This window comes from Salmo salar, chromosome 23 (assembly GCF_965601325.2).
Source record: "Salmo salar chromosome 23, fSalSal1, whole genome shotgun sequence".
In the NCBI taxonomy this organism is placed as follows: domain Eukaryota; kingdom Metazoa; phylum Chordata; class Actinopteri; order Salmoniformes; family Salmonidae; genus Salmo; species Salmo salar.
Window position 1 is genome coordinate 46,554,960 of NC_138313.1, and position 144,179 is coordinate 46,699,138.

The window sequence follows — 144,179 nt, forward strand, 5'->3', positions numbered from 1 at the left end:
GGTAAGTCCATTTGGTTGGGCCAGATATAAGGGTTAGTCCATTTGGTTGGGCCAGATATAAGGGTTAGTCCATTTGGTTGGGCCAGATATAAGGGTTAGTCCATTTGGTTGGGCCAGATATAAGGGTTAGTCCAGTAGGTTGGGCCAGATATAAGGGTTAGTCCAGTAGGTTGGGCCAGATATAAGGGTTAGTCCGTTAGTTTGGGCCAGATATAAGGGTAAGTCCAGTAGGTTGGGCCAGATATTAGGGTTAGTCTAGTAGGTTGGGCCAGATATAAGGGTTAGTCCGTTAGTTTGGGCCAGATATAAGGGTTAGTCCATTTGGTTGGGCTAGATATAAGGGTTAGTCCATTTGGTTGGGCTAGATATAAGGGTTAGTCTAGAAGTTTGGGCCAGATATAAGGGTTAGTCCGTTAGTTTGGGCCAGATATAAGGGTTAGTCCAGTAGGTTGGGCCAGATATAAGGGTTAGTCCATTTGGTTGGGCTAGATATAAGGGTTAGTCCATTTGGTTGGGCTAGATATAAGGGTTAGTCTAGAAGTTTGGGCCAGATATAAGGGTTAGTCCGTTAGTTTGGGCCAGATATAAGGGTTAGTCCAGTAGGTTGGGCCAGATATAAGGGTTAGTCCATTTGGTTGGGCTAGATATAAGGGTTAGTCCATTTGGTTGGGCTAGATATAAGGGTTAGTCCAGTAGGTTGGGCTAGATATAAGGGTTAGTCCATTTGGTTGGGCCAGATATAAGGGTTAGTCCAGTAGGTTGGGCCAGATATAAGGGTTAGTCCGTTAGTTTGGGCCAGATATAAGGGTTAGTCCGTTAGTTTGGGCCAGATATAAGGGTTAGTCCAGTAGGTTGGGCCAGATATTAGGGTCTCAATGTCCTCTTCTCTCCTAGCGTTCTATAACCTACTAGACTAACCCTTATATCTAGCCCAACCTACTAGACTAACCCTTATAACTGGCCCAACCTACTGGACTAACCGTTATATCTGGCCCAACCTACTGGACTAACCCTTATATCTGGCCCAACCTACTGGACTAACCCTTATATCTGGCCCTACCTACTGGACTAACCCTTATATCTGGCCCTACCTACTGGACTAACCCTTATATCTGGCCCTACCTACTAGACTAAGCCTTATATCTAGCCCAACCTACTGGACTAACCCTTATATCTATAATATTCCATCCTCTCTGAGAACCAGCTAGTATGCAGACAAGGACAGGGCTGAGAACTCACAGGTAGTGTTTTAAAGCAACAGTCCTACTCAGTCGCAGTTCACACTGAATAAATTGAACTCAACCATTGAAAACAGATTTTGCCAACAGATTTTTCTTGTGGAGTTTTCATTCAATAGGGTTTTCAGTACATGTATCTAAAAGCCATCCGTTTAAAAAACGATAAACCTATAATTCAAAATTTTTCGACAGTCTATATATATCAAGAGAACGGGTTCAGAAAAAGGATCAATGAAAGAAAAACACGTTTATTGGTGGATTTACTCTGATCTTGTATATTATTTAGGGGTTAGGAAAGTATTTATGAATAATAAAAACAGGTTTGCAATGCCTTTACCCACAAAATATCTGATTCATCCTGAAAGTTGCCCTATTCAATTGTTAAATCCATGTTATATTGAAAGGTGAGGAAAGTGTGCGATAGGAGTTGAACAGTAGTCTATATAGTAGTCTATACATTAACCAGTGGCGTCCGGTGACGTTTAAGATGGAGTACTACTATTTTTTTAATGAGCGTGGCCTTATTTCTATTACAGCACGTTGGATGAGTGTCATTCATATTCCATTCACCCAGTTCAAAGTAACATCAATAGGTTTGGTCTACTACATGATACTCTAATGTTCCCTATACTCATCATGAGGTTGCTACAACCTAGACTACGAATGAAAGTTTACAACATAGGTGCACAGGCCGAGAGACATATTAGTAATCAAGGTGACAGACATTGACACATTCAACACCACCTTGCACACTCTCGCCTGCATCTAGCTGATCTAGGGTGTAATCATTAGTCCAACAGTTGCAAACGAGAGTTTCTATTGGACAAATTCAGGTATGTTTATCCCCGTTTCGTTCCATTTGCTTCCGTTTAAGAAATGTTTTTCAACAGAATCAGCGGAATGAATACACCCCTGATCACACGTAAACACAGTTCACTTTCATAGTGTACAGTCAGCAAGCAGTTTAGCAGTTACACCGACAGGCCCCTGTGGCAATAAATGAATAAAACCAAAAGCTTACCTTGACTTGGATGAGTTCCAGTGTTGGATAGCCAGCTAGGCAACATAGCATCCCTCTCTGTTTGAGCCAGGTGTTTGAGTAGGCTAAACTAGCTAGCTAGATTCGCTAACAAAAAAAATATTAAATGTAACTAGCTTTCACTCCCTCTTACTTCGCCATCATTTAAAAAAAAATGAATTTGTTCAAAACTGTTCAACTATTGTCTTTCTCTGTCTTTGAGTCAACTATCACTACATTTTTTGCACTGCAGTGCTAGCTAGCTGTAGCTTATGCTTTCAGGACTAGAATCGTTCTTTGATCCTTTGATTGGGTGGACAACATGTCAGTTCATCCTGCAAGAGCTCTGATAGGTTGAAGGACGTCCTCCGGAAGTTGTCATAATTACTGTCTAAGTCTATGGAAGAGGGTGAGAACCATGAGCCTCCTAGGTTTTGTATTGAAGTCAATGTCCCCAGAGGAGGACTGAAGCTAGCTGTCCTCCAGCTACACCATGGTGCTACCCTACAGAGTGCTGCTGAGGCCTTCATTGCAAAACAGTGTGTTTTAATCAATTATTTGGTGACGTGAATATATTTAGAATAGTTTTATCTAAAAAGGCTACTTCTTTTTTTGTTTCGCAAAAAAACAAACATCTGCAATTCACTGATGAGGATGGTCCTACTCTGAGGAGCCTCCACTGAAATCTACCCTAATAATCCTCACTAATCATAGCTACAGAAGCCTCTGGTTTGGGTCTCCACATTTCATATCTGCAAGTTATAATACCAGCATTTCATAAACTTCACTGTAGAAAAGGTGATATGTTGATATGCTTCAGTTTGCTGCCATGTGACTGGTTTGACATTTGTCTCCAGGGATCAGAAGGTAAAATAGATCTAAAACAATTGTCTTTTATATTTACAATCCACTTATCCAAACAGCTTATTCATTTACCTCTTATCAATAGCTCTTAACAATAGCTCTTATCCATAGCTCTTATTAATAGCTCTTATCCATCGGCCCCATAGTGCAGTTATTTAGGAAGCAAGTTGATTTGTAGATCAGTCAGTCTGTCAGAATTGATGCTCTCAAAACACGGCCACTTTCAGTCTTCTGCATGGAGCACAAATGCTGCTTCATCCTGTTTTGAAAGAGCAGAAGTTTTTCCTGAACACATGACCTGACCAGGAAAAAGCTAAGGCCTAGAGATTTTCATAATGCATTTAATGCATGTCCAATGTATTGTTTGTTCAATAAAACGTCCTGACCCTGGTTGACGTGAAACCTTAGAAGAACATCTATTTTCTATTCTCATACTCAATAACAAAACTCCTTCATTGACGTCAGCTTTATTAGTTACAAATGATGCAGATGTATTCGACCTGCAGTTAACAGTTAAAAAGCACATTGTAAAAATAGTTGTTGATTATTTTTTCATATTGTAAATGGAGATAAGAATGGTCTCATAGTCTAATGATGGACACAAAGAAGTTATTTGTCCACCATATAGAACATACAGCATTCAACATATAGCATTGAATAACTATCATATTAAATTCAACATATTGCATTGAATATATATAGAATTTAACATATAGCATTGAATAACTATCATATTAAATTCAACATATTGCATTGAATATATATTAAATTCAACATATAGCATTGAATACATATATTAAATTCAACATATAGCATTGAATACATACATTACATTCAACATATAGCATTGAATACATACGGTATTCAAGCGCATAAGGAAAAGGGGGTCCGTTATCATCATAGTCCACCATTAAGGTCATCCCTAAACAGGTTCCGTCTTTGTTGTCACTTGCACTGTAGTATAGTTCATCCAACTCCATGTGTGCGTAAGTAGGAAGTAGCCCAAGGAGCAATGTTTTCAGTTGTACAGACCAGTCTTTGACCACTGAAGTGTTCAGATACGTTTCCAGCCGCTTGGTAGAAGGAGAGCGAGAGACATTGTATCTGTTCCTTTTTTTAGATTGTCATGTCTGCAAAGTCTGGTCGTGTGAACCCTTTCTGTAAAACACAAACATGAGAGACATTTTGTCAGGGCATATATCAAAGTATGTATTAAACTGTTAGCTTTGTCCCAGATCTGTTAGTCCAGAATGACAATGACAACTGTGTATACCCCTTGAATTAATAAAAAATGTAATTTTTGTCAACTATGTAAAACATTAACTCTGACAGAGTGCTGAAAGATCTGATAGAATTTTTATGTTTTCATTTTCCATATTTGACAAATGTTTGTATTGAACTTTAATTTTTAGAGGCAAAAATTTGAGGTCTGTGTTGAGTATTTGTTGTTAACTCAATCACTGACTAACCGTCCTCAGAGGAAAACAAAGACCTAAAAACTCTCTTTTGGTATTTGTTTCATTAGTCCATTGTTGCAAAACACAGCAAAATGTATTATACAGTATGGGGACAATTTCTGTATTTTGAAAGTTACATATCTTGAAAACTTGATTGCTGACAAACAAAACATTTTGGAACTATGCCAACAAAGGACTAATGAAACAAATACCAAATTATAGTTTTTGGGTGGACTTTTCCTTTAAGATCGATTATTTTGTGAATAATCAGAAAAAATATTTTTTGTCACTGTTTTACAACATCAAACAATGGAAGTATATTCTGTGCTAGGCCTAAGGGATAATGTTTGCTTTATAAATGTTGTTTTATGTTCTAAATCTAGAAAAACATGTCAAAATGTTTTTAATAGTGCTATAAAACATTGTATTACATATTTGAATAATCTCATGTTAGAATAAAACAATCAAGGCCTTTAAACACTTGTTGGTGTCTGACAGTGTTGACATACACCACCGGTCAAACGTTTTAGAACACCTACTCATTCAAGGGTTTTTCTTTATTTTTACTATTTTCTGCATTGTAGAATAATAGTGAAGACATCAAAACAATGAAATAGCACATATGGAATCATGTAGTAACCAAAAAAGGGTTAAATAAATAAAAATATATTTTAGATTTCAGATTCTTCAAATTGCCACCCTTTGCCTTGATGACAGCTTTGCACACTCTTGGCATTCTCTCAACCAGCTTCATGAGGTATTCACCTGGAATGTATTTCAATTAACAGGTGTGCCTTGTTAAAAGTTAATTTGTGGAATTTCTTTCCTTCTTAATGCGTTTGAGCCAATCAGTTGTGTTGTGACAAGGTAGGGGTGATATACAGAAGATAGCCTACTTGGTAAAAGACCACGTCCATATTATGGCAAGAACAGCTCAAATAAAGAAAGAGAAATTACAGTCCATCATTACTTTAAGACATGAAGGTCAGTAAATAGGGAACATTTCAAGAACTTTGTGCAGTCGCAAAAACCATCAATTGCTATGATGAAACTGGCTCTCATGAGAACCGCCACTGGAAAGGAAGACCCAGAGTTACCTCTGCTGCAGAGGATAAGTTCATTGGAGTTACCAGCCTCAGAAATTGCAGCCCAAATAAATGCTTCACAGAGTTCAAGTAACAGACACATCTCAACATCAACTGTTCAGAGGAGACTGTGTGCTTCTATACCTGCATTGCTTGCTGTTTGGGGTTTTAGGCTGTGTTTCTGTACAGCACTTTGAGATATCAGCTGATGTAAGAAGGGCTATATAAATACATTTGATTTGATTTGTGTGAATCAGGCCTTCATAGTCTAATTGCTGCAAAGAAACCACTACTAAAGGACAACAATAAGAAGAAGAGACTTGCTTGGGCCAAGAAACACGAGCAATGGACATTAGACTGGTGGAAATCTGTCCTTTGGTCTGGAGTCCAAATTGGAGATTTTTGGTTCCAAACGCCGTGTCTTTGTGAGTCTCAGTGTGGGTGAATGGATGATCTCCGCATGTGTATTTCCCACCGTAAAGCATGGAGGAGGAAGTGTTATGGTGTGGGGATGCTTTGCTGATGACACTGTCAGTGATATATTGAGAATTCATGGCACACTCAACCAGCATAGCTACCACAGCATTCTGTAGTGATATCCCATCCCATCTGGTTTGTGCTTAGTGGGACTATCAATTGTTTTTCATTAGGACAATGACCCAACACACCTCCAGGCTGTGTAAGGGCTATTTTTACCAAGAATGAGAGTGAAGTGTTGCATCAGATGACCTGGCCTCCACAATCCCCCGACCTCAACCAAATTGAGATGGTTTCGGATGAGTTGGACCGCACAGTGAAGGAAAAGCAGCCAACAAGTGCTCAGCATATGTGGGAACTCCTTCAAGACTGTTGAAAAAGCATTCCAAGTGAAGCTGGTAGAGAGAATGTTGTCATCAAGGCAAAGGGTGGCTACTTCTGAAGAATCTCAAATATATTTAGATTTTTTTTTAACACTTTTTTGGTTACTACATGATTCCATATGTTTTGATGTCTTCACTATTATTCTACAATGTAGAAAATAGTTAAAAATGATTTTTTTTATTATTATTAAAACTTTTGACCAGTAGTGTAAATCCAGTTAGTTGCACTGAAGAAAAATACATATTTTGTACCTTTACATATTTTAGCAGACGCTGTCATCCAGTGCAGCTTACAAGAGCAATTAGGGTTAAGTGCCTTGCTCAAGGGCACATTGACAGATTTTTCACCTAGTCGCCTTGGGGATTCAAACCAGCAACCTTAAATTTACTGGCCCAACGCTTTTAACCACTGGCCTATCAAAAATAAATATTTCACATTTTGTTCATATAGTATTAAGACAAATAAATGTGGGAAAAACATCCTGATCTGGGACCAGGCTAACATCCTGATCTGGGACCAGGCTAACATCCTGATCTGGGACCAGGCTAACATCCTGATCTGGGAACAGGCTAATATACTAACATACTGATCTGGGACCAGGCTAATATCCTGATCTGGGACCAGGCTAATATCCTGATCTGGGACCAGGCTAACATACTGATCTGGGAACAGGTTAACATACTGATCTAGGACCAGGCTAACATCCTGATCTGAGACCAGGCTAACATCCTGATCTGGGACCAGGTTAACATACTGATCTGAGACCAGGTTAACATACTGATCTAGGACCAGGCTAACATCCTGCTCTGGGACCAGGCTAACATCCTGATCTGGGAACAGGCTAATATACTAACATACTGATCTGGGACCAGGCTAATATCCTGATCTGGGACCAGGCTAACATCCTGATCTGGGACCAGGCTAACATACTGATCTGGGAACAGGTTAACATACTGATCTGAGACCAGGTTAACATACTGATCTAGGACCAGGCTAACATCCTGCTCTGGGACCAGGCTAACATACTGTGTGTGTGAACATTGAACCTCAGAAAAGGAAAGTAACTGTGTCAAGCAAAAAATGCATTGCATATGACCTTTGAGCTTGACACACACAGCCTGTACAGTAACTCATGTTGCTGTCTAATGTCCAAAAGGTGTAACAACCTACAAGAGATGTTCTAACAGAACTCAGTCCCAAGGAATTTATTCCACGTGACAGTTGAACTTGTATTTGGACATGTGGAACATGTTTGGAATTGTTTCTTTTATGACAAACTGTTCAAATAGTTGTACTGAAAAAAACATTCCGTGGAGAAGAAGCATGCAGGTACTGTAGAGGGAGGTAGATATTTTGGGTGTGTTGGGACTTGTTCACCAGGAAATCACTTTAGATAGAGAGAGCTGCACCCTTTAGGTAGGGCTAACCACAATCTAAAACAGCAATCATTCCAGCAAGCCTCTCCCTAAGGTGTGTGTGTGTGTGTGTGTGTGTGTGTGTGTACCAAATCGGTAGTGCGTGGCGTTTACAGAAGCATATTTCGTGGGTTTGATTCCCGCTGGGGCCACCCATACATAAAATCTACGCATGTATGTCGCTTCGGATAAAAGAGTCTGCCCCTCAACAAGGCAGTTAACCCACTGTTCCTAGGCCGTCATTGAAAATAAGACTTTGTTCTTAACTGACTTGCCTAGTTAAATAAAGGTAAAATAAAAATAAAATACAAAAATAAAATGGCAGATATTTCTATATTACTGTGTGTGAGCATACAGATTACATTAAGTAGGAACAAAAACAACTAGGTTCAGTGTAATGTGTTGTTTTACAGGGTCAGTCATAGTAGTACAGCGCCCCTGGAGCAAATTAGGGTTAAGTGCCTTAAGTGCTCAAGGGCACAAGGACACATGTTCACCTGGTGGGGCTCAGGTATTCGTACCTCTCGGTGACTGTCCCAACACTCTAACCACTAGGTTACCTGCTGCCTAACTGTTTTGTTTGAAACCTCCCTATCCTCAAGGCTGGTTAACGGAATGCAAAACAACGTCACATGCACACACAAACATGTGCTCCTATGCACTCACACACACGCACACAGAGACAGACGCACACATGCACATTTGCGCACACACAGGAATGAGGGTTGGGTTCTACAGTCATCCATTCACTTTGAGGTGAACGATTAGGTGAGAGTTTCCCAGCTGTATATCTAAGCACTGATAATTTACTTTACAACGTGTGTGTGTGTGTGTGTACATGCATGCATGCACGTGAATGACAGATAAAAAGCTCTGATTCTCTACCAGACAAGGGGAGACAGCAGACAGCTACTGTAGTCGAAAGTAGAGCAACAGGAAAAGGAGATGAATTTTACAGGGAATCCCCTCCCTACTCATTATTAACCAATGTCCACAGGAATTTGGGTTCCTCATATTGTATTCACAGTTATTTTTATAAAGTCTATGATACACACCATCTAGACTTTGAGAGAGTAGTCTACGACCCTCCTCTCTACCATTCTCCAGTAGTCTACGACCCTCCTCTCTACCATTCTCCAGTAGTCTACGACCCTCCTCTCTACCATTCTCCAGTAGTCTACGACCCTCCTCTCTACCATTCTCCAGTAGTCTACGACCCTCCTCTCTACCATTCTCCAGTAGTCTACGACCCTCCTCTCTACCATTCTCCAGTAGTCTACGACCCTCCTCTCTACCATTCTCCAGTAGTCTACGACCCTCCTCTCTACCATTCTCCAGTAGTCTACGACCCTCCTCTCTACCATTCTCCAGTAGTCTACGACCCTCCTCTCTACCATTCTCCAGTAGTCTACGACCCTCCTCTCTACCATTCTCCAGTAGTCTACGACCCTCCTCTCTACCATTCTCCAGTAGTCTACGACCCTCCTCTCTACCATTCTCCAGTAGTCTACGACCCTCCTCTCTACCATTCTCCAGTAGTCTACGACCCTCCTCTCTACCATTCTCCAGTAGTCTACGATCCTCCTCACTACCATTCTCCAGTAGTCTACGATCCTCCTCACTACCATTCTCCAGTAGTCTACGATCCTCCTCACTACCATTCTCCAGTAGTCTACGATCCTCCTCTCTACCATTCTTTAGGGGTGTTTCTCACCTGTTTGTAGTCCTTGTGCAGCTTCTTGTATTGGAACATGTTGCAGAGGACTGTGGCTGCTGCTTTGGCTGCTTTCAGCTTCCCCGGGCTATAAGAGAGACAACATGAAGACCAGGTTATGAACTAGCAGGGCTATAAGAGAGACAACATGAAGACCAGGTTATGAACTAGCAGGGTTATAAGAGAGACAACATGAAGACCAGGTTATGAACTAGCAGGGTTATAAGAGAGACAACATGAAGACCAGGTTATGAACTAGCAGGGTTATAAGAGAGACAACATGAAGACCAGGTTATGAACTAGCAGGGTTATAAGAGAGACAACATGAAGACCAGGTTATGAACTAGCAGGGTTATAAGAGAGACAACATGAAGACCAGGTTATGAACTAGCAGGGTTATAAGAGAGACAACATGAAGACCAGGTTATGAACTAGCAGGGCTATAAGAGAGACAACATGAAGACCAGGTTATGAACTAGCAGGGTTATAAGAGAGACAACATGAAGACCAGGTTATGAACTAGCAGTTGGATTGAGATTCTCTGTAATTGCTGGAAAATGTGGGGTGGGTGCAACATAAGACAGAAAAAAATGACAAGGTGCCGTTGAGGAACTAGAGCAAGCACACTTATTGTTGTTTTGGAAAGCAAACCTGCATCCCCGCCATCACACAATTACTGTTGTTGTTCACGCAAACCAAACAACAACAAACGGTCCGTTATAAATCTCAATCTGGGTCAGGTGAGCATCATTTGAAAGGCTGTTCTATTGCTAAGGTAACTAGCTAAGTTCTACCTTCTAAAGTTCTACCTTCTATAAAATACAATCCTACAGTGTTAGGCTTAACAAGGCAATTCAGAGAAACACATCATCATTTTGGTGCACACAGAAAGGACAATACCTTGGGACAATATGATTCTCTCTGACATCTTTGTAAAAAAAAAAAAAGAGTTTGTCACATATAATTGACCTTTACATGGTTTTTCTTATGTCTGTGGAGTTAGATTTTTTTTTTTAAGTACATCTTAAGTGAAGAAAATAATTAAAAACTACAAAGATCTATCTGCATGAAACCATTTTGAACTTTGGCACTTCAAGGTTATATTTGCAATCCAATCACAAGCCTGAACAAATACAGACGGACCAATCAGAACACGTCTTTGCCATCTTCCTCAAAATATGGTCTAGGCTAGTCTAGCCAGCAGCAATGGCACACAAGCAAAAATAAATAAAAAACACCATCAGAAATCTTAAAGTAAATGATTGTCGTCACATCGTTGTTCAATGATGACAGTAATTAGTCTGATGATCATAATACAATTCTTAAAGTATTTGATGATGTGCTCTGACTCTTTCTTGGTAAAATACTGTTATTCTATCATGTATGTATTCAAATAGTTACAGTTTTCTTAAAAACTAAACATGTCTAATTCAGAAATGAACCCAGATCAACATTTCAGAGACATACCGTTCGAGCTGCGACTGCATCCTCCTTAAAAACCACACATTTACAAATGACTCAGGATTTCAATACTCTGCACTCTTTAGCTACCTTTAAGGTGAAGACTATAATGGGTTATAAAGAAGAATTCACTACAGAACAGTTGTGAGATCTGAGATGTGAAAACTTTGCTGCTCAATATCTCAGAACTGTCACAAGTATCTTCGTCTTCTGACGATAATGCGAAATCGTCATCAGAAAAGGTAGACCAATACGCAGCAGGTGTGCAGTTGTTCATTTTGAACATTTAATTAAATCAACACGAATACAAAAACAACAAACAAGAAAACGAACGATAAACTGACAGTCTGCAAAGCATAAAGCTCAACACAGAACAATCACCCACAAATCACACACACAAACACAACCTAATATATGGGACTCTCAATCAAAGGCAGATAGACAACACCTGCCTTCAACTGAGAGTCCCAACCCCAATTAACCAAACATAGAAACACACACACTAGACTAACCATAGAATACAAACACATAGACCATCAACCAAAAACCCGGAAATACTAAATCAAACACCCTTTACACAAACACACCACCCCGAACCACATAAAACAAATACCCTCTGCCACGTCCTGACCAAACTACAAAAACAATTAACCTTATACTGGCCAGGACGTGACAGTACCCCCCCCTTAAAGGTGCTACCCCAGAAGCACCTTAACAAAAAAGAACCCCAAGCAACACCCAAAAAAATTCCCCTTTTCTAAAGGGAGGGAAGGGAGGGTGGCTGCCGTCAACGACGGCACTGTGCGACACCCCCCCTCCCCAACCCACCTATTTCTGGAGGTGGCTCCGGCTCAGGCTGTTCCAGGCTGTCGGGACAGTCTGGCAACTCGGGGCAGTCTGGCAACTCGGGACAGTCTGGGCAGTCTGGCAACTCGGGACAGTCTGGGCAGTCTGGCAACTCGGGACAGTCTGGGCAGTCTGGCAACTCGGGACAGTCTGGGCAGTCTGGCCACTCGGGACAGTCTGGGCAGTCTGGGCAGTCTGGCCACTCGGGACAGTCTGGCCACTCGGGGCAGTTCAGCGCAGTCTGGCCACTCGGGGCAGTTCAGCGCAGTCTGGCCACTCGGGGCAGTTCAGCGCAGTCTGGCCACTCGGGGCAGTTCAGCGCAGTCTGGCCACTCGGGGCAGTTCAGCGCAGTCTGGCCACTCGGGGCAGTTCAGCGCAGTCTGGCCACTCGGGGCAGTTCAGCGCAGTCTGGCCACTCGGGGCAGTTCAGCGCAGTCTGGCCACTCGGGGCAGTTCAGCGCAGTCTGGCCACTCGGGGCAGTTCAGCGCAGTCTGGCCACTCCGGCAGTTCAGCGCAGTCTGGCCACTCCGGCAGTTCAGCGCAGTCTGGCCACTCCGGCAGTTCAGCGCAGTCTGGCCACTCCGGCAGTTCAGCGCAGTCTGGCCACTCTGGCGACTGTTGACTGGCGGGCCACTCTGGCGACTGTTGACTGGCGGGCAGCTCTGACGACTGTTGACTGGCGGGCAGCTCTGGTGACGACTGTTGACTGGCGGGCAGCTCTGGTGACGACTGTTGACTGGCGGGCAGCTCTGGTGACGACTGTTGACTGGCGGGCAGCTCTGGTGACGACTGTTGACTGGCGGGCAGCTCTGGTGACGACTGTTGACTGGCGGGCAGCTCTGGTGACGACTGTTGACTGGCGGGCAGCTCTGGTGACGACTGTTGACTGGCGGGCAGCTCTGGTGACGACTGTTGACTGGCGGGCAGCTCTGGTGACGACTGTTGACTGGCGGGGCTGGGTTGACGCACTTGTAGCCTGGTGCGTGGTGCTGGTACTGGGCTCACCAGATTATGTACACGCACCTCCAGGCTAGTGCGGGGAGCGGGAACAGGACGAGTCGGACTGGGTTGACGCACTTCCGGGTCCGCACGAGAGACAGGAGCTGGAAACCCAGGGCTATGGAGGCGCACAGTCAGTCTCGATCTTATCTCCTGCACAACCCGTCTTGGCTGGATGGAACTAGTAGCCCTGTACGAGCGGGGTGCTCGTACAGGGCGGACTGGGCTGTGCAGGGGCCTGATGGTAGCCGTGCGTAGAGCGGGAGTTGGGTAGCCTGGTCCTCGGAGGCGTACCGGCGACCAGATGCTCTGCGCAGGCATCCTCCTACCAGGCTGGATGCCCGCTCTAGCACGGCACCTGCGAGGGGCTGGAATAACGCGCACCGGACTGTGCGTGCGTATGGGTGAAATAGTGCGCTCCTCAGCGAAACATAGCGCTCTCCACCCCATACGCTCCTCCATATAACCACGGGTAGCTGGCTTCCGGCTCTTCTTACGCCTAGCCAAACTACCCGTGTGCCCCCCCAAAAAAAATTATTGGGGGTGCCTCTCGTGCTTCTCCCTCAGCGCGTACTTGGCCTCGTACCTCCGCCTCTCTGCCTTGGCTGCCTCAATTTCCCACTGCGGGCGGCGATAATCCTCAGCCTGGTGCCAAGGTCCGGCCCCGTCCAGAACTTCCTCCCAGGTCCACTTCTCCACTGCGAAATCGTCATCAGAAAAGGTAGACCAATACGCAGCAGGTGTGCATTTTGAACATTTAATTAAATCAACACGAATACAAAAACAACAAACAAGAGAACGAACGATAAACTGACAGTCTGCAAAGCATAAAGCTCAACACAGAACAATCACCCACAAATCACACACACAAACACACCCTAATATATGGGACTCTCAATCAAAGGCAGATAGACAACACCTGCCTTCAACTGAGAGTCCCAACCCCAATTAACCCAACATAGAAACACACACACCAGACTAACCATAGAATACAAACACATAGACCATCCACCAAAAACCCGGAAATACTAAATCAAACACCCTTTACACAAACACACCACCCCGAACCACATAAAACAAATACCCTCTGCCACGTCCTGACCAAACTACAAAAACAATTAACCTTATACTGGCCAGGACGTGACAAGAACTATGCTTTGCAGAGATAGAACCTTCGAGTCTCATGACTCCCTAGTCCCAAGGTCACGAGGAGTCATGAGTGCACTCAGGCGCGTGTTCCCGGCGGCAAATTGTCTTCACAATAGACAAACATAGGCTCATTCTGTTCAGAACAACCTAGGTTATGACCCCATGTGATCTTCTACATCAGACATGGTGATCATAAACGTTGGCACTGTACTGTATATGACATCAGTTTTCTGATTTGGAAATGTGAAGTGCATATTTGGGACTCAGGTGTTTGGCTTGCTTGTATGACATCAAAGCGGTATTTATTATTAATCGTCAACGTCTCATCTTTCAAAATACACAGAGTCGTCTTAATTTACAGCATTTCCCCTCAGTCAGACAACAACAAATGTGCAAAATCTACCCAATTAGCAGGAGGGATGGGGGACAACTTGTTGTTGCGAGGTGCTCAAGTTCAGAACGGCTGTCAGTCAAAACCCCATACAGCACCGTGAAGCACAGAGCCAGAGCTCTGATGTCAGGAATAGCATCAAATGAAATAAAATTGTATTTTGTCACATGCGCTGAATACAACAGGTGTAGACTTAACAGTGAAGTGCTTGCTTAGGAGCCCTTTCCAACGATGCATAGTAAAAACAATGATCATACAAATAATAGTGTGTGTGGATGTGTGTGTGTGAATGTGTGTGTGAATGTGTACAGTGCCTTCAGAAAGTATTCACACCTATGACATTTTACAAATGTTGTTATTGTTACAGCCTGAATTTAAAATGGATTAAATGAAGATTTAATACAATACCCCCAAAAGTGGAATTTTTAAAAATGATTTAAAAATGAAAAGCTGAAATGTCTTGAGTCAATAAGTATTCAACCCCATTGTTATGGCAAGCCTAAATAAGTTCAGGAGTAAACATTCGCTTAATAAGTCACATAATAAGTTGCATGGACTCACTCTGTGTGCAATAATAGTGTTTAACATGATTTTTGAATGACTACCTCATCTCTGTACCCCACACATACAATTATCTGTACGGTCCCTCAGTCGAGCAGTGAATTTCAAACACAGATTCAATCACACAGACCAGGGAGGTTTTTCAAAGCCTCGCAAAGAAGGGCACCAATTGGTAGATGGGTAAAAAAAGTGGAGTTGCTTACCAAGACGACATTGAACGTTCCTGAGTTTCCTAGTTACAGTTTTGGACTTAAAATCGGCTTGAAAATCTATGGCAAGACTTGAAAATGGCTGACTAGCAATGATCAACAACCAACTTGATGAATTAAAAAATAAATAAAGTGCAAATCTTGCACAATCCAGGTGTGCAAAGCTCTTAGAGACTTACCCTGAAAGACACACAGCTGTAATCGCTGTCAAAGGTGATTCTAACATGTATTGACTCAGGGGTGTGAATACTACTCATTATGGGGTATTGTGATGTCATTATGGGGTATTGTGATGTCATTATGGGGTATTGTGTTCAATACATTTTGAATTCAGGCTGTAACACAACAAAATGTGGAATAAGTCAAGGGGTATGAACACTTTCTGAAGGCAAGTATATATAATCTTGTGAGTGTGCATAGAGACAGTGCAGAAGTCTGGGTAACCATTAAGGAACTATTTAGCAGTCGTATGGCTATTTAGCAATCTTATGGCTTGGAGGTAGAAGCTGTCTCGGAGCCTGTTGGTCCGAGAGCCAATGCTCCGGTACCGTTTGCCGGAGGGTGGCTGGAATCTTTGGAAATTTCGTCGGGGCTTCCTCTGATACCACCTGATATAGAGGTCTTGGATGGCAGGGAGCTCGGTCCCAGGTCAAAGGGTGCTGTCCACACCACCCTTTGTAGTGCTTTGCGGTCGAGGGTGGTGCTTTTGCCACACCAAGTAGTGATGCAGCCAGCCAAGATGCTCTCAACGGTGCAGAGGTGGGACTGTGAGGGTATGTGTGGCATGTTACTGTACAGCCACTGCGTTCCAATTTAGGTGCTTATCAGTGCCAAAATCTGCCATTTTCTAACCCGTTTACAGGTACGAGTGTAATACACTCTCGTTTTAATATGGTGAAACTATTCCTTTAAAAAAAAATCATTCTAAAGAAAACTTGAGCATCTAATAGTTAAATCAGTGTAAAAGCAAATGCGCTGGCTCTACTCTTTTTAAAAAAACATTTTCTGGTGTTTTGTGGTGGAAAACTAAGCGGGTCGAGCGTAACACGTCAACCCCGTTACCCAACACATAGACAGGCTAGAAATGTTTTAGCGATGACAATTTTCTTTGTGAAGCTTGCATTCAATTGCTACTCCCTGTTGCACACAACAAGCTTCCATTGCCCCTATCACAATGGTATTTATGGCTGATTTAAGAAGAAATCTTCAACCCTGTTCTGGTCAACACACAATACAGCGGAGTCAATCACCACCTTCTGGAGACACCTGAAACCCCACCTCTTTAAGGAATACCTGGGATAGGATTAAGTAATCCTTCTAACCCCCCCCCAGAGCGTCTGCTAAATGACTTAAATGTAAATGTATGTCAACCCTGTTCTGGTCAACCCTTGTATGGTCAACCCTGTTAGGGTCAACCCTGTTACTGTCAACCCTGTTACTTTATTTGGCACTTAATAGGCACTTACTATAGTCTTTTTTTTTTAACCTCTTGAGATGGGGAAACATGTTTTTTATGTGCTCTTCATGACAGAATGTTAACATGAGGTGAAGTCAAACATTACACTTCTCAAAAAAAGGCACGGAATCAGTGGAACGACCCACCAGCAAGAAACACTGCTATCAATATTTATCCTTATCCCGTACCTGCTGTCGTTGGAGTTCTTGATGGCCACCAGTTTTTGCAGCCCGTCAAAGAAAGTGATGTCCCGGGCTGCAACGGCGCTGCAGGTCACCATGTTGTTCAACGCTCCACAGATGTTGACCACCACGTCGCTGGACGGCTCCTTCTGCTGACCGTCAACAGGGAGCTTGTCCACCAGGTTGTTCACTGTCTTGGTTGCTAGAGGGAGAAAAAAGGGTTGATCTAATTTAATTCATCCCACACGGCAGTCAAATCCACCCCTGAAATAGATGGACATGGCTCTGTTAGTCTTCTTGTGTTTGGTCCTTGCTCTAGCATGAAATCGATGGGTTATCCTCCGTTTGTTAATAACACAAATCTTCCATGCACATCTCACATTGACATCGTTGAATTGCTCGCCTTTCTCTAAAAGTTTATTGGAGGATGAGGTTCCGAGGCAATCAAGGATTTGATAAAAGGGTCATGGTTACTGACCCATGGCGTTCTTGTCCTTGGCATGGCGTGACAGGTTTCTGAGGAAACCTGTGAGGGATCGCAGCTCCAGGTCATTATTGGTCCTCAGTTTGTCCAACATCACAGGAAGCATCCTCTCTTGCTCGAGAGCCACACGACTCAGCACCCCCGCCCACTGAGGAGGAAAAGAGAGAAAGGTCATTCTGCATTAGTATTTCTCAAACCTTTTTGTGCAACTGATCATTAGGCTTATTTTCTTATGAGTCAATTACACCCTGTAGAAAGGCAAGGTACCCACAGGGGTTCTAGTACCCCCAGCTTGAGAGAAACTGTCGTCGTTCTATGAATGCTGAGTGAGCTATAGAGTTCACTGATGTGAGTGATGTGAGTCAGGTGTCCAAGTCCCTTAAAAAACCTGACCCTAGAGCACATATCAGTGGCCTAGTCACAGAGGCTTCATGGATAGTTTGAGGAGCCTGTTTATGATCCCCTAGTCTATCTGGCACCGCCAGGAGATGGGGGGTGAGGTGAGATGAATCCATAGTCTATCTGGCACCGCCAGGGGACGGGTGGTGAGGTGAGATGACCACATAGTCTATCTGGCACCGCCAGGGGATTGAGGTGAGATGACCACATAGTCTATCTGGCACCGCCAGGGGACGGGTGGTGAGGTGAGATGACCACATAGTCTATCTGGCACCGCCAGGGGATGGGTGGTGAGATGACTCCATAGTCTATCTTACACCGCCAGGGGATGGGTGGTGAGATGACTCCATAGTCTATCTGGCACTGCCAGGGGACGGGTGGTGAGGTGAGATGACTCCATAGTCTATCTGACACCGCCAGGGGACGGGTGGTGAGGTGAGATGACTCCATAGTCTATCTGACACCGCCAGGGGACGGGTGGTGAGGTGAGATGACCACATAGTCTATCTGGCACCGCCAGGGGACGGGTGGTGAGGTGAAATGACTCCATAGTCTATCTGGCACTGCCAGGGGATGGGTGGTGAGGTGAGATGACTCCATAGTCTATCTGACACCGCCAAGGGATGGGTGGTGAGGAGAAATGACTCCATAGTCTATCTGGCACCGCCAGGGGACGGGTGGTGAGGTGAGATGACTCCATAGTCTATCTGGCACCGCCAGGGGACGGGTGGTGAGGTGAGATGACCACATAGTCTATCTGGCACCGCCAGGGGATGAGTGGTGAGGTGAGATGACCACATAGTCTATCTGACACCGCAAGGGGACGGGTGGTGAGGTGAGATGACCACATAGTCTATCTGGCACCGCCAGGGAACGGGTGGTGAGGTGAAATGACCACATAGTCTATCTGGCACCGCCAGGGGATGGGTGGTGAGGTGAAATGACTCCATAGTCTATCTGGCACCGCCAGGGGACGGGTGGTGAGGTGAGATGACTCCATAGTCTATCTGGCACCGCCAGGGGATGGGTGGTGAGATGGCTCCATAGTCTATCTGACACCGCCAGGGGATGGGTGGTGAGATGACTCCATAGTCTATCTGGCACCACCAGGGGATGGGTGGTGAGGTGAGATGACTCCATAGTCTATCTGACACCGCCAGGGGATGGGTGGTGAGGTGAGATGACTCCATAGTCTATCTGACACCGCCAGGGGATGGGTGGTGAGGTGAGATGACCACATAGTCTATCTGGCACCGCCAGGAGACGGGTGGTGAGGTGAAATGACTCCATAGTCTATCTGGCACCGCCAGGGGATGGGTGGTGAGGTGAGATGACTCCATAGTCTATCTGACACCGCCAGGGGACGGGTGGTGAGGTGAGATGACCACATAGTCTATCTGACACCGCCAGGGGATGGGTGGTGAGGAGAAATGACTCCATAGTCTATCTGGCACCGCCAGGGGACGGGTGGTGAGGTGAGATGACTCCATAGTCTATCTGGCACCGCCAGGGGATGATGGGTCGTGAGGTGTGAGATGGTGACGAGAGAAGGACCATTGGCAGTGGGAATTATCAACTCACTCTCTTGTCTCCAGCTGTGATGTTCTGCAGCGCCCCGGCTGCAGCCTCGCGGGTGGTGAAGTTGAACTCACAGCCCTGCAGCACGCGGTTATACAACCCCACCACCTGGGGGTGCCACAGCCACTCCAGACCCTTGGGCACGCGGGCCACCTCGGTGAATGTAACCAGGTCCTGGTTCATCTTCTGTAAAAGGAGAAGGTCAGGGGTCAATGTGATACAGGAGTTCCATTTACATTTTAGTCATTTAGCAGACGCTCTTATCCAGAGCGACTTACAGTAGTGAATGCATACATTTCATAAAAAATGTTTTTTCCCGTACTGGTCACCGTGGGAATCGAACCCACAACACTGGCGTTGCAAACACCATGCTCTACCAACTGAGCTACACGGGACTACACACAGACAGGGTCATTCTGAAGACCATCAAGAATACGGTTCAACTGCTAAACTGACAGAAGAAGAAGAAGAAGAAGATTGACACTGTGATACATACATTTTTTACTTTCTTGCTCTGAGGTGTGAAGCAACCAATGGCTTCACTCCTGCTGGTGTCCTGGCCTCTGGTTGGTCCTTCCAGACGTAGCATGGCCGAGGGCGGCATCTCACTGTACAGCTGATAGGAGAGGTTCCTCATAACACACACTGCATTCTCCACTCCCTGGACACAAGCACACAAGTTGAGTATGTTTTAATATGTTTTAATATCAATATTTAATAGTCCAAAATGTGAGGCTTTCACATGAACAAATGTACCATAGAATGTTGAGTATTTATTTAATTCCCATGACGACACGTTCAACACTTGATCAAAGAAAAACACTGAAGGTACAGTTACGCATTGTGACAATTGTTCTGCAAATACCACACGGCTAAGTAACTTTCCTATCTGTACTCCAGTCCACTACCTGCAATCCAGTCCACTATCTGCAATCCAGTCCACTATCTGTACTCCAGTCCACTATCTGCAATCCAGTCCACTATCTGTACTCCAGTCCACTACCTGCAATCCAGTCCACTATCTGTACTCCAGTCCACTATCTGCAATCCAGTCCACTATCTGCAATCCAGTCCACTATCTGCAATCCAGTCCACTATCTGTACTCCAGTCCAGTATCTGCAGTCCAGTCCACTATCTGTACTCCAGTCCAGTATCTGTACTCCAGTCCACTACCTGCAATCCAGTCCACTATCTGCAATCCAGTCCACTATCTGCAATCCAGTCCACTATCTGTACTCCAGTCCAGTATCTGTACTCCAGTCCACTATCTGCAATCCAGTCCACTATCTGCAATCCAGTCCACTATCTGTACTCCAGTCCAGTATCTGCACTCCAGTCCACTATCTGCAGTCCAGTCCAGTATCTGCAGTCCAGTCCAGTATCTGCACTCCAGTCCACTATCTGTACTCCAGTCCACTATCTGTACTCCAGTCCACTATCTTCAATCCGTCCACTATCTGCAATCCAGTCCACTATCTGCAATCCAGTCCACTATCTGCAATCCAGTCCACTATCTGTACTCCAGTCCAGTATCTGCAGTCCAGTCCACTATCTGTACTCCAGTCCAGTATCTGTACTCCAGTCCACTACCTGCAATCCAGTCCACTATCTGCAATCCAGTCCACTATCTGCAATCCAGTCCACTATCTGTACTCCAGTCCAGTATCTGTACTCCAGTCCACTATCTGCAATCCAGTCCACTATCTGCAATCCAGTCCACTATCTGTACTCCAGTCCAGTATCTGCACTCCAGTCCACTATCTGCAGTCCAGTCCAGTATCTGCAGTCCAGTCCAGTATCTGCACTCCAGTCCACTATCTGTACTCCAGTCCACTATCTGTACTCCAGTCCACTATCTTCAATCCGTCCACTATCTGCAATCCGTCCACTATCTGCACTCCAGTCCACTATTTGCACTCCAGTCCACTATCTGCACTCCAGTCCACTATCTGTACTCCAGTCCACTATCTGTACTCCAGTCCACTATCTGTACTCCAGTCCACTATCTGTACTCCAGTCCACTATCTGCACTCCAGTCCACTATCTGCACTCCAGTCCACTATCTGCACTCCAGTCCACTATCTGTACTCCAGTCCACTACGCAGCTCATCTCACCTTTTCCTCCACCTTGCCGTCCTGTATCGAGGCCTGGATGTATCCTACCAGGGCATCCACCAGACCGTTGGTCTCCCGCATCTGCCGTCTGGTCTTCTCATTCACTGAGCTCAGGTTCCTGGGGACAGCAGGGTGAGAGGTTAGAGACGGGATAGGCAAACATAAATCAGAGTACAAAGAACTGACATTTATCAAAGAGCTGACGTGGGTCAAAGAGCTGATGTGGGTCAAAGAGCTGACGTGGGTCAAAGAGCTGACGTGGGTCAAAGAGCTGATGTGTCAATGAGCTGACGTGGGTCAAAGAGCTAGTGCATGTGACAACAGTGTCCTTAGACAGAGGAGGAGCTGGAAGGAGAAGAAGAAGGTTGTACTATACTATTCTATAGTGTACTGTACTATCCTATAGTGTAGTATATTGTACAATAGTGTACTATTTTGTACTATAGTGTACTATACTGTACTATACAATACTGTACTATATTGTACTATAGTGTACTGTACTATCCTATAGTGTACTATATTGTACTATAGTGTACTGTACTATCCTATAGTGTACTATTGTGTACTGTACTTTCCTATAGTGTACTATAGTGTACTGTACTATCCTATAGTGTACTATACTGTACTATACTATATTGTATTATAATGTACTGTACTATCCTATAGTGTACAATAGTGTACTGTGCTATCCTATAGTGTACTATATTGTACTATAATGTACTGTGCTATCCTATAGTGTACTATATTGTACTATAATATACTGTGCTATCCTATAGTGTACTATACCTGAGACATCCGGTGGTGTTGTAGAAGATGTCAACCTCAGAGGGGCTCTGCTGGATGACCTCAGAGTCTCCACTTCCTGAGAGCGGGATCAGGATCCTCTCTGTGAGCTCACCTAGCGTCTCCTTGGCTAGTTTCTCCTTCAGGTTGTCTTTGGATGACAGGTTCCACAGAATACCTGACAGAAAACCCAATGATCAAACCTTGAATTTTTTGCAATTCGTATCATTACCTCTACTATTATTCATTGTGCTCCTAAATTTCTTTCTGTTCTCCCCAAAAATTATACTTAAGAGCACATGTCAGCATAGAGCCCTACATTGTACAGAGTACTTTGTCTCTCAAGAAAGTTTTACTTACTATAACTGTGATATGTGGTTGTCTTACCTAGCTACCTTCAGATGAATGTAAGTCTCTCTGGATAAGAGTCTCTGCTAAAGGACTAACATGTAAAACGTCATACCTGTGATGTTCTTGCGTAGCTCGTCGTCATTCACCTTCAGAGCCTCTATGAGTTGTGGGATCCCTCCCCCCTCGATAAGGGCCACCTTGTTGTCCATGTTCTCGTAGATGAGGTTCCTCGTGGCGCCCGTGGCGTAGCGAGCCACCTCCTGGTTCTCACTGTTGAACAGCCTCACCAGCTCAGGAATGCCCTTACAGCGGTACACCTAGTGATTGGAGGGAAGAACAACTCTGTAAGGTTTAGACTCATTCTGAATCCAAAAGTGATCCCTAGCCTAGCCCCTATTCCCTAGGCAAACCTGTATATCTGAAATGAATAGACAGATATCAAAAGGCAAGGTGACGTAACTGCCATATTGCTTAAAGCTGTCCAATATTTTCAGATTTACAGGACCTAGAGCTTGATTTAGAATCTAGCATCTGTGCTTGGACTGCTGAGCAAACCCTGTTACCCGGCAACAAGACCACACACATAAATCTCTGTTCCTGCTCTTTCACAGAACCACAGATGAAAAAATATGTGTGGCACCGACAAGCACCTACAAGCTACCTGTCTGTGACAAAATACTTCACACCTGCTTGAAACAAAATGGTGTCCGTCACTTCAACAAGACAACATTCTTTTAGAATTACTTAGATCACATTCATGTCTGCTGAACTATGACATTAAATCAAAGTTGAGGCTTTTAATGTTAAGCACCTAGGCCAAGATTGACAGTTGGCACAACCGGAGCATGTCAGTGTGTTGATATACCTGGAGCACGTCAGTCAATGTGTTGATACACCTGGAGCACGTCAGTCAATGTGTTGATATACCTGGAGCACGTCAGCCAATGTGTTGATATACCTGGAGCACGTCAGCCAATGTGTTGATATACCTGGAGCACGTCAGCCAATGTGTTGATACACCTGGAGCACGTCAGTCAGTGTGTTGATATACCTGGAGCACGTCAGTCAATGTGTTGATATACCTGGAGCACGTCAGTCAATGTGTTGATATACCTGGAGCACGTCAGTCAATGTGTTGATACACCTGGAGCACGTCAGTCAATGTGTTGATATACCTGGAGCACGTCAGTCAGTGTGTTGATATACCTGGAGCACGTCAGTCAGTGTGTTGATATACCTGGAGCACGTCAGTCAGTGTGTTGATATACCTGGAGCACGTCAGTCAATGTGTTACACCTGGAGCACGTCAGCCAATGTGTTGATATACCTGGAGCACGTCAGCCAATGTGTTGATACACCTGGAGCACGTCAGTCAATGTGTTACACCTGGAGCACGTCAGCCAATGTGTTGATATACCTGGAGCACGTCAGCCAATGTGTTGATACACCTGGAGCACGTCAGTCAATGTGTTACCCCTGGAGCACGTCAGCCAATGTGTTGATACACCTGGAGCACGTCAGCCAATGTGTTGATATACCTGGAGCACGTCAGTCAATGTGTTGATATACCTGGAGCACGTCAGTCAATGTGTTGATATACCTGGAGCACGTCAGTCAATGTGTTGATATACCTGGAGCACGTCAGTCAATGTGTTGATATACCTGGAGCACGTCAGTCAGTGTGTTGATATACCTGGAGCACGTCAGTCAATGTGTTACACCTGGAGCACGTTAGTCAGTGTGTTGATACACCTGGAGCACGTCAGTCAATGTGTTGATATACCTGGAGCACGTCAGTCAATGTGTTGATACACCTGGAGCACGTCAGTCAATGTGTTACACCTGGAGCACGTCAGTCAATGTGTTGATATACCTGGAGCACGTCAGTCAATGTGTTGATACACCTGGAGCACGTCAGTCAATGTGATGATACACCTGGAGCACGTCAGTCAATGTGATGATATACCTGGAGCACGTCAGTCAATGTGATGATATACCTGGAGCACGTCAGTCAATGTGTTGATATACCTGGAGCACGTCAGTCAATGTGTTGATATACCTGGAGCACGTCAGTCAATGTGATGATATACCTGGAGCACGTCAGTCAATGTGTTGATACACCTGGAGCACGTCAGTCAATGTGATGATACGCAATAGTTCTTATGCAACTAGCAACTTCACTTCTATTGTTCCTTATATTATGTTAATGAACATACGCACACCGAATGGGATGCATATTTGACATTGAAAATATCATAAGGAAGTACCAGAGAAACAGAGATGTGACTGCAGAATGAAGAGGAACTCCCTTTAGTACCTCTTTCTTGGCCTCAGTGTCGTTGTAACACTCATGTTGGATAAAAGCTGCTCCCAGAACCTGCAACTCAGCATCCCCCTCTGCCAGGTACCTCACCGCCGTAGCCATGTCCATGTTATTGATCCTGTACAATCAGAAAGATCAACCAATCAACCAATCAAACGTACCTGTATCTGTAAAGCCCAGTTGACACAAAGTGCTTTACAGTAAGCCAGCCCCTGGACAGGTTAGAGAGACTTAGACAAATAATAGATTATGAATGATGGGGGATTTCTTGGTGATAACACACTATAGCAGCGGTGTCAAAGTCATTTTTCCCAGCAGGCTGCATTTGGTCTTCACTGAGGGCCGCATTCGGTTATGTTTCAGTTATTGACTGTTTCCTCGCAGTAAAAATTGCTTTTGGAATTTTCTATGCTTCCTGACTGTCTAGTTTTAGTTTCGATAACAGATAAAGCTAAGCCTAGTCCTGGAATGAAAAGCAAAAGCTAATCAATTGAGAATCACCATTGAAATAGCTTTTTAGTCTTGTCTCAGGGAAACTGTCCCTCTAGGTGTGTTGTGGTCAGTTCCATTTCAATTCCAGTCAATTCCAGAACTACACTGAAATTCCAATTCCAATTCATCTTCAATGCTTTTCAATGAGGAACATTTGGAATTAGAATTTGATTTACTTTTCTCAAATTAGCTGGAATTCAAATGGAGTTGACCCCAAACCCTGGTGCACGATTAGGCAAAATGAGATAATATACTGCCAGTCCAGCTGACCAGTCAGGCCAACATGACTCACAGGTTTCACTCCCATGGTATAACCCTGTGCCTGTGTGAATGGTAACTAAGCTAAAGGTAACACACTGTGGTTTTTCCATCTGCTGTGCTAACAGCTAGGTGCCGGCTGTTTGTGTGTGAAATGTGAAACCTGATGAAAGTCCTCTGGTGCCACACCCAAACCAGTCCTGCCACTACGGGGCCATGTAGCAGCCAGCTCAGAATATACAGCTCTTGGGAAAGAGACATTTGTAATCATCACAGAGACGCTGCTTTGAAAGTGCTCTATCACGAGCCAGAATAGCAAAACAGACAAAAACGTTGGTCACACACCCCTGCACCGCACAATGTAAACACACAATGGGTGCCAGACCTGCCCACGCACCTAGGACAACAGGTCCCTGTGCAATGGGAGACGCCACGGGTCCTCGACTAACCGAGGTTGTTTGGGACAACATGGAGCCACATGAATCTACAAGCCCTCCAGCCACACCCTCTCCAGCGTGGGATGAATCAGGTCCACAGGGGAAACGTGTAAAGGAGGGTCTGAGGTCACTGGTGCGTGAGAGCATCCATTCCCAACGGAGCAGTCAGGTCCCTTATCGAGAAAAACAGCCCACAATGAGCGTTTTCTCTCTCAAAGATCTATGACGGCCCTGTCATCACTGTCCCACTGTCAGTCCTCACCAGCACTGTCCCGCTGTCAGTCCTCACCAGCACTGTCACGCTGTCAGTCCTCACCACCACTGTCCCGCTGTCAGTCCTCACCACCAATGTCCCACTGTCAGTCCTCACCAGCACTGTCAGTCCTCACCACCACTGTCCCACTGTCAGTCCTCACCACCACTGCCAGTCCTCACCACCACTGTCAGTCCTCACCACCACTGTCAGTCCTCACCACCACTGTCCCACTGTCAGTCCTCACCACCACTGCCAGTCCTCACCACCACTGTCCCACTGCCAGTCCTCACCACCACTGTCTCACTGCCAGTCCTCACCACCACTGTCAGTCCTCACCACCACTGTCAGTCCTCACCACCACTGTCCCACTGTCAGTCCTCACCACCACTGTCCCGCTGCCAGTCCTCACCACCACTGTCAGTCCTCACCACCACTGTCCCACTGTCAGTCCTCACCAGCACTGTCAGTCCTCACCACCACTGTCCCACTGACAGAATTAATAACTGTTATAGTCTACCACCATCTGAATGGTTATGGGTCTGAATGGTTATGGGTCTGAATTAATAACTGCAATAGTCTACCACCATCTGAATGGTTATGGGTCTGAATTAATAACTGCTATAGTCTACCACCATCTGAATGGTTATGGGTCTGAATTAATAACTGCTATAGTCTACCACCATCTGAATGGTTATGGGTCTGAATTAATAACTGCTATAGTCTACCACCATCTGAATGGTTATGGGTCTGAATTAATAACTGTTATAGTCTACCACCATCTGAATGGTTATGGGTCTAAATTAATAACTGCTATAGTCTACCACCATCTGAATGGTTATGGGTCTGAATTAATAACTGTTATAGTCTACCACCATCTGAATGGTAATGGTCTGAATTAATAACTGTTATAGTCTACCACCATCTGAATGGTTATGGGTCTGAATTAATAACTGCTATAGTCTACCACCATTTGAATGGTTATGGGTCTGAATGGTTATGGGTCTGAATTAATAACTGTTATAGTCTACCACCATCTGAATGGTTATGGGTCTGAATTAATAACTGCTATAGTCTACCACCATCTGAATGGTTATGGGTCTGAATTAATAACTGCTATAGTCTACCACCATCTGAATGGTTATGGGTCTGAATTAATAACTGTTATAGTCTACCACCATCTGAATGGTTATGGGTCTGAATTAATAACTGCTATAGTCTACCACCATCTGAATGGTTTTGGGTCTGAATTAATAACTAATATAGTCTACCACCATCTGAATGGTTATGGGTCTGAATTAATAACTGCTATAGTCTACCACAATCTGAATGGTTATGGGTCTGAATTAATAACTGCTATAGTCTACCACCATCTGAATGGTTATGGGTCTGAATTAATAACTGCTATAGTCTACCACCATCTGAATGGTTATGGGTCTGAATTAATAACAGTTATAGTCTACCACCATCTGAATGGTTATGGGTCTGAATTAATAACTGCTATAGTCTACCACCATCTGAATGGTTATGGGTCTGAATTAATAACTGCTATAGCCTACCACCATCTGAATGGTTATGGGTCTGAATTAATAACTGCTATAGTCTACCACCATCTGAATGGTTATGGGTCTGAATTAATAACTGCTATAGTCTACCACCATCTGAATGGTTATGGGTCTGAATTAATAACTGCTATAGTCTACCACCATCTGAATGGTTATGGGTCTGAATTAATAACTGTTATAGTCTACCACCATCTGAATGGTTATGGGTCTGAATTAATAACTGCTATAGTCTACCACCATCTGAATGGTTATGGGTCTGAATTAATAACTGCTATAGTCTACCACCATCTGAATGGTTATGGGTCTGAATTAATAACTGCTATAGTCTACCACCATCTGAATGGTTATGGGTCTGAATTAATAACTGTTATAGTCTACCACCATCTGAATGGTTATGGGTCTGAATTAATAACTGCTATAGTCTACCACCATCTGAATGGTTATGGGTCTGAATTAATAACTGCTATAGTCTACCACCATCTGAATGGTTATGGGTCTGAATTAATAACTGTTATAGTCTACCACCATCTGAATGGTTATGGGTCTGAATGGTTATGGGTCTGAATTAATAACTGCTATAGTCTACCACCATCTGAATGGTTATGGGTCTGAATTAATAACTGCTATAGTCTACCACCATCTGAATGGTTATGGGTCTGAATTAATAACTGCTATTAGTCTACCACCATCTGAATGGTTATGGGTCTGAATTAATAACTGCTATAGTCTACCACCATCTGAATGGTTATGGGTCTGAATTAATAACTGCTATAGTCTACCACCATCTGAATGGTTATGGGTCTGAATTAATAACTGCTATAGTCTACCACCATCTGAATGGTTATGGGTCTGAATTAATAACTGTTATAGTCTACCAACATCTGAATGGTTATGGGTCTGAATTAATAACTGTTATAGTCTACCACCATCTGAATGGTTATGGGTCTGAATGGTTATGGGTCTGAATTAATAACTGCTATAGTCTACCACCATCTGAATGGTTATGGGTCTGAATTAATAACTGCTATAGTCTACCACCATCTGAATGGTTATGGGTCTGAATTAATAACTGCTATAGTCTACCACCATCTGAATGGTTATGGGTCTGAATTAATAACTGTTATAGTCTACCACCATCTGAATGGTTATGGGTCTGAATTAATAACTGCTATAGTCTACCACCATTTGAATGGTTATGGGTCTGAATGGTTATGGGTCTGAATTAATAACTGTTATAGTCTACCACCATCTGAATGGTTATGGGTCTGAATTAATAACTGCTATAGTCTACCACCATCTGAATGGTTATGGGTCTGAATTAATAACTGCTATAGTCTACCACCATCTGAATGGTTATGGGTCTGAATTAATAACTGTTATAGTCTACCACCATCTGAATGGTTATGGGTCTGAATGGTTATGGGTTTGAATTAATAACTGCTATAGTCTACCACCATCTGAATGGTTATGGGTCTGAATTAATAACTGCTATAGTCTACCACCATCTGAATGGTTATGGGTCTGAATTAATAACTGCTATAGTCTACCACCATCTGAATGGTTATGGGTCTGAATTAATAACTGCTATAGTCTACCACCATCTGAATGGTTATGGGTCTGAATTAATAACTGCTATAGTCTACCACCATCTGAATGGTTATGGGTCTGAATTAATAACTGCTATAGTCTACCACCATCTGAATGGTTATGGGTCTGAATTAATAACTGTTATAGTCTACCAACATCTGAATGGTTATGGGTCTGAATTAATAACTGTTATAGTCTACCACCATCTGAATGGTTATGGGTCTGAATGGTTATGGGTCTGAATTAATAACTGCTATAGTCTACCACCATCTGAATGGTTATGGGTCTGAATTAATAACTGCTATAGTCTACCACCATCTGAATGGTTATGGGTCTGAATTAATAACTGCTATAGTCTACCACCATCTGAATGGTTATGGGTCTGAATTAATAACTGTTATAGTCTACCACCATCTGAATGGTTATGGGTCTGAATTAATAACTGCTATAGTCTACCACCATTTGAATGGTTATGGGTCTGAATGGTTATGGGTCTGAATTAATAACTGTTATAGTCTACCACCATCTGAATGGTTATGGGTCTGAATTAATAACTGCTATAGTCTACCACCATCTGAATGGTTATGGGTCTGAATTAATAACTGCTATAGTCTACCACCATCTGAATGGTTATGGGTCTGAATTAATAACTGTTATAGTCTACCACCATCTGAATGGTTATGGGTCTGAATTAATAACTGCTATAGTCTACCACCATCTGAATGGTTATGGGTCTGAATGGTTATGGGTCTGAATTAATAACTGTTATAGTCTACCACCATCTGAATGGTTATGGGTCGGAATTAATAACTGCTATAGTCTACCACCATCTGAATGGTTATGGGTCTGAATTAATAACTGCTATAGTCTACCACCATCTGAATGGTTATGGGTCTGAATTAATAACTGTTATAGTCTACCACCATCTGAATGGTTATGAGTCTGAATTAATAACTGCTATAGTCTACCAGCATCTGAATGGTTTTGGGTCTGAATTAATAACTACTATAGTCTACCACCATCTGAATGGTTATGGGTCTGAATTAATAACTGCTATAGTCTACCACCATCTGAATGGTTATGGGTCTGAATTAATAACTGCTATAGTCTACCACCATCTGAATGGTTATGGGTCTGAATTAATAACAGTTATAGTCTACCACCATCTGAATGGTTATGGGTCTGAATTAATAACTGCTATAGTCTACCACCATCTGAATGGTTATGGGTCTGAATTAATAACTGCTATAGCCTACCACCATCTGAATGGTTATGGGTCTGAATTAATAACTGCTATAGTCTACCACCATCTGAATGGTTATGGGTCTGAATTAATAACTGCTATAGTCTACCACCATCTGAATGGTTATGGGTCTGAATTAATAACTGCTATAGTCTACCACCATCTGAATGGTTATGGGTCTGAATTAATAACTGTTATAGTCTACCACCATCTGAATGGTTATGGGTCTGAATTAATAACTGCTATAGTCTACCACCATCTGAATGGTTATGGGTCTGAATTAATAACTGCTATAGTCTACCACCATCTGAATGGTTATGGGTCTGAATTAATAACTGTTATAGTCTACCACCATCTGAATGGTTATGGGTCTGAATTAATAACTGCTATAGTCTACCACCATCTGAATGGTTATGGGTCTGAATGGTTATGGGTCTGAATTAATAACTGTTATAGTCTACCACCATCTGAATGGTTATGGGTCGGAATTAATAACTGCTATAGTCTACCACCATCTGAATGGTTATGGGTCTGAATTAATAACTGCTATAGTCTACCACCATCTGAATGGTTATGGGTCTGAATTAATAACTGTTATAGTCTACCACCATCTGAATGGTTATGGGTCTGAATTAATAACTGCTATAGTCTACCACCATCTGAATGGTTTTGGGTCTGAATTAATAACTACTATAGTCTACCACCATCTGAATGGTTATGGGTCTGAATTAATAACTGCTATAGTCTACCACAATCTGAATGGTTATGGGTCTGAATTAATAACTGCTATAGTCTACCACCATCTGAATGGTTATGGGTCTGAATTAATAACTGCTATAGTCTACCACCATCTGAATGGTTATGGGTCTGAATTAATAACAGTTATAGTCTACCACCATCTGAATGGTTATGGGTCTGAATTAATAACTGCTATAGTCTACCACCATCTGAATGGTTATGGGTCTGAATTAATAACTGCTATAGCCTACCACCATCTGAATGGTTATGGGTCTGAATTAATAACTGCTATAGTCTACCACCATCTGAATGGTTATGGGTCTGAATTAATAACTGCTATAGTCTACCACCATCTGAATGGTTATGGGTCTGAATTAATAACTGCTATAGTCTACCACCATCTGAATGGTTATGGGTCTGAATTAATAACTGTTATAGTCTACCACCATCTGAATGGTTATGGGTCTGAATTAATAACTGCTATAGTCTACCACCATCTGAATGGTTATGGGTCTGAATTAATAACTGCTATAGTCTACCACCATCTGAATGGTTATGGGTCTGAATTAATAACTGCTATAGTCTACCACCATCTGAATGGTTATGGGTCTGAATTAATAACTGTTATAGTCTACCACCATCTGAATGGTTATGGGTCTGAATTAATAACTGCTATAGTCTACCACCGTCTGAATGGTTATGGGTCTGAATTAATAACTGCTATAGTCTACCACCATCTGAATGGTTATGGGTCTGAATTAATAACTGCTATAGTCTACCACCATCTGAATGGTTATGGGTCTGAATTAATAACTGCTATAGTCTACCACCATCTGAATGGTTATGGGTCTGAATTAATAACTGTTATAGTCTACCACCGTCTGAATGGTTATGGGTCTGAATTAATAACTGTTATAGTCTACCACCATCTGAATGGTTATGGGTCTGAATGGTTATGGGTCTGAATTAATAACTGCTATAGTCTACCACCATCTGAATGGTTATGGGTCTGAATTAATAACTGCTATAGTCTACCACCATCTGAATGGTTATGGGTCTGAATTAATAACTGCTATAGTCTACCACCATCTGAATGGTTATGGGTCTGAATTAATAACTGTTATAGTCTACCACCATCTGAATGGTTATGGGTCTGAATTAATAACTGCTATAGTCTACCACCATCTGAATGGTTATGGGTCTGAATTAATAACTGCTATAGTCTACCACCATCTGAATGGTTATGGGTCTGAATTAATAACTGCTATAGTCTACCACCATCTGAATGGTTATGGGTCTGAATTAATAACTGCTATAGTCTACCACCATCTGAATGGTTATGGGTCTGAATTAATAACTGTTATAGTCTACCACCATCTGAATGGTTATGGGTCTGAATTAATAACTGCTATAGTCTACCACCATCTGAATGGTTATGGGTCTGAATTAATAACTGCTATAGTCTACCACCATCTGAATGGTTATGGGTCTGAATTAATAACTGCTATAGTCTACCACCATCTGAATGGTTATGGGTCTGAATTAATAACTGTTATAGTCTACCACCATCTGAATGGTTATGGGTCTGAATTAATAACTGCTATAGTCTACCACCATCTGAATGGTTATGGGTCTGAATTAATAACTGCTATAGTCTACCACCATCTGAATGGTTATGGGTCTGAATTAATAACTGTTATAGTCTACCACCATCTGAATGGTTATGGGTCTGAATTAATAACTGCTATAGTCTACCACCATCTGAATGGTTATGGGTCTGAATTAATAACTGTTATAGTCTACCACCATCTGAATGGTTATGGGTCTGAATTAATAACTGTTATAGTCTACCACCATCTGAATGGTTATGGGTCTGAATTAATAACAGTTATAGTCTACCACCATCTGAATGGTTATGGGTCTGAATTAATAACTGCTATAGTCTACCACCATCTGAATGGTTATGGGTCTGAATTAATAACTGCTATAGTCTACCACCATCTGAATGGTTATGGGTCTGAATTAATAACTGCTATAGTCTACCACCATCTGAATGGTTAAGGGTCTGAATTAATAACTGCTATAGTCTACCACCATCTGAATGGTTATGGGTCTGAATTAATAACTGTTATAGTCTACCACCATCTGAATGGTTATGGGTCTGAATTAATAACTGCTATAGTCTACCACCATCTGAATGGTTATGGGTCTGAATTAATAACTGCTATAGTCTACCACCATCTGAATGGTTATGGGTCTGAATTAATAACTGCTATAGTCTACCACCATCTGAATGGTTATGGGTCTGAATTAATAACTGTTATAGTCTACCACCATCTGAATGGTTATGGGTCTGAATTAATAACTGCTATAGTCTACCACCATCTGAATGGTTATGGGTCTGAATTAATAACTGCTATAGTCTACCACCATCTGAATGGTTATGGGTCTGAATTAATAACTGTTATAGTCTACCACCATCTGAATGGTTATGGGTCTGAATTAATAACTGCTATAGTCTACCACCATCTGAATGGTTATGGGTCTGAATTAATAACTGTTATAGTCTACCACCATCTGAATGGTTATGGGTCTGAATTAATAACTGTTATAGTTTACCACCATCTGAATGGTAATGGGTCTGAATTAATAACTGTTATAGTCTACCACCATCTGAATGGTTATGGGTCTGAATTAATAACTGTTATAGTCTACCACCATCTGAATGGTTATGCGTCTGAATTAATAACTGTTATAGTCTACCACCATCTGAATGGTTATGGGTCTGAATTAATAACTGTTATAGTCTACCACCATCTGAATGGTTATGGGTCTGAATTAATAACTGTTATAGTCTACCACCATCTGAATGGTTATGGGTCTGAATTAATAACTGTTATAGTCTACCACCATCTGAATGGTTATGGGTCTGAATTAATAACTGTTATAGTCTACCACCATCTGAATGGTTATGGGTCTGAATTAATAACTGCTATAGTCTACCACCATCTGAATGGTTATTGGTCTGAATTAATAACTGCTATAGTCTACCACCATCTGAATGGTTATGGGTCTGAATTAATAACTGCTATAGTCTACCACCATCTGATTGGTTATGGGTCTGAATTAATAACTGCTATAGTCTACCACCATCTGAATGGTTATGGGTCTGAATTAATAACTGCTATAGTCTACCACCATCTGAATGGTTATGGGTCTGAATTAATAACTGTTATAGTCTACCACCATCTGAATGGTTATGGGTCTGAATTAATAACTGCTATAGTCTACCACCATCTGAATGGTTATGGGTCTGAATTAATAACTGCTATAGTCTACCACCATCTGAATGGTTATGGGTCTGAATTAATAACTGCTATAGTCTACCACCATCTGAATGGTTATGGGTCTGAATTAATAACTGTTATAGTCTACCACCATCTGAATGGTTATGGGTCTGAATTAATAACTGTTATAGTCTACCACCATCTGAATGGTTATGGGTCTGAATTAATAACTGTTATAGTCTACCACCATCTGAATGGTTATGGGTCTGAATTAATAACTGTTATAGTCTACCACCATCTGAATGGTTATGGGTCTGAATGGTTATGGGTCTGAATTAATAACTGTTATAGTCTACCACCATCTGAATGGTTATGGGTCTGACCTGCTCTTTCTGACGGATGGAGCAGGTTCACTTTGTAGTTTTATATAGTCATTATAATAACATGTTCACCCTTGCTTCAAGACAAATACCAACCCAAATGTCACACATTTTAATTCACACATTCTAATGCACACATTCCAACGCACACATTTTAATGCACACATTCTAATGCACACATTCTAACGCACACATTCTAACGCACACATTCTAACGCACACATTCTAACGCACACATTCTAACGCACACATTCTAACGCACACATTCTAACGCACACATTCTAATGCACACATTCTAATGCACACATAAAACAAAATCTGCTTTCCCTGAGGCTTGTGTATTGTGATTGACCAGATTCTAAAAGGAACGTGGGGTAAGAACGTTCATACTATATTTCAACTTGTTCAGTAGTATTACACCCGGGATTGGAGAGGAAGTGTTAACCATACTGTATCATCTGAGACTTTAAACCTCGCTGACATTCCTAACCGCTACATTTAAGAAGTATCAGATATAACTGTGTATTAGTGGTGAGTTTAGCCCGTGTGGGTGAGATTGGGAGTTAACTTGAGAAACGAACGACTTTCTTATTCAGGCATAATCCCAAAATAACAATCCCGATCATGGTAGGTAGTGCTTACAAAACATGTGTTTAGAGGTTATGCGTTTCCATCCAGTGCTACACGCACCATGTCACAACAGATTGTCCTGTATGGCTCAGTTGGTAAGAACATGGCCCTATTCACGCAGGGGACAAACTCACTTCCCTGTAAATAGCTTTATTATATCCACACTTCCTACCCTGACTAGAGTATGGGAGTGCTGAGGTCGTATGTAGATGTTGTATGCACTCACTGCACTGCAAGTCTCTGTGTTTGCATGATAGTGTCTGCTAAGTGGCATATATTGGTACAGTATTATATTTAAGCAATAAGGCCCGAGGGGGTGTGGTATATTGGCTAATATACCACGGCTAAGAGCTGTTCTTAAGCATGACGCATCGCGGAGTGCCTGGATACAGCCCTTAGCCGTGGTATATTGGCCATAAACCACAAACCCCCGAGGTGCCTTATTTCTATTATAAACTGGTTACCAACGTAATTAGAGCAGTAAAAATGTATGTTTTGTCATACCCTTGGTATACGGTCTGATATATCACGGCTGTCAACCAATCAGCATTCAGGGCTCGAACCACCCAGTTTATCATGGCCATATACCACGAACCCCCGAGATGCCTTATTGCTATTATAAACTAGTTATCAACATAAATAGAACAGGAAACAAGTATTCTTGCCTCATACCTGTGGTATATTGTCTGATATACACATGGCTGAAATGCTGTTTCAGCCAATCAGCATCCAGGATCCAAACTACCTGGTTTATAATACTATTGTGTATCTAGTAGGGTTGAATATTTTCCCTGTATTTTACACATTTTCCAACCCAAGAATAAATCACTTTTCTCCCGGGTAACTCGGTATTTCCCGCCAAAACCAGAAGTGTCAATCCAAAGCATTATAAAGCATATATAATGGTAAAATTCAGGCCTAATGCTACCTGAGCCTGATTAGACATATATTAAATACATTTTATGAGCCCTAGATTAACAACATTTAATGAGCCCAAGACCAAAAAAAAAAGTCCAAATGATTGTGGCGTTATCCAATACATATATGATATAGACTACTGCACATTACACACGACAGAAACACATAAAAACCCATAGGTGTATCTAGCTATATGCTCTCTTGGGTAAATAAATGAATTAGCTCCAGTAGGCTAATCTCTTTTAGTGAAAATTGTATTACTGTACAGTATTGTATTATACTGTGTTATATGGACTGGAATATCTCACATCGTTCAAACCATGATAAAGCCGAAGAGAACATGTGATTCTGGTGCAACACATGCATGCGGCCTACAAAGTTACAAGTATAGGCTAGCAAATGTGATTTTAATTTGGAAATATAATAGGGCCTATTTGTATAATTAGTAGGCTGACGCATATACCGTATACCTTACATAATATTTCCCATAAAGTTATTAGCCTACCTCCTCTTTCTCTCTCCGTAGTTGCTTCTTTCCTTCCTCGCTTTCAACAGTTCCTCATCATCCTCATTCTAATGACATATTTGAATAATATACAACTAAAATTAATTGCAGAAGACTTTCACTTCTTTTCACGAAAATTGAAAGGTTAAGAGTCGGAATCAATAACTGCGATATTCTACCACCATCTGAATGGTTATGGGTCTGAATTAATAACTGCTATAGTCTACCACCATCTGAATGGTTATGGGTCTGAATTAATAACTACTATAGTCTACCACCATCTGAATGGTTATGGGTCTGAATTAATAACTGTTATAGTCTACCACCATCTGAATGGTTATGGGTCTGAATTAATAACTGTTATAGTCTACCACCATCTGAATGGTTATGGGTCTGAATTAATAACTGTTATAGTCTACCACCATCTGAATGGTTATGGGTCTGAATAAATAACTGCTGTAGTCTACCACCATCTGAATGGTTATGGGTCTGAATTAATAACTGCTATAGTCTACCACCATCTGAATGGTTATGGGTCTGAATTAATAACTGCTATAGTCTACCACCATCTGAATGGTTATGGGTCTGAATTAATAACTACTATAGTCTACCACCATCTGAATGGTTATGGGTCTGAATTAATAACTGCTATAGTCTACCACCATCTGAATGGTTATGGGTCTGAATTAATAACTGCTATAGTCTACCACCATCTGAATGGTTATGGGTCTGAATTAATAACTGTTATAGTCTAACACCATCTGAATGGTTATGGGTCTGAATTAATAACTGTTATAGTCTACCACCATCTGAATGGTTATCGGTCTGAATTAATAACTGCTATAGTCTACCACCATCTGAATGGTTATGGGTCTGAATTAATAACTGCTATAGTCTACCACCATCTGAATGGTTATGGGTCTGAATTAATAACTGTTATAGTCTACCACCATCTGAATGGTTATGGGTCTGAATTAATAACTGCTATAGTCTACCACCATCTGAATGGTTATGGGTCTGAATCAATAACTGTTATAGTCTACCACCATCTGAATGGTTATGGGTCTGAATGGTTATGGGTCTGAATTAATAACTGTTATAGTCTACCACCATCTGAATGGTTATGGGTCTGAATTAATAACTGTTATAGTCTACCACCATCTGAATGGTTATTTGTCTGAATTAATAACTGCTGTAGTCTACCACCATCTGAATGGTTATGGGTCTGAATTAATAACTGTTATAGTCTACCACCATCTGAATGGTTATGGGTCTGAATGGTTATGGGTCTGAATTAATAACTGCTATAGTCTACCACCATCTGAATGGTTATGGGTCTGAATAAATAACTGTTATAGTCTACCACCATCTGAATGGTTATGGGTCTGAATTAATAACTGCTGTAGTCTACCACCATCTGAATGGTTATGGGTCTGAATTAATAACTGTTATAGTCTACCACCATCTGAATGGTTATGGGTCTGAATTAATAACTGCTATAGTCTACCACCATCTGAATGGTTATGGGTCTGAATTAATAACTGCTATAGTCTACCACCATCTGAATGGTTATGGGTCTGAATTAATAACTGCTATAGTCTACCACCATCTGAATGGTTATGGGTCTGAATTAATAACTGCTGTAGTCTACCACCATCTGAATGGTTATGGGTCTGAATTAATAACTGTTATAGTCTACCACCATCTGAATGGTTATGGGTCTGAATTAATAACTGCTATAGTCTACCACCATCTGAATGGTTATGGGTCTGAATTAATAACAGTTATAGTCTACCACCATCTGAATGGTTATGGGTCTGAATTAATAACAGTTATAGTCTACCACCATCTGAATGGTTATGGGTCTGAATAAATAACTGCTATAGTCTACCACCATCTGAATGGTTATGGGTCTGAATTAATAACTGCTATAGTCTACCACCATCTGAATGGTTATGGGTCTGAATGGTTATGGGTCTGAATTAATAACTGTTATAGTCTACCACCATCTGAATGGTTATGGGTCTGAATTAATAACTGTTATAGTCTAACACCATCTGAATGGTTATGGGTCTGAATTAATAACTGTTATAGTCTACCACCATCTGAATGGTTATGGGTCTGAATTAATAACTGCTATAGTCTACCACCATCTGAATGGTTATGGGTCTGAATTAATAACTGCTATAGTCTACCACCATCTGAATGGTTATGGGTCTGAATTAATAACTGCTATAGTCTACCACCATCTGAATGGTTATTGGTCTGAATGGTTATGGGTCTGAATTAATAACTGTTATAGTCTACTACCATCTGAATGGTTATTGGTCTGAATGGTTATGGGTCTGAATTAATAACTGTTATAGTCTACCACCATCTGAATGGTTATGGGTCTGAATTAATAACTGCTATAGTCTACCACTATCTGAATGGTTATGGGTCTGAATGGTTATGGGTCTGAATTAATAACTGCTATAGTCTACCACCATCTGAATGGTTATGGGTCTGAATTAATAACTGTTATAGTCTACCACCATCTGAATGGTTATGGGTCTGAATTAATAACTGCTATAGTCTACCACCATCTGAATGGTTATGGGTCTGAATTAATAACTGCTATAGTCTACCACCATCTGAATGGTTATGGGTCTGAATTAATAACAGTTATAGTCTACCACCATCTGAATGGTTATGGGTCTGAATTAATAACTGCTATAATCTACCACCATCTGAATGGTTATGGGTCTGAATTAATAACTGCTATAGCCTACCACCATCTGAATGGTTATGGGTCTGAATTAATAACTGCTATAGTCTACCACCATCTGAATGGTTATGGGTCTGAATTAATAACTGCTATAGTCTACCACCATCTGAATGGTTATGGGTCTGAATTAATAACTGTTATAGTCTACCACCATCTGAATGGTTATGGGTCTGAATGGTTATGGGTCTGAATTAATAACTGTTATAGTCTACCACCATCTGAATGGTTATGGGTCTGAATTAATAACAGTTATAGTCTACCACCATCTGAATGGTTATGGGTCTGAATTAATAACTGCTATAGTCTACCACCATCACGCATTCGCTCTTCTTTCTAAGTCCTATTGGCTGCGGTATTTGAACATTCAGCAAACAAGAGTGTGTCCCCCTCTTCAAATAGTCTATTGGTATAAGAAATGCTAAAATAAATGATGTCCAGCAAGCTATTCTAGTCTATCTTTTCCTGCATGGGACTCCAAGAGCTAAGGAGCGTTTTCTAAGGAGAGAGGCCAGCGGAGCACAGGTGCTTTGTAACGCCCTGGCCATAGAGAGGGGTTTTTTGTTCTTTATTTTGGTTAGGCCAGGGTGTTACATTGGGTGGGCGTTCTATGTTCGTTTTTCTATGTTTTGGTATTTCTTTGTTTTGGGCCGTGTGTGTGTGGCTCCCAATCAGGCACAGCTGAAGCTCGTTGCTGCTGATTGGGAGTCACACATAAGGAGCATGTTTTTCCTTTGGGTTTTGTGGGTAATTGTTTCTGTTTTGAGTATTTTCCTAACAGGACTGTTTGCTGTCGTTTTTGTTCATTTTGTAGTGTTCTCTTGTTTGTTGAATTAAAATTCTAATGATGAACACATCCTCTGCTGCACCTTGGTTCCCTCTTACAGACAGCCGTTACACGCTTGTGTATTGTGCAAGAGACAGAGGCTATAAATTAGTAGCTTATTATACATAACCCATCATTAATTATCTATATATAAGGCTAATACTGCATTGAATTTATTACCTGAAAGAGGTAGGCTAGGACATCTATATATAGGCCTATATCTCAATATAGAACAGCATTATCTATTTTGGATACAATTTGAGTTGATGGAGAGAGAGAGAAAGACTGCGAGAGAGTGCTCGCTCGTGCACTGATTTAAATCAAAGATATAGGAGTGTTTTAAAACTCTGCAGCTGCAATGAAATAAATAGAAAATCTTTACAATTAAAAAAATAGAAAGGTGACGTATTCAGTATTTATATTACTGTAGCATAGGCTATGCTGCCACAAATTCAGGCCTACCTGTCACAAGAAAAAAAGTTACCATGATGAGATGACAGGTCTACATGCGTTGTGAACTACTCTCCAATCTGAGATGGGCTGTCTGTCCCCACCCTGAGATGGGCTGTCTGTCCCCACCCTGAGATGGGCTGTCTGTCCCCACCCTGAGATGGGCCGTCTGTCCCCACCCTGAGATGGGCCGTCTGTCCCCACCCTGAGATGGGCCGTCTGTCCCCACCCTGAGATGGGCCGTCTGTCCCCACCCTGAGATGGCCGTCTGTCCCCACCCTGAGATGGGCGCCTGTCCCCACCCTGAGATGGGCGCCTGTCCCCACCCTGAGATGGGCTGTCTGTCCCCACCCTGAGATGGGCTGTCTGTCCCCACCCTGAGATGGGCTGCCTGTCCCCACCCTGAGACGGGCTGCCTGTCCCCACCCTGAGACGGGCTGCCTGTCCCCACCCTGAGACGGGCTGTCTGTCCCCACCCTGAGATGGGCTGTATGTCCCCACCCTGAGATGGGATGCCTGTCCCCACCCTGAGATGGGCTGTCTGTCCCCACCCTGAGATGGGCTGCCTGTCCCCACCCTGAGACGGGCTGCCTGTCCCCACCCTGAGACGGGCTGCCTGTCCCCACCCTGAGACGGGCTGTCTGTCCCCACCCTGAGATGGGCTGTATGTCCCCACCCTGAGATGGGATGCCTGTCCCCACCCTGAGACGGGCTGCCTGTCCCTACCCTGAGCGTTGAGGATTCATCATGCAGAGGCCGTAGAGCAGCCAGATTTAGACATCTCATATCATTTAACAGTTCCATTTCACGCCATGCTGTTCATATGAATAATTTATTATTATAATTTACCGGTTTTCTCACAGCTATTTATCCCGGGAAAAAGGGAGTGTTTTTTTGGTCGTTAAGTCTCAGTAACCGGGTTCGCGATATTTAACCCTAGTATCCACTCCTTACCTGCTGAGGTTTCCCATGCTGCCTGTCATGTCCATCTGCCCGTCGTAGATATCCATGCCCTTCCCAACACTGTGCATGCTCTTGATAGACATGGTCCTGGGCAGAGTGGTCTGTCTGTGCTGCTGCATCATCATCAGATTCCCCTGAGACCCAGACGACATCTAACAACAATGCATTATATTCAATTATAATCATACATTTTCAATTGTGTAGCGCTTTTCATTATACCAAAGCTCTACTTAGGCAAAAAAATTATAATAAAAAGAAAAATTTTAACTACCACGACATAAAAAAACAACATACATTTAGAATCAAGGCAGGTAAAATAGCAATATAGGACTAGATGCTGAGAATCCTCTCAGATTAGCCCTTGTCCATCATGGGGCTATGTGACTATGTGGACCCTCCCGAGTGGCGCAGCAGTCTAAGGCACTGCATCTCAGTGCTACAGGTGTCACTACAGACCCTGGTTCGATTCCAGGCTGTATCACAACCGGCCGTGATTGGGAGTCCCGTAGGGCGGCGCACAATTGGCCCAGCGTCGTCCGGGTTAAGATTTGGCCGGTGTAGGCTGTCATTGTAAAATAAGAACTTGTTCTTAACTGACTTGCCTAGTTAAATAAAGGTTAAATAAAAAAAAAACGAATGTGTGTCCCCTCACTTCTCAGAGTTGTTGTATTCTGTTTTGCTTTCTGACCTCACATAACAAATGTCCATGCAAAAAGGCAATAAACATATCGCATCGCAATCCTCACCTGACCCATCATGAATCCTCCTCCACCGCCTCCTCCACCGCCGTAGCTGCTCCCCCCTTGGGGGAGGGTGGAAGCCCTGGACATGACGAAGCTTCCCCCTCCACCGCCGTAGCTACTTCCCCCAGGGGGCAGGGTAGAAGCCCCAGACATGGAGCCCACGGACATCCTGTTGTTCCTGTTGTTGATCCTGCTGATGGTGCGGTACGCTGGCCCTTTAAAGGAATGCTGCTGCTGGACCATCATCATCTCCTCTCCCCCCTACCAGAAATGTAAATGTCCATTAAAAAATATAATAAGAATTATATTGTAACGCAAATTAAATGAACATATTTGCTTTCACAAACACCTGAAAAGCTAGTTTGGACGCAGTGCATTATTTGTTCCTAAATACATTTAAAATGTATTTGAAGTACATAACTCATTTTCACATGCCATGGAACATATAAGAATTGCAAATGGAATGTGTTAATCTTGTGTGAAACTTTCGGTAGGGCTCCACCAACCATCCTCATGGGGGCTTGGTAGGCCATGGACCCTCCTCCTCCTGCCTGTCTCATCTGGGTCCCAGAGCTGTAGGCTCCTCCATTGACGGTGCTGTAGACAGACTGCTGGCGGTTGAATGTGGCATCATGGTCCGAGACGAGGCTGACCACATCACTGCCATCCGCATCCACCCAGGCTGCCACTGGGGATGGCTGAAACATGATTCAGAACGAGTCAGAATCAGAAAACTACCACATCAATACAGACAGAACATCAACATCAATGCAGACAGAACATCAATACAGACAGACAGAACATCAATGTCAATACAGACAGACAACATCAACGTCAATACAGACAGAACATCAACATCAATACAGACAGAACATCAACATCAATACAGACAGACAGAACATCAACATCAATACAGACAGAACATCAACATCAATACAGACAGACAGAACATCAACATCAATACAGACAGAACATCAACATCAATACAGACAGAACATCAATACAGACAGACAGAACATCAATGTCAATACAGACAGACAACATCAACGTCAATACAGACAGAACATCAACATCAATACAGACAGAACATCAACATCAATACAGACAGACAGAACATCAACATCAATACAGACAGAACATCAACATCAATACAGACAGACAGAACATCAACATCAATACAGACAGAACATCAACATCAATACAGACAGAACATCAACATCAATACAGACAGACAGAACATCAACATCAATACAGACAGAACATCAACATCAATACAGACAGAACATCAATACAGACAGACAGAACATCAACGTCAATACAGACAGACAACATCAACATCAATACAGACAGAACATCAACATCAATACAGACAGACAGAACATCAACATCAATACAGACAGAACATCAACATCAATACAGACAGAACATCAATACAGACAGACAGAACATCAATGTCAATACAGACAGACAACATCAACGTCAATACAGACAGAACATCAACATCAATACAGACAGAACATCAACATCAATACAGACAGACAGAACATCAACATCAATACAGACAGAACATCAACATCAATACAGACAGACAACATCAACGTCAATACAGACAGAACATCAACATCAATACAGACAGAACATCAACATCAATACAGACAGACAGAACATCAACATCAATACAGACAGAACATCAACATCAATGCAGACAGAACATCAATACAGACAGACAGAACATCAATGTCAATACAGACAGACAACATCAACGTCAATACAGACAGAACATCAACATCAATACAGACAGAACATCAACATCAATACAGACAGACAGAACATCAACATCAATACAGACAGAACATCAACATCAATACAGACAGAACATCAATACAGACAGACAGAACATCAACATCAATACAGACAGACAGAACATCAACATCAATACAGACAGACAACATAAACATCAATACAGACAGAACATCAACAACAATACAGACAGAACATCAACATCAAATCAATACAGACAGACAACATCAATACAGACAGAACATCAACAACAATACAGACAGAACATCAACATCAATACCACATCAATACAGACAGACAACATCAATACAGACAGAGGACATCAACATCAACACCACATCAATACAGACAGACAACATCAACAACAATACAGACAGAACATCAACAACAATACAGACAGAACATCAACACCAATACCACATCAATACAGACAGACAAAATCAACATCAATACAAACAGAACATCAATACAGACAGAACATCAACATCAATACCACATCAATACAGACAGACAACATCAACATCAATACAGACAGAACATCAACATCAATACCACATCAATACAGACAGAACATCAACAATAATATAGACAGAGGCCATCAACATCAATACCACATCAATACAGACAGAAAACATCAACATCAATACAGACAGAACACATGAACATCAATACCACATCAATACAGACAGAAAACATCAACTTCAATAGACAGAAAACATGAACATCAATACAGACAGAACATGAACATCAATACAGACAGAACATCAACATCAATACAGACAGAGGACATCAACATCAATACAGACAGAGGACATCAACATCAATACAGACAGAGGACATCAACATCAATACAGACAGAGGACATCAACATCAATACAGACAGAGGACATCAACATCAATACAGACAGAGGACATCAACATCAATACAGATATACAGCACTTGAAAGAAAAACCTTCCGTTGACATTGACACAATACACACAGAACACATAATATAGTGTATCTAAAGATACCTGAGCGGGCATGTTCTGGAGCCTAACGGAACGCAGGGACATGGTCTCTAGGTCTGGGCCGGTGTCACGGCTCATCGCCCGGTTCACGGTGGACATCTGTTGCCTCATGGCCCCTCCTCCTCCAACCTGGTAGAACAGAGTTAATCAGCACACTGGTACACATACAGTATTAACATATGCCCCCCCCCCCCCCCCCCCCCCCACCCCCCAAAGAAAAAATAACGGTGCCTTGCTTCAGATGTTCAAAAGGATTTGTATGGTAGTCGAAGAATACAGTAACTCATTAACGTGGTACCTGGTAGCCCCCTCCCCCCTGGTAGCCCCCACTCAGGCTCATGTTATCGCGGTACCGGTACCCTCCTCCTCCTCCTCCTCCTCCTCCCCCCATGCTGAGCCTCTGACCACCACTCAGGTCCATCGCCGAGCGGGAGGAGAAACCACCAGAGTAGTGAGACATCCTGGGTGCCTGGGACAGAGGAGGAAGAGGAGGAGGGGGGGGGGGATAGGAGGAGAAGTTGAAAAAATATTGTATTGTACATTTTCATTAAAGTCCATGGAAATGAGTCTTTATTGCTTTTAACCAGCCCCCAAGACACAGACTGTAAACCCCCCCCTTGCTCAAGGGCACTACGGCAGGATGAAAGGCAGGGTGAATCAATAATGAAGGCCTGGGGGGTGATCAATAATGAAGGCTTGGTGGGTGATCAATAATGAAGGCTTGGTGGGTGATCAATAATAAAGGCCTGGGTGGTGATCAATAATGAAGGCCTGGTGGGTGATCAATAATGAAGGCCTGGGGGTGATCAATAATGAAGGCCTGGGGGTGATCAATAATGAAGGCCTGGTGGGTGATCAATAATGAAGGCCTGGGGGTGATCAATAATGAAGGCTTGGTGGGTGATCAATAATAAAGGCCTGGGGGGGTGATCAATAATGAAGTCCTGGGGGTGATCAATAATAAAGGCCTGGGTGGTGATCAATAATGAAGGCCTGGGGGTGATCAATAATGAAGGCCTGGGGGTGATCAATAATGAAGGCCTGGGGGTGATCAATAATGAAGGCCTGGTGGGTGATCAATAATGAAGGCTTGGTGGGTGATCAATAATAAAGGCCTGGGTGGTGATCAATAATAAAGGCCTGGGTGGGTGATCAATAATGAAGTCCTGGGGGTGATCAATAATGAAGGCCTGGTGGGTGGGGTGGCCTGGGGGTGATCAGTAATGAAGGCCTGGTGGGTGATCAATAATGTAGACCTGGTGGGGTGATCAATAATGAAGTCCTGGGGGGTGATCAATAATGAAGGCCTGGGGTGATCAATAATAAAGGCCTGGGGGGGTGATCAATAATAAAGGCCTGGGGGGGTGATCAATAATAAAGACCTGGGGGGTGTGATCAATAATAAAGGCCTGGGGGGGTGATCAATAATAAAGGCCTGGGGGGGTGATCAAAAACAAAGGCCTGGGGGGTGATCAATAATGACGAGAGATCAGGATGACATGTTTAACTGATAAAGACAAGCGGAGACATGCCAGGATCCCGGGAGAAAACTCTAGGACATATCTCAGTAAACTGCTAGACCATATTTGGCTAAGCTTCCAGGAGATGAACTTCACCATTACATCAGTGTTGTTGACATGATACCAGTATCTTGTTAGCGGTTGGAGTGAACAACAGGGCCTTCTCTCTCGACCTTGGGAGGAAACCCTCCCTAACTCAGACTCAATGGATTCTTAGAATGAGCTAATTCTTTTTCAGAAACCACATACAGCATGTTATCTGTTACCAGAAAAAAACGTATTTGGTTTTTCAAAGGCCAGAGGTATATTTCTATCCTGTATGTTGAGAATGACAAATTACTGTGGTTCTATCGCTAAATGTCTACTGCTAATGCTAATCACTATGACCCCGCCTCTATGACCCCGCCTCTATGACTCCGCCTCTATGACTCCGCCTCTATGACTCCGCCTCTATGACCCCGCCTCTATGACTCCGCCTCTATTAGCAGGGACAACAAACTCTGACCTTTCCAGATCTACCTTCAGCAGATACTGTAAACGCTGTGAGTCACTGTCATAAAAAGGGAGTGGTTCATGTCTATGGACTAGTGTTGACACAAGTAACATTTCTGTGTACCTACATTGTGCAAAGCTAATTGTAAAAGTCATGGGGAAATTGTTGAGCTTAGATTATTTTTTTTTTTCAGTCAACAAGGCCACTATAAAATAGTTCTTTATGTTGTTGCCATTACCGTGTGAATCATTTACTTACTGTATATATTCTACTGTATTTCTTTATTTTACTAGGCAAGTCAGTTAACAACAAATTCTTATTTTACAATTATGGCCTAGGAACAGTGGGTTAACTGCCTTGTTCAGGCGCAGAATGACAGATTTTTACCTTGTCAGCTCGGGGATTCGAACTTGCAACCTTTCAGTTACAAGTCCAACACTCTAACCACTAGGCTATGCTGCCCCCCCTATGTACCACAGGAGGTTGGTGGGACCTTAATTAGGGAGGACAGGCTCGTGGTAATGGCTGGAGCGGAATTAGTGGAATGGTTTTAAATACATCAAACACACGGTTTCCATGGTTTCCAGGTGTTTGATGCCATTCCATTTGTTTCAATCCAGCCATTATTATGAGCCGTCCTCCCCTCACAGCCTCCACTGGTGTGTACTGTATATTTGCTGAATCTAAAACATAATATACATCTGGTAAAATATTAAATTAATTAAATGAATGAATGTATCAATGGCAAGTTCATTCAACAATGTCATTGTGTAATGGTGTCATAGTCTAATGATATCTGCTATGCTAACGTGAGATGGAAACATTCTGACTGTGAGATGTGGCGGAATCTGGAGGGTGGAAACATTATGACTGTGAGATGTGGAGGAATCTGGAGGGTGGACTTTAGGTCCTGGAGAGATTGGTAGAGCGCTGCTGTGAAATACCACACTTCCAGAGCGCCCAAAGAAGACCTAGCTCAATGGCTCTGGCAACACTGCACTGTGAAACCATCCCACTGTGTTGATAGCTGACTGTATTTACAGGGAGCTGCAGAGAGCAGACACAGAGCTTAAGCTGCATATTTTCACGTAGACAGATATGGTCTATAATATCTCTTTATTGGCAACAACACGTAAGTCTGCAGGGCTCTTTAACCATCTGCTGAACATATTATGTGGTTCTCAGAAACCATTGGATGTTTAATGGATGCAATATATTCCTAAGAAAATACTGTATGTAGGCTGATATTGTTTATAATACATTTATAATATCTTTATAATACCTGGTCCCTAAAACTGAGTAGAGCTCACCATGACAGGTGTGGAGGCTGTGTAGATGTAGAACTACCACTCACCATGACAGGTGTGGAGGCTGTGTAGATGTAGGACTACCACTCACCATGACAGGTATGCAGGCTGTGTAGATGTAGGACTACCACTCACCATGACAGGTGTGGAGGCGTGTAGATGTAGGACTACCACTCACCATGACAGGTGTGGAGGCTGTGTAGATGTAGGACTACCACTCACCATGACAGGTGTGGAGGCTGTGTAGATGTAGGACTACCACTCACCATGACAGGTCTGGAGGCTGTGTACATGTAGGACTACCACTCACCATGACAGGTGTGGAGGCTGTGTACATGTAGGACTACCACTCACCATGACAGGTGTGCAGGCTGTGTAGATGTAGGACTACCACTCACCATGACAGGTGTGGAGGCTGTGTAGATGTAGGACTACCACTCACCATGACAGGTCTGGAGGCTGTGTACATGTAGGACTACCACTCACCATGACAGGTGTGCAGGCTGTGTAGATGTAGGACTACCACTCACCATGACAGGTGTGGAGGCTGTGTAGATGTAGGACTACCACTCACCATGACAGGTGTGGAGGCTGTGTAGATGTAGGACTACCACTCACCATGACAGGTGTGGAGGCTGTGTAGATGTAGAACTACCACTCACCATGACAGGTCTGGAGGCTGTGTAGACGTAGGACTACCACTCACCATGACAGGTGTGGAGGCTGTGTAGACGTAGGACTACCACTCACCATGACAGGTCTGGAGGCTGTGTAGACGTAGGACTTAGAGCTGAACCCTGGGTTGAAGGTCTGGTACTTCATTGTTGAAGAACCGCCGTGTTCTACAAAACAAAAAGAGAGAGGGGAAATCAGAAAATGTCCTGAATCAGCCCACCAAAAACTGATCCAATTTAAAGACAACACTAAGGAAGGACCTGAATCAGCCCACCAAAAACTGATCCAATTTAAAGACAACACTAAGGAAGGACCTGAATCAGCCCACCAAAAACTGATCCAATTTAAAGACAACACTAAGGAAGGACCTGAATCAGCCCACCAAAAACTGATCCAATTTAAAGACAACACTAAGGAAGGACCTGAATCAGCCCACCAAAAACTGATCCAATTTAAAGACAACACTAAGGAAGGACCTGAATCAGCCCACCAAAAACTGATCCAATTTAAAGACAACACTAAGAAAGGACCTGAATCAGCCCACCAAAAACTGATCCAATTTAAAGACAACACTAAGGAAGGACCTGAATCAGCCCACCAAAAACTGATCCAATTTAAAGACAACACTAAGGAAGGACCTGAATCAGCCCACCAAAAACTGATCCAATTTAAAGACAACACTAAGGAAGGACCTGAATCAGCCCACCAAAAACTGATCCAATTTAAAGACAACACTAAGGAAGGACCTGAATCAGCCCACCAAAAACTGATCCAATTTAAAGACAACACTAAGGAAGGACCTGAATCAGCCCACCAAAAACTGATCCAATTTAAAGACAACACTAAGAAAGGACCTGAATCAGCCCACCAAAAACTGATCCAATTTAAAGACAACACTAAGGAAGGACCTGAATCAGCCCACCAAAAACTGATCCAATTTAAAGACAACACTAAGGAAGGACCTGAATCAGCCCACCAAAAACTGATCCAATTTAAAGACAACACTAAGGAAGGACCTGAATCAGCCCACCAAAAACTGATCCAATTTAAAGACAACACTAAGGAAGGACCTGAATCAGCCCACCAAAAACTGATCCAATTTAAAGACAACACTAAGGAAGGACCTGAATCAGCCCACCAAAAACTGATCCAATTTAAAGACAACACTAAGGAAGGACCTGAAACATCAAACCAAAACTATGAGACCTTGTGTTTTTCACCACCACACCTAAATTAAACATCGATACGATATTGACATAACTAGTTTAAAGATATGGGACATGACATTGGTATAACTAGTTTAATGATATGGGACATGACATTGGTATAACTAGTTTAATGATATGGGACATGACATTGGTATAACTAGTTTAATGATATGGGACATGACATTGGTATAACTAGTTTAATGATATGGGACATGACATTGGTATAACTAGTTTAATGATATGGGACATGACATTGGTATAACTAGTTTAATGATATGGGACATGACATTGGTATAACTAGTTTAATGATATGGGACATGACATTGGTATAACTAGTTTAATGATATGGGACATGACATTGGTATAACTAGTTTAATGATATGGGACATGACATTGGTATAACTAGTTTAATGATATGGGACATGACATTGGTATAACTAGTTTAATGATATGGGACATGACATTGGTATAACTAGTTTAATGATATGGGACATGAAACAACAGAGAGTAGAGATAGTACAGAGTAAAGATTGTACAGAGGGCAGAGATAGTACAGAGTAGAGATAGTACAGAGGGCAGAGATAGTACAGAGTAGAGATTGTACAGAGGGCAGAGATAGTACAGAGTAGAGATAGTACAGAGGGCAGAGATAGTACAGAGTAGAGATAGTACAGAGGGCAGAGATAGTACAGAGGGCAGAGATAGTACAGAGTAGAGATAGTAAAGCAATATGAATAGTACAGAGTAGAGATAGTACAGAGGGCAGAGATAGTACAGAGGGCAGAGGTAGTACAGAGTAGAGATAGTACAGAGGGCAGAGATAGTACAGAGGGCAGAGATAGTACAGAGTAAAGATTGTACAGAGGGCAGAGATAGTACAGAGTAGAGATAGTACAGAGTAGAGATTGTAAAGAGTAGAGATTGTACAGAGTAGAGATAATAAAGCAATATGAATAGTACAGAGTAGAGATAGTACAGAGGGCAGAGATAGTACAGAGTAGAGATAGTACAGAGGGAAGAGATAGTACAGAGAGTAGAGATAGTACAGAGGGCAGAGATAGTACAGAGGGCAGAGATAGTACAGAGGGCAGAGATAGTACAGAGTAGAGATAGTACAGAGGGCAGAGATAGTACAGAGTAGAGATAGTACAGAGGGCAGAGATAGTACAGAGTAGAGATAGTACAGAGGGCAGAGATAGTACAGAGGGCAGAGATAGTACAGAGTAGAGATAGTAAAGCAATATGAATAGTACAGAGTAGAGATAGTACAGAGGGCAGAGATAGTACAGAGGGCAGAGGTAGTACAGAGTAGAGATAGTACAGAGGGCAGAGATAGTACAGAGGGCAGAGATAGTACAGAGTAGAGATAGTACAGAGGGCAGAGATAGTACAGAGTAGAGATAGTACAGAGGGCAGAGATAGTACAGAGAGCAGAGATAGTACAGAGTAGAGATAGTAAAGCAATATGAATAGTACAGAGTAGAGATAGTACAGAGGGCAGAGATAGTACAGAGTAGAGATAGTACAGAGTAGAGATAGTACAGAGGGCAGAGATAGTACAGAGGGCAGAGGTAGTACAGAGTAGAGATAGTACAGAGGGCAGAGATAGTACAGAGGGCAGAGATAGTACAGAGTAGAGATAGTACAGAGGGCAGAGATAGTACAGAGTAGAGATAGTACAGAGGGCAGAGATAGTACAGAGGGCAGAGATAGTACAGAGGGCAGAGATCAAATCAAATGTTATTAGTCAAATGCACCGAGTACAACAGGTGTAGACCTTATAGTGAAATGCTTACTTACAAGCCCTTAACCAACAGTACAGTTTCCAAAAAAATAAGGATAAGAGATAAAAGTAACAAATAATTAAAGAGGAGCAGTATAAAATAACAATATATACAGGGAGGTGCCGGTACAGAGTCAATGTGCGGGGGCACCGGTTAGTTGAGGTAGTATGTACATGTAGGTAGAGTTAATTAAAGTGACTATGCATAGATGACAATAGAGTGGCAGTGATGTGGAGGAGGGGGGGCAATGTGAATAGTCTGGGTAGCCATTTGATTAGGTGTTCAGGAGTCTTATGGCTTGGGGGTAGAAGCTGTTTAGAAGCCTCTTGGACCTAGACTTGGTGCTCTGGTACCGCTTGCCGTGCGGTAGCAGAGAGAACAGTCTATGACTAGGGTGGCTGGAGTCTTTGATAATTAGTACAGAGGGCAGAGATAGCACAGAGCAGAGATAGTATAGAGGGCAGAGATAGTATAGAGTAGAGATAGTACAGAGCAGATATAGCACAGAGAAAAGATAGTACAGAGCAGAGATAATACAGAGAGCAAAGATAGTACAGAGAGCAGCGATAGTATAGAGTAGAGATGGTGTAGAGTAGAGATAATACAGAGAGTAGAGATAATACAGAGAGTAGAGATAATACAGAGTAGAGATAATACAGATTAGAGATAATACAGAGAGCAAAGATAGTACAGAGTAGAGATAGTACAGAGAGCAGAGATAATACAGAGAGCAGAGATAATACAGAGCAGAGATAGTACAGAGAGCAGAGATAATACAGAGCAGAGATAAGGGAATCTCTTGTCATAATAACATTGGGTGCTACAAAGATGACGCTCATCCAGAGTTAGTGTTGTAAACTAACTAACTAGGCCTTATCCATACATAATACATGACCAACAACTCATGTTCCTGTTTACACACACACACACACACATACACACACACACACACACACACACACACACACACACACACACACACACACACACACACACACACACACACACACACACACACCAAAACATATGATCTGCTATTTTGACCTCCTTAGTTACCGTCTACTATAGGTAGAAGGACAACAACTGTTTACCATGTATATAGTAGTTTACAGGCACCCACCTGACCTGGGAGCAATTAGTATTTGTTTTCTTTCTAACACCTTGAGCGTTTGATTGAGCAAGCTTGTAGCGCCGGAGGGTCAAGATCTGCAACGGGGCTACTCCACTGGTCGTATTACTCCAGATAACATCAAATAAAGCACAGATAAAATACTTAAAACTAAATAAATACTATTTGGAACCAACCCAGCATCCTCGGGGAAGAGAAATAAACGCTTCATATATAGATTGGTATTACATCCTGTCCTGAGGAAATATGGAATATGTTTGTGAGAACCAGGGAGGGAGCTCAGCAGAAAAGAACTATGTGATTACATGTACATTTTTCACATGCTGTGACATGACTGCTTAGATTAAAGGGGAGTCATGGCCATCGACTGGTCGTAACAGATCCTTCATTTACCTGGTGTGAACAAATATTCAACAAGATCTCACAGAAAATGGTGAAATTGACTTCTGAATCCAAACTAGTGCCTAAAACTGGGATTGAACCCGCGAGCCTCAGAGCCGGATCGCAGAGTTAATGCCCATCCACCATCCCTATCCACGTCTTTTTGACACTTAAGTTTAAGCATTCATTCCGAATGGTTAAAATAAATATTCACCCATTTTTGAATGTTATATAGTTTTTTTTTGTGCATCTCTGAGTTGATGTTCTATCAATCCTCTGGGTCATTTCCTGTTTTCATGTGTATCTGTGTTATTGCTGTATGACGTAGTAGTTTACAGGCACCCACCTGACCTGGGAGCAATTAGTATTTGTTTTCTTTCTAACACCTTGAGCGTTTGATTGAGCAAGCTTGTAGCGCCGGAGGGTCAAGATCTGCAACGGGGCTACTCCACTGGTCGTATTACTCCAGATAACATCAAATAAAGCACAGATAAAATACTTAAAACTAAATAAATACTATTTGGAACCAACCCAGCATCCTCGGGGAAGAGAAACAGTGACTAATTAAACGTTTCTGCATAAGTAAAGCACTGAGAGGCATAAAGAGCAGTGATCTTAGGGTGGTGTGTGTGTGTGTGTGTGTGTGTGTGTGTGTGTGTGTGTGTGTGTGTGTGTGTGTGTGTGTGTGTGTGTGTGTGTGTGTGTGTGTGTGTGTGTGTGTGTGTGTGTGTGTGTGTGTGTGTAATTACAGAGTCATGTGTTAGTGACAGGCTAAGTCAGAAGAAGTTGCAGAACAGACTGACTGACCTCTGCAGTTCACTGACACAGTTATCTGGCTTTACTAGCTGGACGAGACTGGACACACACACAGACACACACAGACACACACACACACACACACAGACACACACACACTGACACACACACACTGACACAGTTATCTGGCTTTACTAGCTGTACGAGACTGGACACACACACACACACAGACACACACACAGACACACACATCTGGCTTTACTAGCTGTACGAGACTGGACACACACACACACACACACAGACACACACACAGACACACACACACACACACACACACACACACACACACACACACACACACACACACACACACACACACACACACACACACACACTGACACAGTTATCTGGCTTTACTAGCTGGACGAGGCTGGACACACACACACACACACAGACACACACACACAGACACACACACACTGACACAGTTATCTGGCTTTACTAGCTGGACGAGGCTGGACACACACACACACACAACCACACAGACACACACACACACACACACACACACACACACACACACACACACACACACACACACACACACACACAGAGAGAGACACGCAACAGGTGGTTGACACAGTTATCTGGCTTCACTGAAACTAGTTAACAAGGCCAAATGAAAGTTTCTGTCTCAACAGGTTGTGCAATATGCATACTACAAATACTGTATGTAAAACTACACCGCTCAATAGAAATGTTCAATAAATACAGAATATTACTATTGTTAATGTTCAATAAATACAGTTTATTGTTATTGTTCTATAACATACATATTGTTATTGTTCTATAACATACATATTGTTATTGTTCTATAACATACATATTGTTATTGTTCTATAACATACATATTGTTATTGTTCTATAACATACATATTGTTATTGTTCTATAACATACATATTGTTATTGTTCTATAACATACATATTGTTATTGTTCTATAACATACATATTGTTATTGTTCTATAACATACATATTGTTATTGTTCTATAACATACATATTGTTATTGTTATTGTTCTATAACATACATATTGTTATTGTTATTGTTCTATAACATACATATTGTTATTGTTATTGTTCTATAACATACATATTGTTATTGTTATTGTTCTATAACATACATATTGTTATTGTTATTGTTCTATAACATACATATTGTTATTGTTATTGTTCTATAACATACATATTGTTATTGTTATTGTTCTATAACATACATATTGTTATTGTTCTATAACATCCAATTGTTATTGTTCATGTTTTTTTTAAATCTGTCACTTGATGGTTTCATTTCAGAGAGACAAATAATCCGTTTTATTTTGTAAAATGATGTATATCCGCCTCACTGTCAGAGAAATAAGTAGTACTGCTAGGTTTTACAGTTAAATGGAACAAAATAAATACATTTTTAATAAACAACTATACAAATGATACATTTATGACATCAAAATTATTTATAAAAACATCTAAGAATAATAATTAAATACATTAATATGAGATCTGTATGTAAAACATTTCCATTTGACATTTCTAATTTAGCGGATGCTCTTACCCAGAGTGCCTTACAGTTAGTGCATTGATCTTAAAATAGCTAGGTGAGACAACCCCATATCACAGTCAAATATACAGGATACAAACATTCCATTCCAGCTCAATAATCGATATATAGCATTTTTGCAACAACAAAAAACATTTTCATACACATAAAATCTATGAATTAATCTATCTGAGAACAGTAAAATGTTACACACACACTTGAAGGCCCCCATACTGACTTGCCTAGTTAAATAAAGGTTAAAGAAAATAAATAAATAAAAATAAGCAATCGTTTCTAATGGGAAAAAAAAATATGAAAAAAAAATGGTGGATATAGAGTTTAGGACATAAACGCTTCATATATAGACTGGTATTACATCCTGTCCTGAGGAAATATGGAATATGTTTGTGAGAACCAGGGAGGGAGCTCAGCAGAAAAGAACTATGTGATTACATGTACATTTTTCACATGCTGTGACATGACTGCTTAGATTAAAGGGGAGTCATGGCCATCGACTGGTCGTAACAGATCCTTCATTTACCTGGTGTGAACAAATATTCAACAAGATCTCACAGAAAATGGTGAAATTGACTTCTGATTCCAAACTAGTGCCTAAAACTGGGATTGAACCCGCGAGGCTCAGAGCCAGATCGCAGAGTTAACGCCCATCCACCATCCCTGTCCACAGGTTTTCGACGGTAAAGTTTAGGTATTAATTGAAGTAAATATTCACCCATTTTCGATGTTATTGTTTGTGTGCATCTCTGAGTTGATGTTCTATCGATTCCTTGGGTCATTTCATGTGTATCTGAGTTATTGGCGTTCAAGCAGGCAGAAATCCATCCTGTATTAACGTACCACAGTGATAAAGTCTCTCTCTACACTGGAAGTTAATAGGAATACGACGTTTAGATCGTTAAAACGTCGATCATACATGTCAGATTTCAATACTGGCTGATGTCATAACTCTGGAAGATGTCTTCTATCCAATGAGACATTGATCATATATTTTATGCGATATTCCTACTTCGAAGAAATGTGTAGTTTAACAGAGGGCCCACCACAATTCTCTTATTTGTCTGCCTCTTCAGTCCAGGGTGCATTGCATGATGCCGTTGCCAGAGATGTTAGAGAAAGGAGATAGGGATCTTATTAGACAGTGAATGGAGGAACGTATAACGCCCCACTTAGCAGACTGCCGACCAATCGCGTTCACGTTATCATGCTGCGTCACGCAGTTGATTAACTAATTGTCACGCAATCCCTTCTCAAAGTCAGGGAATGAGTCGAGAAACTTGGCTATTTTTCTCAAAAGTACTATGGTAGACGGTGAGGCGAGTGGTTATTGAGGGGAGGTATCTGGCTCCAACCCCGGGCCTTATATGGACTTCCTGCCCCAACGAGGAAAGGCTGTGGTTGGTTACGCCAGGGAGTGCTTGCGGATAAAGGAGGAAGCAGCCTGCACAAAGGGGCAGAGTGGGAGAGAACCAAGAGTGGTATGAAGAGTGAGAAAGCGAGAACAATATCGGTGTGATTACCCGTTGCGACCTGGACTGTCAGACTACCTCCCTTGTGTACCAGACCAGATTGGACGAGAACCCGAGTGTGAGGATTACACCTGGAAAACGGAATGGACAAAGTGAATGGCTTGTGGACTGTGAGGTGATTGATGAATTCCCCCTTGTTTCCCCAAGTATAAAACCCCCTAATAAACTCCCCATCTGCATTCTAATTGTGCTACTGGTGCCTGTTTTGTTATTGAACTTGGTGACATGGAAACCCCACACCCTTGAACCTGCTACAGTATGTAATGTAACGATTCCAGAGCTATATGATACTACAGATATTAGTTAATTATCTCACATTTCGGAAAAGATTTGTAAAGAACTAAGATCGAATCGTACTACACCAGCTCCGACGCTCGTCGGATGTGGCAGGGCTTGCAAACCATTACAGACTACAAAGGGAAGCACAGCCGAGAGCTGCCCAGTGACACGAGCCTAAGCTAAACTACTTCTATGCTCGCTTCGAGGCAAATAACACTGAAAAATGCATGAGAGTACTAGCTGTTCCGGACGACTGTGTGATCACACTCTCCGCAGCCGATGTGAGTAAGACCTTAAAACAGGTCAACATTCACAAGGCCGCAGGGCCAGACGGATTACCAGGACGTAAACTGTTACTGTTCGTCTTCACTGACATTGTCAGCCTCTCCCTGTCCGAGTCTGTAATACCAAAATGTTTTAAGCAGATCACCATAGTCCCTGTGCCCGAAGAACACTAAGGTAACCTGCCTAAATGACTACCGACCCGTAGCACTCACGTCTGTAGCCATGAAGAGCTTTGAAAGGCTGGTAATGGCTCACATCAACACCATTATCCCAGAAACCCTAGACCCACTCCAATTTGCATACCGCCCCCAACAGATCCACAGATGATGCAATCTCTATTGCTCTCCACACTGCCCTTTCCCACCTGCACAAAAGGAACACCTATGTGTGAATGCTATTCATTGACTACAGCTCAGTGATCAACACCATAATGCCCTCAAAGCTCATCAATAAGCTAAGGACCCTTGGACTAAACACCTCCCTCTGCAACTGGATCCTGGACTTCCTGACGGGCCACCCCCAGGTGGTAAGGGTAGGTAACAACACATCCGCCATGCTGATCCTCAACACAGGGGCCCCTCAGGGGTGCGTGTTCAGTCCCCTCCTGTACTCCCTGTTCACTCATGACTGCATGGCCAGGCATGACTTCAACACCGTCATTAAGTTTGCAGATGACACAACAGTGGTAGGCCTGATCACCGAAAACAACGAGACAGCCTATAGGAAGGAGGTTAGAGACCTGGCCGTGTTTTACCAGGACAACAACCTCTCTCTCAACATGATCAAGATCAAGGAGATGTTGTGGACTACAGGAAAAGGATGACCGAGCACGCCCCCATTCTCATCGACGGGGCTGCAGTGGAGCAAGTTGAGTACTTCAAGTTCCTTGGTATCCACATCAACAACAAACTAACACAGTCCAAGCACACCAAGACAGTCGTGAAGAGGGCGCAACAAAACCTATTCCCCCTCAGGAGACTGAAAAGATTTGGCATGGGTCCTCAGATCCTCAAAAGGTTCTACAGCTGCACCATCAAGAGCATCCTGACTGGTTGCATTACTGCCTGCGTACGGCCCAGTACATCACTGGGGCCAAGCTTCCTGCCATCCAGGACCTCTATACAAGGCGGTGTCAGAGAAAGCCCTAAAAATTGTGAAAGACTCCAGCCACCCTAGTCATAGACTGTAATCTCTCCTACCGCACGGCAAGCGATATCAGAGTGCCAAGTCTAGGTCCAAGAGGACTCTAAACAGCTTTTACCCACAAGCCATAAGACTCCTGGACATCTAATTAAATGGCTACTTTGCATTGCCCCCCACCCCTCTTTTACACCGCTGCTACTCTTTGTTATTATCTATGCATAGTCACTTTAATAACTCTACCTACATGTACATATTACCGCAATTACCTCGACTAACCGGTTCCCCGACACATTGACTCTGTACCGGTACCCCCTGTATGTAGCCCTGCTATTGTTATTTTACTGCTGCTCTTTAATTACTTGTTCCTTTTATTTCTTATTCTTATTCGTATTTAAACTGCATTGTTGGTTAGGGGCTTGTAAGTAAGCATTTCACTGTAAGCATTTCACCTCTTGTATTCGGCGCATGTGACTAATACAATTTGATTTGACAGTACAAAGTTAAAGACTACAAGACTGCACTTGTGGGTGTGTGTGTGTGCACGCGTTTGTGTGTTCCCAGGCAGGTAGGCTGGAGGGAGGGGTGTGTGAGCTTCATACTTGGCTAAGTCAGAGCCTCAGGGAACAGGCAACAAACTGGTTGGTGGAGAATGAGGCCAGAAAGCGAGAGGGAAAGCGTGAGAGGCGTGAAATTGAGAGAGAAAGACAGAGAGACAGCACCCCAAGGTCTCGGGCCTAACCCTGCTGACAACATGCAAACACTAATTGTCACTCAACAGGCACCTCATACCTGGTCTGTCTACAACAAGATCTCAAAGTTTCCCTTCGAAATTCGACATATTATGGCCGAAAGTCAATTTTTTTGCCGCATTAATTCCGCGTGGTTACAAGGTAAACTTAAAGATTAACAGTTTTGGCATTAATTCCGAATGGTTAAGCTTAGTGCTTTGTTTTTTTATACCTTTATTTAACTAGGCAAGTCAGTTAAGAACAAATTCTTATTTACAATGACGGCCTAGGAACAGTGGCTTAACAGCCTTGTTCAGGGGCAGAACGACAGATTTTGTACCTTGTCAGGTCGAGGGATTTGATCTTGCAACCTTTACGGTTACTAGTCCAACGCTCTAACCACTAGGGTAAGGCTTAAAACCAACAAAATAATTAAAATAATTAAATACAATGCACTCTTACCATCAAATATCATTGAGTATTCTCATGGCTTGCTACAGCATTATAAACTTTGGTGGTGCAGTAATCTAAGCAATGTGCTCCCACTCCGAGCATCATGAATTCACACCCAGTGCTGGCCAAACATTTAATACATTTGATTCATTGAATTCATTTGATTCATTCAATGAAGATATATATCCACGTCCTAAGGACCTTTTCAAACATCCGAAATTGGGAGTCTATTTCCAGAGATCAGGCTGCTGTCTAGGCCTACAGGCTTACAAACGTGAATTGAAGTATCAATTTTCATTGTGTCCTTTTCCAAATCAATGATATGTTAATTCTCTGTTAATAATGTCATCAATACATCACAATATTTCGTATTATTGATCAAATGTTATGAATATGTTACAAATAAGTATGTATTATGGTATGTTTATTTGTATCCTCTATTTGCAGCCATTACATTTCTCCCTGCAGAGTAATAGTTAGTCATTCATGTAAAGCGGAATTTCAATAAAGGTGCAATCCCCTCAGGAAGATTTATCTGTGAATTCCCCCTTCTTTCCCCGTGTCTAAAAACCCCTAATTAACTCCCCATCTGCATTCTAATTGTGCTACTGGTGCCTGTTTTGTTATTGAACTTCGTGACATGGAAACCCCACACCCTTGAGCCTGCTACAGTATGTAATGTAACGATTCCAAAGCTATATGATACTACAGATATTAAGTTAATTATCTCACATCTCGGAAAAGATTTGTAAAGAACTAAGATCGAATCGTACTACACCAGCTCCGACGCTCGTCGGATGTGGCAGGGCTTGCAAACTATTACAGACTACAAAAGGGAAGCACAGCCGAGAGCTGCCCAGTGACACGAGCCTACCAGACGAGCTAAACTACTTCTATGCTCGCTTCGAGGCAAATAACACTGAAAAATGCAAGATTAACAATTTAGGCATTAATTCCGAATGGTTAAGCTTAGGGCTTTGTTTTTTGTTTTTACCTTTATTTAACTTGGCAAGTCAGTTAAGAACAAAGTCTTATTTTCAATGATGGCCTAGGAACAGTGGGTTAACTGCCTTGTTCAGGGGCAGAACGACAGATTTTGTACCTTGTCAGCTCGGGGATTCAATCTATGCTGTAATAGAAATAAGGCCACGCTCATAAACAACTTTATCGCTCTCCCTCATCCTAAAACGGCACCGGCCGCCACTGTAGTTAGTGTAGTTAGCAATTTGTCTAAGTGCAACCCTTTATCTATTTCAACGTAGTCCTGCTTTAAACATGAATTGGGAGAGCTACTGTGTTTGTATGTTCAGTTTGCACTCAGTTGACCTAGATAGAAGAAGACATGTTGTACTGTTCCTCTCAGGTATGTGTCTCTGGCTGCCTAGAGGATACACCCCTTGACTTATTCAACATTTGTTGTGTTACAGCCTGAATTCAACATTTATTAAATATATTTTTTTCCTCACCCATCTACACACACAATACACCATAATGACCAAATGAAAACATGTTTTTAGAAATGTTTTTGCAAATGTATTGAAAATGAAACACAGAAATATCTCATTTACATAAGTATTCACACCCCTCAAAACATGTTAGAATCACCTTTGTCAGCGATTTCATATGTGAGTTTTTCTGGGTAAGTATCTAAGAGCTTTGCACACCTGGATTGTACAATATTTGCACATTATTCTTTATTAAATTCTTCAAGTCTTGCCATAGATTTTCAAGCCAATTTAAGTCAAAACTGTAACTAGGCCAATCATGAACATTCAATGACGTCTTGGTAAGTAACTCCAGTGTATATTTTGGTCTTGTGCTTTAGGTTATTGTCTTGCTGAAAGGTGAATTTGTCTCCCAGTGTCTGTTGGAAAGCAGACTAAACCAGGTTTTCTTCTAGGATTTTTGCCTGTGCTTAGCTCTATTCCATTTCTTCTTATCCTAAAAAAACTCCCTAGTCCTTGTCGATGACAAGCATACCCATAACATGATGCAGCCACCACTCTGCTTGAAAATATGAAGAGTGGTACTCAGTGATGTGTTGTGTTGGATTTGCCCCAAACATAACGCCTTGTATTCAGAACAAAAGTTAACTTAGACAAAAACAAATTGCACTATTACTATTGTGCCTTATTGCAAACAGGATGCATGTTTTGGAATAGTTTTATTCTGTAAAGGCTTCCTCCTTTTCACTCTGTCATTCATGTTAGTATTGTAGAGAAAGTACAACATTGTTGATCCATCCTCAGTTTTCTACGATCACAGCCATTAAACTGTAAATGCTTTAAAATCACCACTGGCCTCATGGTGAAATCCCTGAGCGATTTCCTTCCTTTCCAGCAGCTAAGTTAGGAAGGACACCTGTATCTTTGTAGTGACTGAGTGTATTGATACACCATCCAAAGTGTAATTAATAACTTCAGCATGCTCAAACGGACATTCAATGTCTGCTTTTAAAAAAATCTTTACCCATCTATCAATAACTGTCCTTCTTTGCGAGGCGTTGGGGTACAGAGATGGGGTAGTCATTTAAAAATCATGTTAAACACTATTATTATTTCACACAGAGTGAGTCCATGCAACTTATTATGTGACTTGTTAAGCACATTGTACTCCTGAATGTATTTAGGCTTGCCATAACAAAAGGGTTGAATACTTATTGACGCAAGATTTTTCAGCTTTTCATTTTTAATAAATTTGTAAACATTTCTAAAAACATAATTCCACTTTGACATTATGGGGAATTGTGTGTAGATCAGAGACACATCATCCCAATTTAATCAATTTTAAATTCAGGTTGTAACACAACAAAATGTGTGTGTGTTGGGGTGAATACTTTCTGAAGGCAATGTACTGTAAACCTCATGAAGTGAGAGGTTTGGATCAGTGAGTCAACATTAGGTATGGGCATTTGACATTTTTAAACTGTTTGAGTACTCACCTATTTTTGGGGGTTGAATAATCGAGTACTCAAATGGGAATTTTTTTTTTTTATAACATAAGGCATTGGAAATATATATACATGCACATCTATCTATAGGCCTATGTCAAAAGTGCACAATAATGTATAATTTCTCATAACCATTATAGATAACAAATCATAGTTGCTAAATTGCCACATATATATTAAAGTCAATAAAAAAGCAAGTGCAATTTATTGAAACCGTAATATCAACTGGTTACATTATATCGTGGAACACAATCCTCAAAAGGGCTGTGACCTCAGCAGTGGCTTGCAAATTACTGACTTTATTCTGCTTGTTCTTTTTCTAAATGGATGAACAAGTCCACATTTTTTTTAAACAAATGTATTTAACCTTTATTTAACTAGGCAAATTCTTATTTACAATGACGGCCTACCCCGGGCGACGCTGGGCCAATTGTGCGCCGCCCTATGGGACTGTAGTGATACCTCTTGCACTGAGATGCAGTGCCTTAGACCGCTGCGCCACTCAAGAGCATATGCTTAATGATTCTGATGAAAATATGCTCTTTGTCATCATCAAAATAATGTTCAGTCTCTCCTGGTAGCAACCTGGTGCTAACACTGTCACTGACTACTGAACACCGTCATTTAACACCTGGGCTAACTCTGAAGACTTTAGGAAACTTTTAACTTAACATCCAGGGAGTACCACAGCTTAGCTAATTTAACACCTGGGATAACTCTGAAGACTTTAGGGAAACCTTTAATTTAACATCCAGGGAGTACCACAGCTTAGCTAATTTAACACCTGGGCTAACTCTGAAGACTTTAAGAAACCTTTAACTTAACATCCAGGGAGTACCACAGCTTAGCTAATTTAACACCTGGGCTAACTCTGAAGACTTTAGGAAACTTTTAACTTAACATCCAGGGAGTACCACAGCTTAGCTAATTTAACACCTGGGATAACTCTGAAGACTTTAAGAAACCTTTAACTTAACATCCAGGGAGTACCACAGCTTAGCTAATTTAACACCTGGGATAACTCTGAAGACTTTAAGAAACCTTTAACTTAACATCCAGGGAGTACCACAGCTTAGCTAATTTAACACCTGGGCTAACTCTGAAGACTTTAGGGAAACTTTTAACTTAACATCCAGGGAGTACCACAGCTTAGCTAATTTAACACCTGGGCTAACTCTGAAGACTTTAGGAAACCTTTAACTTAACATCCAGGGAGTACCACAGCTTAGCTAATTTAACACCTGGGCTAACTCTGAAGACTTTAAGAAACCTTTAACTTAACATCCAGGGAGTACCACAGCTTAGCTAATCCTTGACAGTCCCAGAGAGCTTACATAACAAGACCAGTTAGACACCCAGCCTGCTTTGTGTTGACAGAAAGAAAGACCATTGATATGTAATTTCCCTGACAAGAATCATAGAAACCTGTTCTCTCCGCTTCTCATTAACCACATATACATTAAACCCTCTCCTCTCTAAAGCGGACTAAGACAGACCTGTAACTCAATCTCACTGAACCAAGTCTCACTGAACGAAGTCTGATTGAACCTAGTCTGACTGAACCAAGTCTGACTGAAGCTCTTTATTTTCACCCTAGTCCTAGGCCTCGTTAGACTGAAGCTATCTCATTCTCACTCAAGGCCTTGTTAGACTGAAGCTATCTCATTCTCACTCAAGGCCTTGTTAGACTGAAGCTATTTCTTTCACCCTAGTCCTAGGCCTTGTTAGACTGAAGCTATTTCTTTCACCCTAGTCCTAGGCCTTGTTAGACTGAAGCTATTTCTTTCACCCTAGTCCTAGGCCTTGTTAGACTGAAGCTATTTCTTTCACCCTAGTCCTTGGCGACAGTTCCTCACTCTCTCTTTCTCTTTCTCTCTCTGCTGGCAGTGAGTTAATTTTATAGACGGGTTGTTTGTTTAACAACAAAACCGAATTGTGCGCAAGTGTGGGAAAAAACGACGGGGTTGGCTTAGATTGTTGACAACATGTCAACTATATTTAGTCTCCAATGTTTATTGAAAACATAAATACATTTGGACAATGAGCACTTGTTGTCTCCCAAATACATTGCAACAGTTGATGGTTAGCTAGCTATTTTATTGTTGTCATATTAGCAAAGACGTGAGAACAGTCAAAACAAGACCAAGATAAAACTAGATGAAACCAGCCACTAACGATTCTCCACATGGCAGGTTCTTGTCATTGTTGCTAGCTATCTGGCCATTTAGCATCACAACAACAACAACACACCGTGCGTCTGCCCTGTTTAAGTGCGCGTATAGCTGATAATGACATTGTTAACTAACCGATCTATGAAAGCCATGCTTGTTTGAGCCTGTCAGCTAAAGATGACATTGTGTCAAAACTTCATGGTAAAGCACTGCTATAACCCAAAACACAAAGGGAAAAATAAAGTTGATTCTATTCCATACAGGCTTATACAAAGACTGAGGTAGCTGGTGGAGAGAGGGGAGAGAGAGAGAGAGAGAGAGAGAGAGAGAGAGAGAGAGAGAGAAAGGAGGGGAGAGAGATGGAGAGAGAGAGAGAAAGGGAGGGGGAGAAAGAGAGGGGAAGGGGAGAGAGAGGGGGAGAGAGAGAGGGGGAGTGAGAAAGGGAGTTGGAGAAAGGGAGAGAGAGAGAGAGGGGAGGGGGAGAGAGAGAGAGAAAGGGAGGGGGAGAGAGAGAGAGGGGAGGGGGAGAGAGGGGGGAGGCAAAGAGAGAAAGGGAGAGAGGGGGAGAGAGAGAGGGGGAGGGGGAGAGAAGAGAGGGAGAGGGGGAGAGAGGGGAGGGAGAGGGGGGGAGAGAGAGAGGGGGAGGGGGAGAGAGAGAGAGAGGGGGAGGGGGAGAGAGAAAGGGAGGTGGAGAGAGAGGGTGAGAGAAGAGAGGGAGAGGGGGAGAGAGGGGGAGAGAGAGAGGGGGAGAGAGAAAGGGTGGTGGGGAGAGAGAGGGGAGGGGAGGGGAAAGAGAGGGAGAGGGGGAGAGAGGGGGAGAGAGAGAGAGGGGGAGAGAGAAAGGGAGGTGGAGAGAGAGGGGAGGGGAGAGAAGAGAGGGAGAGGGGGAGAGAGGGGGAGAGAGAGAGAGGGGGAGAGAGAAAGGGAGGTGAAGAGAGAGAGGGGAGAGAGATGAGTGGCAGAACTGGATCAGGTAGTTTTTATACACTGTATACAACACTAAACAATTATTCTAGGGTGGTCCTGTGTGGCTCAGTTGGTAGAGCATTGTGCTTGCAACACTAGAGTTGTGGGTTTGATTCCCACGGGGGACCAGTATGGGGGAAATAAGTAAGAAAATGTATGCATTCACTACTCTAAGTTGCTCTGGATAACAACATCTGCTAAATGACAAAAATGTATTGAATAAAAAATATATATATATAATTAGTAAGAATTCATGCAAGTTGTTTACATGATTTGTTCATTTAATTTAACTAAAAAAGTTAAGAATAAATCCAACTCCTGTATGTTGCTCTATTTAAAAGTATTTTAAATAGTCATTTTAATTTTAAATAATATTTTAAGTTCTTGCAATAACTTGCAGAATGACTGTTTTTAGAGGATTGTGGGAAATTTAACATTTGTAGACTTTATGATAATTTTACACATTGTTGTATACATGTTTGAAGAAAGAAAGTTATATTTATATAACAGTATTAAGCAATTTGTTGTGCCATGAGGCAAATGCATCACATTGCAATGCAGTTCTACCGACAGATGCTACAGGTGGATTGGTGGATTGAGCTGTCAATAGTTTGCTTATGTATCAAATCTAATCAGATCAGTAAATTCTCTCTGAGCGCGGTAATGTAGTAGGTAGCCTACCGTACATTTGAGTACCATGTCGCCATAGGAGGCTAGGTCCTACCTGAGGAGGTATAGTGTGTGGCTGAGCCGTTCTGTCGTGAAAGCGTCGAGGTTTTCTCGGCGAGACGCATAGCAACCTGCTGCTGGACCCGCTTGGCCCGGGTCATCTCATCCGACAGGTTGCCCCCTTTCCCCTCGAGTTGGATCTCGGACGGGATCGCGTAAGTACTGACCGCGGTATTGGGCTGCAAAGCAGACAGAAAGACTTTATCTTGAGCCCCGAAACTCATTGTCGAAACTCGGAAGGCAATATAAAAGTTCCAAGGTTTCCAACCGAGAGCGCAATGTGCGTGTTTCTCGTCTAAACAAATTCTGATCTGGAAATAATTAATTTGGTCATCAGTATAGTCGGTATTCGGTGTTGAGTTGCTCGCTCATATGTTAGATAGTTTTCTAACGACTGCTCCGTCGGTAAAGAACTATACAGTATATGCTGAAATAACAACGGGGTGGAGTCTGTGAGGGAGAATAGGCTACCTGGCACAGGAAAATAAACTCTCATTGAGTACGGTTACATGCACACAATAATGCGATTATTGTGGATAGTTAGATCCATATAGTAGTTATTGCTTTGCTTGAAGAACGATTCCCCTAATCATCCTGTTTACATGGACACATCTGAAAAAAGGCTACCTGGTGGCACTCTGATAAATGCAGAAAATCGCCAATCAAAAGAAAGTTTCTAGCACAGTGATCCTGCGCTTCATTTGTAAATCGGGAGGTGCCGGAACTAACAGTGAGCGGGAGAGGGGGGGGGGGGGGGGGGGGGGGCGGGCTGGGAAATCATGAGAAAAACAACACAACAGCATTTTTAATAAAGCATTGCATGCATGTCATCGCATTTGGGTAGTGGCATAGAGCAATAGAGTAGAGGCATTTATACATGGGGAACATTTTAGTAGCCTAGGGCCAGGAAAAAAATTGGTAAGGGATTTTTTTTTTTAAACGCATTTCATGAAATTCTACATCATTTTACATGACTGGAGTTCGTTTTTTAAATGGCGCACAAATGATCGAAATGACAGGCTACTTTGACACTGACAAACTGAGAATCTGAGATCAATAAAAACGACCCTGAATCCATTAATAACCTAGGCCTAGGTGTGTGGAGACACATATTGTAGGCTACAATATGAAGAGGAAATTCTAGTCCTAAACATGCATTCTAGTTTCACTGACTCACCCCAATGATGAGCATCTCACTCGCCGGGGATGGCCGATGCGATGTAAAACAATATTTGGAAGTTGATGAAATATTTTTGGTAGCAGACAGATTAGCACCATTTTTTCCCCAGCAGTAGCCATTTGGTTTCAAACCTGTGTTTTCTCGCGATTGTATTTGACATATTGCGAAAGGCTTGTTTTGCCTGCATGCTGTTCACTGACAGATTTGCCGCGCGTTCCCGACTGTAGGCCATGCCTTTTGATTAGGTTACACACAATCCACAGCAATTAAAGAAGCTGTTGATCCTCTGTGGCAAAGTTATGGGCATTTTCATGGTGTAGTAGGACATTCTGAATTATTTAATTTATTTCTAAACAGCAGTTATTCTATAGTTAACTTTGGCAAATGTATTTCAATTCATCAGGGGTGCTGCAGCTCCTCCAGAACCCTACGCGCGTCTATGATTCTAGAAACAAATAAATGAGGAAGTGCAACGCTGAAAATAAGAGAGTTGTAGGCTCATGTCTATCAGAGCAGAGAGAGGGAGGCAGATCATACAAAATGAATCTCTCATTCTAGGTCTGTGAGAGATACAGGCGCGCTACTAACATAGCCATGGCCATGCATTGGTCTCAAACAAAGGTTACAATGTTACGCAAACACCGGCCAACCCAACCCGAATCAACTCTTAGAATATCAAGCCGTGGGGCAGGACAATTAACGAAGAGGCAACTCGAATCCTGTTCCGGCAGGCTCACATTAAGTACTGCAGCGACCATGTTATTTTTGGGAAGCATATTTGATTCTGATTTCGGACATAAACAAAGCTGTAATCATTTGTTACGAACTTCACTCGCGCAGCAGTCTAAGGCACTGCATCTCAGTGTTAGAGTCACTATAGACCCTGGTTCGATCTCGGAGTGTATCACAACCGATCATGATCGGGAGTCCGATAAGGTGGAGCACGATTGGCCCAGAGTCCGCATTTACATATCCTAATAATTCGAAAGATTGCTCGGAAAGCCAGGTGTTTTTAATCCGTGTAATGCTTACTTCGATTTAGACTTTATACCAATTAAGATAAGAAGAGTAAAGTGTTTACATGACTATTGCATAATCTACCTACTACCATAATCAGTTTAATATCGAATTATTACTGTGCATGTAAAGGTAATCTGAATGTAGACGGGGGCATGTTGTCACACTTGACCACTTAAGTGTAGATTTCTCAGCATTGGTATATCTATTAAGAACCATTTAAATATTGATGAAAAGATCATTTCACTGTAAGGTCTAGTATTGTTGTATTCGGTGCATGTGCCTAATTTCAGTTTATGTGACACAATAAGCTAGTATAGTGTAGATAATCATTGTACCATCTAAACAGCTGTGAAATATATTTTCCATAGACAAAAAATATTGTTGTTTCAGCTGTTTGAAGCTGGTGTACAAAACCATAAGTAAAAGACACAAAAACAAAACGTTATTATATTTTATTTCACCTTTATTTAACCAGGTATGCCAGTTGAGAACAAGTTCTCATTTACAGCTGCGACCTGGCCAAGATAAAGCAAAGCAGTGCGACACAAACAACAACACAGAGCTACACATGGAATAAACAAGCGTACAGTCAATAGCACAGTAGAAAAATAAGAAAGTCTATGTACAGTGTGTGCAAATGGAGTAAGGAGGTAAGGCAATAAATAGACCATAGTGAACAAGAACAGGAAGCATAGAAATAGCACACATAGAACTGATCTACCGCTTCTTAGACTTGCTTTCAAGTAGAATGACAGATCTATAACACACATTTCTATGTGAATTTGGTCAAGGTTGCCCAAAAAGTTACACATTGCCACTTTTAAGTTATTATTGGTAGAAAACACTCTGATCAGTTGTGACATCTTGCCCCATAGCTGGGCAAGTTATCACACAGTATGGGGCCACATGTAACAATGTAACATGTGTTGTTAGTGTCGAAAGCATTATGCTTATCACCTGATACTATTTGAAATAAGAATATTCTCAACAACAACAACAACAAAAAATTAGATATACTTGCAATAATCTAGTTATCTAATTTCTCTGCTTATTGGAGATAAATACACTTTATAAGGGTTAGTCCTTATAAATGAACTGAACCTGAATCTTTTGTTTGACAAAACATTTATCATTTAAAAAGCTGTCTGTGTGTGTGTCAAATCAAATCACATTTTATTGGTCACATATGCTTGTGCTTCTAGTTCCCAACATTGCAGCAATATCTAACAATTCCACAATAACTTCTTAATACACACAATTTTAAGTAAAGGAATGGAATAAGAATATATACATATAAATATATGGGTGAGCAATGACAGAACGGCATAGGCAAGATGCAATAGATGGTATAAAATCCAATATATATATACTATATATATATATATATATATATATATATATATATATATATATATATATATATATATATATATAATATATATATATACATATATATATATATGAGATGAGTAATGCAAGATATGTAAACATTATTAAAGTGGCATTAATTAAGTGACTACTGATTCATTTATTAAAGTGGGCAGATTTCAAGTCTGTATGTTGGTAGCAGCCTCTCTGTGTTAGTGATGGCTCTTTAACAGTCTGATGGCCTTGAGATAGAAGCTGTTTTTCAGTCTCTCGGTTCCAGCTTTGATGCACCTGTACTGACCTCGCCTTCTGGATGATAGCGGGGTGAACAGGCAGTGGCTCTGGTGGTTGTTGTCCTTGATGATATTTTTGGCCTTCCTGTGACATCGGGTGGTGTAGGTGTCCTGGAGGGGAAGTAATTTGCCCCCGGTGATGTGTTGTGCAGACCGCACTACACTCTGGACAGCCTTGCCGTTGAGGGCAGTGCAGTTGCCGTACCATGCGGTGATACAGCCCGACAGGATTCTCTCAATTGTGCATCTGTAAAAGTTGGTGAGGGTTTCACCACACTGTCTGTGTGGGTGGACCATTTCAGTTTGTATGTGATGTGTACGCCAAGGAACTTAAAACGTTCCACCTTCTCCACTGCTGTCCCATCAATGTAGATAGGGGGCTGCTCCCTCTGCTGTTTCCTGAAGTCCACGATCATCTCCTTTGTTTTGTTGACATTGAGTGAGAGGTTGTTTTCCTGACACCACACTCTGAGTGCCCTCACCTCCTCCCTGTAGGCTGTCTCGTCGTTGTGTCGTCCGCAAACTTGATGATTGAGTTGGAGGCGTGCGTGGCCACGCAATCATGGGTGAACAGGGAGTACAGGAGGGGGCTGAGTATGCACCCTTGTGGGGCCCCTGTGTTGAGGACCAGCGTAGTGGAGGTGTTGTTTCCTACCTTCACCACCTGGGGGGCGGCCCGTCAGGAAGTCCAGGACCCAATTGCACAGGGTGGGGTCGAGACCCAGGGCCTCAAGCTTAATGATGAGCTTGTGGGGTACTATGGTGTTGAATGCTGAGCTATAGTCAATGAACAGCATTCTTACATAGGTATTATGGGATAGAGCAGTGTGCAGTGTGATGGCGATTGCATCATTTGTGGACCTATTGGGGCGGTAAGCAAATTGGAGTGGGTCTAGGGTGGCAGGTAAGGTGGAGGTGATATGATTCTTGACTAGCCTCTCAAAGCACTTCATGATGACGGAGGTGAGTGCTACGGGGCGGTAGTCATTTAGTTCAGTTACCTTTGCCTTCTTGGGAACAGGAACAATGGTGGCCATCTTGAAGTATGTGGGGACAGCAGACTATGATAGGGAGAGCTTGAATATGTCCATAAACACACCAGCCAGCTGGTCTGCGCGTGCTCTGAGGATGTGGCTATGGATCCCGTCTGGGCCAGCAGCCTTACAAGGGTTAACACGTTTAAAAGTCATACTCACGTCGGCCATGTAGAAGGAGAGCCCACAGTCCTTTGTAGCGGGCTGCGTCGGTGGCACTGTGTTATCCTCAAAGCGGGCAAAGAAGGTGTTTAGTTTGTCTGGAAGCAAGACGTCGGTGTCAGTGACGTGGCTGGTTTTCTTTTTGTTGTCTGTGATTTCCTGTAGACCCTGCCACATACGTCTCGTGTCTGAGCCGTTGAATTGCGACTCCACTTTGTCTCTATACTAACATTTTTCTTGTTTGATTGCCTTGCGGAGGGAATAACTACACTGTTTGTATTCTGCCATATTCCCAGTTACCTTTACATGGTTAAATGCGGTGGTTCGCGCTTTCAGTTTTGCACAAATGCCGCCATCTATCCACGGTTTCTGGTTAGGGTAGGTTTTAATAGTCACAGTATGCCACTACACTTCCTTATCAACTCACTCACTGAATCAGCATATACGTCAATATTATTCTCTGAGGCTACCTGGAACATATCCCAGTCCGGGTGATCAAAACAATCTTGAAGCGTGGATTCCGATTGGTCAGACCAGCGTTGAATAGTCCTTATCTCGGGTACATCCTGTTTGAGTTTCTGCCTATAGGAAGGGAGGAGCAAAATGGAGTCGTGGTCGGATTTGCCAAAAGGAGGGCTGGGAGGGCCTTGTATGCATCGCGGAAGTTAGAGTAGCAGTGATCGAGTGTTTTTCCAGCGCGATTGCTACAGTCAATATGCTGATAGAATTTAGGTTGCCTTGTTCTCAAATTTTATTTTAGAAAATCCCCAGCTACAATAAATACAACCTCAAGATATATGGTTTCCAGTTTGCATAGAGTCCAGTGAAGTTTCTTGAGGGCCATCGTTGTATCGGCTTGAGGGGAGTTATACACGGCTGTGACAATAACCAAGGAGAATTCACTTGGGAGATAATATGGTCGGCATTTGATTGTGAGGAATTCTAGGTCAGGTGAACAAAAGGACTTGAGTTCTTGTATGTTGTTACAATTACACCGTGAGCCGTTAATTATGAAACAAACACCCCCTTCTTCTTCTTCCCAGAGAGAGAGAGAGAGAGAGAGAGAGAGAGAGAGAGAGAGAGAGAGAGAGAGAGAGAGAGAGAGAGAGAGAGAGAGAGAGAGATTTCATGTTAGTTCAATCACATGTGACAACATGCCCCGGTCTTCTCCCCTAATGTGTATTTCCAGATGGATGGACCAATAGAACTTAAGATTGAATAGAAATAATTATAATAACATTATTCATATTTACAGTATACTGCTATGAATAATAACAATAATATGAACAATAATAACAAAAAATTGCCTAATAATAGGTTATTCATATGTGATTACACTTTTGTTTCTACAATTTCAAACACTTTTTTTTTCATGTAGTAATATATTCTGATATTGATCCAAATACACTTTTAAACCAAGTTTGAATTGATTTGAGCCTATCACACAGCGTGGGCAGTCTGACATCAGAGCATGTGTGGCATAACAAGGTGTGGTGCAGTATAGGCCTACCCTGTGATTAAAGCTCTGACTCACACACCTCTGTTGTGCCTGGCGTATTTATCTTAGCATAGCAACAGGCTGTCAGGCTGTCTGATCAATGTGCAACAGTGGTGCAGGTGTGTGATCATTTCCTGTAGAGAAATTACGTTGCTTTTAGAAGACAGAAATGATCTCTATCACTACTCATAGCTCATTGTTAGGTCCAGTATCTTCTCGTCTCAATGTGTTCAAGTGGATCAACATGTATTAAGGTCCAGTGTGTGTCAAAGCAGGGTAGTGATCAACCATTCCCTAAGAATCAGAGGAAGTCAAGGTCCCTATTAGATCTCCTTTGTTTAGAGCAGGTATAGGGAGCAGGATGTAACCTAGTGTAACAGAGCAGGATGTAACCTAGTGTAACAGAGCAGGATGTAACCTAGTGTAACAGAGCAGGATGTAACCTAGTGTAACAGAGCAGGTCTAGGGAGCAGGATGTAACCTAGTGTAACAGAGCAGGATGTAACCTAGTGTAACAGAGCAGGTCTAGGGAGCAGGATGTAACCTAGTGTAACAGAGCAGGATGTAACCTAGTGTAACAGAGCAGGATGTAACCTAGTGTAACAGAGCAGGATGTAACCTAGTGTAACAGAGCAGGATGTAACCTAGTGTAACAGAGCAGGATGTAACCTAGTATAACAGAGCAGGATGAAACCCAGTATAACAGAGCAGGATGAAACCTAGTGTAACAGAGCAGGATGTAAGCTAGTATAACAGAGCAGGATGTGACCTAGTGTAACAGAGCAGGACTAGGGAGCAGGATGTAACCTAGTGTAACAAAGCAGGATGTTACCTAGTAGACAGAGCAGGATGTAACCTAGTATAACAGAGCAGGTCTAGGGAGCAGGACGTAACCTAGTGTAACAGAGCAGGTCTAGGGAGCAGGATGTAACCTAGTAAACAGAGCAGGATGTAACCTAGTGTAACAGAGCAGGTCTAGGGAGCAGGATGTAACCTAGTGTAATACCCCTGTCTCCCAAATGCCCTGACATAGCAACCCTACACTGAATCCATTTTATCCCTAATAACAAACTTAATCTCGCCATGGAAACTGTCCATGTCCTTCTACAGAGTCCAATCATTGTGTGTCAATCAGCAATAATAGCATTCGTCAACCCCACTAGGAATAGAAACAGTCCAATGATGCTGCTGAAATTTTTCTACATTAAAATATTTGGGAAATATCTGTAAATAAATTCATAGTAACAAACCCCGTTATCAGCACTTGTCCCCGAATAGCATCCACTAGCTAGCTAATAGCAGTCAGATCTCTTTACTCACCATCGAATAGCATCCACTAGCTAGCTAATAGCAGTCAGATCTCTTTACTCACCATCGAATAGCATCCACTAGCTAGCTAATAGCAGTCAGATCTCTTTACTCACCATCGAATAGCATCCACTAGCTAGCTAATAGCAGTCAGATCTCTTTACTCACCATCGAATAGCATCCACTAGCTAGCTAATAGCAGTCAGATCTCTTTACTCACCATCGAATAGCATCCACTAGCTAGCTAATAGCAGTCAGATCTCTTTACTCACCATCGAATAGCATCCACTAGCTAGCTAATAGCAGTCAGATCTCTTTACTCACCATCGAATAGCATCCACTAGCTAGCTAATAGCAGTCAGATCTCTTTACTCACCATCGAATAGCATCCACTAGCTAGCTAATAGCAGTCAGATCTCTTTACTCACCATCGAATAGCATCCACTAGCTAGCTAATAGCAGTCAGATCTCTTTACTCACCATCGCCATTAAGTCTTAGTGGATGGTGATCAGGACAGGTAGGTCTCAGGTAAGGTTCTCTGTAGTGAGAGAGTGATCTTATCTGGTGCCCCCCCCACACACACACACACACACAAAACAAGTGATGATATGTTTATAGAGGATTCCTCATAGTCACCGCCCTCACAACAAGCTTGGCTTTGGTATGGAGCAAGCGTTAACTCCTCAGACCCTGTTTCTACCGTATTCACCAGAATAACATCTGAGTGAGAGAGGGAGAAAATGGAGAGAGAGGAAGGTGGAGGCGGTGAGAAGGAGAGGAGAGAGAGAGGGAGAGAGAGCGAGAAAGAGATTAGGGTGCGTTTGTGAGTGTGTGTGACAGATATACAGATAAAGAGTGTGTGTGTGTGTGTGTGACAGATAAAGAGAGTGTGTATGTGTGTGACAGATATACCGATAAAGAGAGAGTGTGTGTATGTGTGTTACAGACAGACAGATAAAGAGAGTATGTGTGTGTTTGTACAGTGGTATAAAGTACTTACGTAGGTAAACATACTTGAAGGTACTAAGTAGTTTTTGGGGGGTATCTGTACTTTACTATTTATATATCTTTGACAAATTTTACTTCACAACATTCCTAATGGAAAACAAAATACTTTTTACATTTTGAATGTTTAGCAGGACAGGAAAATGGTCCAATTCACACACTTATCGAGAGAACATCCCTGGTCATCCCTACTGCCTCTGATCTGGTGGACTCACGAAACACACATGCTTCATTTGTAAATTATGTCTTGAGTGTTGGATCTTGCCCCTGGCTATCCGTAAATTTATAAAAACAAGAAAATAATGCTATCTGGTTTTCTTAATATAAGGAATTTGAAATTATTTATACTTTTACTTTTTACTGGGTGACTTTCACTTTTACTTGAGTCATTTTCTATTAAGGTAGCTTTACTTTTACTCAAGTAGAACAATTGGGTACTTTTTCCAGCACGGTGTGTGTGTGTGTGTGTGTGTGTGTGTGTGTGTGTGTGTGTGTGTGTGTGTGTGTGTGTGTGTGTGTGTGTGTGTGTGCGCGCGTCTGACATTGAACACAAGGATGCTGTAAGAAGAGATAAATCTGATTAGGAACATCTGATATATTTACATTTATTACATTTAAGTCATTTAGCAGACGCTCTTATCCAGAGCGACTTACAAAATGGTGCATTCACCTTATGATATCCAGTGGAACAACCACTTTACAATAGTGCATCTAAATCTTTTAAGGGGGGGGGGGGGGGGGGGGGGGGGGGGGTTAGAAGGATTACTTTATCCTATCCTAGGTATTCCTTGAAGAGGTGGGGTTTCAGGTGTCTCCGGAAGGTGGTGATTGACTCCGCTGTCCTGGCGTCGTGAGGGAGCTTGTTCCACCATTGGGGTGCCAGAGCAGCGAACAGTTTTGACTGGGCTGAGCGGGAACTGTGCTTCCTCAGAGGTAGGGGGGCCAGCTGGCCAGTGGTGGATGAACGCAGTGCCCTTGTTTGGGTGTAGGGCCTGATCAGAGCCTGAAGGTATGGAGGTGCCGTTCCCTTCACAGCTCCGTAGGCAATCACCATGGTCTTGTAGCGGATGCGAGCTTCAACTGGAAGCCAGTGGAGAGAGCGGAGGAGCGGGGTGACGTGAGAGAACTTGGGAAGGTTGAACACCAGGATAGAGTTTCATGTCATGTTTAATGGTTTTTTTTTGTAATCTATACCATATCCTCATCACACTGAACAGACAAAGACAATGAAGACAGACAGAAAGATCCAGAAAGAGAGAAAAGAGCACCTCCATCCATGGAGAGCTACGCCAACGAAGTTCCACTGGGTTTCCCTTTGAGGAGCCGTAGCGTAGACTGGGGAGTCTTAAGAGGACTTATTTGCCCCGGGTTTTCTTTCGCTTTAAATGAGTTATCTATCACAGATAGACAAAAGACCTGGAATCAATCAGATCAAGCCGTTAACCCGGCATTAGCCGACACACCCGCTTTCTGCTGATGTGTTTTGGCGTGTCGGAGGTGTTAAACTTCGTTGGAGCTGTCAAATCAGTGAGCAGCTGCTCTTGATCATTGTCACGAAGCCACACCCATCCCACCGGCGTTTTAGAATGACAAAGTGTAGGCTACAGAGAAATGATAGGAAAATCGTTATCAAATCAAACGTTATTGGTCACATACATGTGTTTAGCAGATGTTATTTGAGGGAATACATTTAAGTATAAGGCCAGGAGCCACTTGTGGATTTGACAGTTCTAACACAGTTCTACCTCAGACAAAACAATCGCTATGCAGATGTCGGCTAAAGTGGATCTGATTGAATAGAGACCCTAAGTATTCATATATTAAAAATACAAGGTAAACCCTTAAAACCCTAGAACATTATAACACATTCATTAGCCATGTATAACATATTGATAAGCATTATTATATTGATCAGTCTAGAAACTATGATTCATTTGGCTACAACAGGTGTATAGCCAATTGTTTTCTTCCTAGCAGATGATTAGAGACCAGAACAGACTTCAGAGGAACAGTAGTAGAGAGACCGTCCACTACAGGGTTTTGACTCAGAGAGACCGTCCACTACAGGGTTCTGACTCAGAGAGACCGTCCACTACAGGGTTCTGACTCAGAGAGACCGTCCACTACAGGGTTCTGACTCAGAGAGACCATTCACTACAGGGTTCTGACTCAGAGAGACCATCCACTACAGGGTTCTGACTCAGAGAGACCGTCCACTACAGGGTTCTGACTCAGAGAGACCATCCAGTACAGGGTTCTGACTCAGAGAGACCATCCACTACAGGGTTCTGACTCAGAGAGACCATCCACTATGGGGTGTTGACTCAGAGAGACCATCCACTACAGGGTTCTGACTCAGAGAGACCGTCCACTACAGGGTTCTGACTCAGAGAGACCGTCCACTATGGGGTTCTGACTCAGAGAGACCATCCACTACAGGGTTCTGACTCAGAGAGACCATCCACTATGGGGTTCTGACTCAGAGAGACCATCCACTACAGGGTTCTGACTCAGAGAGACCGTCCACTACAGGGTTCTGACTCAGAGAGACCGTCCACTACAGGGTTCTGACTCAGAGAGACCGTCCACTACAGGGTTCTGACTCAGAGAGACCATCCACTACAGGGTTCTGACTCAGAGAGACCATCCACTATGGGGTTCTGACTCAGAGAGACCATCCACTATGGGGTTCTGACTCAGAGAGACCATCCACTACGGGTTCTGACTCAGAGAGACCATCCACTACGGGGTTTTGACTCAGAGAGACCGTCCACTACAGGGTTCTGACTCAGAGAGACCGTCCACTACAGGGTTCTGACTCAGAGAGACCATCCACTACAGGGTCCTGACTCAGAGAGACCATCCACTACAGGGTTCTGACTCAGAGAGACCATCCACTACAGGGTTCTGACTCAGAGAGACCATCCACTATGGGGTTCTGACTCAGAGAGACCGTCCACTACGGGGTTCTGACTCAGAGAGACCATCCACTACAGGGTTCTGACTCAGAGAGACCGTCCACTACAGGGTTCTGACTCAGAGAGACCATCCACTACAGGGTTCTGACTCAGAGAGACCATCCACTACAGGGTTCTGACTCAGAGAGACCATCCACTACGGGGTTCTGACTCAGAGAGACCATCCACTACAGGGTTCTGACTCAGAGAGACCATCCACTATGGGGTTCTGACTCAGAGAGACCATCCACTACGGGGTTCTGACTCAGAGAGACCGTCCACTATGGGGTTCTGACTCAGAGAGACCATCCACTATGGGGTTCTGACTCAGAGAGACCATCCACTACAGGGTCCTGACTCAGAGAGACCGTCCACTACAGGGTTCTGACTCAGAGAGACCATCCACTACGGGGTTCTGACTCAGAGAGACCGTCCACTACAGGGTTCTGACTCAGAGAGACCATCCACTACAGGGTTCTGACTCAGAGAGACCGTCCACTACAGGGTTCTGACTCAGAGAGACCATCCACTACAGGGTTCTGACTCAGAGAGACCGTCCACTACAGGGTTCTGACTCAGAGAGACCATCCACTACAGGGTTCTGACTCAGAGAGACCGTCCACTACAGGGTTCTGACTCAGAGAGACCATCCACTACAGGGTTCTGACTCAGAGAGACCGTCCACTACAGGGTTCTGACTCAGAGAGACCATCCACTATGGGGTTCTGACTCAGAGAGACCATCCACTACAGGGTTCTGACTCAGAGAGACCGTCCACTATGGGGTTCTGACTCAGAGAGACCATCCACTACAGGGTTCTGACTCAGAGAGACCATCCACTACAGGGTTCTGACTCAGAGAGACCGTCCACTATGGGGTTCTGACTCAGAGAGACCATCCACTACAGGGTTCTGACTCAGAGAGACCATCCACTACAGGGTTCTGACTCAGAGAGACCGTCCACTATGGGGTGTTGACTCAGAGAGACCGTCCACTACAGGGTTCTGACTCAGAGAGACCGTCCACTATGGGGTGTTGACTCAGAGAGACCGTCCACTATGGGGTGTTGACTCAGTCACCCTGTAGTGGATGGTCCCACTGAGTCAAGGAAGGTGAGTGGTGGAGGGTGAGGAGAGGAGGGTGGAAGCATCTGTGACAGAGGGAGATTATGGGAGGGGGAGTTTCTGGGTCTGGTGCCTTTTTCCACCTACAGTATTGTGGTGAATTCAGGAGGTAGCCCTTATCGGGACTTGAACCTGGGTCCCTGAGAGTGTCAGCCCAATAACTGTTACTCCACGAGGTCTAAACCTCTAGATAAGGTTGCTAGTTTTTGTACTAATTTTGTACTAGATTGTGTACTTGTTGATGGTATGTTTAATCATCTCTATCACATCTATAACATATATATTAAAAGGTAAAGCCATAACATATATATTAAGAGATAAAGCCATAACATATATATTAAGAGATAAAGCCATAACATATATATTAAGAGATAAAGCCATAACATATATATTAAGAGATAAAGCCATAACATATATATTAAGAGATAAAGCCATAACATATATAGTAAGAGATAAAGCCATAACATATTAAGAGATAAAGCCATAACATATATATTAAGAGATAAAGCCATAACATATATAGTAAGAGATAAAGCCATAACATATATATTAAGAGATAAAGCCATAACATATATATTAAGAGATAAAGCCATAACATATATATTAAAAGGTAAAGCTATAACGTGTATATAAGGAGATCAAGCCATAATGTTTTTTTGATCGCCATAATATGTTGATGTTACAGAATTATTAAGTCGCAGAGCAAATAATAACAATAATCAAAGGTTCTGAATTATTACTGAGATGGTTGTCAGCAGTAGATGTGTTGTCAATATTTACACTGCTTCTCCTCCATACAGCCTGAAGTTGTGTTAATACATAGAGAGACACCCAGTTGACATGGTAATAACTGCTACATAACTTAACCACGACCACTGGAATGCTTACAGGACACACATTTGTATTTATTTTATTTATTTAACATTTTATTTAACTAAGGCAAGTCAGTTAAGAACAAATTCGTATTTACAATGACGGCCTACTCCCCTATGGGACTCCCCAATCACGGCCGGATGTGATACAGCCTGGATTCAAACCAGGTACTATAGTGACGCCTCTTGCACTGAGATGCAGTGCCGCTGCGACACTCGGGAGCCCAAAACAAGTTTGTTTTTTTACTCTATGCTCAGGGTAATCATGGTTAGAGTTCCTGTGGTAAATTGGCTTGTCATCTCTGCAACCCAGAACAAAAAAATCCCAGCTATGTTATGGCTATATCTGTCCATGAGAGATTAGTTGGCTCCTGACATTTAACTGGGGTTGTAGAACTGATGGCTGATGAGAGTGAATAACTGACACAGAGAGGGTGTGTGTGTGTGTGTGTGTGTGTGCGTGTGTGTGTGTGTGTGTGCGTGTGTGTGTGTGTGTGTGTGTTTGTGTGGTAGAGGTGTGTGTGTGGTAGAGGTGTGTGTGTGTGGTAGAGGTGTGTGTGTGTGTGTGGTAGAAGTGTGTGTGTGGTAGAGGTGTGTGTGGTAGAAGTGTGTGTGTGGTAGAGGTGTGTGTGTGTGTGGTAGAAGTGTGTGTGTGTGTGTGTGTGTGTGTCTGTGTGGTAGAAGTGTGTGTGTGTGCAGTGTGTGTGTGTGGTAGAGGTGTGTGTGTGTGGTAAAAGTGTGTGTGTGTGTGTGTGTGGTAGAGGTGTGTGTGTGTGTGTGTCTGTGTGGTAGAAGTGTGTGTGTGTGTGTGTGCATGTGTGTGGTAGAGGTGTGTGTGTGTGCGTGTGTGGTAGAAGTGTGTGTGTGTGTGGTGGAGGTGTGTGTGTGCTAGAGGTGTGTGTGTGTGGTAGAGGTGTGTGTGTGTGGTAGAGGTGTGTGTGTGGTAGAGGTGTGTTTGTGTGTGTGTGGTAGAGGTGTGTGTGTGTGGTAGAGGTGTGTGTGTGTGTGTGTGTGTGTGTGTGTGTGTGTGTGTGTGTGTGTGTGTGTGTGTGTGTGTGTGTGTGTATGCGGGCATGTATACTAAACAGTTTGGAGCAGAGCAGAGAGGGTCTGGAGTAGCTGTGTCTGTTGGTACCTAATGGGTGTTGCTACACCTCCCCCAAGGTTTGGGACTAGCAGTACTTTGTGGTGTTGTGGTGTTGCTACACCTTCCCAAGGTTTGGGACTAGCAGTACTTTGTGGTGTTACTACACCTTCCCAAGGTTTGGGACTAGCAGTACTTTGTGGTGTTGTGGTGTTGCTACACCTCCCCAAGGTTTGGGACTAGCAGTACTTTGTGATGTTGTGGCGTTGCTACACCTTCCCAAGGTTTGGGACTAGCAGTACTTTGTGGTGTTACTACACCTTCCCAAGGTTTGGGACTAGCAGTACTTTGTGGTGTTGTGGTGTTGCTACACCTCCCCAAGGTTTGGGACTAGCAGTACTTTGTGATGTTGTGGCGTTGCTACACCTTCCCAAGGTTTGGGACTAGCAGTACTTTGTGGTGTGTGGCGTGCTACACCTTCCCAAGGTTTGGGACTAGCAGTACTTTGTGTCGTTGTGGTGTTGTTACACCTTCCTAAGGTTTGGGACTAGCAGTACTTTGTGGTGTTGCTACACCTCCCCAAGGTTTGGGACTAGCAGTACTTTGTGGTGTTGCTACACCTCCCCAAGGTTTGGGACTAGCAGTACTTTGTGGTGTTGCTACACCTCCCCAAGGTTTGGGACTAGCAGTACGGGGGCTCCCTTCCGGTGGGCTGCGCTTGTGGTGTTGCTACACCTCCCCAAGGTTTGGGACTAGCAGTACTTTGTGGTGTTGTTACACCTTCCCAAGGTTTGGGACTAGCAGTACTTTGTGATGTTGAGCAGACACTCCTATTGAGGATTGAGAATAGAGGTGGGTACCAACAAATCTGAGAGATGAATCAAACATGTGATTATTAAATGACAAACTATGCTGCTCTACCAAGAAAAACGGCAGTAACTGCTCATAGTGTGGAACTGAGAAAAATAGCTTTTATTTACCTTGGTTTCACAGTAACTTTATGCAGTTACTGCTAACATGACCCCCATTTTCTCCTGAACACAATACAATAGAGGCAGGATATTTGTCCACATGATTAATGTAGCAAAAGAAATGACATTAACTACATTTTTTACCAAATGAGCAGTTACTGCCTTCTTGCTTGGTAGGGCAGTGACACGTTTTGCTTGGTAGGGCAGTTACTTCCGTTTTGCTTGGTAGGGCAGTTACTGCCTTTTTGCTTGGTAGGGCAGTGACACGTTTTGCTTGGTTGGGCAGTGACCCTTTTTGCTTGGTAAGGCAGTTACTGCCTTTTTTGCTTGGTAGGGCAGTGACCCTTTTTGCTTGGTAGGGCAGTTACTGCCTTTTTTGCTTGGTAGGGCAGTGACCCTTTTTGCTTGGTAGGGCAGTGACCCTTTTTGCATGGTAGGGCAGTGACCCTTTTTGCTTGGTAGGGCAGTGACACACTTTGTAGTTATGTTGGTTGGCCTTGGAAATTGTTCTAAAATACGTGGTATGTTGAATATTATAAACTGGGTGGTTTGAGCCCTGAATGACAACAAATTACTATTCACTGCTCTAATTACATTGGTAACCAGTTTATAACAGCAATAAGGCACCTCGGGGGAGTTGTGATATATGGCTAATATACCACGGCTAAGGGCTGTATCCAGGCACCCAGCATTGCATCGTGCGTAAGAACAGCCTTTAGCCGTGGTATATTGGCCATATGCCATACCCCATCGGCCCTTATTGCTTAATAAGACACTTATTACATACTTTAAATGATCTTTACTCATTACTCTGATCTGAATGGTAGAAAGATCGAAAGTTAATTAAATTCGTGGTCATCGTAGGGGCAGAGAACATGCAAGAAGCACCAGCACTGCCATCAATATGATTCTGCCCTCTGGTGGTCAAGAGTGAAATAACAAACTTCAAACCACAACAAATACATAGAGAAGAAGACAAGTTTTTTATAAGAAGTGTAAATTTGCACAATTTAGTTGTGTTTCATTATGAATTAGATCCATATAGCTTTACTATACATGGCCATTCCTGTTAGCGCCATTATCTTGGAGGAGGGAAGGACAGGCTGGCACCATATTCCGTATATAGTGCACTACTTTTGACCAGGGCCCCATATAACTATGGTCAAAAGTAGTGCACTATATAGGGAATAGGGTGCTATTTTATTAGTGGTTCATAGGCAGGCAGTGCTTGAAGTTGAATAAGAAAAGGTTCTGTGCGGTATATATATATATATGGGGCCCTATATATATACTGTACCCATCAAAAGTTTGGACACACCAACTCATTCCAAAGTTTTTCATCATTTTAACTATTTTTCTACATTATATAATAATAGTGAAGACATCAAAACTATGAAATAACACATATGGAATCGTGTAGTAACCAAAAAAGTGTTAAACAAATCAAAATATATTTTATATTTGAGATTCTTCAAAGTTGCCACCCTTTGCCTTTATAACAGCTTTGCACACTCTTGGCATTCTCTCTACCAGCTGTGTTGTTATGTGTTATTTCATAGTTTTTAATGTCTTCAGTTTTATTTATTTTACCTTTATTTAACTAGGCAAGTCAGTTAAGAACAAATTCTTATTTTCAATGACGGCCTAGGAACAGTGGGTTAACTTCCTTGTTCAGGGGCAGAACGACAGATTTATACCTTGTCAGCTCGGGGATTCGAATGTAGAAAACAGTAAAAATAAATAAAAACCCTTGAATGAGTAGGTGTGTACTGTATATTAGAGTTAACATTCTATAAGACGTGCCAGTACTGTACTCAAGCTGTAGGAAATGTGAGATGTTGGCACTCTGTACCAGTCAGCACTGTCCCAACTAAAGCACTGTTTGTCACGCTATCTGTGGGTTAGTCCCAAATGGCAATTCCCAATGTAGTGCACAACTTTTTACTGAAGCCCTATGGACCTTGAGGGAAAAGTAGTGCACTACTTTTTACTGAAGCCCTATGGACCTTGAGGTGAAAAGTAGTGCACTATAAAGGGAACAGGGTGCCATTTTGGACTCACACAATGATTGTGTACAGTTTATACACCATACAAAAAGACCACTGAACTCTTCAACCTTGAAGTACTTCACGAAAACATACAAAACCTTGGAGAAGTACTTCACGAAAACATACAAAACCTTGGAGAAGTACTTCACGAAAACATACAAAACCTTGGAGAAGTACTTCACGAAAACATACAAAACCTTGGAGAAGTACTTCACGAAAACATACAAAACCTTGGGGCCCGCCACCGGGAGTACTTCACGAAAACATACAAACCTTGGAGGAGTACTTCACGAAAACATACAAAACCGGGGCTCCGCAACAGGCCGAAAACAAGAAAGTAGTAAAAGGTTTAGCATTAGAGAGATGCTGAATATCTGTTGGTCATCGACAGACTCAAACAGTCAAATCAAATTTTATTGGTCGCATACCAATATTTAGCAGATGTTATTGCGGGTGTAGTGAAATGCTTATTAGGAGTATTGTTAAAACATAGAAAATACTGTAATAAAATCTAGTCTCTATTTATAATACTGATAGAAATGTACATACTTCTGCAATATAAAAAGAAGTAACCAGGAACTACAACACGTAACATTTTCAATCCCCTTCGTTGACTTCGATCTGTAGAGGATTTCTGTACGTTTGAGCCCCTCCACTGTGGTTCTCTAGTTCTATGGTTCCGTGGTTCTAGTAGGGTTCCGTGGTTCTAGTACACTGGGGTGGCGTTGCGGATCCCACAGCAGAGAACCATGGTGAAGATCATCTCAAAGATCTAGAATGAAAATCAACATCAACAAAGAAATCCAACAGCTGTCCAGGCTCGTCTCCACGGTAACGCTACTCACCATGATGACAGCGACCGCCAGGGCAACTAGACCAATCAGGTAGAGCTTCTCAGAGAACAGATCTTTCAGTTTCAGATGACAGTTCTAGGTGGGAGGGGAACACAGAGCCAGGGGGTATCAGGACCTTCATTTAAACTGCTGTTTTGTTCCTCCTGCATACTACTGTGCTGTGTGAAGCATTCATTCATATAATACATTGTGTTATTCTCCTCACGTGAAAAGGTGGTGTTGACAATATTGCAGTAGCAATGTTTACACATATGGAATTGCAAATTCTGTACTGCCATTCCCTAAAAAGGTAATTTAGCTGTATAAAAAAAAATCTTAAATTACAGCTCAATTTGAGCAAATTATGAATGTGTGATTAATCACAGAAAATCCTGCGATAAATTTGATTAAAAAAAAAAAAGTCATCGTTTGACAGCCTGAGTTGACATTAAAATGTGAAAATACACATGTGAAAGTGTAGCGGACATGAGTCAGTGATTGTTGCTCATGGTCACGTGATGAATGAGTCGATCGTGGTTGCTCATGGTCATGTGATGAGGTAGCCCTGCTTGCGACTTCAAAATGAGTGTTGGCCCTCTTGGTCTAATGGTGAAGACGTTGGATTCTCCCGTGGGGGGCCGTTGGAGTCCCAGGTTCTAATCCAGCCCATTACAAAGCAGAAAACCACCTGTCTGCCTCATGTGAACATTTAATAGTATTGGCGAGAAAAAACCCCACACATGATAAAAATCACAGGTAAAAACATGTTTTTTCACATGTGATTTTGTCATGTGATTTTACATGGATGTGTGTGTGTGTACTGCAGTGGAGGCTCCTCAAGGGAGGAAGGAGAAGATCCTGTCACAACTTCTGCCGAAGTCGGTCCCTCTCCTTGTTCGGGCGGCGTTCGGCGGTCGACGTCACCGGGTTTCTAGCCATCGCCGATCCACTTTTCATTTTCCATTTGTTTCTTTGTTTTACACACCTGGTTTCAATCCCCCAATTACATGTTCATTATTTAACCCTCTGTTTTCCCCATGGTTTTTGTGCGTGTTTGTTTTATGTATTTCGGTCCTTTTGTGTGGGCTTGGTATTACTACATGTACTTGGTAATTTTGATTAAAGTTACTTTTATTACTCATCTCTGCTGTCCTGCGCCTGACTCCTCTGCACCAGCTACACCCAGACCACTACAGATCCTCCTCAGTGAATGACATAAAAAATAAAGATTTAAGGTACATTAACCTTAATACAAAACCTAGGAGGCTCATGGTTCTCACCCCCTTCCATAGACTTACACAGTAATTATGACAACTTCTGGAGGATGTCCTCCAACCTATCAGAGCTCTTGCAGCATGAACTGACATGTTGTCCACCCAATCAAAGGATCAGAGAATTCATCTATTACTGAAAACATAAGCTACAGCTAGCTAGCACTGCAGTGCAAAACCAAATGTGGTGATAGTTGACTCAAAGAGAGATAGTTGAACAGTTTTGAACAAATTCATTTCTTTAAAAATGAAGGAGAAGCGAGAGAGAGAGAGAGATTTTGTCGTATTTCTTTCACTTTTACTTACTTCGCTAAGTGACTGCAACTGGCTAGTTTAGCCTACTCAAATCCCCGGCTCAAACAGAGAAGGATGCTATGTTAGCTAGCTGGCTATCCAACACTGGAACTCTTTCAAGTAAAGGTAAACTTTTAGTTTTATAAATGTATAAATGCCATCGGGTTTACTAACGTGTTAGTTCTAGTAGCTATGTCGACTATGGCGTTAGCTAATATGGTGACAACAATGTACAGTAGGCTGTCTGTAGTGGTTAGTGTTTATGTAATGAAGGTTTGGCTTGGAAAGGTTTTTTTTTGGAGGGGGGTGTGAATGACAGTCAACCAATATGCTGTAATAGAAATAAGACCATGCTCATTAAATACGTTATGGTCCTCCATCTTAAACGGCACCGACCACCACTGGTGTACTGTACCGAAGGTTTCAACAGGGCATCTTCCAGGCTCTTCTTGGGACACAGGGCTCCGGTTACTTGTACGAATAAGGGGGAGTCATCTCCTTTGCCACAGCAGTCCAGCTAATGAAAACACAGGTAGAGACAACCCATCAGTCATGCCATTTCTTGATTGATTGATTAATTGATTGGACATTTTTCTCCCCCCAGCCCTCCCGTCATGTGCTACCGAACCATCACACAACAACTATCGCATTGAGGAGAACACATTTCATAGAGGTATTGTAACAAACATTAAAAACCACTGAAATAACTCTGTAAATCAGCTGTGCATCTATTTCCCTCGTCAATAACAGATATATATATTTCAACAACAAACTACCGCTATATGATCACATGACTAGATTACTACTATAACAAGTGAACAGACTTCCTGGATGATGGTGAGCGTGATGACGTACCGTCTCGTGGAACACCTCCAGGACTTTGATAGCAGCTGTTTTGCTGGGAGAGTCTACGACGTCCACTGACTTGATGTACGCCGCATCGTAAAAGTTTATCATCTCCTTGGCGATCTGGAACAGAAGACTGTAGTTAGGAGTTTGTACAATGTCTGTGTGTGTGTGGATGGGGTTCTCTCTGTGTGTGTGGATGGGGGTCTGTGTGTGTGGATGGGGGTCTCTGTGTGTGTGTGTGGATGGGGGTCTGTGTGTGTGTGGATGGGCGTCTCTGTGTGTGTGTGTGGATGGGGGTCTGTGTGTGTGGATGGGGTTCGGTGTGTGTGGATGGGGGTCGGCGTGTGTGGATGGGGGTCTGTGTGTGTGGATGGGGGTCTGTGTGTGTGTGGATGGGGTCTGTGTGTGTGGATGGGGGTCTGTGTGTGTGGATGGGGGTGTGTGTGTGGGGGTGTGGGTTGGTAGCTATGTGAGTTAGGGTGTGATCTGGTGTCTTACTGTGTGAGTTAGGGTGTGTGTCTTACTGTGTGAGTTAGGGTGTGATCTGGTGTCTTACTGTATGAGTTAGGGTGTGATCTGGTGTCTTACTGTGTGAGTTAGGGTGTGATCTAGTGTCTGACTGTGTGAGTTAGGGTGTGATCTGGTGTCTTACTGTGTGAGTTAGGGTGTGATCTGGTGTCTTACTGTGTGAGTTAGGGTGTGATCTAGTGTCTGACTGTGAGTTAGGGTGTGATCTAGTGTCTTACTGTGTGAGTTAGGGTGTGATCTAGTGTCTTACTGTATGAGTTAGGGTGTGATCTAGTGTCTTACTGTATGAGTTAGGGTGTGATCTGGTGTCTTACTGTGTGAGTTAGGGTGTGTGTCTTACTGTGTGAGTTAGGGTGTGATCTAGTGTCTTACTGTGTGAGTTAGGGTGTGATCTGGTGTCTTACTGTGTGAGTTAGGGTGTGATCTGGTGTCTTACTGTGTGAGTTAGGGTGTGATCTAGTGTCTGACTGTGTGAGTTAGGGTGTGATCTAGTGTCTTACTGTGTGCGTTAGGGTGTGATCTAGTGTCTTACTGTATGAGTTAGGGTGTGATCTAGTGTCTTACTGTGTGAGTTAGGGTGTGATCTGGTGTCTTACTGTGTGAGTTAGGGTGTGATCTGGTGTCTTACTGTGTGAGTTAGGGTGTGATCTGGTGTCTTACTGTGTGAGTTAGGGTGTGATCTAGTGTCTGACTGTGTGAGTTAGGGTGTGATCTGGTGTCTTACTGTGTGAGTTAGGGTGTGATCTAGTGTCTTACTGTGTGAGTTAGGGTGTGATCTGGTGTCTTACTGTGTGAGTTAGGGTGTGATCTAGTGTCTGACTGTGTGAGTTAGGGTGTGATCTGGTGTCTTACTGTAGTGAGTTAGGGTGTGATCTGGTGTCTTACTGTGTGAGTTAGGGTGTGATCTAGGTGTCTTACTGTGTGAGTTAGGGTGTGATCTGAGTGTCTGACTGTGTGAGTTAGGGTGTGATGTCTTACTGTGTGACGTTAGGGTGTGTGTCTGACTGTGTTAGTTAGGGTGTGATCTAGTGTCTTACTGTGTGAGTTAGGGTGTGATCTGGTGTCTTACTGTGTGAGTTAGGGTGTGATCTAGTGTCTGACTGTGAGTTAGGGTGTGATCTAGTGTCTGACTGTGTTAGTTAGGGTGTGATTTGGTGTCTTACTGTGTGAGTTAGGGTGTGATCTAGTGTCTGACTGTGTGAGTTAGGGTGTGATCTGGTGTCTTACTGTGTGAGTTAGGGTGTGATCTGGTGTCTTACTGTGTGAGTTAGGGTGTGATCTGGTGTCTTACTGTGTGAGTTAGGGTGTGATCTGGTGTCTTACTGTGTGAGTTAGGGTGTGATCTGGTGTCTTACTGTGTGAGTTAGGGTGTGATCTGGTGTCTTACTGTGTGAGTTAGGGTGTGATCTGGTTGTCTTACTGTGTGAGTTAGGGTGTGATCTGGTGTCTTACTGTGTCTCGGTTACTGAATCCCCAAATCCCAGCAGCCACCTCACAGGCGAACAGGCACACCAACATGAAAAAGAACTGAAAGAGAAAGAAACATAATAAGGTTAATTTGCCAACATTTTATAATTAGGTATAAATGTAATCTCAGGGCTTTACATTATTCTACTTTACTGAGGGCCAAAATGTAACTTGATTTTACATAAAAATGATTGGACCATGAGAGAGTGAGCTGGAGGGCTTGTTACTGAGAGATGGGCAGAGAGAGAGAGAGAGAACCTCACATCACCATTCAGCCCTCAGATGTCATGCTTAAAGAGTACCAGCTGGATATAAAAACACAACTCCAGATCTCCCTCCTCCAAGACAGAGCACAATACCCCCCTGTGAAGGCCCCATGTACCAATCAAATCACATTTTATTTGTCACATACACATGTTTAGCAGATTGTCAAGAGTGTGCGCAACTGGTTAACTGAAGTCAGGTGCAGGAGAGCAGAGATGAGTGAACAGGCACACTTTATTTGGCAGAAGGAAAACAGTCAGACGCAACTGCGTAACGACACTCCCGCCAAAGGCAAAAGCGAATAGCGCACTCGTCACACAAATAATGTACAGCATACAATACCACGGGTTCCAAACAAGACCCGGCGAAAAACCAGCATGAAGCGTCACACATGACACGTAACGAACAATTATACACACAGACATGGGGGGAACAGAGGATTATATACACGTAGAGTAATGAGGGGATGTAAACCAGGTGTGCGGAAAAACAAGACAAAACAAATGGAAAATGAAAGGTGGAGCGGCGATGGCTAGAAGACCGGTGATATCGACCGCCGAGCGCCAACCGAACAAGGAGAGGAGCCGACTTCGGTGGGAGTCGTGACACAGATGTTATTGCGGGTGTAGCGAAATGCTTGTAAAAAACATAAATATCATAACTGGTCCACTGGCAACAATTCCACAACCCTGTCATTTCAAGCGCCCTGCAATACCAACTGAGCTACATGAGTGGTGAAGAGTCTGCGATGGGCAACTCAATCATCAAACTATACTTCATTAACAAACAGATGGGCAGAGAACCAGCTGGTTAACAATATAAACAGCCCCAAGACCTCCCCCAAGGGCGAGAACCAGCTGGTTAACAATGTAAACAGCCCCCAGACCTCCCAAGGCAGACAACTAGCTGGTTAACAGTGTAAACAGCCCCAAGACCTCCCAGAAGGCATAGTACCAGATGGTTAACAGTGTAAACAGCCCCAAGACCTCCCCCAAGGCAGAGTACCAGCTGGTTAACGGTGTAAACAGCCCCAAGACCTCCCGAAGGCATAGTACCAGCTGGTAAACAGTGTAAACAGCCCCCAGACCTCCCCCAAGGCAGAGAACCAGCTGGTTAATAGCGTAAACAGCCACACCAGTCTGGGACATTGGATAAAAAGACGAGCTACAAACTCAGACTCAGGACAACCCTCCCCAAGACTAGGAACCAGGTGGACCAGATGCCTGTTGGTGGCTATCGCCCCATGTATTATCCTCCATTGGAGGTCAGCTGTCCTTTTATCAATTGGCAGTGTGTATAGAGACCACCAGCAGCCTTTTGGTAAAGCGATTGGTCCAAACAAAATCAGCCCACCTCGTTGATCTCACCCCTGCCAGGGAGGACACATGCGACACCTTTTCACATAGTGTACATCTCGCCTTTCTTCCTACTGCCGTGGATTCCTCCAGTTCTGGGGTCTTGTAAGACAGCATCATACCCTCACCCACCTGCACCGCCCCCTCAGCAGCAGTGGTGACATTCAGAGTAGGGATAACGCAATCTTGGCCCTCCTTCCACTGGTCAGTGTGTGTGTTGTTGGACACAATTGCCTGATAAGTTGCTGGAAAGGATTCAGAGACCTCTGTTACCAGCTGCTTCAGCAGGCCGGATGACCGGACCTCAGTTACCAGCTGCTTCAGCAGGCCGGATGACCGGGACCTCTGTTACCAGCTGCTTCAGCAGGCCGGATGACCGGGACCTCTGTTACCAGCTGCTTCAGCAGGCCGGATGACCGGACCTCTGTTACCAGCTGCTTCAGCAGGCCGGATGAAGGGACCTCTGTTACCACCTGCTTCAGCAGGCCGGATGACCGGACCTCTGTTACCACCTGATTCAGCAGGCCGGATGACCGGACCTCTGTTACCAGCTGCTTCAGCAGGCCGGATGACCGGACCTCTGTTACCAGCTGCTTCAGCAGACCGGATGACCGGACCTCTGTTACCACCTGCTTCAGCAGGCCGGATGACCGGACCTCTGTTTATAGCTGCTTCAGCAGACCGGATGACGGGACCTCTGTTACCACCTGCTTCAGCAGGCCGGATGACCGGACCTCTGTTTATAGCTGCTTCAGCAGGCCGGATGACCGGACCTCTGTTATCACCTGCTTCAGCAGGCCGGATGACCGGACCTCTGTTACCACCTGCTTCAGCAGGCCGGATGACCGGACCTCTGTTATCACCTGCTTCAGCAGGCCGGATGACCGGACCTCTGTTACCACCTGCTTCAGCAGGCCGGATGACCGGACCTCTGTTATCACCTGCTTCAGCAGGCCGGATGACCGGATCCCCGATCTGTCTTCCAGCTTCACCACTACACATGCTATGCATCATGTGCCCCAACTTTGTACATCATGCACCCAGCAGGATTGAACACAGGCTGGCTGAAGACAATGTTTGTGACTGTAAAACAGGATTATGGAACAGGGGTTCTCATCCCTTATGGTGTGCTGGCCTTCCGAAATGCTGAGAACACTTGCCAAGCTTGCAGGACAGACTGATAGAAAGGGGTAATAATTACATAACCAACGCTCTGTAGTAATACTAGTCCCATGTGAATAGGGCTTTAGAGGGATGCCCTGACATATTTGCAGTGTCCTGCTGCCCTCTAGTGGTCACTCACTCACCGTTCCAAGGAGACACTGAGATTCCTGGATGGCACCGTAGCAACCAAGGAACCCTACAAACATCATCACAGCTCCCACAGCTATCAGGATGTACACACCTAGAGAAGAGGAGAGGGAGAGGTAGAGGGAGAGGAGAGGGAGAGGAGAGGAGAGGAGAGGAGAGGAGAGGAGAGGAGAGGAGAGGAGAGGAGAGGAGAGGAGAGGAGAGGAGAGGAGAGGAGAGGAGAGGAGAGGAGAGGAGAGGAGAGGAGAGGAGAGGAGAGGAGAGTTTGGACAAGTTTGTGAGATATGGAAACTGTATGTGAGTGTACACCACCAGATGGTAGTCAACCTCCACAAAACCCAACTATTGTAATGGAGTTCATGGTCTTTTCCTGATGTGCTCCCTGTCCAGTGACACGCCATCTGAGACAGAGCGGGCATCCTGTAACATCCTGTATCATCCTGTAACATCCTGTATCATCCTGTATCATCCTGTAACATCCTGTAACATCCTGTATCATCCTGTAACATCCTGTAACATCCTGTAAACATCCTGTATCATCCTGTATCATCCTGTAACATCCTGTAACATCCTGTATCATCCTGTAACATCCTGTATCATCCTGTAACATCCTGTAACATCTTGTAACTGTAACAGGAAGACATCAACTTCCCACATCCATTCTGACTGAAAGGGAGGAGTTAGTACGCACGCACACACGCACCGCACGCATGCGCCACACTCACATGCACGCAGACCCAGGCAGGACATGCCTCCCTCCCCTCTCCCCAGAAACGATAGAGTTAAATATTTCCAAGAAAATCTACCAATTTGCAAGGCCTTCCCAGTAATCCTGGTATTTCCTTTCAAACTGGACATGCTATTTAAAGCACATAATACCAGCGAAAACAATCGGACATAATTCTGTAGAAAAATACAGATGGATCTAACGGTTTCTTCTGTCGACACTGGTTACCGGTATTAAACCCTACAAACACAACTTTCCTCAGTGAACTTTAACCTCTGACCTCCAGCACCGTCTAACTCCAGGAAACAGGAGCACCTGACTTCCTTCACCGCAGGGTAACTTACACACACACCAGTCAGGGTGTGTAGCTTCATTGTACCGCCTTCCTGAGACACTGGAGTGTTGAGTCTCTTTTCCCTGGACACACACACACACACACACACACACACACACACACACACACACACACACACACACACACACACCACACACACACACACACACACACACACACACACACACACACACACACACAAACTGAGGCAACTTCGAATCCACCCTGACAGAGCAGTCTAAAGAGGTAGACTCTCTCTCTCCCTCCCTCTCTCTCTCTCTCTCTCTCTGTGTCTCTTTCTCTGTGTCGCTCTCTCTTTCTGTGTGTCTCTCTCTCTCCCCCATCTCTCCATCTCTCTCTCACCACCCTCCCAGTGACCCTAAGACCCTCTTTCTCTTCCAGGCAGTAATGTTTTTGTAGTGGAGAGCAGTGTGCTACCAGGGACCAGTGACTCAGCTATGCAATAAAGGTGTACGTCGCAAATGGCACCCTGGCTCTGGTCAAAAGTAGTGCACCCTATCCCCCATAGGGCTCTGGTCAAAGGTAGTGCACCCTATCCCCCATAGGGCTCTGGTTAAAAGTAGTGCACTACATAGGGACTAGGGTGCCATTTGAGAGCCAGACAAGGAGCATCACAATGACAACACCCTTTAACCTCTGACAGGGCGTGGGGACAGGCCCTACACTGAGTGTACAAAACAATAGGAACGCCTGTTGTTTCCATGAAAATAGACTGACCAGGTGAAAGCTATGTTATTGACAGGAAGGAAAATGACAGCCTTGTATGGTGACACATTCCTGCATTTTTGTCTGATGAGGTTCTTCCTCATTACATTACATTCTATTTGCCTCTCTCTCTCTCTCTCTCTCTCTCTCTCTCTCTCTCTCTCTCTCTCTCTCTCTCTCTCTCTCTCTCTCTCTCTCTCTCTCTCTCTCTCTCTCTCTCTCTCTCTCTCTCTCTATATATATATATATATATATATATATATATATATATATATATATATATATATATATATATATATATATACAGTTGAAGTCGGAAGGTTACATACACTTAGGTTGGAGTCATTAAAACTCGTTTTTCAACCACTCCACAAATTTCTTGTTAACAAACTATAGTTTTGGCAAGTCGGTTAGGACATCTACTTTGTGCATGACAGAGGTAATTTTTCCAACAATTGTTTACAGACAGATTATTTCACTTATAACTCACTGTATCACAATTCCAGTAGGTCAGAAGTTTACATTCACTAAGTTGACTGTGCCTTTAAACAGCTTGGGAAATTCCAGAAAATTATGTCATGGCTTTAGAAGCTTCTGGTTGGCTAATTGACCTAATTTGAGTCAATTGGAGGTGTACCTGTGGATGTATTTCAAGGCCTACCTTCAAACTCAGTGCCTCTTCGCTTGACATCATGGGAAAATCTAAAGAAATCAGCCAAGACTTCAGAAAAAAATATTGTAGACCTCCACAAGTCTGGTTCATCCTTGGGAGCAATTTCCAAATGCCTGAAGGTGCCACGTTCATCTGTACAAACAATAGTACGCAAGTATAAACACCATGGGACCACGCAGCCGTCATACCGCTCAGGAAGGAGACTCGTTCTGTCTCCTATAGATGAACGTACTTTGGTGCGAAAAGTGCAAATCAATCCCAGAACAACAGCAAAGGACCTTGTGAAGATGCTGGAGGAAACAAGTACAAAAGTATCTATATCCACAGTAAAACCTAGTCCTATATCGACATAACCTGAAAGGCCGCTCAGCAAGGAAGAAGCCACTGCTCCAAAACCACCATAAAAAAGCCAGACTACGGTTTGCAACTGCACATGGTGACAAAGATCGTACTTTTGGAGAAATGTCCTCTGGTCTGATGAAACAAAAATAGAACTGTTTGGCCATGCCATAAGTCAAATCACAGGAGGAATGGGCCAAAATTCACCCAACTTATTGTGGGAAGCTTGTGGAAGGCTACCCGAAACGTTTGACCCAAGTTAAACAATTTAAAGGCAATGCTACCAAATACTAATTGAGTGTATGTAAACTTCTGACCCACTGGGAATATGATGAAAGAAATAAAAGCTGAAATAAATCATTCTCTCTACTATTATTCTGACATTTCACATTCTTAAAATAAAGTGGTGATCCTAACTGACCTAAAACAGGGATTTTTTTACTAGGATTAAATGTCAGGAATTGTGAAAAACTGGGTTTAAATGTATTTGGCTAAGGTGTATGTAAACCTCTGACTTCACCTGTATCTCTCTCTGTGTGTGTGTGTCTCTCTCTCTCTTGCTCTCTGTCTCCCTGTCTCTCATTCTCTCTCAGTTTCTCCCTCGCTCTCTTCTCTCTCTGTCTATCGCTCTCTCTCTCTTTCCCTCTCTCTCTCCCCTCTCTTTCTCTCTGTCTCTCTCTCTCTTTTCTCTGTCTCTCACTCTCTCTGTCTCTCTCTCTCTCTCTCTCTCTCTCATTTTCAATTACATTCAAAGGACTTTATTGTCATGGGAAACATATGTTTAGAGATATAACATTGCACTCACCAAAGTTGTAAAAATATATAGACATTTATTCTATAGACACATAAATATAGGTTATATTTACAATGTTGTTTGTGCTCCGCTGGTTTCCCTTCTCTCATGGCAATGGGCCACATATTTTTCTGCTATGACTGCACACTGTGGTATTTCACCTAACAGATGTGGGAGTTTATCACTGTTTGATTTATTTTCAAATTCTTTGTGGGTCTGTGGGAAATGTGTGTCTCTCATGTGGTCATACATTTGGCAGGAGGTTTGGAAGTGTAGGTCAGGTTCCACCTCATTTTGAGGGCATTGGGCACATAGCCGGTCTTCTGCTTATGGCGGACTTTCTCAGTAACAAGGCTATGCTCACGGAGTCTGCCTCTCTCTCTCTCTCTCCCCCCCCCCCCCCCCCCCCACACACACACACACACACACACACACACACACACACACACACACACACACACACACACACACACACACACACCCTGCTGAGAGAGGGAGCGGGTGACCATGCATGTTGTGTAAATGATTTGATTACTAGTTGATAGCTATAACCTCACATTCAAATTATTCTGCCAATCAAATATATATATATATATATATATATATTTAACTACATATAGCAGGTCAACATCAAGGCTTTAATCATCAGTGGCACTTCTTCAAACCTCTCTCCACCCACTAGTCTGACAGAATCAACTACAGAGTCCACCTTCAAAAAAGACAGAGGACAATTACAGATGACTTCCCCAAGACATACAGTCTGAGAAAGCTCGGACACACTGCCCTGCAGCAATAACTAACTAGTTCAGCCGGTCTGGTAGGAAGGGAGTCTAGGAGTCGGTGTATATTTATATATTCTCCTAGATAAACACCAGTTTGGTGTCCCAGGCAAGCTAAAAACATCCACTCTCAACTCTAATTTATAACAAGCCCAGATGTACAAGGTTATTTGAATTATGCAAGGGCGTGTGTTTGAGGGGTAGGAGAGAAGAAAGCCTCTCTTGATGTTTCTTTTGGGTGGGCCTACCCTGCCGTCGTACCCCTCCAATCATCTGTGAGCCCTGCTGGATTGGTTGGTTTGTACTCTGATATAAAAATAGTTTTATCCTCTCTGTACACTTAGCTGCGGTAAGTACGGGAGTGGAGAAGCCCAAGTTTGAATTAATGGGCGTACAGTGTACATTTTACTACCACAACTAACAAAATAGAAGAAGCCAACACAGACCTTTGAAAACGTTCAGACCATGTACATTTACCATGTACTGTATATTACCATGTACATTTACCATGTACTATATATTACCATGTATATTCACCATGTACTGTATATTACCATGTACATTTACCATGTACTATATATTACCATGTATATTCACCATGTACTGTATATTACCATGTTTATTTACCATGTATTTACCATGTACTATATATTACCATGTATATTTACCATGTATATTTACCATGTACTGTATTTACCATGTATATTTACCATTTACTGTTTTTTCCATGTATATTTATCATGTATATTTATCATGTACTGTATGTTACCATATATATTTACCATGTACTGTTTTTACCATGTATATTTACCATGTACTGTTTTTACCATGTATATTTACCATGTACTGTTTTTACCATGTATATTTACCATGTATATTTACCATGTATATTTACCATGTACTGTATATTACCATGTGTATTTTTAAGTGCACATTATGGGTCCGAGGTAGAAGAGGCTGAGAGAGAAGTAAGTGATGGGTGAAATAATTCAGTAGACCTTAACTCTGCAGGACCTGGGGGGGACGACACACACACACACAACCCAACACACTCCAGGGTTCACACACAGATATTGAAACAACAACAATATTGAAATGGTTTGTAGATACTTACTGATATAGAAGGTGCTGGGAGCCTGCTGATCTTCAAACTGCTGCATGAGAAGACTGCTGGTCTGGTTGTCATGACGAAGCCATAGAGCCACTCCCAAGATCACACCTCCAGCCAACTGTCAGAGAGAGACAGACAGAGACAGAGAGACAGACAGAGACAGACAGAGAGAGACAGAGAGAGACAGAGAGACAGAGAGAGAGAGACAGACAGAGAGAGACAGAGAGAGACAGAGAGAGACAGAGAGAGAGACAGACAGAGAGAGAGTGAGAGACAGTTTACACAGTCTTCCTGTTAGTTTGTCTTCTCCGCTGTACTCCTGCATGCTCTTTGGGGTCTATGCCGGGGGGTTATTGTAAAGCACTTTGTGACAACAGTCATCCTCTCCAATCTGTCAGTGTTGGTGAAAACCTAACTTGTGTCTCTAGACTCTGTTGTCCTCTCCAAATAAGCAGGAAAACGAATCCTCAGTGTGAAAAGAGAGTTATAGAGAGACTGCCATTCTAGCAGCTCACCAGTAAAAACAACAGTAAATCACAGAGAAGCTAGGTTCCAGGATATGCTTTGTGACTTTTAATGATAAGGAGTTTTTTCCCCCTAAAACAGGGTTGAAGAAAAAGCAAGTGGGGGAAAAAAATGCTTGCAGAATCACACTGGGTACCAACAAGCCACTCTAGCCTCAACACTACCAAGTAAACCTACTTTGACCGTAGACTACATACTACCAAGTAATTCTACATTTGAGGAAGTTATATCCAAGACGCTGTATCCACCAATTTTTCACATTGTCGTTTTTTCGTCAGAAATTATTGCTTATGGTTGTTTATGTGTGTGGAAAAATATTACTGTTCTCAGATGTTTTATTCATAGATTTTAGATGTGTATTAAAATTAAAATAATAATGTTTTGCGAAACACTATACTGTATATCGATTATTGAGCTGGAATGGAATGTTTGTATCCTGTATATTTGACTGTGATATGGGGTTGTCTCACCTAGCTATTTTAAGATCAATGCACTAACTGTAAGGCACTCTGGGTAAGAGCATCCGCTAAATTAGAAATGTCAAATGTAAATGTTTTACATACAGATCTCATATTAATGTATTGATTCATTTAAAATATATATATATATATATATATATATATATACATATATATATACATTTATATCATTTGTACAGTTCTTTATTGAAAATGTAGTTAATTGTTCCATTTGACTGTGTAAAACCTAGCAGTATACTTATTTCTCTGAGAGTGAGGCAGATATATAGCTTTTTTGCAAACATGATTATTTGTCTCTCTGAAATTAAACCATCAAGTGATAATATTTCAAATCAATTCATGTTCATTGAACAACCCCATGCGATGATTATATAGTGAAAAAACATACCAAATCTACTTCCTAAATTCTTCAAAATAATACCATTTCTGAAAATGGATATATAGAGTTTTGGAATGAGACTCTTAATTTGATGCTAAACATGAGCAAACCATCAGAGTCACAGCATCTTAGCTACTGCAGTTCATTTGAAAAAGGAAGCATGTAGGAACAAAGGAAATGTCAATTAAAAAAAAGTTCCCTCCCCCAATCTTCCAAATCAGACCTGGGTTCAAATGGTAATTGAAAACATTTCAAATACTTTTACTATGTTTGATTGAGAATATTTGGTGCAATGGAACCAATAGAATAGCTCAACAACAACAAAAAAGCATACCCAGTCCTCCTGGCTCATCAGGCAGACTGAAGCAAGTGCTGAAAGTATCGGAACGATTCCAAGTACTATTTGAACCCACGCAGGTCTGCTCCCCATTTCTCTGTGCTGCCTTGCCTGGCACATCTGGTAAAAACTGGATAGAGCCACACTCGCATGCTCCCTACCACAACACACACGCACGCACGCACAAACTATCTCCGTGTTTCTGTTGTGAGCAACAGTAAAATACTAGGCTTTTATGTATCAATCTATAAATTCTACAATTCAATTGTTGTTGGATTGTATGTGTTATGTGTAGGGAATTATTGAAAAGTGAATAATTTGAAAAGTGAATTATTGAAAAGTGAATTCTTTGAAAAGTGAATTATTGAAAAGTGAATAATTTGAAAAGTGAATAATTGAAAAGTGAATTATTGAAAAGTGTATGGTATCTCCTTTAGGACAGGCTTACTATTTTGAGCCACTACAGTTTTCACACGGTTAAATCTTCAGTTGGATCATTGAAAAATATAGGCCTAGCCTACGAGAGAACCTCACACAATATAACAGTTTGTCATATAGTCTCATAGGATATACCTATATGAAAGCACTATTGAATAGGAGCTCATCAGTACCTCAGTGATACTCTGTGGCTGATCTGAAATAGACAGGTTGGTATCACAACAGTTGGAGTATTACTTAAGTTCTATTAGGAGCTAAAAGTAACATTCGAGATGCATTTTTTAAATCAACCACCTGATTGAAGAAGTGTGCCGATAATAATCAATATAAAGTAACATCATTTAAAATACGAGATTTAAAGAAAAAAAGTCTCAACTCACCCAGAAAACAAAGTTAAAGAAAAATAGCATGAATTTAATGCACTTTGTGCAGCCCACTACTGTCATGATGCTCCGAGTGTTCAGGTCCGTTCTTAAAAAGATAAATCAATTATTAAGGTACGCGCGTGATACCAAGATTATGTCCAAGATTCTAAGAAGAAGGACCGTTAAGAGATTCTCCTCTTTTATAGCAACTCAACATCTGTGACAGAGAACTCGAGGTCTGTCCTCCTTCTACTGGAGAAACTCCTCCTTCTACTAATGAGTGTGTAAGCCAGACTGGAGACTGAGGTGGTAGAGACATGGAGAGCAGGTTGCTACCCAACAAGTGGTGAGGGTGGTAGAGCAGGGTGATGCCCACCAAGTGGTGAGGGTGGTAGAGCAGGGTGATGCCCACCAAGTGGTGAGGGTGGTAGCGTAGGATGATGCCCACCAAGTGGTGAGGGTGGTAGAGCAGGGTGATGCCCACAAAGTGGTGAGGGTGGTAGAGCAGGGTGATGCCCACCAAGTGGTGAGGGTGGTAGAGCAGGGTGATGCCCACCAAGTGGTGAGGGTGGTAGAGCAGGGTGATGCCCACCAAGTGGTGAGGGTGGTAGAGCAGGGTGATGCCCACCAAGTGGTGAGCGTGGTAGAGCAGGGTGATGCCCACCAAGTGGTGAGGGTGGTGGCGTAGGGTGATGCCCACCAAGTGGTGAGGGTGGTGGTGTAGGGTGATGCCCACCAAGTGGTGAGGGTGGTAGAAAAGGGTGATGCCCACCAAGTGGTGAGGGTGGTAGAGCAGGGTGATGCCCACCAAGTGGTGAGGGTGGTAGAGCAGGACGATGCCCTCCAAGTGGTGAGGGTGGTAGAGCAGGATGATGCCCTCCAAGTGGCGAGCGTGGTAGAACAGGGTGATGCCCTCCAAGTGGTGAGGGTGGTAGAGCAGGACGATGCCCTCCAAGTGGTGACGGTGGTAGAGCAGGGTGATGCCCACCAAGTGGTGAGGGTGGTAGAAAAGGGTGATGCCCACCAAGTGGTGAGGGTGGTAGAGTAGGATGATGCCCACCAAGTGGTGAGGGTGGTAGAGCAGGGTGATGCCCACCAAGTGGTGAGGGTGGTAGAGCAGGGTGATGCCCACCAAGTGGTGAGGGTGGTAGAGCAGGGTGATGTGGTTGGTAGGGTATGGCATTGTGGTTGGTAGGGTATAGTGGTTGGTAGGGTATAGTTCTTGGTAGGGTATAGTGGTTGGTAGGGTATTGTGGTTGGTAGGGTATAGTGGTAGGTAGGGTATAGTGGTTGGTAGGGTATAGTGGTAGGTAGGGTATGGTGGTTGGTAGGGTATAGTGGTTGGTTTGGTATCGTGGTTGGTAGGGTATGGTGGTTGGTAGGGTATAGTGGTAGGTAGGTTATAGTGGTTGGTAGGGTATTGTGGTTGGTAGGGTATGGTATGGTGGTTGGTTTGGTATAGTGGTTGGTAGGGTATATTGGTAGATAGGGTATAGTGGTTGGTAGGGTATAGTGGTAGGTAGGGTATAGTGGTAGGTAGGGTATAGTGGTAGGTAGGGTATATTGGTAGATAGGGTACAGTGGTTGGCAGGGTACAGTGGTTGGCAGAGTATATTGGTAGGTAGGGTATAGTCGTTGGTAGGGTATAGTGGTAGGTAGGGTATAGTGGTTGGTAGGGTATAGTGGTTGGTAAGGTATAGTGGTAGATAGGGTATAGTGGTAGGTAGGGTATAGTGGTAGGTAGGGTATAGTGGTAGGTAGGGTATATTGGTAGATAGGGTACAGTGGTTGGTAGGGTATAGTGGTTGGTAGAGTATATTGGTAGGTAGGGTATAGTCGTTGGTAGGGTATAGTGGTTGGTAAGGTATGGTGGTTGGTAGGGTATAGTGGTAGGTAGGGTATAGTGGTTGGTAGGGTATTGTGGTTGGTAAGGTATGGTATTGTGGTTGGTAGGGTATAGTGGTTGGTAGGGTATAGTGGTTGGTAGGGTATGGTGTTTGGTTTGGTATAGTGGGTGGTAGGGTATGGTGGTTGGTAGGGTATAGTGGTTGGTAGGGTATAGTGGTTGGTAGAGTATGGTATTGTGGTTGGTAAGGTATGGTATTGTGGTTGGTAGGGTATTGTATTGTGGTTGGTAGGGTATAGTGGTTGGTAGGGTATAGTGGTTGGTAGGGTATAGTGGTAGGTAGGGTATAGTGGTTGGTAGGGTATAGTGGTTGGTTTGGTATAGTGGTTGGTAGGGTATGGTGGTTGGTAGGGTATGGTGGTTGGTAGGTTATAGTGGTTGGTAGGGTATAGTGGTTGGTAGAGTATTGTGGTTGGTAGGGTATGGTATTGTGGTTGGTTTGGTATAGTGGTTAGTAGGGTATATTGGTAGATAGGGTATAGTGGTTGGTAGGGTATAGTGGTAGGTAGGGTATAGTGGTAGGTAGGGTATAGTGGTAGGTAGGGTATATTGGTAGATAGGGTATAGTGGTTGGTAGGGTATAGTGGTTGGTAGGGTATATTGGTAGGTAGGGTATAGTGGTTGGTAGGGTATAGTGGTTGGTAGGGTATTGTGGTTGGTAGGGTATAGTGGTTGGTAGGGTATAGTGGTTGGTTTGGTATAGTGGTTGGTAGGGTATGGTGGTTGGTTTGGTATAGTGGTTGGTAGGGTATGGTGGTTGGTAGGGTATGGTGGTTGGTAGGGTATAGTGGTTGGTAGGGTATTGTGGTTGGTATGGTATAGTGGTTGGTAGGGTATATTGGTAGGTAGGGTATAGTGGTAGGTAGGGTGGAGTGGTTGGTAGGGTATTGTGGTTGTAGGGTATAGTGGTTGGTAGGGTATAGTGGTTGGTTTGGTATAGTGGTTGGTAGGGTATGGTGGGTGGTTTGGTATAGTGGTTGGTAGGGCATGGTGGTTGGTAGGGTATGGTGGTTGGTAGGGTATTGTGGTTGGTAAGGTATGGTATTGTGGTTGGTAGGGTATAGTGGTTGGTTTGGTATATTGGTTGGTAGGTATGGTGGTTGGTAGGGTATAGTGGTAGGTAGGGTATAGTGGTTGGTAGGGTATAGTGGTAGGTAGGGTATAGTGGTTGGTAGGGTATAGTGGTTGGTTTGGTATAGTGGTTGGTAGGGTATGGTGGTTGGTAGGGTATAGTGTTAGGTAGGTTATAGTGGTTGGTAGGGTATAGTGGTTGGTAGGGTATTGTGGTTGGTAGGGTATGGTATTGTGGTTGGTTTGGTATAGTGGTTGGTAGGGTATATTGGTAGATAGGGTATAGTGGTTGGTAGGGTACAGTGGTAGGTAGGGTATAGTGGTAGGTAGGGTATATTGGTAGATAGGGTACAGTGGTTGGTAGGGTATAGTGGTTGGTAGGGTATATTGGTAGGTAGGGTATAGTCGTTGGTAGGGTATAGTGGTAGGTAGGGTATAGTGGTTGGTAGGGTATAGTGGTTGGTAAGGTATGGTATTGTGGTTGGTAAGGTATGGTGGTTGGTAGGGTATAGTGGTAGGTAGGGTATAGTGGTTGGTAGGGTATTGTGGTTGGTAAGGTATGGTATTGTGGTTGGTAGGGTATTGTATTGTGGTTGGTAGGGTATAGTGGTTGGTAGGGTATAGGTGTTGGTAGGGTATAGTGGTTGGTAGGGTATAGTGGTTGGTAGGGTATAGTGGTAGGTAGGGTATAGTGGTTGGTAGGGTATAGTGGTAGGTGGGGTATAGTGGTTGTAGGGTATAGTGGTTGGTTTGTTATAGTGGTTGGTAGGGTATGGTGGTTGGTAGGGTATGGTAGTTGGTAGGGTATGGTGGTTGGTAGGGTATAGTGGGAGGTAGGTTATAGTGGTTGGTAGGGTATAGTGGTTGGCAGGGTTTTGTGGTTGGTAGAGTATGGTATTGTGGTTGGTTTGGTATAGTGGTTGGTAGGGTATGTTGGTAGATAGGGTATAGTGGTTGGTAGGGTATAGTGGTAGATAGGGTATAGTGGTAGGTAGGGTATAGTGGTAGGTAGGGTATATTGGTAGATAGGGTATAGTGGTTGGTAGGGTATAGTGGTTGGTAGGGTATATTGGTAGGTAGGGTATAGTGGTTGGTAGGGTATAGTGGTAGGTAGGGTATAGTGGTTGGTAGGGTATAGTGGTTGGTAGGGTATTGTGGTTGGTAGGGTATAGTGGTTGGTAGGGTATAGTGGTTGGTAGGGTATAGTGGTTGGTTTGGTATAGTGGTTGGCAGGGTATGGTGGTTGGTTTGGTATAGTGGTTGGTAGGGTATGGTGGTTGGTAGGGTATGGTGGTTGGTAGGGTATAGTGGTTGGTAGGGTATTGTGGTTGGTAGGGTTTGTGGTTGGTAAGGTGTAGTATTGTGGTTGGTAGGGTATAGTGGTTGGTAGGGTATGGTGGGTGGTTTGGTATAGTGGTTGGTAGGGTATGGTGGTTGGTAGAGTATAGTGGTTGGTAGGGCATAGTGGTTGGTAGGGTATGGTGGTTGGTTTGGTATAGTGGTTGGAAGGGTATGGTGATTGGTAGGGTATAGTGGTTGGTAGGGTATTGTATTGTGGTTGGTAAGGTATGGTATTGTGGTTGGTAAGGTATGGTATTGTGGTTGGTAGGGTATTGTGGTTGGTAGGGTACAGTGGTTGGTAGGGTATAGTGGTTGGTAGGGTATAGTGGTTGGTAGGCTATGGTTGTTGGTAGGGTATGGTGGTTGGTAGGGCATAGTGGTTGGTAGGGTATAGTGGTTGGTAGGGTATAGTGGTAGGTAGGGTATAGTGGTTGGTAGGGTATAGTGGTTGATAGGGTATAGTGGTTGGTAGGGTAGAGTGGTTGGTAGGGTATAGTGGTTGGTAGGGTATAGTGGTTGATAGGGTATGGTATTGTGGTTGATAGGGTATCTTATTGTGGTTGGTAGGGTATGGTATTGTGGTTGGTAGGGTATGGTATTGTGGTTGGTAGGGTATTGTTGTTAGTAGGGTATAGTGGTTGGTTTGGTATAGTGGTTGGCATGGTATTGTGGTTGGTAGGGTATAGTGGTTGGTAGGGTATAGTGGTTGGAATTTTTTGTTGACTTTTGTTAAAACTGCTAAGTTGCCCAGTTTTTGGAAACTTTTTTGGTAAAGTTGGTTGTTAGTTATCCCATTACAAACAAGTATTCAACAAGTAAACAAATATGCATTTATTTTCCACCAATTGGAGCCATATCAAAGCTGAATCAATGTCTGCAAGATCTCATTAATAAGACAGTATACTACATAACAGAACCGAATATAATGGGAAAGTACTGTACAGCGCACCACTAGGCAACATATGTGCTTCGATTGACACTAAAACAAATGGTGATTGAATGGTGATTGACACTTTGTGATCACCATTTGCTCTAAAATTCCGCTCACTGTACATCATTCAAAACAACTCTGTAAGCTACTTCGTGAGGTATAACTCAACAAGATCAAAATATATATTCCCAACTAAACGGATTGAGTTCAAATGATTGGTATGCAAATGTTGCATGGATGTTTCTCCACTAAAACTTGAAGAATTATCATTCATGAATCACGTTTGACAGTAAGAAATGTGAAATGTTGTAGGCTCCCGACAACGTTCTGGCAGTGTCAGAAATAGAGCCCCACAGTGGATGTGTCACAATACCCATAAAACCTAGCGGTCAAACAGGGAAATGGTTCCAATCGTTTTTCCACCATTCATTTTTCCAATAGGGGATTTTAGAAACACTTAAAATAAGGGCTTTGTTTCATGTAGGCTTACTCTGGTGTGACGTTTTGGTAACCTTGTAAATCTCTCTCGGACAAGGTGACTTTTATCAATATATTCAGCTCTATTTACTCTCAGATTTGAAAATGCTAAATAGCATCAAAGTAGACATCATGCAAAACTACAAATCCCTGCAAGTTTGTATGTGAAAACTATTTCTAAGATTTTATCACATCTACTCCCGCTCTCCCTCTCCGGCGCTCGACTAAACACAGGCTCTGACTACCATCATTACGCACAGCTGGCACCATCGTTACGTGCACCTGCGCCTCATCATGAGACACACCTGGACTCTATCACTTCACTGATTACCTCCACTATATCTGTCACTCCCTTAGTTCTATTCCTTAGGCAGTATTGGATTATGTGTTTCATGTCCAGATGCTTCTCTTGGTTTTTATCGGTCCATGTTTATTGTATTATTAAACGCAGCCCCTGCACTTGCTTTCCGACTCCCAGCATCTCTGTTACAGAATACTGCCTCAACAAATGGAAGCATCAGGGAATCAGGACATCTCCCAAACGGTTGACGAACAGGGATACCTATTTCGTCAGCACCAAGACCAGCTGGCGCAACTGGGGACGGCTATGGAGGAGGTCCTTCGCGTTCTTCAACGTCTCGAACATACCCGAGAGGTGTTGCCTTCAACTAGTGGAGGATGCTCTACCACCCGTCGACCCAGCGAGCCAGCACACCAGTCCATTCAGCAGTCCACCCCAGGTCAGTGATGGCCGTTTGTCTCTACCGGACAAATATAACAACCCCATCTAAATGCCATGGCTTCCTACTCCAGTGCTCCCTCTATTTTGTGCACCAGATGGGAGATCCCACTACCGATAGGTCCAAGGTTGCCATGGTTATTTCTCTCCTGACTGGGTGGGCGTTGGAGTGGGCTTTGGCCATCTGAGAGGAGCGGAGGAGCTGGCATCGTATGAGGGGTTCAAGGCTCTGTTCAGTGGTATCTTCGATCATCCACTGGAGGGCAGAGAGGGAGGTGAGCGCCTATTTCAACTACGGCAGGATGATCAGACCACTGTCGAGTACGCCCTCACCTTCCAGACAGTAGCAGCATCCAGCGGATGGAATGAGCCGGTGCTCTGTACGCTTTTGAAAAGTGGACTGCGCAAGGAGATCCAGACGGAACTGGCATGTCGAGACGATAACAACCTCTCCTTGGACGCACTCATCGCGATGGCCTACTTTGGGAGCGTCGGTACCCTCGTCGCTTCTCTCCTTCCCTCAGTGACCACTCTGTATCAGAGCCTGAATCCATGGCGGTAGAGAAACAGTGAATGTCCCTCATGTACAGTTTCTACAGCGCTAGTGGATTCCGGTGTCGCAAGGAACTTTATTGACCAGAACCTTGTCTCCTCTCTGAACATCACCTCTTTCCTGCTCTCCTCTCCGTTTCTGGTCCAAGCCCTTGATAAAATCAGCCACTAGGATCCGGAACCATCGCACACATCACCACACCACTCACCGTAGAGTCCATTCATCAGGAAAACATTCCCTTCTTCGTCATTAGTTCACCAGTTCACAAGATCATCCTCAGCCTCCCATGGCTTCAACACCATAACTCCACCATCTCATGGTCGAGGATGAGAATCACGGACTGGTCACTCGAATGCCGGAAGACCTGCTTTCCCGTCCCCTCTTGAGTTGTTGCCCCTGTGGTCTGGTACGTAGATGTGGGCATTCGCCAGGCTCTGGAGAGGGAACCCGCATCCACTACCTGTCATCTTGAGCGTATCTACGTCCCCACAGGGATAAAGGATCGGCTGCTGAACTGGGCACACAAAGCTGTTGTCGCTGGACATCCAGGGATCACCCGTACTATTCAATCTCTCGCTGAAAAGTATTGGAGGCCCACCTTGACACAGGACGTTATTCGCTATGTCAACTCCTGTTCTCTTTGTGCCCAAACTAAATTTCCCCATGCACGCTCCAGCAGGGAAACTCCTATCCCTTCCTGTGCCTCCGTGTCCCTGGTCTCATCTATCCATTGATTTTGTCACTGATCTCCCCTCTGACGGTTTGGTGGTTGTGGATAGATTCTCCAAATCCTGTCGTTTTTATCACTCTCTCTGGTTTCCCTACTGCTCTCCAGGTCGCTGAGGCAGTGTTCCAGCAGGTCTTCCGGCATTATGGCCTTCCGGTGGACATCGTGCCCGACCGTGGCCCCCAATTCACATCACGGTTATGGAAAGCCTTCATGGAGAAGCTCAGGGTCACGGTCAGCCTCACTTCCGGGTATAGGCCTCAGTCTAACGGGTAGGTGGAGAGGATGAACCAGGAGCTGGGGAGGTTCCTGAGTAGCCACTGCCAGGACTGGCAGTGAGAGTGGGCCCGATTCCTTCCCTGGGTGGAGTACGCTCAGAATTTGTTACATTACTCCTCCACTGGGCTGACTCATTTCCAGTGTGTTACCCCCTAACAGCCGGCTCTGACACCGGGCCAGACCGAAGCTCCTGCGGTGGATGAGTGGTTCAGGCACGCAGCTGAAGTACTATTCATGCTATTTTTCAAATGTTACTATGAGGATAAGACAACGTTTTGCAGTTTTAAAATGCATGTCCTGCTACTCTACACATTTTGTCATGAGGCTGAGAAAATGTTGCAGTTTTAAACTGTTCAGGGGAAATCTCACATTTAAAAGTTCATATTCTGTTAACTCATACCCAAATAATGTTGACTTATCCTATATTCGTATTTGTGGCCAAAGCTAACTTGATGAAAACACTTTAAAAAAATAATTAAAAAAAATCAAACTTGGATCTCAAACAGACCGTTTAAAAAATGCTTGCTATTTCCTCACAATAAAATAACAAGGCTACATACAAGGAGTACCAGTACTGAGTCAATGTGCAGGGGTACGGGGTAATTGAGGTAATACAGTATGTACATGTCGGTAGGGGTAAAAGTGACTAGGCAATCAGGAGACATTAATAAACAGACGTAGCAGAGCGTGAGTGTGCATAGAGCCAGTGCAAGAATGTAAAACAATTGTAATAATAATAAAGGGTGTCAATGTAAATTGTCCAAATAGCCATTTTATTAACTGTTCTGCAGTCTTATGGCTTGGGAGTAAAAGCTGTTAAGGAGCCTGTTTCCAGACTTGGTGCATCGGTACCACTTGCTGTGCAGTAGCAGAGAACAGTCTACGACAGGGGTGGGCAATCCTCGAGGGCCTGATTGGTGACACGCTTTTTCTACATCCCTAGCAAAACACAGATGATTAATCAAATTGCATTCTAAACTGAAAATCATGATAAGGTGATTATTGGAGTCAGGTGTGTTAGCTGGGGCTGGGGCAAAACTGTGACACCAATCAAGCCCTCGAGGACTGTAAATGCCCACCCCTGGTCTATGACATGGGTGGCTGGAGTCTTTGACAATTTCTTAAGGCCTTCCTCTGACACCGCCTGGTATAGAGATCCTGGATGGCATGGAGCTCGGCCCCAGTGATGTACAGGGCCGTACGCACTACCCTCTGTAGCGCCTTGAGGTCGGATGCCAAGCAGTTTCCATACCAGGCAGTGACGCAACTAGTCAAGATACTGTCAATAGTGCAGCTGTAGAACCTTTTTGAGGATCTGAGGACCTATGGCCAAATATTTTCAGCCTCTTGAGGGGGAAGAGGCATTGTTGTGCCTTCTTTATGACTGTGTTGGTGTGTTTTGGACCACAATTGATCCTTAGTGATGTGGACACCAAGAAACTTGAAGCTCTCGACTCGCTCCACTTCAGCCCAGTTGAGTGCTCGGCTCTCCATTCCCTATAGTCCACGATCATCTCCTTTGTCTTGATCATGTTGAGGGAGAGGTTGTTGTCCTGGCACCACACGGCCACACGGTCTCTCCTCCCTATAGGCTGTCTCATGGTCGTCGGTGATCAAGCCAACCACTGTCTTGTTGTCGGCAAATTTAATGATGGTGTTGGAGTCATGCGCAGCCACGCAGTCGTGGGTGAACAGAGAATACAGGAGGGGACAAAGTACGCACCTGTGAGGGGCCCCGGTGTTGAGGATCAGCATGGGAGATGTGTTCTTGCATACCCTTACCACCTGGGGGCGGCCCATCAGAAAGTCCAGAACCCAGTTGCAGAGGGAGGTGTTCAATCCCATCACTATAGCCTGAGTACGATGGATGGTTAACCTCACTATAGCCCGAGTACCATGGATGGTTAACCTCACTATAGCCCGAGTACCATGGATGGTTAACCTCACTATAGCCCGAGTACCATGGATGGTTAACCTCACTATAGCCCGAGTATCATGGATGGTTAACCTCACTATAGCCCGAGTACCATGGATGGTTAACCTCACTATAGCCCGAGTACCATGGATGGTTAACCTCACTATAGCCCGAGTACCATGGATGGTTAACCTCACTATAGCCCGAGTACCATGGATGGTTTAACTCACTATAGCCCGAGTACCATGTGTCACTTAAGAACCTGATGGGCATAGAAATACCATATTGTTGGCATCCCAAATGGCACCCTATTCCCTATATAGTGCACTACTCTTGACCAGGGCTGGCACTCTACTCTTGACCAGGGCTGGCAACCTATTCCCTATATAGTGCACTACTCTCCAAAGCCCATAAGGTTCTGGTTAACAGTAGTGCACATTGGGCCCGATTCAGACTTAGGAAATGTACGCCTTTCCTATGCACTTCTCAGTAGTTGGTATTGAGACTTATCTTATGCAGGTGTGTAAATGGCTTTGCAGGTGTGGTTCCTTTGTGCGCACTGAATACATTTAATTAAACCGCTAAAAACCCAGGCCCACCATCAGAACGGAAACAAAATCAGCCTGGCCCACCATCAGAACGGAAACAAAATCAGCCTGGCCCACCATGTATGGACACATTTTCCTGTTTAATGGTTCATCGGAGGCGTAGCAGGATTTCTTCCAAGTGTTCAGGTTAGTGTCCCACTCCTTGAAAGCGGCAGCTCTAGCCTTTAGCTCAGTGCGGATGTTGCCTATAATCCATGGCTTCTGGTTGAGATATTTACGTATCTCAACGTATTACCCGATGCTGCCGTTCTGTTCTGCCACTGCATAGAAAAACCAGCTAGAATATTACCCATGACCTTGTTCAGCCAAGTTTCCGAGAAACACAGGATGTTACAGTTCTTCAGGTCCCGTTGACAGGATAGTCTCGAACGGAACTCGTCCAATGTTTTGTACATTTGCCAATAGTAGAGCGGGTAGAGGCAGTTAATTTACTGGCCGCCATAGTTTCATCATGGTACCCGCACTTTGACCTCTATATCGCCGTCTTTCTCTCTTCCGAATGTCTGGAATTAGGGCTTGGCCCCGGGGGTGAGCAGTATGATTGAAGTAAAAATCTTCCAAATCAAGGATTAATTGGTTGACCTCTAGTCTCAACATCAACAGTGAACAGGTGACCCCTGGGATGCTGGCCTTCTGGGCAGAGTTGCAAAGAAAAAAGTAATATCTCTGTCCAGTGTCTGTGTTCTTTTGCCCATCTTTAATCTTTTATTTTTATAGAAGGCCAGCATCCCGGGGGTCACCTCTTCACTGTTGATGTTGGGATTAGAGGTCGACCGATTAATCGGAATGGCCAATTAATTAGAGCCGATTTCAAGTTTTCATAACTATCGGTAATCTGCATTTTTGGACACCGATTATGGCCGATTACATTGCACTCCACGAGGAGACTGCGTGGCAGGCTGACTACCTGTTATGCGAGTGCAGCAAGGAGCCAAGGTAAGGTTCTAGCTAGCATTAAACTTATCTTATAAAAAACAATCAATCTTAACATAATCACTAGTTAACTACACATGGTTGATGATATTACTAGTTTATCTAGCTTGTCCTGCGTTGCATATAATCGATGCAGTGCCTGTTAATTTATCATTGAATCACAGCCTACTTTGCCAAACGGGTGATTTAACAAGCGCATTCGCGAAAAAATCACTGTCGTTGCACCAATGTGTAACTAACCATAAACATCAATACCTTTCTTAAAATCAATACACAAGTATATATTTTTTTACCTGGATATTTAGTTAATATTGCCTACTAACATTAATTTCTTTTAACTAGGGGAATTGTGTCACTTCTCTTGCGTTTATTGCTCGCAGAGTCAGGGTAGTTTGGGCCGCCTGGCTCGTTGCGAACTAATTTGCCAGAATTTTACATAATTATGACATAACATTGAAGGTTGTGCTATGTAACAGCGATATTTAGACTTATGGATGCCACCCGTTAGATAAAATACGGAACGGTTCCGTATTTCACTGAAAGAATAAACATTTTGTTTTCGAAATGATAGTTTCCAGATTTGACCATATTAATGACCTAAGGCTCGTATTTCTGTGTGTTATTATAATTAAGTCTATGATTTGATAGAGCAGTCTGACTGAGCGGTGGTAGGCAGCAGCAGGCTCGTAAGCATTCATTCAAACAGCACTTTCCTGCATTTGACAGCAGCTCTTCGCTGTGCTTCAAGCATTGTGCTGTTTATGACTTCAAGCCTATCAACTCCCGGGATTAGGCTGGCAATACTAAAGTACCTATTAGAACATCCAATAGTCAAAGGTATATGAAATACAAATGGTATAAAGAAATAGTCCTATAACTACAACCTAAAACTTCTTACTTGGGAATATTGAAGAGTCATGTTAAAAGGAACCACCAGCTTTCATATGTTCTGAGCAAGGAACTTAAACGTTAGCTTTTTTACATGGCACATATTGCACTTTTACTTTCTTTTCCAACACTTTGTTTTTGCATTATTTAAACCAAATTGAACATGTTTCATTATTTATTTGAGACAAAATGGATTTTATTGATGTATTATATTAAGTTAAAATAAGTGTTTATTCAGTATTGTTGTAATTGTCATTATTACAATATATATATAAAAATCGGCCGATTAATCAGTATTGGCTTTTTTGGTCCTCCAATTATCGGTTATCGGCGTTGAAAAATCATAATCGGTCGACCTCTATTTGAGACTGGTGTTTTGCGGGTACTATTTAATGAAGCTGCCAGTTGAGGACTTGTGAGGCGTCTGTTTCTCAAACTAGACACTCTAATGTACTTGTCCTCTTGCTCAGTTGTGCACCGGGGCCTACCACTCCTCTTTCTATTCTGGTTAGAGCCAGTTTGCGCTGTTCTGTGAATGGAGTAGTACACAGCGTTGGACGAGATCTTCAATTTCTTGGCAATCTCTCGAATTGGAATAGCCTTAATTTCTCAGAACAAGAATAGACTGCATTTCAGAAGAAAGTTCTTTGTTTCTGGGCATTTTGAGCCTGTAATAGAACCCACAAATGCTGATGATCCAGATACTCAACTAGTCTAAAGAAGGCCAGTTTTATTGCTTCTTTAATCAGGACAACAGTTTTCAGCTGTGCTAACATAATTGCAAAAGGGTTTTCTAATGATCAATTAGCCTTTTAAAATTCTAAACTTGGATTAGCTAACACAACGTGCCATTGGAACACAGGAGTGATGGTTGCTGATAATGGGCCTCTGTACGCCTATGTAGATATTCCATAAAAAATCTGCCGTTTCCAGCTACAATAGTCATTTACAACATTAACAATGTCTACATTGTATTTCTGATCAATTTGATGTTAATGGACAAAAAAAGTGCTTTTCTTTCAAAAACAAGAACATTTCTAAGTGACCCCAAACTTTGGAATGGTAGTGTATACGTTACAAATTCCAATTTGTTGTGGCTAACATTAGCTAGGCTTAGGGGTTACGGTTAGGGTTAAGGTTAGGGTTAAGGTTAGGGGAAGGGTTAGCTAGCATGCTAAGTAGTTGCAAAGTATCTGAAAAGTAGTAAGTAGTTGTTAAGTAGCTAAAATTGTCCATGATGAGATTCAAACAAGCAACTTTTGGGTTGCTACACATTCGAGTTCGCCTCACCAAGTCCAATGTCATAGTAATACTGAGGAGGCACTGAGACGACTGAGGTAGCCTCATGTTGGTCCCATGTTTCATGAGTTTAATATAAAATCGACTTCACTGGGCAATGCGTTTTGCTGATGTCAACGTTGTGAACAGAGTGCCCCATTGTGGCAGCGGGGATTATGGTATGGGGCAGGCATAAACTTCAGACAATGAACACAATTGCATTTTATCGATGGCAATTTGAACCCAAAGATTCACGTGACGAGATCCTGAGGCCCGTTGTCGTGCCATTCATCCACCCGCCATCACCTCATGTTTCAGCATGATAATGCACGGCCCCATGTCGCAAGGGTCTGTACACAATTCCTGGAGGCTGAAAAGGTCCCAGGTCTTCCATGGCCTGCATACTCACCATACAGGTCACCCATTGAGTATGTTTGGGATACTCTGGATCGATGTGTACGACAGTGTGTTCCAGTTCCCGCTAATATCCAGCAACTTCACACAGTCATTGAAGAGGAGTGGGACCAACATTCCACAGGCCACAATCAACATCCTGATCAACTCTATGTGAAGGAGATGTGTCACGATGCATGAGGCAAATGGTGGTCACACCAGATATTGACTGGTTTTCTGATCCAACGCCCCTACCTCTTTTTTTTTTTTTTTTACGTATCTGTGACCAACAGATGCATATCTGTATTCCCAGTAATGTGAAATCCATAGATTAGGACCTAATGAATGTATATCAATTGACTGATTTTCTTATATGAACTGTAACTCAGTACAATCTTTGAAATGGTTGCATATTGCGTTTGCATTGTTGTTCAGTGTTCACGGGTAATATCACTCTCTGTTGGCAATGGGCATAATGACATCATAACGATTTTATTATAGCCTACCACCATATGGCGGAGAGAGGGAATTGAAATCAGAGGCCGTTGTGGCCTCTGTTCATACAAAATCACATTGTATAAAAAGGGAACACATTTCCATAAATTTTTTGTTTTTATTCTATTTTTTTGGAGCGGGATATTTTGTTAAGCCCTATGAAATGCATCCCCTGTACGAAATGTGCTTTATAAATAAAGTTTGATTTGATTCATATGCATACATGTATTTACTTGTTTGATGTAGAATGGCTGGGGCGTTTAGCCTAATGATGTAAAGGTCATATCCAACAAGCCTTCAAAATAAAACCTATTGACTATGTCAGACTGTCGGTTTGGACAATGGTCCAAAAATACTTAAGGCTACTGTAACAAATAAAGAACTTAAGGATGGGAAAGGGGTGGGGCTGCCTCTCTGGCAAACAAATCAGTGAACGCATGAACTCCATGACTGACAGTTAATTTCATAACAAAACAATGCTCCGTGTCATTTGAGACAAGGTGCAACTAGGGAGGGAGGGAACCAGCTGTCAACAATGATTATTGTTAGCTTATTTTTTCGGTGTTTTTTTTTTAAGGGACATTTCGTGAGTCTCTAGCCTGACAGTCCTACTCCCTCTTCTTCCTCCTCCTCTTCTTCCTCCACGGTGTTTCCAGAACCAACGCTGTTCCGAGTTCGTGACCATTCTAACGAGAATCCTTACCCACCGCGAGCACACAAATAAAGAAAACCTAGGACGTGCGCGTGCCTTCCGTCGTTTTTCTTCATGAGACTTCACACCGGTGAACACAGTTGACTGCTCGCCCTCCTGCAGGCTCTAAGCACGAGGGAATCACAGGCATCGGTCCGTCAAATGCATACATGGAAACAACAATTACCGGCTGAAGAAAAACACAGTCACGCACAGACACCTGCGTGAGAATAGAAGGCGCGGCGCCTGATCTTTACAGCTTGTCGGGTTCGTTCAACGGAAAACTGGATATTTCTGTGTCTTTTTGGGGAGGGGGTAAGCGACAGTAGATACATGAGAGGAAGGGTAGCAGTCTGAATAGCACGGAGGGTGTCTCGGAGATGTCATAAACAGGTTCTACCAGAACCACGACAACAGCAGGAGAGTCATTGTGTTGGATTTGGATAAAAAGGAAGAGAAAAAAAAAACTATTATTATATCATCTTTATCTCTCGGAATTATACCACTACGAGGTGACGTCCATTGTTTATGGGAAGCCATTGACAACAATCATTTTGCAATGATATGTTTTCCCTCCAGTAGGTCTGGTTGGTGATTGATTTCCATGACAGGTTGGAGAACCATTGGAGCATCTGGTATCATCAGCGGGCATATGTGCTAAATTAGGTCTCTACGTGTATTATTTGAGGGTCTGTAGCCTGTAATAGCAGCAGCAGATTTCTTTTGTGCATTGTTCTATTTCCTATAGCATCCTACTCTCTCCCCCCCTCCCCTGGTAATCCCGGGTGTGCATGTGTTGCACTTGCGAGCGTTCTCCCTCCTTCCCTCCTGTTGAGGCGTGCGGTACTCATAGAGTTGTGGTTGTGATGCCGGGAACTTACTGGAGACATGCCTAAGGGACGCAATGGGCTTGAGCGACGAGAAGGATCGCATTGTGATAAACGTGGGAGGTATCAAACATCAGACATATCGCGGTACCCTGCGTACCCTGCCCGGCACCCGTTTATCCTGGCTCGCCGAACCCGACGCGCCTAGCCACTTCGACTGGGATGACAAACATGAGGAATTCTTTTTCGACCGCCACCCGGGTGTTTTCGCCCATATCCTTAATTATTACCGGACAGGTAAACTGCACTGCCCTGCCGATGTCTGCGGACCCCTGTATGAGGAGGAACTGGCCTTCTGGGGCATCGACGAGACGGACGTGGAGCCGTGCTGTTGGATGACCTATAGCCAGCATCGGGAGGCGGAAGAGGCACTTGATAGTTTCGGCGGGGGGGCCCTGCTCGACTTGACTGGTAACGATGATCCAGACCCGGAGATTGCAGCCGACCAGGGGGACGGGGTTGGTGATGAGGCTGATGAGATGACAAGGAGGCTGGCACAGGGGGATTCTCCAGATGCCAAGGCAGGGGGGGTTTGGGGCCGCTGGCAGAAACGCATGTGGGCTCTGTTTGAAGACCCTTACTCCTCTAAATACGCAAGGGTGAGTAGGAAAGAGATTTCTCTAATGTCCATACCTAACCATTTCTATACACGTATATGTTCCTTCTCCAGTTGATGTTAAGCACAATGATGGATATGTTTTTAATTATGAATAAATGAGAGATTGAGATGGAGATTGATAGTGTTTCCAGCCATGTAATGTGGAGAGGGTCTGTGTGAGAGTGACCTTGAGACAGTAGGCTAGTCCACTCCCCAGGGACTCCTCAGGGAGCTCCACAGCAGGAGTCCGTTTTAACAGTGAGGTAGGCAGGAAGAAATATTGACCAATGAATCCTCTGATTTGACAGATGGCATTTAGAACCATGCCAATAACCACTAGTCTAAATTAACCTCCTAGATGACAGCAAACAAAGGAAGCTGTCTGCATCCTATCATGACTCCCATATCCCTTTCACACTACTGAGCTGAGCCAAGCCAAGCTAAGCTGTACTGCATTGGCCTAGTTAAGCATCCACAATGGTTCCTGGAACAGTGCCGTAAAGGACAATGTGAAAAATAAAATATCAAAGACGGCACAGTTGGCCTATGGTTCAGATTGGAACAATAGTGTAAAAAAGAACTACAGGTCTTTGTACCCAGAACCTCTTGGACATGAGACCCCCATGGTGTGTTGATTTAAATGATGCCCGTAAGCAAACAGAGAAAAGCATTTGTCTGATTTTCAATACCGTTATGAGTCCAGCAGGTCTTTGGGCTGAGACCTCCTGGACTATTCTGGTGCCAGATCTGTCTGTGCTGTCTTGCTAAGTGTGACAATGGCCATAGAAATATGCAAGACAGCGCCAACCAGCAGGCTACTCCTGGACATGAGAATAGAATACCTGAGTGGGATGTTGGCAGTTAGTTTGGTTAGAATACCTGGAATGTTTAGTGTTCTATGTACCGGTACGAGAGTGGGTCGGAATTCCACCCATTGCTATTCTAACACACTCTCTCCTGTCTCCTCATACCTTTCCTGTCAGTCTTTCTCTGTCCTAGCTAATAAAGATACAAACAACTAAACAACAAATAAATAAAGGAGTTCAACTGCCTCATTCCTAAAAATGTAGAAAAAGAATACCTGGGAGATTGACAGGTAGGAATACCTGGGAGATTGACAGGTAGGAATACCTTGGAGATTGACAGGTAGGATTACCTTGGAGATTGACAGGTAGGAATACCTGGGAGATTGACAGGTAGGAATACCTTGGAGATTGACAGGTAGGAATACCTGGGAGATTGACAGGTAGGAATACCTGGGAGATTGACAGGTAGGAATACCTTGGAGATTGACAGGTAGGAATACCTGGGAGATTGACAGGTAGGAATACCTGGGAGATTGACAGGTAGGAATACCTGGGAGATTGACAGGTAGGAATACCTTGGAGATTGACAGGTAGGAATACCTTGGAGATTGACAGGTAGTAATACCTGGGAGATTGACAGGTAGGAATACCTGGGAGATTGACAGGTAGGAATACCTTGGAGATTGACAGGTAGGAATACCTTGGAGATTGACAGGTAGGAATACCTTGGAGATTGACAGGTAGGAATACCTGGGAGATTGACAGGTAGGAATACCTGGGAGATTGACAGGTAGGAATACCTTGGAGATTGACAGGTAGGAATACCTTGGAGATTGACAGGTAGGAATACCTTGGAGATTGACAGGTAGGAATACCTTGGGAGATTGACAGGTAGGAATACCTTGGGAGATTGATGGTTTGAGAATACCTTGGGAGATTGATGGTTTGAGAATACCTGGGAGATTGATGGTTTGAGAATACCTGGGAGATTGATGGTTTGAGAATACCTGGGAGATTGATGGTTTGAGAATACCTGGGAGATTGACGGTTTGAGAATACCTGGGACGCTGGTGGTGAGAGAATACCTGGGACGCTGGTGGTGAGAGAATACCTGGGACGCTGGTGGTGAGAGAATACCTGGGACGCTGGTGGTGAGAGAATACCTGGGAGGTTGACGGTTTGAGAATACCTGGGACGCTGGCGGTGAGAGAATACCTGGGACGCTGGCGGTGAGAGAATACCTGGGACGCTGGCGGTGAGAGAATACCTGGGACGCTGGCGGTTTGAGAATACCTGGGAGGTTGACGGTTTGAGGATACCTGGGATATTGTCAGTAGGGTTTGGGTCAGTTCTGAATTGAGTTGTGAATTGCTCTTTAATTCCAATGAAATTATAGAATTTTAATTGGAATTTTAATTGGCCACACCCCACGGGAATCAGAATTTGAATAGAATTTGAGTTAAAGGAAGTAGAATTTGATTCAATGAAATTCAAATAGCTTATTTATTCATCACATCACCATAGTAATGTTTATTTTGATATCATGTACAGGATACCAATACCATGTAGCATAAGGTTAAAATATTTCATTTTTAAATCTTATTCTCTTAAAACAATTTTAAATAATTAAAGTGGGCTGGAAAAATTCCAAGATCATATTGTGGGTTGTCTACAATAATTAATAATTCCCTTAATGTTTTTAAATATCAGAATACGTTTCCCAGAATGCATTAGATCAAATACTGCAGTATGAAAGGGAATCTAACATCTCATGACAAATAAAAATACTGTGTGACATCTTTGAGTTATTATCAAACTAATATTTGAAATGGTATGTGTATTTGTTGCATTAATAAGTGGCGTATCTTTTTGATAAAATATTTGTCAAATGAATGAGACTTTCATGTTTAAGTTGAATTGGTTTGAATTAAATTCTAATTCTTTCAATTAAAATTCTATTAAAATTCTGCTTCCATTGTTTGAATTGAGTTAAATTCTGAATTGACCTCATCCCAGGTTGGCAATATGAGAATAATTGGGATGTTGACAGTTAGTTTGGTTTGAATACCTGGCTGGGTGGATGTTCAAATCAAATGTTATTGGTCACATACACATATTTAGCAGATGTTATTGCAGCTATAGTGAAATGCTTGTGTTCCTAGCTCCAACAGTGCAGTAGTATCTAACAATTCACAACAATACACACAAATCTAAAAGTAAAAGAATGGGATTAAGAAATATATAAATATTAGGACGAGCAATGTCGGAGTGGTGTTGACTAAAATACAGTAGAATAGAATACAGTATATACATATGAGATGAGTAAAGCACTATGTAAACATTATTAAAGTGACTAGTGTTCCATTATTACAGTGACCAATGATTCAATGTCTATGTACATAGAGCAGCAGCTTCTAAGGTGCAGGGTTGAGTAACCGGGTGGAAGCCGGCTAGTGTTTGGCTACTTAACAGTCTGATGGCCTTGAGATAGAAGCTGTTTTTCAGTCTCTCGGTTCCAGCTTTGATGCACCTGTACTGACCTCGCCTTCTGGATGATAGCGGGGTGAACAGGCAGTGGCTCGGGTGGTTGTTGTCATTGATGATCTTTCTGGCCTTCCTGTGACATCGGGTGCTGTAGGTGTCCTGGAGGGAAGGCAATGGGCCCCTGGCAGTGGCGTATTTATGTATAGGTGACATGGGCAGCCGCCCGGAGTGGCACGTTGCCGGGGGCGGCACAGGGTACCCGCACAATTTTTTTTTTGGAATGGTGACATTTACGCGATAGGTTTTCTATCGCTCATTTGCACGTCAAGTCAATGATATCATGTCACTGTGTGGGACTGTGGGTCAATTAACCTTGTCGGAGCGGGTGCCCTGATTCTAGTTTGTGATCAAGACAAGCTACTGTCTCCCACTCAGAAGTACGAGATGGGGAGGGGGTATGTTGACCTCAGGTCTCCCCACTGGAAGCCCGAGGTAGGGGAGGCAGGGGTATGTTGACCTCAGGTCTCCCCACTGGAAGGCCGAGGTAGGGGGAGCGGGGGTAGGTTGACCTCAGGTCTCGCCACTGGAAGGCCGAGGTAGGGGAACGGGGGTAGGTTGACCTCAGGTCTCCCCACTGGAAGGCCGAGGTAGGGAGAGCGGGGGTAGGTTGACCTCAGGTCTCGCCACTGGAAGGCCGAGGTAGGGGGAGCGGGGGTAGGTTGACCTCAGGTCTCCCCACTGGAAGGCCGAGGTAGGGGAGGCGGGGGAATCTATCTAATAGCGCATATCTAACTTTGTACAGTACTAATGCAATTAGTAAAATCAGTCACACTATGAAATGCTACCAAATAAACCACAATTCATTCATAATACTGTGACTATATAGTTTCACAGACATATTGTTGCATTTTCTTCTGGTTTGTGTGAAATGGTTAAGAATAATATAAAACCAGTCTGCACACCACCAAGGTGAATTGGTTTAGTCTTGACTCTTGGTTGACAGTGTTGGGGGATGGGTAATGTATTGATGCTCGAGTGCCTAATCAACACACATTTGTTTCTATTTGTCTTTGTTACTACTTTTTGATATTTATTAGTCTTATTTTTGTATATATTTGTTCTATTTATATAGTTTTAAATGTTATGGTTATTTATTTGTGTTTTTCCAAATGTCTGAAGGGGGGGTTCGCCCAGGGAGCCATACAAGCTAGAACCGCCACCGGCCCCTGGTGATGCGTTGGGCAGACCGTATCACCCTCTGGAGAGCCTTGCGGTGTGAGGGTCTTAGGGGCCAAGCAGAATTTCTTCAGCCTCCTGAGGTTGACGAGGCGCTGTTGCTCCTTCTTCGCCACACTATCTGTGTGGGTGGACCATTTCAGATTGTCAGTGATGTGTACGCCAAGGAACTTGAAGCTTTTCAACCTCTCCATTGATGTGGATAGGGGTGTGCTCCCTCTGCTGTTTTTACGATCAGCTCTTTCGTTTTGTTGACATTGAGGGAGAGGTTATTTTCCTGGCACCACTCCGCCAGGTCACTCACCTCCCTATAGGCTGTCTCGTCATTGTTGGTAATCAGGCCTACTACTGTTGTGTCGTCTGCGAACTTGATTGAGTTGGAGGCGTGCGTGGCCACGCATTCATGGGTGAACAGGGAGTACAGGAGGGGGCTGAGCACGCACCCTTGTGGGGCCCCTGTGTTGAGGATCAGCGTAGTGGAGGTGTTGTTTCCTACCTTCACCACCTGGGGGGCGGCCCGTCAGGAAGTCCAGGACCCAGTTGCACAGGGCGGGGTTCAGACCCAGGGCCTCAAGCTTAATGATGAGCTTGGAGGGTACTATGATGTTGAATGCTGAGCTATAGTCAATGAACAGCATTCTTATATAGGTATTCCACTTGTCCAGATGGGATGGGGCAGTGTGCAGTGCCATGGCGATTGCATCGTCTTTGGATCTACTGGGGCAAATGTATGCAAAATTTGACGTGGGTCCACCAGCAGCAAGTAGCCTACCTAAAGGCAGCTCTTTAGACTGACACAGAACACAGGTTGGAGTGGTGACGGTCTTGGACCTGTTTTTACGGGCAGGCTTCCTTTTGACCTGGCCATGTTCCAATGCCACTTGATGGCAATGATAATAAAAAAATCAAAATGTTTCACCTCGTGTTGCTCCTGCAGCTGTGTAACATGGTGATTGGTGTAATTACAGGATTAGGTGAGCCGGGCACACGGCCAATCAACATGCAGTTCACACTCTGATGTAATCACCCGCTATATAAGAACGAGCTTATTATAGGTCCATATACACAACCCAGTTCTGGTCAGAAATACAGTGGATTATTAAGTGAGTAGCAGTTCATATTGCAATTGTTGGAGTTGTTAATTGATTGGTCATGTCTTACTGGTTGTTGTTGTGTGGTAGAAATGGTTGGAGTTGTTAATTGATTGGTCATGTCTTACTGGTTGTTGTTGTGTGGTAGAAATGGTTGGAGTTGTTAATTGATTGGTCATGTCTTACTGGTTGTTGTTGTGTGACAGACAGGGGAGATGAGTTGATGAGTGGTGATTATTAAACACAGTGAGAGGAGCCTACATCACCCACACAATAACTATGCAGTTTAAAAATATTTCAGTGTGAAAGCCAATACATATATATTTTAAATGATAGGTTCAGTGTAATGTGTTTGTTTTACAGGGTCAGTCATAGTAGTACAGCTCCCCTGGAGCAAATTAGGGTTAAGTGCCTTAAGTGCTCAAGGGCACGTGGACTGACAGAGGGAGCCCCCCCAACACTGATTTTTAACCGTCAGCTCAGGGATTTGAACCAGAGACCTTTCGGTTACTGACCCAACACTCAAACCGCCCGTACCGATTTCAGTGTGAGCAAGACAAATCCTCAGTAGAGGTAAAGTTTGACAGAACACGGCATGTGGTTAATTAGATCAATGTCTGTTAATTACAGACTGTAGTATTCACATCGCAGTGGAACAGGCCCCTACCACTCATTCAGCAGACACTGTTATCCAGAGCAACTAGGGTGAAGTGCCTTGCTCAATGGCATATCAACAGATTTGTTTTCTGTCACCTAGGTGGCTCAGGGATTTGAACCAGTGACCTTTCCATTACTGGCACAAACACTCTTAACCACTAGGCTACCTGCCTCCTACCACTGTAGTCCCTTTGTCTGCCCTGTCACTCCTAGAGACATTATCAGCCTGGAATTAGCCAACCAGAACAAGACCATAGAAATGTAATCTAGTCATTATCTAATAATTCTATTTCTATAGGCAAAACCTGAATGTTCAGCGAATGGCCTGGCAAATGCTGCTAATGTAGAGCGCTGCCGTATAGCTGTGACTCCCCAGGGGAATCAACAGGGATTAGCCAACCTTAGCAAACCAGGGCCAAACAAGCGTCAGTGATCATCCCTATAGGCCAGAATCATGTTCATTTTATGTCCTGGCAAAGACTGCTAATGTAGGCACTGCCTTATGAGCTGAAATCAAACCCTAATCACTCTTTGGCCTGTCACTCCCAGCTAATGTAAGGGGCTGCCTAATGCCTGTCACTCCCAGCTAATGTAAGGGGCTGCCTCATGCCTGTCACTCCCAGCTAATGTAAGGGGCTGCCTAATGCCTGTCACTCCCAGCTAATGTAAGGGGCTGCCTCATGCCTGTCACTCCCAGCTAATGTAAGGGGCTGCCTCATGCCTGTCACTCCCAGCTAATGTAAGGGGCTGCCTTATGCCTGTCACTCCTAGAAACATCAACTGGGATTAGCTAGACCGGGTAGTGTTCATTAGGGCATTAACGTTTTAAAATGGACAAGTCCCAGGTAGGTCCCTTCCCCTGTTTCAGTCTGTTTGTTTACAAATACAGGTGTGCCAAACTTGTAGTGTCAAATTTGCAAAGATTTTTTTGTTAAACTTTTTTTTAATTATCGGGTATTGTGTGTAGATTGATGAGGGAAAAAAACACAATTTAATACATTTTAGAATAAGGCTAAAACGTAACAAAATGTTGAAAAAGTCAAGGGGTCTGAATACATTTTAAAGGCACTGTATGTTGTAGAGGTCGACCGATTATGATTTTTCAATGCCAATACCGATTATTGGAGGGCCAAACAAGCCGATACCGATTAATCGGCCGATTAATTAAAAAATTGTTTATATATATATATATATATATATTTTAATTTTTTATTTTCTTTTTTTATGACAATTACAACAATACTGAATGAACACTTATTTTAACTTAATACATCAATAAAATCAATTTGCCTCAAATAAATAATGAAACATGTTCAATTTGGTTTAAATAATGCAAAACAAAGTGTTGGAGAAAGAAGTAAAAGTGCAATATGTGCCATGTAAGAAAGCTAATGTTTAAGTGCCTTGCTCAGAACATGGGAACATATGAAAGCTAGTGGTTCCTTTTAACATGAGTCTTCAATATTCCCAAGTAAGAAGTTTTAGGTTGTAGTTATTATATTATTATAGGAATTATAGGACTATTTCTCTCTATACGATTTGTATTTCATATACCTTTGACTATTGGATGTTCTTATAGGCACTTTAGTATTGCCAGTGTAACAGTATAGCTTCCGTCCCTCTCCTCGCTCCTACCTGGGCTCGAACCAGGAACACATCGACAACAGCCACCCTCGAAGCAGCGTTACCCATGCAGAGGAAGAGGAAAAAACTACTCCAAGTCTCAGAGCGAGTGACGTTTGAAACGCTAGTAGCGTGCACCCGGCTAACTAGCTAGCCATTTCACATCGGTTACACCAGCCTAATCTTGGGAGTTGATAGGCTTGAAGGGGTGGGTATAATTTGTGGAACGTTCCAACAGGAATCTGTTCCAAAAAACGTAAAGCAAAAGGTTGCCAACCAACAACGCATACAAAGTAGCAACGCATACAAACCTAGCTAACTAGCTGCCGAATAGGCATCAACTCACCACGTAGCTTATTCTTAATGTTTGTCCATAGGCAAACAAACATGTGAGGACTGACATTTTTCGGAATAAACGTGATGAGTGAAAAACGCAATGAAATAGACCACTCCCAACCCGGTATCTTATTCTTCCGCTATACAACTTTGTATGCGTTGTTTTTTGGAAACCTTGTTATTTCCGAAGTTTTTGGAATAGATTCCTGTTGGAACGTTCCACAAATTATACCCACCCAGGTTGAAGTCATAAACCGTGCAATACTTGAAGCACAGCGAAGGGCTGTTTGAATGAATGCTTACAAGCCTGCTGCTGCCTACCACCGCTCAGTCAGACTGCTCTATCAAATCATAGACTTAATTATAATATAATAAACACACAGAAATATGAGCCTTGGGTCATTAATATGGTTGAATCTGGAAACTATCATCTCAAAAACAAACGTTTTTTTTTCTTTCAGTGACATACGGAACCGTTCCGTATTTTATCTAACGGGTGACTAAGTCTAAATATTCCTGTTAGGCATTGATGTTTATGGTTAGGTACATTGGTGCAACGACAGTACTTTTTTCGCAAATGCGCTTGTTAAATCATCACCCGTTTGTCGAAGTAGGCTGTGATTCAATGAAAATTAACAGGCACCGCATCGATCATATGCAACGCAGGACACGTTAGATAAACTAGTAATATCATCAACCATGTGTAGTTAACTAGTGATTATGTTAAGATTGATAGTTTTTTATAAGTCTAATACTAGCTAGCAACTTACCTTTGCTTCTTGCTGCCCTCGCGTTACAGGTAGTCAGCCTGTTAATCCTTGTGGAGTGCAATGTAAGGCAGGTGGTTAGAGCGTTGGACTGGTAACCGAAGGTTGCAAAAACGAATCCCCCTGAACAAGGCAGTTAACCCCCGTTTCTAGGCCGTCATTGTAAATAAGAATGTGTTTTTAATCTGACTTGCCTAGTTAAAGGTGTAAAAAAAAAGAAATCGGCAAATCGGTGGCCAAAATTACCGATTACCGATTGTTATGAAAACTTGAAATCGGCCCTAATTAATCGGCCATTCCGATTAATCGGTTGACCTCTAGTATGTTGCCTACGAGCTGATAAACTCAACTATATGGCAGAAGGGTCAGAGTTGAGCCTCTGTGGCAGGGAATCAGGAGGACATCGCTGGGAATGAGGGCTGTATTCCAAGTCTAACCCTATTCCTTATATATAAAAAATCTAATGTTATTAGTCAAATGCACCGAGTACAACAAGTGTAGATCTGGCTGATTTGTTTCTGTTCTGATGGTGGGCCAGGCTGATTTTGTTTCTGTTCTGATGGTGGGCCAGGCTGATTTTGTTTCTGTTCTGATGGTGGGCCAGGCTGATTTTGTTTCTGTTCTGATGGTGGGCCAGGCTGATTTTGTTTCCGTTCTGATGGTGGGCCAGGCTGATTTGTTTCTGTTCTGATGGTGGGCCAGGCTGATTTTGTTTTTGTTCTGATGGTGGGCCAGGCTGATTTTGTTTCCGTTCTGATGGTGGGCCAGGCTGATTTGTTTCTGTTCTGATGGTGGGCCAGGCTGATTTTGTTTCCGTTCTGATGGTGGGCCAGGCTGATTTGTTTCTGTTCTGATGGTGGGCCAGGCTGATTTTGTTTCTGTTCTGATGGTGGGCCAGGCTGATTTTGTTTCTGTTCTGATGGTGGGCCAGGCTGATTTGTTTCTGTTCTGATGGTGGGCCAGGCTGATTTTGTTTCTGTTCTGATGGTGGGCCAGGCTGATTTTGTTTCTGTTCTGATGGTGGACCAGGCTGATTTTGTTTCCGTTCTGATGGTGGGCCAGGCTGATTTTGTTTCCGTTCTGATGGTGGGCCAGGCTGATTTTGTTTCTGTTCTGATGGTGGACCAGGCTGATTTGTTTCTGTTCTGATGGTGGGCCTGGGTGATTTGTTTCCGTTCTGATGGTGGGCCAGGCTGATTTTGTTTCTGTTCTGATGGTGGGCCTGGGTGATTTGTTTCCGTTCTGATGGTGGGCCAGGCTGATTTTGTTTCTGTTCTGATGGTGGGCCAGGCTGATTTGTAACGTGAACCCTGAATGACTGTTTGTGATGGAATCAGGCAGAATGGATTGGATGGAAGACTGTCTAACTAGGGGGGCGTCCCAAATAGCAGCCTGTTCCCTATATAGTGCACTGCTTTTGACCAGGACCCATAGGGTGTCATTTCGGACACAGCTAGTCCTACCGCTCAGTTCCATCTGGTCCATCATGAGAATATTACAGAAGACACAGAAGCTGTAGAGAGAGAGAGAGTGTGTGTGTGTGTGTGTGTGTGTGTGTGTGTGTGTGTGTGTGTGTGGTTGATGATGATGATGAATGGTTGATGATGGGTTTTCCTGGTTTAATGGATGCAATGCTGCTTCCTTACCCCATACGCATAGAAATATAATGACTGGAACTGACAAACCCAATCAGACCAAGGCAATATGACTGGAACACTGTGTGACTCACAAATACCACCCTATTCCCTACATAGGTGCCCGATTCCGACCCGAGTTAAGCGCGCATAAATGGTATGTAAATTCCCTTTTTTTTTATGCACTTTTCTCTCTACGCGTTTTCTGATCTTGAATTTAAGCATGAGAAGAGCATGAGAACCTGCTTTTCATTTGGGGGTGGAGATCAAATACATGAAGGTGCAGGAGGAGGTGTGTCTACAGATACACCGTATTCTGATCTTGATCTCATTCCCTCATAATTCCACCACCTTTACGCGCGATTGAACCAATGAATAAGGTCGAGCGAACGAACTTGCCGGGTTCCAAGTGGAAAAAGCATATAATTTATTTTAATTTGACAAGAGCTATTGATAAGAGCTAGGTAAATGGATGCTATCTGGAATGGATGCTATCTGGATGCTATCTGGAATGGATGCTATCTGGATGCTATCTGGAATGGATGCTATCTGGATGCTATCTGGATGCTATCTGGATGCTATCTGGATGCTATTTGGAATGGATGCTATCTGGAATGGATGCTATCTGGATGCTATCTGGAATGGATGCTATCTGGAATGGATGCTATCTGGATGCTATCTGGAATGGATGCTATCTGGATGCTATTTGGAATGGATGCTATCTGGATGCTATCTGGATGCTATCTGGAATGGATGCTATCTGGAATGGATGCTATCTGGATGCTATCTGGAATGGATGCTATCTGGAATGGATGCTATCTGGATGCTAACCGCAAGATATAGCTTTCTGCCAAGTTGATGTATGCGCTTTGGAATGTTGTAATTATATGTTTGGGCATTACTGTGTTTTTTTATTTTACAATTTGTATCATTTTAAATATTAGCCATCGTCAGTAATACCCACAGTCATTTATTTACTATAAGTGTTAGTTTTCTTTAATTTGTAGCCTACATTTAGCATCATTCCGTTGACCTTTCTTTTCCTCTGTCACGTCTGTGTAGTTGTTCCTGACGGTGGCTAGCGTTAGTGGATAATATCAGGCTAACGTTGTGCGATTCATTTAGGACGTTATGGGTACCAGGTTTGGGTTCAGTTTCTATCTGAAATATTTCAAAGACTTTGAGTCTTTTCTTTAGCCTGTCTGGGGTGCCAGGTGGGAGGGGTTTGAGTCTTTAGCCTGTCTGGGGTGCCAGGTGGGAGGGGTTTGAGTCTTTAGCCTGTCTGGGGTGCCAGGTGGGAGGGGTTTGAGTCTTTAGCCTGTCTGGGGTGCCTTTCTGTCAATGACATCTACCCTGATGATCTGAATGGCGTCAGAGGGGATGGCTGCCATCTTTACGGGCTCCTAACCAACTGTGCTATTTTTATTTTTTTCTCGCATTGTTTGTAACTTATTTTGTATATAATGTTGCTGCTACCATCTCTTATGACCGAAAAGAGCTTCTGGACATCAGAACAGCGATTACTCACCTCGAACTGGATGAAGATTTTTTTCTTTAATGAGTCCGATGTGAAGGATATACTGCTCTGCGGAGACCAGGCCCAAATCCTTGTCATTTGCTTGAAGAAAAGGCGGAGATACAGAGGGAAAAGGTTGGGGTGCCTTATTAGGATTCGTAGGCGAGTGTGTAAATCGCCATTACCATTGGTTCTATTGGCCAATCACTGGACAACAAACTCGATGTTCTACAGTCGAGACTATCCTACCAACGGGACATTAAAAACTGTAATATCTTATGTTTCATGAGTTGTGGCTGAACAACGACACGGGTAATATAGAGCTGGCTGGGTTTTCCATGCATCGGCATGACATGTCTGGTAAGACGAGGGGCGGGGGTGTGTGTCTATTTGTCAATAACAGCTGGTGTGCGATGTCTATTAAAGAAGTCTCGAGGTATTGCTCGCCTGAGGTAGAGTACCTCATGATAAGCTGTAGACCACACTATCTACCAAGAGAGTTCTCATCTGTATTATTCGTAGCCGTCTATTTACCACCACAAACCGATGCTGGCACTAAGACCGCACTCAACGAGCTGTATAAGACCATAAGCAAACAAGAAAATGCTCATCCAGAAGCGGCGCTCCTAGTGGCTGTCGACTTCAATGCAGGAAAACTTAAATCCGTTTGACCTAATTTCTATTAGCATGTCACATGTGCAACCAGAGGGAAAAAAACTCTAGACCACCTTTACTCCACACACAGAGATGCATACAAATCTCTCCCTCCATTTGGCAAATCTGAGCATAATTCTATCCTCCTGATTCCAGCTTACAAGCAAAACCTAAAGCAGGAAGTACCAGTCCCCACAGTGACTGTACGTACATACCCCAACCAGAAGCCATGGATTACAGGCAACATCCGCACTGAGCTAAAGGGTAGAGCTGCTGCTTTCAAGGTGCGGGACTCTAACCCGGAAGCTTATAAGAAATCCTGCTATGCCCTCCGACGAACCATCAAACAGGCAAAGCATCAACACAGGACTAAGATTGAATCGTACTACACCGGCTCCGACGCTCGCGGATGTGGCAAGGCTTGCAAACTATTAGAATACAAAAGAAAGCACAGCCGCGAGCTGCCCAGTGACACTAGCCTACCAGACAAGCTAAATTACTTCTATGCTCACTTTGAGGCAACTAACACTGAAGCATTCATGAGAGCATCAGCTGTTCCGGATGACTGCATGTTCACGCTCTCCGTAGCCGATGAGAGTAAGACCTTTAAACAGGTCAGCATACAGACAGATTACCAGGACGTGTACTCCGAGCATGCGCTGACCAGCTGGCAAGTGTCTTCACTGACATTTTCAACCTGTCCCTGACTGAGTCTGTAATACCAACATGTTTCAAGCAGACCACCATAGTCCCTGTGCCCAGAACACTAAGGTAACCTGCCTAAATGACTACCAACCCGTAGCACTCATGTCTGTAGCCATGAAGTGCTTTGAAAGGCTGGTAATGGCTCACATCAACACCATTATCCCAGAAACCCTAGATCCATTCCAATTTGCATACCACTCCAACAGATCCACAGATGACGCAATCTCAATCACACTCCACACTGCCCTTTCCCATTTGGACAAAAGGAACCTATGTGAGAATGCTGTTCATTGACTACAGCTCAGCGTTCAACACCATAGTACCCTCAAAGCTCATCACTAAGCTAAGGACCCTGGGACTAAACACCTCCCTCTGTAAATGGATCCTGGACTTCCTGACGGGCCGCCCCCCAGGTGGTAATGGTAGGCAACAACACGTCTGCCACGCTGATCCTCAATACAGGGGCCCCTCAGGGGTGCGTGCTTAGTCCCCTCCTGTACTCCCTGTTCACCAACGACTGCATGGCCAAGCACGACTCCAACACCATCATTAAGTTTGCTGACAACACAACAGTGGTAGGCCTGACCACTGACAACTGATCATGAGACAGCCTATAGGGAGGAGGTCAGAGACCTGGCAGTGTGGTGCAATGACAACAACCTCTCCCTCAATGTGAGCAAGACAAAGGAGATGATCGTGGACTACTGGAAAAGGAGGGACGAAGAGGCCCCCATTAACATCAATGGGGGTGTAGTGGAGTGGGTCGAGAGCTTCAAGTTCCTTGGTGTCCACATCACCAACAAACTATCATGGTCCAAACACACCAAGACAGTCATGAAGAGGGCACTAAAACACCTTTTCCCCCTCAGGAGACTGAAAAGGTTTGGCATGGGTCCCCAGATCCTCAAAGTTATACAGCTGCACAATCGAGAGCATCCTGACTGGTTGCATCACCACCTGGTATGGCAACTGCTCGGCATCTGACCGTAAGGCACTACAGAGCGTAGTGTGTACGGCCCAGTACATCAATGTATCCAAGCTTCCTGCCATCCAGGACCTATATACTAGGCTGTGTCAGAGGAAGGCCCAAAATATTGTCAAAGACTCCAGTCACCCAAGTCAGAGACTGTTCTCTCTGCTACCGCACGGCAAGCGATACTGGAACGCCAAGTCTAGGTCCATAATGCTCCTTAACAGCTTCTACCACCCCAAGCCATAAGACTGCTGAACAATTAATCAGATGGCCACCCGGACTATTTACATTGACCCCCCCCCCTCCCTTTTGTTTTTACGCTGCTGCTTCTCGCTGTTTATTATCTATGCATCGTCACTTTATCCCAACACATTGACTCGGTACCGGTACCACCTGTATATATCTTCCACATTGACTCGGTACTGGTACCCCCTCTATATAGCCTCATTATTATGTCATTTTATTGTGTTACTTTTAATTGTTTTCTTATTTATAAAATATTTTCTTCACCAACAATGCAGTTGTAATAGAGTTAAGGGGTTGTAAGGGCCTGCTCGTCATTGCAAAGCGTTAGGACATGAAGTAGGCATCTAGTGATCCAAAAGCAGTAGTTGATCGGTGCTGCTTTGGTGGAGGACAAAATCTTTCCTGGAGAGGGAGGTTGATGAAAACGGTTCTTCGGGAAGTAAGGGTGAGCACTGTAGATGTGAAACTGTTATAATTAGAATTAAAGACAAAATGGGAAGAACAGAAATTAAAATCAAATCAAAGTTTATTTGTCACGTGCGCTGAATACAACAGGTGTAGACCTTACAGTGAAATGCTTACTTACAGGCTCCAACCAATAGTTCAAAAAAGGTATTGGGTGAACAATAGGTAGGTAAAGAAATAAAACAACAGTAAAAAGACAGGCTATAACAGTAGCGAGGCTACATACAGACACCGGTTAGTCAGGCTGATTGAGGTAGTATGTACATGAAGATATGGTTAAAGTGACTATGCATATACAGTGGGGAGAACAAGTATTTGATACACTGCCGATTTTGCAGGTTTTCCTACTTACAAAGCATGTAGAGGTCTGTCATTTTTATCATAGGTACACTTCAACTGTGAGAGACGGAATCTAAAACAAAAATCCAGAAAATCACATTGTATAATTTTTAAGTAATTCATTTGCATTTTATTGCATGACATAAGTATTTGATCACCTACCAACCAGTAAGATTTCCGGCTCTCACAGACCTGTTAGTTTTTCTTTAAGAAGCCCTCCTGTTCTCCACTCATTACCTGTATTAACTGCACCTGTTTGAACTCGTTACCTGTATAAAAGACACCTGTCCACACACTCAATCAAACAGACTCCAACCTCTCCACAATGGCCAAGACCAGAGAGCTGTGTAAGGACATCAGGGATAAAATTGTAGACCTGCACAAGGCTGGGATGGGCTACAGGACAACAGGCAAGCAGCTTGGTGAGAAGGCAACAACTGTTGGCGCAATTATTAGAAAATGGAAGAAGTTCAAGATGATGGTCAATCACCCTCGGTCTGGGGCTCCATGCAAGATCTCACCTCGTGGTGCATCAATGATCATGAGGAAGGTGAGGGATCAGCCCAGAACTACACGGCTGGACCTGGTCAATGACCTGAAGAGAGCTGGGACCACAGTCTCAAAGAAAACCATTAGTAACACACTACGCCGTCATGGATTAAAATCCTGCAGTGCACGCAAGGTCCCCCTGCTCAAGCCAGCGCATGTCCAGGCCCGTCTGAAGTTTGCCAATGACCATCTGGATGATCCAGAGGAGGAATGGGAGAAGGTCATGTGGTCTGATGAGACAAAAATAGAGCTTTTTGGTCTAAACTCCACTCGCCGTGTTTGGAGGAAGAAGAAGGATGAGTACAACCCCAAGAACACCATCCCAACCGTGAAGCTTGGAGGTGGAAACATCATTCTTTGGGGATGCTTTTCTGCAAAGGGGACAGGACAACTGCACCGTATTGAGGGGAGGATGGATGGGGCCATGTATCGCGAGATCTTGGCCAACAACCTCCTTCCCTCAGTAAGAGCATTGAAGATGGGTCGTGGCTGGGTCTTCCAGCATGACAACGACCCGAAACACACAGCCAGGGCAACTAAGGAGTGGCTCTGTAAGAAGCATCTCAAGGTCCTGGAGTGGCCTAGCCAGTCTCCAGACCTGAACCCAATAGAAAATCTTTGGAGGGAGCTGAAAGTCCGTATTGTCCAGCGACAGCCCCAAAACCTGAAGGCTCTGGAGAAGGTCTGTATGGAGGAGTGGGCCAAAATCCCTGCTGCAGTGTGTGCAAACCTGGTCAAGAACTACAGGAAACGTATGATCTCTGTAATTGCAAACAAAGGTTTCTGTACCAAATATTAAGTTCTGCTTTTCTGATGTATCAAATACTTATGTCATGCAATAAAATGCAAATTAATTACTTAAAAATCATACAATGTGATTTCCTGGATTTTTGTTTTAGATTCCGTCTCTCACAGTTGAAGTGTACCTATGACAGACCTCTACATGCTTTGTAAGTAGGAAACACTGCCGATTTTGCAGGTTATCAAATACTTGTTCTCCCCACTGTATGATGAACAGAGAGTAGCAGTAGCGTAAAAGAGGGGTTGGCGGGTGGTAGGTGGCAGGACACAATGCAGATAGCCCGGTTAGCCAATGTGCGGGAGCACTGGTTGGTCGGCCTTATTGAGGTAGTATGTACATGAATGTATAGTTAAAGTGACTATACATATATGATAAACAGAGAGTAGCAGCAGCGTAAAAAGAGGGGTTGAGCACAATGAAAGGGAACAGGAACGTGAGCATGCCATTTGACTGAGATATACTCTGAATCCAGTCAGACCATCCTGCACCCTCAACAGAGTTTGATCTTGGTCAGAACAGCTGACTTGTATCGCCTTTCAATAAAAAGGAGGTGGATTATATATATTATATTATATTTGACTCTGTTTGAGCGGATTGCCACCTCCCTAAAATGTACATGAGATATTTGGTCACTGCTCCTCCAAAGTGTTCTGGTGGGAAAGGCTCAGAAAGTGTACCGTTCGCTTTGTCTCTTGCCTCTGGTAAAGCTGTTATACTTCAGGCTTACGAGTTGGTCCCAGAGGCATACAGACAACGGTTCCATAAATGACAAAAAACAGAATAACAAAGCAATGTTGAGTTCGCAAGGGAGCAAGTAAGTCTTTTTGATCGGTGGTGTGGTTCTCAAGAGGTCCAGGACCTTGAGGATTTAAAGACTTCTAGAGCAGTTCAAGAATTGCCTTCACGAAAGGGTTGCGACCTACATTTATGAGCACAAGGATCTTACTCTTGAGACAAGCTGCAGTTCTTGCAGATGAGTTTGTGTTGACACATAAAACTACCTTCACAAACAAAGCACCCAGTAGTTCTCCCTACGCAAACAAAGCAATCCAGAGAAGTCACCTCCTAGGTTTCATTCCATTTCTCCTAATGGAGGAGTAGATTACATCTATCATCATAATGGAGGTGTAGATTACATCTATCATCCTAATGGAGGAGTAGATTACATCTATCATCTATCATCCTAATGGAGGTGTAGATTACATCTATCATCCTAATGGAGGTGTAGATTACATCTATCATCCTAATGGAGGAGTAGATTACATCTATCATCATAATGGAGGTGTAGATTACATCTATCATCCTAATGGAGGAGTAGATTACATCTATCATCCTAATGGAGGTGTAGATTACATCTATCATCCTAATGGAGGTGTAGATTACATCTATCATCCTAATGGAGGAGTAGATTACATCTATCATCTATCATCCTAATGGAGGTGTAGATTACATCTATCATCCTAATGGAGGTGTAGATTACATCTATCATCCTAATGGAGGAGTAGATTACATCTATCATCCTAATGGAGGTGTAGATTACATCTATCATCCTAATGGAGGAGTAGATTACATCTATCATCCTAATGGAGGTGTAGATTACATCTATCATCCTAATGGAGGTGTAGATTACATCTATCATCCTAATGGAGGTGTAGATTACATATATCATCCTGATGGAGGTGTAGATTACATCTATCATCTATCATCCTAATGGAGGAGTAGATTACATCTATCATCCTAATGGAGGAGTAGATTACATCTATCATCCTAATGGAGGAGTAGATTACATCTATCATCCTAATGGAGGTGTAGATTACATCTATCATCCTAATGGAGGAGTAGATTACATCTATCATCCAAATGGAGGTGTAGATTACATCTATCATCCTGATGGAGGTGTAGATTACATCTATCATCTATCATCCTAATGGAGGTGTAGATTACATCTATCATCATAATGGAGGTGTAGATTACATCTATCATCTATCATCCTAATGGAGGAGTAGATTACATCTATCATCCTAATGGAGGAGTAGATTACATCTATCATCATAATGGAGGTGTAGATATCATCTATCATCCTAATGGAGGTGTAGATTACATCTATCATCCTAATGGAGGTGTAGATTACATCTATCATCTATCATCCTAATGGAGGAGTAGATTACATCTATCACCCTACGGAGGAGTAGATTACATCTATCATCCTAATGGAGGAGTAGATTACATCTATCATCCTAATGGAGGAGTAGATTACATCTATCATCCTAATGGAGGTGTAGATTACATCTATCACCCTAATGGAGGAGTAGATTACATCTATCATCATAATGGAGGTGTAGATTACATCTATCATCTATCATCCTAATGGAGGTGTAGATTACATCTATCATCCTAATGGAGGTGTAGATTACATCTATCGTCCTAATGGAGGTGTAGATTACATCTATCATCTATCATCCTAATGGAGGAGTAGATTACATCTATCACCCTACGGAGGAGTAGATTACATCTATCGTGTTGGACCAGTAACCGAAAGGTTGCTGAATCGAATCCCCGAGCTGACAAGGTAAAATTCTGTTGTTAAAAATCTGTCGTTCTGCCTCTGAGCAAGGAAGTTAACCCACTGTTCCCCGGGCGCCGATGATGTAGATTAAGTTAGCCCCCGCCTCTCTCTGATTCAGAGGGATTGGGTTAAATGCGGAAGACACAATTCAGTTGAATACATTCCGTTGTACAACTGACTAGGTATCCCCCTTTCCCTAGATTGGGGTTAGGGTAACCCTAACACCTGTTGTTTTATGAAGCATGTGACAAATACAATTTGATTTTTCATCTCTCTCTTTCTCTCTCAATATAAAATATTCCCCTTTTGGGATTAATAAAGCACATTTTCTCTCTCTCTCCCTCAGTCTATCCTCCTCTCTTTCTCAATATAAAATAGTAGTTTATTCATCCCAAAAGGGGACAGTTTCTCTCTCTATCTAAAATGAGCTCTGGTCTAAAGCAGTGCACTATATAGGGCTGTGGTCTAAAATAGTGCACTATATAGGGCTGTGGTCTAAAATAGTGCACTATATAGGGCTGTGGTCTAAAATAGTGCACTATATAGGGCTGTGGTCTAAAGTAGTGCACTATATAGGGCTGTGGTCTAAAATAGTGCACTATATAAGGAATAGGGTGGCATTTGGGATGCAGCCTCTGTAACACGAGAGACTGAACAGACTGTTATAACCTTCCTGTTGTTACATTGATGTGGACTGGACAGACTGTTATAACCTTCTTGTTGTTACATTGATGTGGACTGGACAGACTGTTATAACCTTCTTGTTGTTACATTGATGTGGACTGAACAGACTGTTATAACCTTCCTGTTGTTACATTGATGTGGACTGGACAGACTGTTATAACCTTCCTGTTGTTACATTGATGTGGACTGGACAGACTGTTATAACCTTCTTGTTGTTACATTGATGTGGACTGGACAGACTGTTATAACCTTCTTGTTGTTACATTGATGTGGACTGGACAGACTGTTATAACCTTCCTGTTGTTACATTGATGTGGACTGGACAGACTGTTATAACCTTCCTGTTGTTACATTGATGTGGACTGGACAGACTGTTATAACCTTCTTGTTGTTACATTGATGTGGACTGGACAGACTGTTATAACCTTCTTGTTGTTACATTGATGTGGACTGGACAGACTGTTATAACCTTCTTGTTGTTACATTGATGTGGACTGGACAGACTGTTATAACCTTCTTGTTGTTACATTGATGTGGACTGGACAGACTGTTATAACCTTCCTGTTGTTACATTGATGTGGACTGGACAGACTGTTATAACCTTCCTGTTGTTACATTGATGTGGACTGGACAGACTGTTATAACCTTCCTGTTGTTACATTGATGTGGACTGGACAGACTGTTATAACCTTCTTGTTGTTACATTGATGTGGACTGGACAGACTGTTATAACCTTCTTGTTGTTACATTGATGTGGACTGGACAGACTGTTATAACCTTCCTGTTGTTACATTGATGTGGACTGGACAGACTGTTATAACCTTCCTGTTGTTACATTGATGTGGACTGGACAGACTGTTATAACCTTCCTGTTGTTACATTGATGTGGACTGGACAGACTGTTATAACCTTCCTGTTGTTACATTGATGTGGACTGGACAGACTGTTATAACCTTCCTGTTGTTACATTGATGTGGACTGGACAGACTGTTATAACCTTCTTGTTGTTACATTGATGTGGACTGGACAGACTGTTATAACCTTCTTGTTGTTACATTGATGTGGACTGGACAGACTGTTATAACCTTCCTGTTGTTACATTGATGTGGACTGGACAGACTGTTATAACCTTCTTGTTGTTACATTGATGTGGACTGGACAGACTGTTATAACCTTCCTGTTGTTACATTGATGTGGACTGGACAGACTGTTATAACCTTCTTGTTGTTACATTGATGTGGACTGGACAGACTGTTATAACCTTCTTGTTGTTACATTGATGTGGACTGGACAGACTGTTATAACCTTCTTGTTGTTACATTGATGTGGACTGGACAGACTGTTATAACCTTCTTGTTGTTACATTGATGTGGACTGGACAGACTGTTATAACCTTCTTGTTGTTACATTGATGTGGACTGGACAGACTGTTATAACCTTCCTGTTGTTACATTGATGTGGACTGGACAGACTGTTATAACCTTCTTGTTGTTACATTGATGTGGACTGGACAGACTGTTATAACCTTCCTGTTGTTACATTGATGTGGACTGGACAGACTGTTATAACCTTCCTGTTGTTACATTGATGTGGACTGGACAGACTGTTATAACCTTCCTGTTGTTACATTGATGTGGACTGGACAGACTGTTATAACCTTCCTGTTGTTACACTGATGTGGACTGGACAGACTGTTATAACCTTCTTGTTGTTACATTGATGTGGACTGGACAGACTGTTATAACCTTCCTGTTGTTACACTGATGTGGACTGGACAGACTGTTATAACCTTCTTGTTGTTACATTGATGTGGACTGGACAGACTGTTATAACCTTCCTGTTGTTACATTGATGTGGACTGGACAGACTGTTATAACCTTCCTGTTGTTACATTGATGTGGACTGGACAGACTGTTATAACCTTCTTGTTGTTACATTGATGTGGACTGGACAGACTGTTATAACCTTCCTGTTGTTACATTGATGTGGACTGGACAGACTGTTATAACCTTCTTGTTGTTACATTGATGTGGACTGGACAGACTGTTATAACCTTCCTGTTGTTACATTGATGTGGACTGGACAGACTGTTATAACCTTCCTGTTGTTACATTGATGTGGACTGGACAGACTGTTATAACCTTCTTGTTGTTACATTGATGTGGACTGGACAGACTGTTATAACCTTCCTGTTGTTACATTGATGTGGACTGGACAGACTGTTATAACCTTCTTGTTGTTACATTGATGTGGACTGGACAGACTGTTATAACCTTCCTGTTGTTACATTGATGTGGACTGGACAGACTGTTATAACCTTCCTGTTGTTACATTGATGTGGACTGGACAGACTGTTATAACCTTCCTGTTGTTACATTGATGTGGACTGGACAGACTGTTATAACCTTCTTGTTGTTACATTGATGTGGACTGGACAGACTGTTATAACCTTCTTGTTGTTACATTGATGTGGACTGGACAGACTGTTATAACCTTCTTGTTGTTACATTGATGTGGACTGGACAGACTGTTATAACCTTCCTGTTGTTACATTGATGTGGACTGGACAGACTGTTATAACCTTCCTGTTGTTACATTGATGTGGACTGGACAGACTGTTATAACCTTCTTGTTGTTACATTGATGTGGACTGGACAGACTGTTATAACCTTCCTGTTGTACCAATGTCAATCAATACATGATATACAAGAGTATGTTGTTTTTACAAGTACAAATAAAAATGTCTGTCTCTCTCTCTTCCTCCCCTTTCTCTCTCCTCCCCTGTAATACAGTCTGTCCAGTCCACATCAGTGTTGTAATGCAGGGGGGAGAGAGAAAGGAGAGAAAGGAGAGGGGGGGAGAGAAAGGAGAGGGGGGGAGAGAAAGGAGAGGGGGGAGAGAAGGGAGAGAAAGGGGGAGAGATGGAGAGACCACTCTCTCCCTCCTCCCCTCTCTCTTTCTATTTCCCCCTCTCCTTTCTCTCTCTCTCTCTCTCCTCCCCTCCCTTTTTTTCTCTCCTCCCCTTTTTCTCTCTCCTCCCCTTTTTCTCTCTTTCCTCCCCTCCCCTCCCCTTTCTCTCTCTCCTCCCCTCTCCCTCTGGTGTCCATCTGCAACTTCTGTACATCTCTGCACTGCATATAATTGTATTATGTGTTATGAAGTCCTTATGTCAGAACCTTCAAATAATAATCTCTTTCCCTCGTTCTCTCTCTTTCCATTCCTCCCTTTTCTCCCTCCTTCACAGTGGATAGCCCTGGCCTCTCTGTTCTTCATCCTCGTGTCCATCTCCACCTTCTGTCTGGAGACCCACGAGTTCTTCAACCCCATCGTGAACCGCACCGAGCTGGAGCTGGTGGACAACGTGACGGTGGAGCATGTGTACCAGGAAACGGAGACGGTGGTCTATCTCACCTACATCGAGGGCGTCTGCGTGGTCTGGTTTACCTTTGAGTTCATGATGCGAGTCATATTCTGTCCGGACAAGATGGAGTTCATGAAGAAAGCCCTCAACGTCATCGACTTCGTGGCTATCTTACCGTTCTACCTGGAGGTCGGGCTGAGCGGACTGTCGTCTAAAGCGGCCAAGGATGTTCTGGGGTTCCTGAGGGTGGTGAGGTTTGTCAGGATCCTGCGTATCTTCAAGCTGACCCGTCACTTTGTGGGCTTGAGGGTTCTGGGTCACACGTTACGGGCTAGCACTAATGAGTTCCTCCTCCTCATCATCTTCCTCGCCCTCGGAGTTCTCATCTTCGCCACGATGATCTACTATGCCGAACGGATGGGAGCGGACCCGACCGACCCGCGCGCCAGCGATCACACGCACTTCAAGAACATCCCCATCGGATTCTGGTGGGCCGTTGTTACCATGACGACCCTTGGCTACGGCGACATGTACCCCCAGACGTGGTCGGGTATGCTTGTCGGAGCGCTGTGCGCCCTGTCGGGTGTACTGACCATCGCCATGCCCGTCCCCGTAATCGTCAACAACTTTGGAATGTATTACTCCCTGGCCATGGCTAAACAGAAGCTACCAAAGAAGAAGAACAAGCATATCCCGCGAGCACCCCAACCAGGATCACCCAACTACTGTAAGTCCAGCATCAACTCTCCTCCAACGCCCCATAAAGCACCGCTCCTTCCTGAAAGCCCGAACTTAGTCCACCCTGTTTTGGCTCTGGCTCAAAACATGGCTCTGACACACGACGACGTCTTTGAAGTAAAGTTTTCAGGTAAGAAACCATGATAGATGTCTATAGGCTGACAGTCTGTATTATAGACCACCATGATAGATGTCTATAGGCTGACAGTCTGTATTATAGACCACCATGATAGATGTCTATAGGCTGACAGTCTGTATTATAGACCACCATGATAAATGTCTATAGGCTGACAGTCTGTATTATAGACCACCATGATAGATGTCTATAGGCTGACAGCCTGCCTCCTGGAGAGATACCCTCCTGTAGGTTTTACTCCAACCCTCCAGGAACAGGGTTGGAGTTAAACCTACAGGAGGGTATCTCTCCAGGAACAGGGTTGGAGTAAAACCTACAGGAGTGTATCTCTCCAGGAACAGGGTTGGGCAGCCCTGTGTTAGCACCTATATGATACATTAGTACTGATCATTGATTACACTCACAGGTGCTACTGAGGTACTAGGCTGCTAGTGCGGTACTAGGCTTCTACTAAGGTACTAGGATACTACTGAGGTACTAGGCTGCTAGTGCGGTACTAGGCTTCTACTAAGGTACTAGGATACTACTTGTCAAGTGGGTTGATGTTTTAGGCTAACATGTTTTTTTTCACATTGACACCATCCCACTTACCATACTAAAATACCATCCATACACCCACCACTACACCCACTAACCATCTGAGTCCATGCACCATCAGACACTAATACTACTGCTCACACTGTAATATCCTAATGCAGCATGCTTAAAAATCCTACTGTTGACTGTCCAAATCAGTGCTATTATAATTGATTGAGTTAGTAATATTTGATTTGAAGCATGCTAGGATATGATGGCATGCTAGGATATGATAGCATGCTAGGATTATGATAGCATGCTAGGATTATGATGGCATGCTAGGATAATGATAGCATGCTAGGATAATGATAGCATGCTAGGATAATGATAGCATGCTAGGATATGTGCTGTACAGAATGTAGCACTTGACAAAGCTTTTGTATCCTATCTTATAATATTTTCTAAGTGGGATAATTAAACTGGCAATATAGGGGTTTGTTTCTAAACCACATATGATTAACTTTATCTAGACCTCAGCATCGATTGGAGTTTAGCTTCCCAGGGAATACATAAAGTTGAATTGAATTGAATTGGA

At 43.2% G+C, this 144,179-nt stretch overlaps 3 protein-coding genes across 6 annotated transcripts in view; 1 reads left to right on the forward strand and 2 right to left on the reverse strand.

Moving 5' to 3' along the window:
- Positions 1-3,571: 3,571 nt before the first annotated feature.
- On the reverse strand, positions 3,572-69,086 carry LOC106584766 (plakophilin-3). Of its 3 annotated transcripts, none has more exons than XM_045706500.1 (17): positions 69,066-69,086; positions 49,860-49,951; positions 46,088-46,258; positions 45,793-45,918; positions 43,487-43,678; positions 42,984-43,241; positions 42,229-42,389; positions 24,937-25,060; positions 22,732-22,936; positions 22,272-22,446; positions 21,486-21,603; positions 19,866-20,030; positions 19,373-19,555; positions 17,387-17,540; positions 16,915-17,110; positions 9,653-9,740; positions 3,572-4,278 (listed from the first exon to the last, which is right to left on the reverse strand). In XM_045706500.1, the coding sequence occupies exons 2-17, from the start codon at positions 49,929-49,931 to the stop codon at positions 4,237-4,239; spliced, it is 2,430 nt and encodes an 809-aa protein (XP_045562456.1). In that variant the 5' UTR covers positions 49,932-49,951; positions 69,066-69,086; the 3' UTR covers positions 3,572-4,236. The 3 variants fall into 3 exon arrangements, with proteins under 3 accessions (XP_045562456.1, XP_014025789.1, XP_045562457.1); XM_014170314.3 differs by lacking the exon at positions 69,066-69,086 and adding an exon at positions 67,884-68,537; XM_045706501.2 differs by lacking the exons at positions 49,860-49,951; positions 69,066-69,086 and adding an exon at positions 49,376-49,422.
- A 17,123-nt stretch (positions 69,087-86,209) lies between these two features.
- Positions 86,210-102,180, reverse strand: LOC106584765 (CD81 antigen). Its single transcript, XM_014170313.3, has 8 exons — positions 102,006-102,180; positions 99,471-99,585; positions 93,982-94,079; positions 91,041-91,115; positions 89,067-89,180; positions 88,627-88,728; positions 86,659-86,742; positions 86,210-86,585 (listed from the first exon to the last, which is right to left on the reverse strand). Exons 1-8 carry the CDS (start codon positions 102,069-102,071, stop codon positions 86,520-86,522), a joined length of 720 nt encoding a protein of 239 aa, XP_014025788.1. The 5' UTR covers positions 102,072-102,180; the 3' UTR covers positions 86,210-86,519.
- A 14,798-nt stretch (positions 102,181-116,978) lies between these two features.
- The window catches only part of kcnc1b (potassium voltage-gated channel, Shaw-related subfamily, member 1b), a 47,644-nt gene continuing 20,443 nt past the window's right edge, over positions 116,979-144,179 (forward strand). The window contains exons 1-2 of one of the 2 annotated variants that reach the window (XM_014170312.3): positions 116,979-118,701; positions 142,078-143,062. In XM_014170312.3, the coding sequence (XP_014025787.1) occupies positions 118,120-118,701; positions 142,078-143,062 (1,567 nt within the window). In that variant the 5' untranslated portion in view covers positions 116,979-118,119. The remainder of the gene's footprint in view (positions 118,702-142,077; positions 143,063-144,179) is intronic. The other variant, XM_014170311.3, reaches the window with a different exon arrangement.

Bases quoted from the DNA above. Each gene is read 5' to 3' on its own strand.
- LOC106584766 (XM_014170314.3), bottom strand. From the start codon at position 68,112: ATGAGTTTCGGGGCTCAAGATAAAGTCTTTCTGTCTGCTTTGCAGCCC. The intron at 45,919-46,087 runs GTACCACGTTAA...CTGTTCTACCAG, and splicing joins AGGGGGGAGGGGGCTACCAG to GTTGGAGGAGGAGGGGCCAT. The intron at 4,279-9,652 runs GTGAGAAACACC...TGTGTTTTACAG, and splicing joins TGCACAAGGACTACAAACAG to AAAGGGTTCACACGACCAGA.
- LOC106584765 (XM_014170313.3), bottom strand. From the start codon at position 102,071: ATGACAGTAGTGGGCTGCACAAAGTGCATTAAATTCATGCTATTTTTC. The intron at 88,729-89,066 runs GTACGTCATCAC...TGTTTTCATTAG, and splicing joins TGGAGGTGTTCCACGAGACG to CTGGACTGCTGTGGCAAAGG. The intron at 86,586-86,658 runs GTGAGTAGCGTT...TTTTCATTCTAG, and splicing joins TGGCGGTCGCTGTCATCATG to ATCTTTGAGATGATCTTCAC.